Source organism: Prunus mume, linkage group LG7, assembly GCF_029339155.1.
Source record: "Prunus mume cultivar Tortuosa linkage group LG7, ASM2933915v1, whole genome shotgun sequence".
NCBI classification, from domain to species: Eukaryota; Viridiplantae; Streptophyta; class Magnoliopsida; order Rosales; family Rosaceae; genus Prunus; species Prunus mume.
Window position 1 is genome coordinate 17,696,157 of NC_142704.1, and position 127,562 is coordinate 17,823,718.

Below are 127,562 nucleotides of genomic sequence, written 5' to 3' on the forward strand. Positions count from 1 at the left end.
TGGCTTGGAACTTGCTCCCTGCATGTGATGGAACCTTCCAGTAGCTTTGCTCAATGAATTTGCCAACCTTCCTCATGTGGCTTCTATTTTTTCAAAAGGGCTGAGGCTTTTGTGGGTTATTTTTTGGAGTTTTATATGGGCCAAGGTGATTCCTTAAGCAAATGAGCTTTTTGTTAAACATTGGGTTTTTTGTTTGTATTAGTAGGCTACTTTGCGTGGACTATTGGGTTATTTTCTCTCTTATGCTTACCCACATGTTTGGGTCTAAGAAATGGGCTTGAGTCTCGAGGCTCCCAAGCAACACGAGACTTTTCCATTTCTCGGCCCATCAATGGGCATCATGTTGATTTATTATCATCCATGTCATAACCCACTCAAGCAAGGCCCCCAGAAATGAAAAGTCTATTTGAGCCTGGCATTTTTGGCAAACATGTGGGTAAGCACTTAGGCTTGTAGCGTGGTTGGGTGTGAGACAACGATTTCGTGCTTGCCATGGCGTTTCGCTTGGCATGTTTTAATTTATCGTTCCTGAGAAGGGCTGCGATGTTTAATTTTGGCATGGGCTTGTAGACCCGGTATATTTTATCTCAACCCCTAGCGAATTTATTTATTTAGCGTGGCATGTGCATGCGGTTTTGTGTACTCCGCTTTACGCTTGGACTGTCGTTATGGGCTAATAATTTATTTGGGCCCAACCATGAATTTTTTGGGTCTCAACACCAGGCAACTAAACAACTAAATTGTTATGCACTAATTTATCCCTAATTTTTGTTTACTACAGGATATTCTCACCAAGGAGATCATTGGGTGTAGTACTAAAAGAGGTGGGATGCACTATATGGATGACTTCAGTATGGGACGTGCCAAGTTGCAAACAGTGTGAAGCATCCGTCTGATGACAAGCACCGACAGATTTGGCTCTGGCACCGACGTTTGAGGCATCCATCTTTTGGTTATATGAAACACTTATTGCCCGAGTTGTTTTCTGTATTTAAGGACTTAGACTTTAAATGTGACACTTGCATTTTAGCCAAGAGTCACAGAACATCCTATCATTTACGTATGAATAAAAGTACTATTCATTTTGCTTTAATTCATTCTGACGTTTGGGGACCCTCACTTATTTCTATTCATTCCGGTATTCGTTGGTTTGTCACATTCGTAGATGATTGTACAGGATGACATGACTTTATTTGATGAAAAATAAGAATGAAGTGTTTTACCTATTCCAATCCTTTCACAAACAGATGGAAACACAGTTCAATGCTCGAATACAGATTCTTCGCTCTGACAACGGATGGAGAATTTGTTAATCATGATTTTCAAACTTACTTCCAGACACATGGCATTATTCATGAGACAACTTGCCCCCAGACACCACAACAAAATGGTGTTGCCGAACAAATCGTCATCTCCTTGAAACAGCCCATGCCTCTTCTCGTTGGTGGCCATGTTCCTCGTCATCACTGGGATGATGCTGTCATCACTGCTGTCCACCTTACCAACTGCATGCCTTCCGGGGTCTTGAACTTAAAAACTCCATTACAAGTGCTTGCGCAACATGGGCCTCTGCCCTCTGTTTTGGTGCTTACCCCTCACATTTTTGGCTGTGTGGCCTTCGTTCATCTCCACAAAAAATCAATGAAGCAAACTTGATCCATGTGCGCTTCGTTGTGTTTTTTTGGGTTATGCCACTCATCAGAAAGGCTACCAATGTTATCACCCTCCTACCCGGCTAACCTATGTCACTTTTCTAGAATCGGAGATGTTCTTCTATGACCCAGCATCCAATTCTCCTCTTCAATGGGAGATACGAAGTGAAGAGCTCAATTGGAGCAGCTTGGAAAACGAAGATATTCATCTATGCACGAAGATTGCTCTTGACCAAGAAACAATCACAATCGATCATCCCAAGTCTGGCACGTGCGAATGTTCTCTGCCAAACAACGATCGATCGTCTAACCCTTGCGAAGCTGTTTTTGATTCGAGTCATACTCCTACAGACAACTCAAAACAACAAGATGAAGACCCCCTCTCACTCAACAGTACCAACGGACCAATCTCTTGAGAATATCTTTAAGGTAACTACTCCTACTAGACTTGTGCATTTAGAGGATAAAACTATTGGATATCAATTACCTTTCAGGCAAAATCGTGGTAAGCCACTAAACTGTTATTCACCTGATATTAGCAAGACATCCAAGTATCAAATTGCAAATCATGTATCCACTAAGAAGCTGTCTGAACCACTCAAGGCTTTTATGCATCAAGTGTCTGCTATTCATATTCCAACCAAGGTCTCTGAAGCAATGAAAGATCCTAAGTGGGTCCAAGCTATAAAAGAGGAGATGAAAGCTCTTGAGAAAAATCAGACTTGGACATTGGAGACTATACCACGAGGAAAAAAGACTATCGGATGTAGATGAGTGTTTACTATAAAACACAATGCAGATGGAACTATCAAGCGATACAAGGCAAGACTTGTGGCAAAATGTACAGACCTATGGTATAGACTATGAAGAAACCTTTGCACAAGTTGCAAAGTTAAACACCGTCAGAGTCTTATTGTCCCTTGCAGCTAATTTGAATTGGCCACTATACCAGTTTGATGTAAAGAATGCTTTTCTACATGGCGAACTCACGGAGAAGGTGTACATGGACATTCCTCATGGATATAATATTACTCAGACTGTAACAGTTTGCAGGTTACGAAAAGTATTGTATGGATTGAAATAGTAACCACCTGCATGGTTTGGACGGTTCACCATGGCAATAAAGAATAATGGTTTCAAACAATGCAACTCAGATCATACTATGTTCTTGAAACATCAGAAAAGGAAGGTAACAACATTAATAATCTATGTTGATGATATGATTATTACTGGGAATAATAAACAGGAAATATCACAGCTACAAGACTATTTGGCTACTGAGTTTGAGATGAAGGATCTAGGTGGACTCAAGTATTTCTTGGGAATTGAGGTGGCTCGATCGCAGCAAGGCATATTGGCATATTTCTCTCTCAAAGGAAATATGTCTTGGACTTGTTGATAGACACAGGAATGCTAGATTGCAAACCTGCGGACACTCCTATTGTTCAAAATCATCATCTTGGAGAATATCCAGATCAAGTTCCAACTAACAAAGAGAGATACCAAAGGATAGTGGGAAGATTGATCTATTTGTCACATACTCGACCAGACATTGCTTATGCAGTGAGCGTTGTAAGTCAATTTATGCACTCTTCAAGTGAAAATCACATGAATGTAGTTCTTCGGATACTTAGATATTTGAAGTATGCACCTGGAAAATGACTTATGTTCTCAAAGCATGGTCATCTAAATATTGATGGTTATTCATATGCAGATTGGGCAGGTAATATAACAGATAGAAAATCCACATCGGATTGCTTCACATTCGTGAAAGGTAATTTGGTGACATGGAGGAGCAATAAACAGAATGTAGTAGCTTTATCCAGTGCAGAAGCCGAGTTCAGAGGCATGACTAAAGGGATTTGTGAACTTCTTTGGTTAAGAAAGTTGCTTATTGAACTTGGGTATAAACCTACATCCACAATGAATCTCTTTTGTGACAACAACGCTGCTATAGCCATTGCACAGAATTCGGTTCGGCATGATCGTACTAAACATGTTGAGGTGGATCGACACTTCATCAAACAGAAGCTTGAGACTAAAGTGTTTCAGTTTCCTTTTGTGATATCCGAAGATTAATTAGCGGATATTTTGACAAATGCGATTTCTAGTAAAGCATTCCACAATTCACTAGATCAGTTGGACATTGGCGACATTTATGTACCAACGTGAGATGGAGTGTTGACGTGACTTGTGGATATTGACTTACTTTCCTTACACACCAAGAATTCCTATTATAATTGTAATTAATTTACTTTAATTCTTGATTTCCTACTGTAAAAAGATTTAGGAATTTATTATTTACTTGCTCATTCAAGTTTCGTTGTATTATAAATATGACCTTCTACAAGGAGAAGAATACACAAAAAATTTCCAGAAACAAATATTCTCTCATAGTTTTCATATTTTAGCATTGAGATCATCTTAATTACCGTCATTCCTGCTATGAAATGTTTCTTTGGTTTAACGTAGAGTTTTCGAATATAGCAATCCATTATTTGGTTTGGTGACTGTGGATAGAGTGGAGTCCAAAAGGTCATTTTCAGAAGTTATACTTCTCTGGGAACGATCCTGTGGTATTAGAGTTAGACAAGGACCAGAACTACAATAGAATACATCAACACAGAAGTTACACGAAAGCTATACTCTATAGATACATATATGAACCAGTAAATGTTATAACATAGCAACATAATAAAAGTGAATCAATGTATATATATATTCAGCATTTGCACAATATATGATTATGAACTCTCTTCACAAATTCAATTTAATTGTTTAAAGTAGAGCTAAAAAATCTTTCAAATACAAGTGAACTTGTAATATTTGCTGAGTTATGAAATTACTAGCCTAGACCAAAATGCCACCAATGTCAGGAAAAATATGGTGATGTCTCTGAGGAATGGCACGTGGAATACGGTGCGAGCCGACGAAAAAGGGATGCTTAAGTGCCTCTGCAGCAATCGGCCTCTTGGCAGGATCGTAAGAAAGAAGGGCGTAATAAGTGAATTGCGACTCACCGCAGATGGGATGCAAAATGAGAGACCAAACCCAGCTGTAGGCGATACTCAACCCGCCCTGCAAGAAGTTGCCCTTCAGGCCATGACTTCATGGTTGGGCTGCCTAGCACACTACAAATCCAAAACAGCTGCTCCTCCGCATTGTTACCCGTAAGTAGAGGGCGGAGGTTGAACATCTCACCAAGATTACACCCACAGCCCACATATCAACCTTGGAATCGTAGAAGGGTGAGCCCAGCAACACCTCCGGCTCTGTACTAGCGAGTTGTGACATAATCTTTGAAAGGAATGCCCGGCTGAATCTTCTTAGCAGAACCCAAATCCCCAATCTGGACCACACCTTGCTTCACCAACAAGTTTTCCGGTTTGAGGTCACGGTGGCACCACCCATTCTTATGCATGTGATCTAGCCCAAGAAGAATTTGATGACACACATTCCTGATTTGTGCCTCATTGAATCTCTTCTTGTGCAGTTGCATAAATTGCAATAAGTTGCCCTCCATGAATTCAAAAACAAGGGAAGCAGTGCCATCAAATCCCATGAAAGCTTGTTTCAAATTGACAATATTCGGGTGGTTCTTCAACTGAGACAGAGACTCAACTTCCGCCATTTGGAGAAACTCCTCCCATGAAGTCAACCTTGATACCTCATTCTTCAGTCGTTTAATTGCAACAATCTCACCAGTCACCTTGTGCTAAGCCTTCCATACAACCCCAAAACTTCCTTCATCGAGCGGCTTAAGGAACCAATAACTCTCCATTCTAATTGATTTCCTACCGGCATGCTATCACTCAGGTAGAAAATACAACTAGTATTATAGATTTCCCAACAAAACTGAAGCTCTACTTGTACGGTAATTTAGAGAGCCTTTCAACTGCAGTGTGTGAGAGTTGTTGTTGGGCTGGCAAGGATTATTCGTTAAACCGACCCTCAACCATTTATTGGAAATTAACGTTTGCGCCCAGAAGCAAAACCTAATTGATTTCCTACCGGCATGCTACACTCACTCAAACCATACACAAGTTTAACACTATCTTAAAATTCGAGTCTCTTTGCACAAAAGTTTGAGTTTTTCTTCCAATAAATTAGATTAATGTGAGTAATTTAGACTTATGGATTTGGCTCCATCAAACTTGTATGTTAAAGACTGATTAAAAACTTCTAATCTTGGTCATTCATCGCCCATATTTAAAAGAAAAGTTGAACAATATATATTGTTAGCAAATAAAATAAATTTACAATTCATACTAAGAACTTAAAATATGGGACAACTTAAAATATTAACGTCCTTTTTCTTGTCGTTCCGTCAGAATGGTAGAAGATTGATTTGGGTATCTGATAACAGCCAAGCCAATCCAATAAAATCCAACAACCAACCATTTTATCTAAACCAATTTGAAGACCCAACAAAACCAACACAGTAGCTAGCAAGTGAGTGAAAAGAGTAGAAGAAAACACAAACCCAAGCTCCAAATTTCACCCATGGCTGCTTCAAATATAGTCAAATATGGGATTGTAGGGGTGGGCATGATGGGCAGAGAGCACCTCATCAACTTGCACCATCTTCGCACCGAAGGCGTGGCGGTGGTAGCCATAGCTGACCCCCATGTTCCTTCCCAAAAGCTTGCTCTTGATTTGGCACAGTCTTTTAATTGGCCTATAAAGGTATGGGCTCTGCTGTAGTCTCTAACTGTTTGATATGGTGCCAATATGGTTCACCTCCAAAACCTTGTTGTAAATTGAACACAGTGATGCATAGAAGATTATTGATAATCAAAGGGTTTATAGATTTCTTTTTTTTCGTGCTACTAATCAGACGGTTTTAAAAGGTTGAAATTCTAATGGGCAATGATCAGACTTCAATTCCCTAATTTGTTTTCCATGTTTGTGATTTATTTTATCAAGTGATATCTCAGAAATAAGGTTTATGACTTGAATGGTTTTAAAGGTTTTTCAGCACACAAGGACCTATTGGACAGCCTGCTCTGTGATGTAGTGGTTGTGTCATCTCCAAATATGACCCATTATCAAATTCTGATGGATATCATCAACCACCCCAAACCCCACCATGTACTAGTGGAGAAGCCATTGTGTACAACAGTAGCTCACTGCAAAGAGGTCCGTCGATCAGAAGTACTGTTAATTCTACTTACATTTCATCTTTTTTAGATGTAACCTTACATTACCTTTGATACATAAGGTCGAAATAGTGCCTTTGAACATAATCTTTCTCTAATGCACTACTTTAAGAAATTGAACTGATTCGAGTGATAGTTTTTGAGCCTTTATTTCTTGTTAACTGTGACTAAATTGGGACATGGACTTTTGACAGTGTAGGGAATGAATGTGTTAAAGTTATAGTGAAACGCAAACATCAGCTGAGAATATTTCTGAGGGATTCACATTGTTCTACATTGTTGTAGATTAGTGCTAGATTTATCCGTGTCTTTCTTAGTGTGACATCTATTTGTTATTTGATTGAGAGCATATTTTCCACATTGTAGTAGCTTTCTATGTTCAATCGTGCAGGATTTAGCCGCATCTTGACATCTACTCTGTTATCTGATCTAGAGCACATAATATTTGACAGTATGATGTCTGATGTCTGACCCAGTCTGGTTCCATCTTGCTATGTTCAATAAATAATGAGTGATCGTTTCTTATTGAGTTGCAAATCAAGTTTCTAGAGTTGTTATTTTATCACTCAATGATTAAATGAAGATGAACTGCTCCTAAGTAGCAGGAAGAATGCATTGACAAGAAAATTCAAGACAATGTGTACAGAAATGGATTAGTTCATTTTTCTGTGAGTTGGTGTCCAACCCAATGCAAGCATCCTTTGAAGCATGAACATCGTTTCTTTTGTGTTCAGCTTAGTATTCAGTGCTTACACAAACACACACACAGATGCACATGTACATATTGGTGAATATACACGGATGTCACAGAATATGTTAATGCTTTATCTCATACATTTTACAGCATATGTCACTATTTTCTTTTTCCTTTGGGGAGGGTTTTTTTTTTTGCCCATAAATAAGTGATTGATCTGCATCATATAGTGTGTGTGGAATTAGGTCGTAAATGCTGCCAGAAAGAGGCAGGATATTCTGGTTCAAGTTGGACTGGAGTATAGATACATGCCACCTGTTGCTAAACTGATAGAAATAGTGAAGGGCGGAAGCCTTGGACAGGTCAAAATGGTGGCAATCCGTGAACATCGTTTTCCTTTCTTGGTTAAGGTCTGTAATGCAAGTGAATTTTCAATATTCATCCTGTTGCAGTTCATCTTATGGAACCATGCTTGTAATAGGTCAACAATTGGAACCGGTTTAACATTAACTCTGGAGGGACTCTGGTAGAAAAGTGCTGCCACTTCTTTGATCTGATGAGGCTGTTTGCTGGTGCTAACCCTGTTCGTGTGATGGCTTCTGGGGCGATTGATGTTAACCACAAAGATGAAATATATGATGGAAAGGTAATTTAACTTTGACTGAGATTTGAAATATGTCATTCACTTTCAAGGTCAAAAGATGAAGTATGTATTGACCTGATGTGCCAAACACAATTTCAACTATTGGCTTTTGTTTTAGAAGGATTAGATTGCTTTCAGAATTAAAAAGTCATAGAGAGAAATTCAAACCAAACATGCTTTTAGTTAGTTATGCAGTAAGGTTCACTAGTTAGGGCAATGATTTTATTCAAATAGAGCAGTCCAGTCTTTGACTAAGAGACCATTGTCATGCCTGAAAAATGGACTTTTTAAGCTTACTCAATTTTAAAGAGGACTATGTTTGTGAAAGTTAAAAGCAAAAACATTTTGAATTGTTCTATTCTTTGGAGCACTAGACTATTCATTACATATGTCTTTTTCTCTTGTTTTGCTTAGGTACCAGACATAATTGACAATGCATATGTTATTGTCGAATTTGACAATGGTTCTCGCGGGATGCTTGACCTTTGTATGTTTGCTGAAGGGACTAAAAATGAACAAGAAATATCTGTTGTTGGTGACATAGGAAAGGTAGCTCTCTGTCTCTATCTCTCTCTCTCTCTCTCTCTCACAGAAAAAGATGCCCTTCTATTAGATTAAGGCCCTTACTGCTGACCATTATTGGTAATGAACCAATGTGACATCCCACCATTGTCTCTCTGCAGTACAATCATTAGATTGCAATTTCCCTGACCTCTACTGAACGCAGCTGTCGGTTAGGTTATGCTTGCAGGTGGCTTTTCCTGTCATTTTTATTCACCTAACAAACTTTTAACAGGGGGAGGCCTTTGTTCCTGAGAGTATTGTTCGTCATGGTACTCGAGTGGGAGGGAGAGATGGTGTCCAGACTTTAAAAGCTGAGAATGATCAAATAAAGTGGGTTTCTTTTTTCCTCTTAGTTTCAACTGTTCATATTTTGAACTGCCCCATGGGCATTGTTCAAGTCTGTGGGAAATTTCTCACAAATGCCTACCCCTTTAATGTGATTCTGAATCAACTTATGTTTCAGATATGATGGGCTGCATCATGGATCTAGCTATTTGGAACACCTGCACTTCTTATCTGCAATAAGGGCTAAAGCAAAAGCGCCTGCTGTAGATTTGCATGATGGATTAGTTTCGGTTGCCATCGGAGTTGCAGCACAGCTTTCCATCGAGAAGGGCCGATTTGTGACGATTGAAGAAGTCATGAGTTAGCGGAATTGTAAAGTTTCATTATAGGTCTTGAATCCTTGTCCAAACAAAAATGTATAGGTCTTGAATCCCTGATGTTGCCTTTGTGGGTTGTGGGGAAACTCTTGTTAACAGTTTCTCCTTTCCCTATTTGAAAAGCATATGCAAATTAATGTTTTGTTCATCTATTAATAAAATCCCATCAAATAGCTTTGACTGATTTCCTTGTCGTTAATTTTGTGAAATCATTACTTCCATTTTATATGCATTCATCAATCACCACTTCATTTAATAACACAAATTAAGATGTCGAAATTTGGAAGTAACTAAAATTAATTATAAGTGTACATTGAGTAATGCAAATTTGGAACTAACTAAAATTAACACGGTCCTAACATGAATTTCTTGCTCATGAATCCTAAATTTGTATGAAACTGTTTATGCCACATGGCAGTATAAAGTGGTAAAACGAATTCAATTACATTTACCTGCACTCGAGTTCCTAGGTTCAATTCCCTCTTCCAATATTGCTTGTATAAAAATAAAAAATAAGAAGTTTGTGTTGATTTTAATTTTGGCCAAAGTTAGAAAGGGAATGGGAAACTCACACACGGATATCATAAGGCTTGAATTCATGACCACTCAAAAGCACACTAAAAGCCTAGTTGAATCCCACTCCACTCCATTGGTTCGTGGTGAATTCAAAATAATAAAATTAGAGTGCTGCTAAATGAACTCTAAAATTAACTGAGTACATCATACTATAAAAGTATATATTGAATTACTGATTTACCCTAATATAAAATGACCAAAAAAGATATATGAAATTGTGAAACAAATATAATTTTAATAAATACACCCTACTAACCATATTCAACCCTAATCAAGAGATTGCTTGTCCTATTGTGTTTTTAACGAAAGAGGCGGTGATTGCAAGAACTTGGAATTGCAAAAAAAGTGTCAACAGTTTTAGTAGAAGCATAAATCCATATGAAAAGTCAAAGATTTATAAACACTATTAAAAAAGAGTGGTGATTTCCCCACTCCTTTTTCTCCTATTTTATCCACTTACACTCCTTTTATAGCATAAAAAAGGAGTGTAAGTGGATAAAATAGGAGTGGGAAAATCATTGCCCTTAAAAAAATCAAGCTGAAAATCAACTATAAAATAATGCTACAAGAGTTAGGGTGTATTAGGGGTATTTTTGGTAGTTTCATAGAGTGTACTTAGTTAATTTTACATTTTTATTAAAATATTAGAGTGTACTTAGATCATATAATGTACTCAGTTAATTTTAGGGTTCGTTTAGCAGCACTCTAAAATTATCATTAAATTTCATCACGTACACCCTCATTTGGCCGTTACCCTCGCAAACCCAGTGCAGACGTGGCAAGTGTTCAGAGTGAGAGTTACTCGTATATAAATAGCACTCTGGCGCTGGCGCGCAATACAAAATTCGTTGAAGCAAAGAGTGTAGAGAGCAAATGGAAGACGACGCAGGAGAGAGATCGAGCTTCGTTATCGGCCTCATCGAGAACAGAGCTAAGGAGGTACGGTCTTCCATCTCACACTTAACCGGTCCGTTTCTTTGATTGTTTCGTTTCCGAGAAAGTGCAGGAAAGAAAGAGAAAATGGAAGATAACATACAGTTTATAAGCTTAGGTTAAGTACCTCAGTATCTGGCACCGAGAAAGATGTTTCGGCTTTATCAATCGGGAAATTGAATTTAAAAAACGTAGGAGTCGAATTTAGCGCTTGGATTTTCAATTCTTGGTTATGTTTTAGCTGAACTCGTACTGGTCCTGCTTTTACTTCTCTCTCTCTCTCTCTCTCTCTCTCTCTCTCTGTAGGAACTTGTAGATTTGTAGTGGTGATAAATGTTGAACTACGTAAAAACTGTTTTACATCCTGGAAATTTTAGATTTGAATATATGCGTTAAGCAATTTTGTGAAGTTGTGATACAGTGAATATCATCAATGAAGATTAATCATGTCATCAGAAAAAGAAAAAGAAGATTAGTCATGTTTAATGAAGGCCTAGGTATGCGCCTACAAGGCTTGAGATTGCTGGTAAAATGAGGATATTGTGTATAGGAAAATTGTATATAATTATTTTACATAAAGAAAAGGAAAAAAATTCCTTTGGCTGAACCAAATATGGTAACCTACCTTGAACGTTTCCTTATAGACTATAGTTTTCAGACTCATTATAACTGGCTTCGTTTCCACATCTTTTTCTTGATTTTAAGTTTATAATTGGATTGAAGAAATTGGTTTGTGACATTGCACCCAAAATCGGAAAAAAATTTGTTTTTGATTATGGTTCCTTCCAGCTGATTAGCTGAAGGTTATCTTGTGGAGATGAACTAAATTTTTTTAATTTTTTGTTACATAGAGATCAACTAATTTAGAATACCTAGCTGACCCAAAGTATCCTGACAGGTGGGAGTTGCAGCCTTTGATTTAAGGTTGGCTTCTCTCCATCTTTCTCAATATATTGAAACTAGCAGCTCATATCAGAATACAAAAACTTTGCTGCAATTCTATGATCCTATGGTGATTATTGTTTCACCAAACAAGCTGGCACCTGATGGAATGGTTGGAGTTTCAGAATTGGCTGACAGATTTTATGCTACAGTCAAGAAGGTCAGGTTCCTTAATTTTTAATGATCAACTGCGCTCTCTCACTTCATTGTTTCTTGGTGTAACAGACTACTGGATGCTTATGGATTTTCTCATATACGATATTCACTTGTTTAATAAACTAAATTACTGTGCTCATTCTGCAGGTTGTAATGGCCCGTGGTTGCTTTGATGACACTAAGGTTAAGTTAGAGATTCCTTATCCTCTAATATTTGCATCGAAATGGGGGGTTGACTCTTGAAGCTCACAGCTTATAATGCCATTGTTGGGTTCCAGGGTGCTGTGCTGATTAAAAATCTAGCAGCAAAGGAACCTTCTGCACTAGGATTGGATACCTCTTACAAGCAGTATTACCTCTGCTTGGCTGCAGCAGCAGCTACAATTAAGTGGTACTTTCAGAACTTGAGCTTTCTAATGTTATGATGTTGCAAACCCTAGGCTATTTGTTTTTATTATGAAATAGGAAGTTCACCATATTTGGAATTTGGGGTTTAAGAGTTTTCTTTAAGTAATAAATTAAAGAACATGACTTTTTTTTTCCCCCAATGTCATTTGCTCTTATTGTAGCTAGAGCATTCCATATTAAATGTGCTCTTTTCACCTTTTCAGTTTCCTTTTGAATTTGTTACCAACATGCAAGTTTCACCATTCTAGCATCTGTTGCCCTTGCCTTTTTTTTAAGTAATGGATCTAATGCATGATGCACAGGATAGAAGCAGAGAAAGGGGTCATCATTACAAACCACTCACTTTTGGTATGAGTTAAATAATGCACGTTCCTTCATGATCTGTAAAATAATAACAGAAGAAAGTAGGCGTTTCTATATCAATAATATCCTGTCTCATTAAGAAAAATATAAATCAGCTGTCTCCATGGAGAGACAGAGCAACAACAATTTGTTTTAGTTCACCTTTCTATTCACGCTAAGAACTCCCATCAGTCTGTACTGCTATCCAACCCTGTTTTGTCTTTATGAGGAAATAAACATTTACTTCATTGAATTTATGCCTCTCCAGGTCACTTTTAATGGATCATTTGCCCATATGAATATTGACGCTACTAGGTACTCTTCCGTTTCTGTGATTTTATCTCGAGCTTAGCTCCCTTTTATGTATCAAATAGATCATGTTTTTGTGATATTAGGAGAAATTATGAAGTATTTTAAATAAAGATGTGATGGGTTAAATGCATTTTATTTTTAGAATCTTTGGTAATGACTTTTGTAGTTGAAATTTGTTGGCAGTGTTCAAAATTTGGAAATCATTGAGCCACTTCATTCGACACTTTGGGGAACAAGCAACAAGAAAAGAAGTTTATTGAACATGCTCAAGACAACAAAAACTGTTGGAGGGTATGTGTGGTTGTTCACCGGATTGATCAGTACTTTGTATATTTTTATAGTTGCAATTTCTCTTCTAAACTTTGTACTTTATGCTTCTTAGTGGTGGTCAATCTCTCCTTTATAATTTCTTGTCACTTAAATCTAATGTGGAGCAATTTATGATTTCAGGTCTAGACTTCTTCGTGCCAATCTATTGCAGCCTTTAAAAGATATTGAAACTATAAATGCCCGTCTTGATTGCCTGGTCAGTGTTATTTATTCTCAAATATCTCTTTTGGAGCTATGTAATCCATTTAAAATACTTTTGGATCTGTGAACCTTCATTTCTCTGTGTCAAATTTAAAGTAAAATGAAAAGGGATCATGTTATATGAATTGAAAAGTTGGGTTTGGCATAGACCATCTGTGGATATTTTTTGCACGGTTATAGATATAAAAAGCAAGAATACAATGATTAAATAAGAATGGTACTTTTGGAACTGACATGCAAATGCACATTGTGTCTACTTTGTTTCCTTTTGAAATACACATAAGGTGCTGAATTTTGAAGTTACTGAACTGGAAAGTGCATTTTGCAGCTATATTGTTTATGATCCTCAGTCTCCTTAATATTTGTTTTTAGGATGAGCTCATGAGCAATGAACAGCTGTTCTTTGGACTCGCTCAGGTTTTGAGTAAATTTCCCAAAGAGAGTGGTAAGAGGGAAGAATAAAGGAAAATTTAGTCCTGACAAAGTTCGTCCATCTGTTCATATCATGAACAAGTTGAAGTTACATATGCTCTCATGCAGATAGGGTACTTTGTCACTTCTGCTTCAAGCCAAGGAAAATAACAAACAAAGTCATGGGTGTTGATTATGCTAGAAAAAGCCAGGTCTTGGTTTCAAGCATTATTCTCCTCAAAACTGCTCTAGATGCCTTGCCCTTACTCTCGAAGGTAAAATTTACCGCAAAAGATGTTCATATCAAGCATTATTTTTCTTTCCGATACATTTACTGTGCTCAAAACATGTTCAAAAGTATCCATGCTTGGTTAAATTCTCAGGTTCTTAAAGATGCAAAGTGTTTTCTTCTTGCAAATGTTTACAAGTCTGTATGTGAAAATGAGAAGTATGCTGCCATTAGAAGGAGGTTTGCTTCCAAGCTTGATGATTCCAGTGGATCATCTGTAAATTTGTTTCTCCCGACATCCCTAACTGGTTTGAAGTTTAAATTGGAATCTGTTTTGTGTAATGAGCTCTATTATCCTGATGGGGTCGAATTCAGAGGCCAGAATAGTGCAGACATCCTCTGAGCAATGAACCTCAACAGAAATATATCCATTATAAATTCCAAAACACTCACCTTTGTCCCTTTTTTTTGCAATGTGAAATTACATCACTTCTTCCCTGGAAAAAGAATCCCTTTACTTTTGCCACTAATTAAAACATATTGCCTTTGTTGTCCAATCTTTGTCTTATTATCTGTTTTAGCATTTTGCCTCTTACATAAGCAGCATATTTTACTGGAAACAACACATTTTCATGCATTAATATGCTCATTTGAAGTGTATAATTGATCCAGATAATGGGAAAGAATAATTTCATGTCGACAACCAATTTAAAGTTTATTCTTAACCTCTTGATATGATTTTGGTGCCATGATTATGGTCTGCGTACAACCTGAAACACTTATGTACAATTTTACAGAGATATGAACTTAAACTCAGGTGTTGGGAACCAACTTACCTAACGAAGTTGATCATAAAGTCTATGAGATTAGATAGTAGTTATATTATTTCCGTTAGATTAGATAGGATCGTTCAACCCCAAGTGCCAGGTCCAACTTACCTGATGAAGTTGATCATAATTCTGAGATTCAACCATGAGCACTAAAGTAGTTATCTTATTGCCATACCATTACATATGATGCTAAGGCAGTCGTTGTTGGTGATTAGAGTTTCGGTATGATAGAAATTTTCACACCTGTAGGTTCTTACTTGTTGTGTGATGTGTTTAATATCCTATAGACTTTGTTTTCTAAATCAAGTATGAACGATATCACTCATGTACACAAGACACTGTATTTCTTCCAGGATTGGAGAGGTGATTGATGAAGATGTGCTGCATGCACGGGTTCCTTTTGTAGCCCGCACACAGCAGTGTTTTGCTGTCAAGGCTGGAATTGATGGACTTTTGGATATTGCGCGGAGATCATTTTGTGATACTAGTGAAGGTTTTTTCTCACTACATATGCAGTTCAAATTATGTTTCATTTCCCTTTTATTCATGTTCTATTTGTCTTTTGTTTTCTTATATTTGAGATAAAGGGCCAGTTTAATATTCTAAATTATGAATTAACAGCTATACATAATCTTGCTAACAAGTATCGTGAAGATTTCAAGTTGCCCAATTTGAAACTCCCATTTAACAATAGGAAAGGGTTCTACTTTAGCATTCCACATAAGGACATTCAAGGGAAGCTTCCTAGTCAGTTCATTCAGGTTTAGAATAAAACTTGCTCTAAAGTACTAAACATCTCTTTACTAGTTATTTCTGATTCTCATATGCTTCTCTGATATAGGTATTGAAACATGGTAACAATTTACACTGCTCAACCTTGGAGCTTGCTTCTGTGAGTACTAGGATCCAATTTTCTATCTATATCAAATTTACTTACTCTAGGTTATGATTGTTCTATTATTCACGTCATTTTTTCATTGCAAAATACTACTTTTAAGGTTCTATTTGTACTGCCTTTATTGTCTGTGAACTGTTGGCATTTCCTTGATTAGTTACAACATAAAATGTTGCCATTTCAACTACAATGAGTTGAGTTATGCTTGTCTTTTAGACTTGCATATCAATTTCAGGGCAGGTGAATGAAATTGGTAATGAGATATTTGATTGATTTTGCTAAGAACTTCAATTCTGAGGTGGACTCAGTTCCCATCTTTATTTTGGACTAACAAATTAGGTTAAGCAGTTTCACAGAGATCATCTTCAGTTACAACTGTGAATTTTAGGAGGCGTAGTTTCAGGGTATACATCTCTTGAAGGAACCTAGCTAATCAAAGTGATCATTCATAGGAGACCAACTCAATCAGCAATCTTAGATATAGGTGTTGTTGGTGCCTTTATTTCTTAATTTTTGCAACATTTATGTGTTGTAGTTTTCCATGTCAAAAGATGTTAGTCTCAAACATTGTTCTGCTGAGTCAATTACTTGTGGCGTTTTTTAAAACAAAAATCAAGGCCTTCAACATAAATAAGAGTAAAAAGCAACATGGAACCGTTTTATTAGTTGTTGTAACTTGTAATAACATTTTTGTGAATAAATCCGAGTTTCATTATAAAATTTTGTGTACATGTGTCTATTTTATTATCGAGTATCAATAACATTTTATATCTTTGTAACTTCAGTGAAGATTCTGGAAAAATTACATTTATCTTTCTCCATTGCATGAAATTTACAGCTAAACGTTAGAAATAAGTCTGCAGCTGCAGAATGCTACATACGGACAGAAGTTTGCCTGGAAGGTTGTGCTAAACTTGATAAGCTTACACATCTTCTGTTTCTGAGTTCTTGTTACTTGTTCTACATCATTACTTTTGTTTACTTTCTTCATGGCACTTATATAAGCATTGATCTTTAGAACAATAAGCTTAGTGCGGTTGGCTTCATTTTGATCTTTTTGATCTTATTGCGGAACTTTTTGAACATCATCGTTTACCAAATACTCAAGCTTACCAAACAATGATGTTTAGACATATATAATGACCTTTTATGTTCATGAAGCCTGTGATATCTTCTTATATATGTTTCAACTGCTGCAGTGCTGATACCATCATAGATTACTGATTTTGATATCTTATATGCAGAATTAGTAGATGCCATACGAGAGGATGTTTCTGCACTCACACTGCTTGCAGAGGTCTTATGCCTTTTGGATATGATCGTTAATTCATTTGCACATGCCATTTCCACAAAGCCAGTTGATCGTTACACCAGACCAGAATTTACAGGCAAGTTGCTATTGTCTGGAATTATCGCTCATGAATTTGGATGTTCAATAGGGGAAATGCTTGATTCTATCATGTTTACTTATAGATAATGGTCCCATGGCAATTGATGCTGGAAGACACCCTATCCTAGAGACCATACACAATGACTTCGTCGTACGTAAAATGCTTTATTTTCTATAATTGGATTACTCTCTCCTCCTCATGAATTTGCTTGAGATTCTGCAGAAAAACTATAGCTATTTTCTTTTTTCCTTTTTCCTTGCAGCCCAACAATATATTTTTATCACAGGCGTCAAACATGGTGCTTATCATAGGCCCAAACATGTAAGGAATTCTCTTTTCAATGTAATACATTGAAGTGTTGTTTTCTCATGCATTGTCTTGCCGGCTTCATCCAGTTATTAGTTGTTAGAAGACAGGTTAAATAGTGAAGATGAAAATCATATTTTTACCAAGAAACAGTAGGAAAATATATTTGACCATAAGCCGTATGGGCTTTGGACTGATATTTATATATTTGACCATAGAAAAAATATATTTGACCATAAGATAAATATTCATATATGTTTAAAGAATGTGACCAATTAGGTTATCATTTGCTTGAGTTTAACTACGGAATGTTTCTGCCAGGAGTGGAAAGAGTACTTACCTTCAACAAGTGTGTCTTATAGTTATTCTTGCTCAGATCGGTTGTTATGTTCCTGCTCGCTTCTCAACTCTAAGGGTTGTTGATCGTATATTTACAAGGATGGGTACAGTAGATAATCTTGAATCCAACTCTAGTACGGTAAATTTTTCAAACTTCAATATCAGAAATATGGATCCCCCATATGTTTTAGTGATGCACCTTATTTCTATTTAATACGGAATATTTAGAAACGAATTTTCTTATTATTTGTAACAGTTCATGACAGAAATGAAAGAAACAGCTTTTATCATGCAAAATGTCTCCCAGAGGTAGTACACCACAAGATTTATTTAACCCTTTGAATATACAGTAATATCCAATAATATTTGGTCCATGTTGGACATAGGAGTCTGATTGTTATGGATGAACTTGGGAGGGCTACATCTTCTTCTGATGGATTTGCAATTGCTTGGAGCTGCTGCGAACATTTGTTATCACTGAAAGCGTAATCTCTTTTCCAATTTACCATTTACCAAGGTTCCAGTGGGTTACCTCAGATGAAATTTTATGAGTTTTGAGTGTGGAAAAGTTTAAAATGTGTTCCTTTAAAAATTGATGCACACGGTTTTCACTATATTAAACAATTGAAGCTGCTTATATATCACTTGCATTGAAGCTAAATGCTTCCAATTGTTGTGAAAATCTGCGACAAACTTATTAAGCGTACATAAAGAATGGAAGAATGTATGGGAGAAAAGAAACCAATTAACTCATCCTTTTTTACGTACTGCCATATGATTCGTCTAGATAAGTAGGCATACCACAAGACTGTACACAAGTGAGACGCATTTAGAAATAATATTATTGTTTAGTTCTATCTGGTTTTGGTAGTTAAGAACTTATTGTCTTTGTGGTCCTTTCTGTCACTGCTTATCAACTACCATAGCTTTTGTTTACATTTTTCCAAGGCTTTTTCTTATGAACGATGTCATACAAAGCCTAGTTAGTGATGAAATTTTATTTGCAGAAGCTGACATACCATCCTACTCAATCTTTCTCAGGTATACTATATTTGCTACTCATATGGAAAACCTATCAGAACTAGTAACCGTCTATCCAAATGTGAAAATACTTCACTTTGATGTTGACATTAAAAATAACCGTCTAGATTTCAAGGTAGTTTTTCCAAGATCCTTTCACTCTAATCTTGATTTTATGTGACTTTTATCGGCTGAAAGTCTTGTCTGTTTGCGTAGTTTCAACTGAAGGACGGAGCGAGACATGTTCCGCACTATGGCCTTCTATTAGCAGAAGTGGCAGGACTGCCAAGCTCAGTAATTGAAACAGCCAGAAACATCACATCCAGGATCACAGAAAAGGTGAATTATTTCGAGTAACCAAGAATTGAAAGTTATCTTATATATTCGCATTGCCATAAACATAGAGTCTTCTTTTATATTGGTATTTTCCTCAAAATCTGATTTAAGATGAAATAGGGCCAGGAATTTCCAGAACACTGCTACCCCATGTCAAAAAACAAAGGAAGTGGTTCAGTCCCATTGCAATGCAATGTCATTGAAATCCATATAATTTATCTTGTACTTTTTTGCCTTCTTTTTATCAATGGATCTGAATTAATTTAAGAGTGATTCTGGTATTCTGAATGGAAGTCCCTTCGTCATTAACCGGTGACTAAGAAATTTAAAATTTCGATGTTTAGGAAGTGAAGAGGATGGAAGTAAACTGCCTTCAATACCAACCGATCCAGATGGCGTACCATGTCGCTCAGCGGCTGATATGTTTGAAGTACTCCAGCCAGGATGAGGATTCAATCAGAGAAGCACTGCATAATTTGAAAGACAGCTACATTCATGGAAGGCTGTAGTCTCAAGACCTTAAAAACCCACAATATTCTTTCCTCCTATTTCAGAAATGCCATACAAAACATTGTTGTATTCGTAACACAACACGATATCAAATTTATTCACCAAATGATATGGCGGTGTCTGATTTACTCAATTCTAAGCTCATTCAAAACCTCAATTATTTCCAACACATCAGTGACAGTAGAGAAAAGAAGTTATAAAACTCGCTAAAATTCCAAGTCAAGTTTGAGTTTTTGTATGCTCATAGCATGAAGTTCGTGAACCAAAAGAACTCAACTCATTTCATTGAATTGGCTTGAGGTTTTATCTTCTAATGAAAATCAAATTAATTTATTTCTGCATCCATTCCATTCAAGTTAGTTTTAATTTTTGCTTGGGTATATATATATATATATATATATAGTTATATATCATTATTTGACATTCAACTCACAAATTCAATGCTTTTCTCGTTTAACATCTTATTGAGATTTTGATGTCTACAGGCAACATGAATAGGTCTACTGTTCTTCGAGCCAATAAAAAAAAAAGTATAGGTCTACCGTCTACAAAGCAGTAGACCAAATAAATCTACTTGGCAGTGGAAACCGTACATCAAACAAGCCAGAAAACTGAATCTCCCAAAACACGCCACAACGTAAGAAAAATTCACCATAAAAGATAATTGGAACCTTGCAACATATATATAAATCTAATCACTTAACAATATCACAAGAGACTAAAATAGTCGGTAATCCATTCAAATAGAACATGGTTCAAGTTTTTAAGTGCCAAAATTTCAAACTCACAACAAAGATTGTCTTCCTGAAAGTACCCAGAAACAACACAAAACATAAGATAAAATGATCGAAATCAACGGTAACGACGAAGGGAGAGGGTGGTGTTTCTCTTCCAGGTAGCCCTGCGGGAAGGTCGTGCCTTGTGGTACAAGTGTCCCTTTCCACGCAGTCCCCTGTACTTCTTCCCAGCAGAAGTGAGCCCACGAAGCTCTCTGTGCTTGTGAACAGGATTGCAGAGCCAGTTGATTCTTGGGTCATTACGGATAGCATTATGTGCAACATCAACCAGGATTACCTCAAAGTACTTGTAAGTTGAGTCCTGCATTCAAAGATTGCAAGACAGGAAATGTAAGCAGGACATCACAAAATTAAACAAACACCAAGCCCAAGAAACAAATAAAGAAATAAAAACAAGTTCTGTAACCCAAGTATACTAGAATCAAAACTGAGTCACATACCTCATTGATCCAGTATGAGTTGAGAACCCTAAGGCCTCCCAACTTACGGCCAGCACGCTCCTCAGCAACAGACCTCTTGCTGCGCTGAAACTTTAGTTGTGTCACACCCTGGTTTGTGGGCTTCCCATATACAATACCCTTGGGAACAGGCCTCTTGCGACCACCACGCCTTACACGGACACGGTAAACAACATAACCCTGCACCAAATTTTACTAGAACTATCAGCCAACTAAAAATTCAATTAAACCTGGCCGGGGCACAAAGACCAAGAGGTGCATGAGAAGAGACAACAAAAACACATGTTCAAAGAAATATATAGGATACAGAAAATAGTGCAATGTATCGGATGGAGACAACAGCAAAAACCATAGATAGAACTCGCTTGGCAGAAGATCAAATGTTTGGTTTAGCATAGCTGGTCTCAGGAAGCAAACAATCACTTAAGGAAAGCAGCATTTTTAGGTAAAATGCTTAAGCATCAGAATGCTGCTTAACCAGCACACATACTGGATTAGGCCCATAGGCGCACAACAAAAGGAAACAATTCACAACAGGAAGCATGCATGCACAACTGAAAGAATGAAATGAACCTAATAGACCACAAGATAAGTACCAGATAAGACAGTAATCCTTCGCAACACGCAACCATAATTATCATTTCATAGAGTCAAAAGACAAACATGGGAATACATGTATATCAATTGGCCAGAAGCCTATTAAACTTGGTGATAAACGCTGAAACCCATAATTTAAACAATGAGTTGTGTATGGCATGTAATTTAAGAAATTATCACTACCTGCTTGGCCTTGTAACCCAAACGACGAGCCTTGTCAGGGCGTGTGGGCCTTGTGACACGGACGATGGAAGGATGCTGGCGATACTCCCAACAGCGCACCCTCTGGAGGAACCTCATCACATCGGATTGCTTCTTCCTCCATATCTCCGACACATACTTGTAGGCTCCTAATGACCCCAAAATAACACAAACAAAACCACATATTAGATAAACAGATCACTACTCAATTAATATCTATAAGCATCTAAAGCTACACATCCCAATCTCAAACAATACCCATGTCCATCAGTTTCTAAAGATTGTTTCCAATGTTGTAATCACCCAACTCAAGCATTTCAAGGAAATCAATTTCAGATTAAACCCATTTTAAGCAATCAAAAACCAAATCATAACAAATGTGTCAATAACAGTGTCATTAATTTCATTCAAATTATGAAAACTAACTTTAGTCATATAACTACTTTAAACTAAAGACTATCAGCCAAACTATTTAAAACTTGGAAATGCGGTGGACGGGCTAGTAAATATAAGGAACAAGAGAAATAACAAAAGATTTTTAAGTTCATAAAATTTTCATCTTCTGTAAGCTTGGAATCAACAACAAGAAGCTTGGTAAGCTAAGCATCAGACAAATCAAATGCATATCAAACAGATTCAGCTGAAGTTTCATTGTTTATATAAACAGAAACAGATGCATGAAATTCAAAATGAAAATGGAACAAAATCTGTGAGAGAGAGAGAGAGAGAGAGAGAGAGAGAGAGAGAGAGAGAGGTACCCATCGTATCAGAAATGAGCTGCACGGCACAGGTTTCGGCAGTTGAGCTAGGGTTTTCGCCACACGAAGAGTGAGGGTTTGTGATGAAACCGGGACTTTATAGCGTTGGAAGGTATCGTGAACTTCGGATCTGAGCCGTCCATTCTTTTTTACAAACCCTAATCTCTAAATTGTCTCGAAAAGACGATGTGTCGTTTACGGCAAACGACATCGTGTTTTCCTTCCTGGTTTCTAGACAGGCTCTTTTTTAATAGGCCCAAACTTGAAAATGCCCTTTTAGCCCAGCTCCTGGCCTAATCGGGCCAAATTTGAAAATTCCCATTTTCAAAGGCCGTAAAGGCAAACAAATATACTGCGGGAGTTCATCACCACAAACCTTCACTCTCACTTAAAATACTACGATAATATGACCACGTGACAGCTTTCTATCCGGACCGGTACCCCCCCTTTCTCTCTCTCTGAAGAATCAGTTCCATGTTCACTGCAAACCAAAACAAACCAGTTTCTTTTTTAAGAATTTTTTTTGTTAAAAAAAAATATATACGGTTTGGCTGATAATGGTTTATGGTATGCAGTGGTGGATGACTAAAGTTATCTAGGCTTCGTGGTTGAAATGAAATTGATTGATTATTGATGATGGTGTTATTTTTCAATGTTGGGGAGTTCTTCGATAAAAAATGTAGGAGAGTTCAATTCACACACGCCTGCCTGCCCACATCAAAACGACACCATCTTCACCGTCGTACACCAAGTCTCCACCACTTAAAACCTACCAAGTTAAAAATCAAACGAAAAACCCACCCCAATTCATTTCCTGTTTGTTACACTAAGCTTCAAGCTCCAAGCTCCAGCCATGGCCGCCATCTCACTCTCTCTCTCTCCAAACCCTAGCTTCACAACCACCACCACCACCCACAAGCCCTCCCACCCCTCTCTACCCCACCTTTCTCAAATTCCCAACCGTGTCCCCATCCACCATCAAATCCCTCACCCACGCGCCCCTACTCCAAACCCCAACCCTACGCGCCACCTTCTCCACACGCGCCGCCGCATCCACAATCCCATCCACCACATTCCACGGCCTCTGCTACGTCCTCGACGATAACATCGACACCGATCAGATCATCCCCGCCGAGTACCTGACCCTAGTCCCCTCCAACCCCTCCGAGTACGAGAAGCTCGGATCCTACGCGCTCTGCGGTCTCCCGGACGCCTACTCCACGCGCTTCGTGGACCCGGATGAGACCAAGTCCAAGTACTCGATCATAATCGCGGGCGCAAACTTCGGGTGCGGGTCATCGCGCGAGCACGCGCCAGTGGCCCTAGGGGCGGCGGGCGTTGCTGCGGTAGTGGCGGAGTCCTACGCGCGCATCTTCTTCAGGAACTCGGTGGCGACTGGCGAGGTGTACCCGCTGGAGTCGGAGGTTAGGGTTTGCGAGGAGTGCAAGACTGGAGATGTGGTGAGCATCGAGCTGAGCGAGAGCCGTCTGATCAATCACACGACTGGGAAAGAGTACACGTTGAAGCCCATTGGGGATGCGGGCCCAGTCATTAGAGCTGGTGGGATTTTTGCTTATGCTAGAGAAGCTGGAATGATTCCCACCTTGACTTCTTCTTAGATTTTTCCTTCTGAGTATTTGGGTCTTTGCCATTTGGTAGGTCTTGTGTTGGGTTTTTTACTATGAAAAGGCTGCCCTTGCATTATGATTTGTATTTTTGTATGTTGAAGCTTAAGCTTAATGGTTTACTGGTGTATTATGCTAATTTAGAAATAAAAACATGAGTTGTTTTGTCAAGCAGAGTTCGGAAGGTAGCGGAGATATACCCCGGAATCAGAACGGAATACCTTGATTTTAGTAGGTTTTTTCATTCTCCTGACAAAAAAAAACAAACTACATCATCTCTTTTGGGATAGGAAAAAACAAAACTATTATTTACGCCTTCTTTTTTTTTTTTTGATTAAGTAGGGGGGCAAAGCCCCAAGGAACAGACTACACAACCTGGTCTAATCAGAATGAACAATTCCAAGCAAGATCATCAACAAGATAATCACTTAACCAACTAAGAGCCTGCTCAAACACGCACAGCCCAAGATCCACTTGATAACTCCAATTAGCTAACCGGTCAGCAACAATATTCTTCTCACGAAAAACATGCTGAAGAGCACACCACCCTGGGAACCTGCCTAAAGGGTGCAAAGAAAGCATGGAAGAATTCTGACAGAGATTGACTGCAATAGTTGAGTCCATCTCAATAATGAGACTACTGATGCCTTTCTCAATTGCTAACTTCAAACCAAAGAAGAGACCCCATATCTCAGCCTCAAGAACTTGACATTTTCCCAGATTAATAGCAAAACCACTTACCCAGCCAGTAACGCTTCTCCTTGAACCATCCACATTCAGTTTGAACTGTCCAGGCCCAGGAATCTCCCAGGCAACATGAATTTGAACTTTATTTACCCTGACAGTGAGATTAGAAGTTGACTTAATCCACTCCTGAGCAGCCCCACAAATAACTTGCCTTGGACTAAAGAGGGCTGTATCCTCATTCTGAAAAACATGCTTATTTCTCCAACACCATAGATGCCAACAAGTAAACACAAAAACAGTACTCCAATGAACATCACCATTCCATTTCTCTCTAGAGAGCATATTGACCTTCATCCAAGGCTGAGCATCTAAATGGAAAAAATGATGAGCACAGGCAGGGAGAATAGCATTCCACGTAGATCGAGCGCTCACAATCACGAAGAATGTGAAGGACAGTTTCAGAGGCCAAGAACAAAAGCCACATGAAGGGTCGACGCCAACTGCCTTCGAACACGCTGATCATTTGATAAGATTTTGCCTTAAGAAGCCAGCCACATAAAATATTGAAGCTTAGGAGGAACATTTAAACTCCACAAGGACTTCCAGCAGGAGTCAGAGGTAGAACAACCTCCAAAGAATAAACTATAAGCAGATTTAACGGAAAAGTCCCCATTAGTACTACCCTTCCAAATCTGAGTATCAGGTAAAGAGCCTAAAAACCCCACAGGAACACTAATGACCTGTTGAACAAGATCTTCACAAAGAACACCTCTCAACTTGTCAATGTCCCACCAGCCATTCTTAGAGAAACTTGAAACAAGACAATTGCTATCGGGGATGGTGAGAACTCCAGCCAGCTGCATTAAAGGGGCATCAGTAACCCAATTATCCTCCCAAAATTTTACATTGTCTCCCCGACTTATTCTCCAACACATCCCTTGCATAAGCAAATGGATACCATGTATAATACTCCTCCAAGTAGTGGAACAAACCTGCCTTGCTCCAAGAGAATTATCAAAAATAGAAGCCCCTTTAAGATACTTAGCCTCATAAATTTTTGCCCATAAAGCACTGTCCTTAGAATGCAATCTCCACCCAATCTTAGCAAGTAGAGCCTGATTCATACTAGCAGTCTTTTTAAACCCCAAACCTCCTTTACCTTTAGGCCTACAAGCCAAATCCCATTGACATAGATGGATCTTGTATTTCTTCTCACTGCTACCCCAGAAAAATTACGGTTGAGCCGATCTAAATCATTGCAGACACTAACAGGAAGTTTAGTAGTTTGCATAGCATAAACAGGGATAGAAGCTGTAACCGCTTGAATTAAAGTAGCTCTTCCAGCTAAAGTAAGAAGCTTACTCTTCCAAGCTGCCAGTCGTTTATGCACCTTATCAACTAAAGAACTATAAGTGCGCTTTCCGATTCTAGAATGCAAAAGAGGCATTCCTAGATACTTACCAAGGTCATTAGTAAGAGGAGAGCCACAAATCAAACTTATCTCCTTAGCAACCTCTTTACAAGTGTTAGGAGAGCAGAAGACAGCAGACTTTTCAAAATTGACTACTTGTCCAGAAGCAGAGCAAAACAAATCCAGACAATTCTTCATAATTTTAGCTTGGCTAGCACAAGCCTCCGCAAACAACACCAGATCATCAGCAAAAAAGAGGTGGGAGATCGCAGGGCCAGACTGAGAAGATTTCACAGGCCGCCACTTCTTCTTACTAACAGCATCACAGATAATATGAGAGAGTTTTTCAATACATAGAACAAATTAATCACCCTTCCCTGATTCTATAAATAAATAAAAAATGTTTAAAAATTCTTTTCTAATTTGGTTAATGCTTTCTTTCATGGACACTCTATTTCCCAAATTAATCATACTTTTCACTTTAATTCCAAAAAATAATCCTCATGAATGAGTTAATCATTTCCGACCTATAAGTCTTTATAATGTAAGAGAATATAATTGATACTGTTTTTGAAGGTGGGCACAGTCTGGTTTACCCCTTGAATTGGAATTGAAACCAATAGTTACATACGGTATGGTTTTTATATAAAGTGTCTAGAGGAACCGAATCAAACCTATACGGTTTCAATTCAGTTCATTTAGTTTGCGTTTTAGAATAAGAGAAAAATAGGAAGAGGTGAAGAAGAGAGAAATATAAAGAAGAGAGAAAGAGTTGAATCAATAAAGAGGAAGAGAGAGCGGTGTAAAAAAGAGAAATACGTAAACGCAACAAGAAGAACGACTATGGTTCATCGAACAGGAAAAAAAGTAGGACTAGAGTTGTTATTTAGTTGGGTATAAATTAGGCTTAAGATATTTGGGTATTAATTGGATTAAAGTATCTAGATATTACTTGTGGTTACTAATGTGATTTCAATATTTGTTAGGCTTAATAATTTTGTTTTGTTTTGTTTTGTTTTTGCCATAATCAAGGAGGAGGTTGTTTTTCTCACAATCACACTACCAAGATGTCACAAGTTCAAGCTTGAGACTATCGGTCTATAAGTCAAGATTTTTTTCCAATTGGACTAGACCTCGTTGGCATATGTTCCTCAACGATTATCCAAGATATCAATTTCCTTCTACAAGATTTCGGAGTGGTCAAATTACCCATAAGTTTTGAGAAACAAATATGGTTGGAAAGCTCTGAAGCAATTTAGATATAATCTTCCTAATATTAGTATTTGGTTTGGTTATTTTCCTTAGTGTTCAGAAGTTTTTATTTTTTTATTTTTTTTATTTTTTATAATAGCATTTATACTAAAGAAGAAGAAGGGTTTGAAAAGTATAGCCGTGAGCCTATACTATTAGAGTATAGCCGAGCGGCTATACGCTTTGAATATATTCAAATATTTTAATAATATAGCCACGCGACTATACCTCTTAAATATATTATTATATTTAAAGAGTGTTATATTGCAGTTTTTTTAAAATCTTTTTTGCCTTATAAGATCTTTGTACTTTTTTTTTTTGGTGTGGGTAAAGTTGTAAGATTTGGATTTTTAGCTTATTATGGTCTGTATTAAGATCATTAGGGTGCCTTGTTGTATGATTTGTTTTGTCCTTTTTGTTGTTGCAAATTTGATCGTAATTTTTGTTTGTAAAGGTTTAGAGGGTTAAGATTTGAGGTCATTATTGTTGTTTGAATTCAGATCATTATGCTTGCTTGAAGTTTGGTTTCATTTCATATTTCATTTTGGTTCTTTAAGTTGTATTTTTTTTTGGGTCCGAGCTGAAATTTTTTTTTTTATTTTTTTTTTATTAACAAAGATGGAGAATTCGAACTTGTGACATCTAACAATAGCCAGACGATTGAACTTTCAGATAATTGAGAGAAGAAAATATATGTATAAAGCAAGCAGCCTTGAAATTGAAGAGAGAAGTCTCTTATTCATATTTTGTAATTTAGTATTTCATGACACAAGAGGTTAAACAAAAATATCAAATTTCAAGCAGGAACAAGCAAGCAATTGCTCCCGTGGCCTATGGGCATCTTACATATACAGTGATACAATCACCTCCAAGGCCCAATAAAGGAAGGAGAGAGAGAGAGAGAGAGAGAGCAAAACACAAAAACAGCAAATTGCCAATTAGGCCCACTGTTTGATTTCTTCTTCTGATCTACTCTTATCTGATCTCTCTCTCTCTATCTATGCCTGCGATCCCGATGATCCCTGGTGCTGCCTCTGGAGTGCCTGGACTCTTCCTGCTCCGCCTTCTGCGGCGGCGACGCCTCATACCTCGACGGCTTCCTCTTGAAGTGCCTGTCGTCGTCGCTCGACTCATACTCCATAGAAGCAGCAGCGCTAACCATAGCCTTTCTACTTCCACTTCCGCCACTCCCAGCCTTGGCAGTCGACGACGACGTCATTTTATACTCGTCGTACGCGGATCCATTTGCCAATGACGAAGACGACTCCTTGTGATGATGCGCCGACGACGGCTTGTTATCCTCCGTCGCCGCCGGAGAAGCCGCGGGAGCCCGCTTCTTGCTCACTTCCCCCTCCGGAAAGCTTATGCGAGAAAACACGCTTGCCTTGTGCTTGCGCTCCGCCGCCGCCGCCGCTGCGGCAGCTGCTGCAGCTGATGCCGTAGAGGAGGAGGAGGCAGGTTTGGCCGATGCTGTTGTTGTTTCAGTGGAAGGTGGTGGTTTTGCAGAGGACGAATCAGAACGATGTCGTTTCTGGCGCTGCTGCTGGTCATCCTCCTGGTAATCGTCATAGTCTCGACCTCGATCTCGGTCTTGGGCGCGTTCGCGATCTCTGTCGTGGTGGTCTGATTTTCTCTTGGGAGGACGCGGTGGCTGTGGCTCCAGGTCACGTGGATCACGTGAGGGCCTTCGTTCTGGAGATGACCTCTCGCGTCTGTGACGATGCTGGTGGCTGTTGCTGTAGTCGGGACTTGGTGATCGAGCAATTGACTTCTGCAATGCATAACAAGAAGAAAAACCAAAAAGACCCAATAAGTCAACTTTTCCCGCAGTAATAATTCTCACAAAAATAATTTACTTTTCACTGTTACCCATTATTTTCTCTCTTTTTTCTTTTTTGCCAAGTGCTTTTACGTTTTTTTTTTTTATAATGCATTTACTAAACTAACACCCACTTTTCTTAAACACCCTATCTTCCCTTTATTTATTTTTTTCGTTCGGTTTTCAAATTTTGGAAAACAAAAAACATCGTTAACACTTGATTTTTTTGCCGTTGGCTTTACACCCTGCAATCCCATTAATTACTCCAATCCAACTTTGCAGGCCAGAACTCAGAAAGGAGGTAGAAATGGTTAACCAAAAATAATAAAATAAAATATAAAACCATTGTTAAAAACACTCATCCTGTACAAAGTGCAGAAATTCAATTCTGAACCTGCAGCAAGCACTTGAGGATCATATATAAAAAATAATAATAATAAATTAAAAAATTAGCATCTCAGACCACCAGTGTAAACATGATCCAAGATGACTCCTATTGGTTTTCTTTTTATTTAAAAAATAAATTCAATTCAGAGACGTTAAAAAAAACAGAGAAGCAGGTTATTAAATTTTGAGTCCTGGCAAATATAAGTTGGAATTAATGGGATTCAAAAGGCTGTATACTAGGGTAATCTGAACATGTTGCTAAAACAACAGAACAGAACTCTAATTGACCTCAGTTTCGGCCACATTTAGCCGTTTTCCATGTACTCTCGATCGATTCAAGCCACCGTGAAAAAGGGCGGCCAAACTACAATGTGTTCTCTCCATTTAATATCCCCATGACCAAATGAAGCATTGCGAAGAAAAGAAATAATGTAATGACACAAAAATAAAATAAAGACTGATCGAACAATAATAACTGATAAGGAAAACAAACTAATATATCCTAGACTCTTTGGCATTCTCTGGCCAAATTGGTGTCCTATTGCCAACTTGGTCTCTCCTTGCAAGAGTGTTGATAAAAACCTTAAGAAAACCCTGCTGCTGCAGTATACAAATGATAAGAAGAGAGGGAAATTGGCACAATAAAGACGTACAGATTTGGATTTCATAGAAGCGCCATCGCCGCCACCACTGCTCACTTCCCTTCCATATTCCCGATCTTTGGAGAACTCCCTGCTGAAATATTTAAAAAAAAAAAAAAAAAAAAATGCATTACTCAACCATGTAAAAATAGATACTACAGCTTGGGAGGAAAAGCAACCAATTGCCATAAGATTATAGGCAAGTGGTCCATTTCTCAGAAGAATAGTACTATTAGATCCTATTATGAGATATTGCCCATATACTAAAAACTGTGAGACACAAAAGGGCAAACAGCCATACATAGCCCCACTACTGAAGGATTTCTCCTTTCAAATATCTCTATACTCTCCCCAAAGAGAAAAAAACAGCATCATAATTTTGTTTCACATACAGAATGATAAACAAACACAAAGACACATCAGATTCATGAAGCTTGCATCGCACTTTACTATCTCTTAGTACCAACTCAACTGACCAAAAATGAATTCCACATTTCAATCAAAATAACAGATCTCACATCTATTGTGTCCTTACAATGGAATTGCATCTAAAATGGAATCCAAACCCTTTGGTGGACCACACTAGAAAATGGCATCTAACAGAAACTGAATTTAAAAAATCTTCACATAACATGGCTATCAAATCACATATAAGAGATACTCATGTTTTCCAAGTTATACCATATGCATAAAAATTCCAAGAAAAAACAAATCCAGTTTTCAGTCTTACGTTTGGCCTCGTCTCTCATTTTCACGCTTCCGCCTCAAATCAGCTTTTCGAGCCTCAAATTCCTCTCTGCTCATGACAGGGGGTCCAACATTCATGCCATTCATGCCATTCATGCCATTCATGCCATTCATACCATTCATGCCATTCATGCCATTCATGCCATTCATGCCATTCATGCCATTCATGCCCATGCCAAAGTCAGCCAAATCCCTGAATAAAGTCCAAGATTACAAACACATTAGATTGTGGGGCTGAAAGGAGGGAAAAAGCATTAAATTGTAACTTGCAAGCATCAAGTGACATTATCTTAGGGCACTGGTTGCACCTGCAAACCTACTTTTTCCACAAAAATGACTCCAGGGGGAAAAACCATTGAATTGCACGCATAAGAGAAAGTACAAATATCTACAGAGGAGAGAGAGAGAGAGAGATTCAAATGAGACAAATGTATACCTCTGAGGCGGAACCATGGGCATCATATAACCTTGAGCACCGAATGAGTCCTGTGGACCAAAACCCCCAAATGGCATGTCCAATGGGCCTAGTCCATAACCCATATATGGCATAGGACCACCATATGGTGCCATATATCCTTCCATACCCATGCCAGGTTGCATGCCATTCCAGTATGGATTATATGCACCCGGGCCCATAGGCATCACATAGTTATCAGCTACAAGATCTTGCGAGGTTCTCCATTGCATGTCTGCATTGAATGTAATAACATTATGGCATCTATAAAAGCACAAGGATTGAAGTATCCAATTCAAATTTATATGATATATAGAAAGCTTTAAGTTCACAAAACAAAGTAGGAGGAAGAGCCATACCATTCACAGGCATGCGAACTTTCTTCTTTTTCCTTTTCTTTCCTGTAATGCACATACAATGACAAACAAATAAGTAATCACTACATTTCCAACTTTTTTTTTGGAGTCAAACTAAGCTTTATTTTTAAGAAAAATCTTTTACTCAACATCCATCCAACTCCTGTATGTCAAGAAAGCAAGAAAACACATAGAACTTTGATATGCACCATGAAAAATGTGAAAACAGAACTAGTAGGCCAACAGAACCAGAGAACTATAATTCCCAGACCACTACATTACCTGCCTCCCCAGAAGCCAGCCTTTGTTGCACTTCTTCCTCAACAAGTGGAGCACTCCCTTGCGATGCTGGTTCCTTCACACTCATTGACTCATGTGTAGCTTCAGATACATCAGCCACTTTTGTAGTCCTCACTTTCTCTAAAATCTGCTGTGGGGCAACAACAGGCTTTACCTCATCTGCGGTTTCCTGTATCTTCGGGGTTTCTTTATTCAAAGATATCTGTAGTTCTTCTCCCCTTGATGCAGCAGATTGAGTTGGAGAAGGAATCTTGGGTTGTGGACAGCGTGCAGACTCCATATCTGAATATTACAAATCACAAGTTTAATACGAACATAAAATGACTACACTGGTGGAAATAGAAAGAGAAGGAACATTATTGAAATACAAACCTTGAACTTGGAAAGTGCTCCCAGCATTGTCAGCACTACTGTTACCCCCAGATTCCAAGATTCGATTGATTGTATCCCTGAGTGTCTTATTTGGCAGTAGATCGTCTGCCAGTGTATTTGTAGCCCCACAGACACACACTGACTTGGACATAATGTAGTTCCGGATACCTGATTATAAGGGCACCCAGTGTGAATACAACGAAAATTTATAGTTACCAAAACGATTACAAGGGATTAAGTTGAAATTCTTAAAAGCTACAAAATTTAGGCAATAATATTTACATCATAACTTACACTTATCACAAAAGCTCTTAAAGCAACACTTGCTCGTTAACACAGCATCTTTCATTACTTCCTTGCACAACGGGCAGTGTAGCTCAGGGGGTAGATCACCAACAGACCGTGTAGATGGTAAACCTTCAATCTCTCTCTCGAAAGCAGCCCTGTTTTCATATTAAAGATTATAGTAAGTTTTCATACAAACAACTGGAAGGCAAGCATAACAACTATGAAATATAGAACACCAGATCAGCTTACTCATTTGGCCTCAAAACAGCTACTGCACCACTTGGCAATGCATATGAGCCATCTGGGGTTGCCATCAGCATGGACTTGGGAATGCCAGTGGGTGGCTTCACTCTTTTTATGTCATAAGTTGGATCACCATTTGTAGGGCAGTGCTGAATAAAATGACCTAAACAAATACAATATGTCAAATATAACTTATAAAAGTGCATTCCTGATATAATCATTTATCACAAAGAAAGAAATAAGAATAGGAACATACCAGGAACCTTACACCTGTGACAAATATAACCCTGTGGAGGTGTTTTCCTCTCCAACCCCCCTCCTCCTCGACCTCAATCAAGAAAAGAAAAATCAGTTTTGTCATGTAAAATGAGAGAGAGAGATTGAATGAGCACTGACATATTAAGTAAAACAAATTATGTAATTTTAAAAGACTCACCAAAACCACGTCCACCCATCATTCTTCCACCCATACCCCTGCCAAAACCTCTACCAGGACCAAAGCCATCAGGACCTTGTCTGCAAATACAACACAGAGATCATCCAGCATTAGTGACCATGAATCTATCATTTATCACAGAACAAAATAATAAAACTGAAAGCATCTCACTGTTGCCAGTCCAAGGCTGGAGTGTCGATTAAAGCCTTAATCTTGCTATCTTCATCGGCTTTATTTGTTGGCTGAACATCCGGAGCCTGATAACTTGTCTGCACTGGCAAGACTTCAGGAATTTCATACAAATCACCTCCAAGATCATCCCAATCTGTCTCATCAGGCTGTAACGCCAAAATAAACACACTATCACTAAAAGCTCTGACTGATTGCACAAAGCAAAGCACAACCATGCCAGGATCTAGTAGATACTAAAGCTTACATATTTCATGGCAGATGAATCAGCTGCCTGAAAGCTAGTCCTTTCTGGTTCAGTATATTCCACCTTATCTTCCACCTTTGGCCTGCAATAAAGGAAATAAAACCTAACTCAACCAACCCTCGAAATTGGTCCTAATGGTCATAAGGAACACAAAAATCCTATTGAAGCACATAGCACTGCTTGGGCACACTCCACAGAAGTTACAATAACAGGTGCTACCCCCATATCACAGGTTTGTTAAACACAATAACAATTGATACTGCCAACTCAAAATTCATAATGGACCTTACAAAAACATAACTAAAGAATTTAAAGGATCTGAGATAGTACTCTGAATCAGTAACAATTGGCATGCGAGGCCGTCCAGGTACTCGTCGAATTAAAACTGACGTATTTTTTGGAATCAACATTGCTTCATCAAGATACTCTGAAATTGCAAAACATAGAACATAAAGACTACAAAAACACAGCAAAGATATTGATCCATGAAAGCAAGGATAAAAGCTACCAAAATGCGATTCCCCAAACCATAACCCATGGTTCCTAGTTAGTTAAGTCAGATTAACCATTCCAAAAGATTCCAGATTTCAATCTCACACACCCTGTCCTGTCCCCTCTCAGATTGAGTCAATTTAACATATAGGTGGTCTAACTTTGTTCATTCGATAACAAAAACCACCACATAAGGTCAATCTAACTTAACTTTCAAGGCACATGGTGGCAATTAGTGACCTCAACGTTAATTGAAGTATGGCAATGTAACATCCTCTATATAAACAACATGTAGATAGATAGCTACAAGCATAAAAAAAATTGAACAAATACCCAAAAATCAAATTTTGAAATCTCCAAAATCATATATGATTTTACCACTCAACACACACACACACACACACACACACACTCATATCACCTGCTATGACCCAAATTTGTGTTTAATTACAAATTGTTCAGAAGGGAATAACTAAATCAGAACCAACCTTCATTGGTCTGGGCGTTGGTGACCACAAGGTCGAAATCAGTACCCCTCCCTAAGTGCTTGGATTCAAATATTTTTTCTTTCAAAATACCAACTGAGATGAAAGGACCGTCCATAGCAATTGAATCATAATCTCTTGCACTCTTAAATTTATAATACACCGCCATGGTCAATACTTTTTTTTTCTTCCAAAAAAATAGAAATATGTATAATAATACCACAACAAGAACAAACAAACGCCCCGAGGAGAACGATAATCAAAGGCCAATAAAAATATAAAGGCCTTGTATTAAGCTCCCAAAAACAAAAATCAAACAGTACAAAAAAATTGAAGATCTTTTCGTTTTCTTTTTTCTTCGATTAATCTATTGAGATCGAACAATCAAACCACCGCAGAAGAACAGGGAGAGAGAGCTCTTCAGAAGCTTCTTCGCCGACCATACGCCAATCTTCTCTCTTCGGTTCGATTCAATTCCTTCAAAAACCGATCATTGAACAGATGCTTCGAATCAAATTAGGTTCCGAGAGCCACCACAGATTCAATCCTCCGCCGATCGTCGCAATTCGAATCAAATTTCACAGATCTCAGCGAAATTAGAAAAAGCCCTCTGCGCTTGTCTTCGCACCGATCCTTACAAATAGCCTGAGAGAATCAGAAAATCCTAGGCTGAGGAACCGATTCTGATGAGCGAATGGATGGTACAATTGCTCCAAAATCGCCGATTGGTTGGCCGTACGTATATAGCACCGAGGAAAATTCACGAATTCCAAAAGCTTCTGAAACGCCAAAACCGAGAAAACCAAAATCTTTCAGAGAGAAACCCCTTGAAATTTGTGAAACTGGTGATGGTTTTCAAGCACTAGGACGTCTGTGTAGTAGGCTGATAATCATTACGAACAGCCAGGCTGCTAGGGTTTGGTTCAGAGAAATTTGAGAGAGAGAGAGAGAGAGAGAGAGAGAGAGCTCTGAGCGTTGGGTTTTGTTTTGCTTTTTTCTAATTTCCTTTTGTTTTTGTTTTTGTCCTTGAAAGGGTCGAGGGTCGGTTTAACGACTTCCGTTTCGTTTGTGGATAATCCTTGTGGGGCCAGCCCAACAACGACTCGTCGCACACTCAATATGCATTTTTTTTTTTTTTAACTTTAAAATTTAAACCATAAAATCTTTACCGTTGAAAGGCTTTGACTCTAAATAAAAATGTTGACTGTGGAAAAGCTTTGGGCCTAAGTAAAATAGAACAGCTTCAACTACGAAATCTCCTTTTCCTTATAGGATTGGGAAAGATTTAGGCTATCCTTATAGGATTGGGAAAGATTTAGGCTATAAATAATAGTCAGGCACCTTGCATTTTCTACCTTGAGTGAATGAGCAAGCCAGTAGGAAATCAATTAGGTTTTGCTCCTGGGCAGACGTCAATTTTCATATTTGACGAAAGCTCTTGAGTTCCATTAACAAAGAGAGAGTTTTGTTGGGTCTGTGTTGTTTTCTTGAGATAGTTCGAATGGAGAATTACTACTTCCTTAAGCCGCTCGGTGAAGGAAGTTTCGGGGTTGTATGGAAGGCTTTGCACAAGGTGACTGGTGAGATTGTTGCAATTAAGCAACTGAGGAATGAAGTATCGAGGTTGACTTCATGGGAGGAGTTTCTCCAAATGGCAGAAGTTGAGTCTCTGTCTCAGTTGAAGAACCACCCGAATATTGTCAATTTGAAACAAGCTTTCATGGGATTTGATGGCACTGCTTCCCTTGTCTTTGAATTCATGGAGGGCAACTTATTGCAATTTATGCAACTGCACAAGAAGAGATTCAATGAGGCACACATCAGGAATGTGTGTCATCAAATTCTTCTTGGGCTAGATCACATGCACAAGAATGGGTGGTGCCACCGTGACCTCAAACCGGAAAACTTGTTGGTGAAGCAAGGTGTGGTCAAGATTGGGGATTTGGGTTCTGCTAAGAAGATTCAGCCGGGCATTCCTTTCAAAGATTATGTCACAACTCGCTGGTACAGAGCCCCGGAGGTGTTGCTTGGCTCACGCTTCTACGATTCCAAGGTTGATATGTGGGCTGTGGGTGTAATCTTGGCTGAGATGTTCAACCTCCGCCCTCTACTTCCGGGTAACAATGCGGAGGAGCAGCTGTTTTGGATTTGTAGTGTGCTAGGCAGCCCAACCATGAAGTCATGGCCTGAAGGGCAACTTCTTGCAGGGCGGGTTGAGTATCAGTTTCCACAGTTTCCTGGGTTTGGTCTCTCATTTTGCATCCCATCTGCTAGTGAGTCTGCAATTCAGCTTATTACTTCCCTTCTTTCTTGGGATCCTGCCAAGAGGCCGACTGCTGCAGAGGCACTTAAGCATCCCTTTTTCGTCGGCTCCCACCGTATTCCACGTGCCATTCCTCGTGCCATTCCTGAGAGACATCACCATATTCTTCCTAACATTGGTGGCATTTTAGTCTAGACTAGTAATGTCATAACTCAGCAAATATTATAAGTTCATCTGTATTTGAAAGATTTTTTAGCTCTACTTTACACAATTAAATTGAATTTGTGAAGAGAGTTCATAATCATATATTGTGCAAATGCTGAATATATATATATATACATTGATTCACTTTTATTATGTTGCTATGTTGTATCATTTACTGGTTCATATCTGTATCTATAGAGTTTAGCTTTCATGTAACTTCTGTGTTGATGTATTCTATTGTAGTTCTGGTCTTTGTCTTACTCTAACACCACATGATCGTTCCCAGACAAGTATAACTTCTGAAAATGACCTTTTGGACTGCAAACTTTCGTACCCTTCTCTATCCACAGTCGCCAAACCAAAGAAACATTTAATAACTTTGATGCATCATTTAAAGATGAGGCAAAACAAAACTAACGGAAGTATTACTCAAAGTTGCAACGTACCTTAAATTTTGATTACATGATAAAATAAATTATAACCAAAATTGGAATATAACCTCAGATTTTGATTGAAGGATTAAATTAGATGTCAGGATACATCCCAGTCCAGTTCCATGGGCTTCTTCACTTAGTAAAAGTAAGCAGAGATGACCAAATATAATGACCAAAGCTCTGATCTGTGTCCCAGACATCTTTGAACCATAAGTGCTACAACAATCTTATCAATTACCAATGTTTAGATATTTTAGATGATGTGTTTTTCAAAAGAAGAAAGATGTGGTATCAGACTCTTCCAATTTGTAAAAATTAATCTACTTAATGATTGCACTTTATATTTTGGTCCATAAACTTAAAATTCTAGCTCCGCCCCTAATTAAAGACATGTCTACGGGAGGACTTGGCGAAACAACAAGTTGTCCATCTTGTACAACAACTTTTGTGCCAATCCCCATAATGCAATTTCTTCTATATCAACTTGGTTTTAAGAAAATAAATAAATCATCTGGGATGGAGTGTGAGATGGAGAAGAAGCAAGGGGAAGGAGAAAGAAGAAATGGTTACATTCAGAAAAATAACATACAAAAGATTAATATTACAACATTTCCTTCATAGAAACTCTTTATTGCAAAGACAAACTACTGTAACAAGCAGCATATATATAGCTAGATGAATCACTCTGCATGAACAGCAATTCTCATTCCATAACCACAGTAATCTATAACATTACAAATAAAGTAGTTTTGACCCTTCTTTAGCACCACATGATCGTCCCCAGAGTTGTATAACTTCTTAAGATGGCCTTTTGCATTACAACATTGGTACCCTTTTGCATCCACAGCCGCCACGCTAAATAATGGGTTGCTATATTTGAAAACTGTACATTAAACCAAAAACAAATGTTATGCAAATAGTTCCAAACATATGAATTGTTCTACACCGTGTACTTTTCAGGTTAAACTTTTTTCTTTTGGACAAACTTTTTTCATAACAGTTCTAAACCAAAGAAACATTACAAGAAATCAGTTACCATGAAGATGCATCATTTAAAGATATATAAGGCGAAAACGTGCTAATGTATGAGCAGCTAAGTTGGACTCTCTAAAAACAAAACTAACAGAAGTCTTACTCAAAGTTGGAATGCACCTTAAGATTTGGCTACATGATGAAATAACTTATAACCAAAACTGGAATATCACCTCAAAGTTAGTTGAACATGATGAGTTCAGTTAAAATTTTCTTTGAAGAATAGATTATAATAAGAGAATAAATCTTACCCAAGACATCTCCAGCCTTGAAGTGCTTGTCTTTCCCCCAATTGCATACCTCAGGATACAGGTCCCAGCCTTTGTCATCTCCCACTACATATTCAGTTCCATGGTGGGCTTCTTCACTTTGCAAAAGCAAGCAGAGAAGGCCAAATATGATGACCAAAGCTCTGCTCTGTGCTTTAACTCTTGTCCCAGACATCTTTGAACTAAAAGTGCTATAATTTTATCAATTACCATTTCAAAGGGTTGGATTTATAGAGCACAAAAATAAAAGAATTATATCCGGAAGAAAAAAAAAAGATTATTGGGTGAATAGGTAAAGGCAATGAAATAGTTGCTTTTGGTATACAAAACCCCTGTGGATCTTGATAAACAAGTTCGGTATTGGTCTCAACGTGCGTTGCACTCAAAGGCAGGTTTGAATAATTACCACACATATAATTTTGTTAGGCACCGTAAAGAAGGCAAAGTCAAACAAACATTTTTTTTTGGACAATGAATCCCTGGGAATGTGTTGCAAGCAAACAACTAGACAATTTGTCTCCTAAACTAAATTCATATAATATCTTTCTGTCAAATCTAAACTTGTGGAAGCAAAATATCTCAAATCATAGGTCAAATAATTAAGCCGATCAATTTGAGAATTATTTGACCTAATTGGTAGTTATTTGATTTAATTGGGAATTATTCGATTTTAGCCTTAATTAGGGATTCGATTTAATCAAATCCCTATTTAGATCAATCTCTCCAAATTAGGGAAGAATAGTTCCTTTCCATCTATGGAATTATTCTTCCTAAACCCTAGCCTCATAGGCTCCTATAAATACATGGCTACGCACAAGGGTTGAGGTACGTCTAAATTCTTATCTGAAACTCTGCATAAATTATCTCTCACAAACCTAGCCGCCATATTCTTTCTCTCTCTCACACAAGGCTCCGGCCACCACACACAACTCCAGCCACCCGGTTCTCACCCTAGAGAAATCTTCATCCTATTGTTAGCTATTGTATTCCTACAAATACTTGACCTAAATTAGGCATCGGAGGGCCTTTGGCCAACACCCCCAGTGTGGTCCTCTTATTCTGATTTGTTTTGCAGGAGAAAGAGAACCGAATAAGACAACGAAATCTTAGACGAATATTCTTGTGGGACGAAAATTGCTCCCACAAAACTCATGTAATGTGTATCTGTCAAATTAATCCCTTAACATGTAGGATACAGTTTCCTTTTTTTCCATTCTAAGCTTGCCACATCATTGAAAAGAATGCTTAAAGAATAGGGTACATTTCTATTTGGTAGACCAAAACCAAAACCAGACATTCTAATTGTTAAAACCAGAAATAAAGCCACACGAAAAAAAACAGCAGACTTATCATAAACAGTCAGATATGTAGAAAATGAAAGCAAAATTGAGCATATCCAAATAAAATATCTAGCTTTCAAAACAATCTTGCTTCATTTCATAGTCTTATCTTGTTATCTCTCTCTCTTCTGAAAATTTCAATGACCACACCAAAAAAAAGCCTTACTTATACAAACAAATCCTTCACCTTGACCAGCATTTCAAAAAATTATGCTACTGACTGTCTTCCCAAAAATCTACTGCCACATAATGAAGACTATGCATATGTTTTGTAAACAAAGTTTCTTGTAGCTCATGCCACATAATGAAGATTGACAAAACGACTGAAGTCGTACGTCTCACAGGCCTTGTGAAACAAACCTCGTTTTATGGAAATTATGAGCAGAGGAATTTCATAGTTTGGACAAGATAAGAAAGAAGAAAAATATGAATCAACTCGCAAAAGGTCAGTGAAAACTTAGATTGAGAAAGGCTTAAATATAGACATCTAATGAAACATTCCATCTAACACAAACAGGCTGCAACCATACAAACTGACGCCATTCCTCATACAAATAGAAATGCAATAATAAGAAAAGAAAACTGAAATCCCGTGCATCAAACAATGGCAGAAGGAGAAAAGAAGTACTATCTATATATACCTACTGCTTCCCCTCATGTCTTCATAATGCTGATGCCATTGCTCTTTGTGTCAAGTATGCAGTTGCTACATGTTGAAAGTTTGTAGGTAAAAAATTCACCATGATGGCATGACATGTTCTTCAAAGTATGAACGTTTCGCTAGAGTTTTTAGTAAAAATTCACTTATTTGGGATGGTGGTTGTTACTCGATGTTGAATATAGTTGTTACTCAGTTTTATTAATGTTTCTTTAAAAATAGTACAGCCGGCTATACTGTTTTGGACACGTAGGCAACTAGGCGCTTTGCGGCAAATCTGTTTCGTTTTTCATAAATAGTACAGACGCATTTTTTTTTCTTTTGTTAAAATAGTATAGCCGACCGGCTGTACCTTTTTTTGTTTTAATTTTTTAAATAAATAGTATAGCCAGCTGCTATACACTTTATATGTACGTGGTGCCTAATCGCTAGACGATTCCTCTTTTTTTTTTTGTTTTTTAATAAATAGTATAGCCGGCAGCTATACTATTTTTGACACGTGAGCAATTAGGCGCTACACAGCAAATTTGTTTTTGTTTTTCATAATTAGTATAGCCGGGCGGGAATACTCGATTTTATTCTTTTTTTTTTTTTTCAAAGGATAGCCTTGCCGCTTAACCTGGTTTTTTTTAAAAAAATTTCTTTAATAAATGGTATAGATGTGCGGTTATACTTAATTTTATTAATGTTTGTTTGAAAAATAGTATAGACAGGCGTTACCTGGTTTTTTTTTTAATAAATAGTATAACCGAGCGGCAATAGTTGCAATTTATTTTTTTGGTGAGCTTTCAATCTAGTTGCAATTTTTTTTGTTGTTGTTGATATTATTGATGGGTATTCAATTTAATGGGTTTGATCGATCTATCTCTACTTTGTTTTTGTTATCTGATTCTTTATCTAATGGGTTTGATCGGGCTATGTTCGTATTCTATCTCTTCTTGTTTCTTTTTGAAACCAGATTTTGACCCAAAAAACAGAAGTTAATCATCTTTTTTTATCTAATACATAGTGTTTGGTTTTCAGATTTTGTCATCTATCATCTTTCAATCTAAGACTATGTGTTGCTCCAATAAAGGTATAGTCTCAACCTATCCTTGCTTTTCAATCTGTGTTGTTTTAATAAAGGATTAGATTATATGTTGTGAAATTATTGTTTCTTGCATTCTGCATAATTTCTTGTAGTTTCTGTTATGGTCTCTTCTTCTCTCTGTTTGACTAAGTTTTGAGTTTAAGAATTTGTTTATGAGGTTTGTCAAAATTGATTCATGTCTGTTTAAGTACTTATCTCAATTTTAGTTTGAATCATGTTTCAAAGTCACCTTTATTATCCGCTAAAATTGAGCTAAGATTCATATCTATTTGAATCAATTTTAGTTGTTACGCTTGTTTTTGAGTAATATAGATGATTTTATCTTGATTACAATTTTGAGTAATAACAGTAGTCAATAATGAATGTTTTTTTTCAAGGGATTTGAATGTTACTTGCTTTACAATTGTATGCTTTAGGTTAATCCAAATTTGGCTGAAGAGTCAAATGCAGGCGTCTTTTTCTTCAACTCATAGAAGCTGCCAAGTTCAAAGAATGAAGGGGAATTTTTTATCTTGTTTTACTTGTTCTTATGTTGTATTGACTTTCGAAGGGGAGACACAGACGGTTTTATTCTCTGCGAATTTCAGTTTTTAAATTTCTTCTATGATTATCCAAATAGGGGAAATTGTAATTTCCCTCATTTTCTAAATTCTTTATACAAGATATCTAAACACTGAAATTTGGAATTGACGTAATTTCAAATGTTGTAATTACAAATTTTGTCATTTACAAATTCTATGACCCTCCATTTGGATGAGGGAAAATAACTCGGAATTTAGCTAAAAGTCAGGAATTTAAGAGGAAAATTGACAATTCCCTTGTTTGGCAATGTAAGTGCGGAATTTATTAAATGACATGCAGGAAAAATCATGGAAATAGAGGCATCAAATTCCCGAGTTTAATTTCCACCAAAAGAGGCATCATTTCACAATTTCCATAATGCGGGAATTCATATTTTCTAGTGTGCCAAAACTTACATTAAAACGCCAAACTTTTCTTTTTAAAAAAAAAGGCACCAAAATTCATTTCACAATTATTGTTTGTACAATGATCTTTTTTATGGTTAAGCTAGTACAGTGGTATTATGATAATTTTCGTGTTAAAGAGCCTTCACATGATTGGGATGAAGAAATGTGATCTTATTTGAACCATATGTACAATGGAAAAGAAGTTGATTGTATTGATCAATTCCAAATTAGCAAAAGTGCATTAAAAAAGTTATGTAGAATTTTAGAAGAAAATGGTGGGTTGGTTCGAACAAGAAATATTTCAATTGAAGAATTTGTAGCAATATTTTTTTAAATAATTGCTCACAACTTGAAATACTGAGTCATTGGTTTTGACTATTACCTTTCAATCGAAACAATTAGTCGGCAATTTAATAGAGTTTTATATGCAATGATGAGAATTAGTGAATAATATGTAAAATTCCAGCCAAGTACTATTAGGAGTTCCAAAAGAAGCAAATGGCAATGGATTGAGGTACTTAGTTATCTTAAGTTTCATACTTATACTGTTTTATATTTCATGTTTAGAATTGTCTTAGGGCATTTTGTTAGGACCAATTTTTGGTATATTAGCAATTTCCTATTACAAAAACGTAGAGTAGGTCTTTCAGTGTAACCTACAGTTTTCAAGTGACGTTCTCGCTATCCTGGATCAGTGTGGCTCAGAGATAATGCCAAGGTATGTTTTGCATCCATGCATTCATATTTGCATATTTGCAAGATCATCAAAAGTGGCTGTCAGATTATAAGACTGATATATGATTTCAGCCTTACATAATCCAGCACCAGACATTAGTGAGTTTTTAACGATGGTTTTATATTCTTTAGTTTGGTGCTTATTTAAGCAAAATGGTTCTTTTGTCTTTACGGCTGGGTTTTTAATTAAGTGGCTTTATTTATTTTAAAGAAATAATTTATCTGTTAAAAAGCCAATTTTTGCTAAAAGCCTTTTTTGGTCTCTGACCTAGTTTTAAGCATGTAATACAAGAAAGGAACTTAACCGTTTTGTTTTGGGGTCTGCAACGTTGAAAAGAGAAAGAACGACAAAATATTTGTAGAGAGGTTTTTAGAGTTCATATTGAAAACTCATGTGGCTATTCCTTGTTAGCCTCCATGAGTGATTAAATAATCTTCTTTTCATATATGTGTGAGTTCATGAGCATTATGCATGTTGGTGATCAACAATCGTGCCTTGAGGTGTGAGCAATCGAGACCAGAGTTGTGCCATCTCTTGTTGACGAAGGAAGACAAGATCTCTGGTTGGGTTGAGTAGCAAAGGCGAGTAGGCAAGTCTGCCTTGTGAGCGTTAGTCTTGTGAGTTGAGATTGTAAGACCTTTTTGTATTCTTTCTCATAGTGATTTGTTCTCCAGATAGTGCCCGCAATTGTTTAAGTATTTTAATCCTGCCGTGGTGTTTGAGTATTAAGAAACAGATCAGTTGGGCATTCTAGTGAATTTCACATTTGATGGAACTCACATTCCGATAACAATGTCTGTAGAAGAAAGACCAAGATATCGAAATATTTAATTTTTGTCATTTACAATTCACATGAGCTATCCAAACATTGAAATTTTGAATTCTGTCATTTACAAAATTCAATATATATAAATCTAAACACTGAAATCTTCAATTGTCATACATTGAAATAACGGAAATCTAAATTCCGTCATTTTAGAATTCTATGTAATATGCAATTCCTTCATCCAAACGGAGCATGAAAGTTAGAATTCCTTCATTCAACCGCACCATTAGGGTACATTAATTTTTCCATGAAGATCAAGTATTGATCAAAGCGAACCATCCCATTATCACCACCCATCTGTTGAAGAAATTCTTCCAGTTCGTCCTCAGATGGGGTTTGCCCTAGTGAGGTCAATACATTGCGCAGCTCATCGGTAGTGATAGTGCCTGTAAATAAATAAATAAGAAAATTTTATTCAAAAGCACATGAACCATTTTCTTGAACATCTTTTTTGCCAATGAAATTAAGTTCTATAACTAAGCGACGAAATTTTAAATATTAAGGTTGATTTAGTAACTTAATTCAACATTTCAACACACGTATTCTCTTTTGTATTTCTACGATTGGTATGGAACGGTCACCACGTGTATAACATGTTATGATCTTTCTTGTATCCATGAAATGAGAAAATTTTAGATGGAATATACTATATACAAGTCATGTGTTTAGTCATATATATATGTAATTAGTGATAAAGATGAGAAATTTAAGTTGAGATGGTAAAGCGTAATATACACATAAAGAGGGATCTAACCACTGCCATCCTTGTCAAAAATGTCGAAGGCTTGCTTGAGCTCCTCGACTTGCTCATCGGTCAAATCAGAATCCATATTTCCTTCTGTTTTTTTTTTTAATTTATATATATATAAAGAAATATATATAAACTTCTGTACTGTTTTTCTTTGATGTCTCTTTGAAAGCTCCGAAAGAAATGGAGCGAAATGGAGGTATTTAAAGTTTCATCAAATTCTCTCTCTGCGACTGTGAACGAATGTAGTCGTTTAAATGGATGGCAGTAAATCTCGCTGCAGCTTTTACCACATGTATTTGTTTTAACTTTCAACCTCTGGTGAAAATGCAACACTCAAGTTTGCTATGTAAAAATCCACCATGAATCATGGCATGACATGTTCTTCAAAAGTATGAACGTTTCGCGAGAGTTTTAAGTAAAAATCCACCGTGAATTTGGGATTGTGATAGTTGCTATTATGTTGCATGTAGCATGCTTTGTATAATAACGTTTCGAGAGAGTTTTGTCCAGGCTCATATTTTTTTCCATGGGCGGTTCCAGCTAATGGCAGGCTAGGCTCATGCCCGGCCCAAATTTATGTTAAATAAATATTACCCATACTTTTTTCTCTTCTCTCTTCTCTTTTGTCAGGCCCTAATTTTTGTTAAAAAAAAGTATTACATACACTCTCATCTCTATCCTCTCCTTTTTTTTAGGATAATGATTTCTTACTCTAATTTTATCCACTTACACTTCATTTTTTAGTTATAAAATGGAATATAAGTGGATAAAATTGGTGTGGGGAAATCATCACTTTTTTATATTATTTTCCTCACACTCTCCTCTCTCCTCTCTCCCTTTTTATTCTTTTCCTTACACTCTCCTCTCTCCTTTTTTTTATTCTTTTCCTTCTCTCCTCTCTATCTCTCTTTTTTTTCGTTGTTTTCCTTCTCTTTTCTCTCCCTTTCTTTTTTCTTTCTTCTCCTTCTCTCATCCCTCCTCTTTTTTTTTTCCGTTCTTTTTCTTCTATCTTCTCTCTCTCTCTCTCTCTCTCTCTCTCTCTTCTCTCCCTTTCTTATTTCTTCCTTTTCCTTCTCTCTTTTTGTTGGAAAAATATTACCTACATTACTTATGATTATTAAAAAAATTTGTCTTGCACAAAGATAACTATTTCAAAAATTGCAAAACATGATTGATAGGGGCTATGGAAGCTCGAGGTGGAAACCTAAAAACGGATGTCATAATAAACGTTTATAAAAGCAAACAAGGAGAGAAATGAGGTCACAAGTCGTTTTATAAAAAAAACCTAGCTCCGCCAATTTTCTTCCTTCCCATTTCTCTCGAAATAAATCTTGTTTTTTTTATAAAATTAATGTAGTCCTCTATATTATCTTTCTTTTTAATGTGAAATATATATATTTTTCTATTTTTTTCTTTTGGTTTTTATTTTAGTTTTTGCATATTCACTTGTTTCGTCAAGTTTGTTATATAAGTTTTGCATAGTCGGCTTTCGAATCCTGAAACCGCCACTGTTTTTTTCAAGTTTGAATTTGCCTAGGGAAATGGAAAATCAAATAACATAAACACCTAAGTACTTTTTGGTTGAAGTTAGGCATGGCAACGGGGTAGATTGGGGCCGAGTGTTAGGTAACGAGGACTCGTAGGGGATTCAGGACCTCGGTGTTTTTTTAAAATTAAAATTTGTTCTTAAATGAAATAACGAAAAATTATAATGCAGTGGATGAAAAAAAATAAAAAGACAATAACACAATACAATTTCGTGTAAAACAACATATAATCATACTCCAATATTGAGACAGAAGTACCATAAAACTAATAGCTAGTTGATGATGGTTGAATTTTCTTTACTGAGGAAAAGGAAAGCAAAATTAGTTACTTATATAGTTTTGGTAAATGGGTACTTACTTTCATAATTTTGTTAACTTTTCCACTATTCATTTCACTTTGTAGGAAAAAGAAAGTCGGCGATGACAACTGTCGGTGGGTTGGTTCGGAAAGTAAAATCCATGTCAGGGGTGTCCAAAGATATCATTGGGGTGTAAATAGAATCGCAAACCACTAAATCCTAAACCCTGCTTACCCTGCAGTGGTGAGAGGCTTAAGCCTGAAACTGAATCAAATATTTTAACGAGATGAAATTTAGGGCTTCACATGGAGTCCTTATATTCTCTCACTCTACACACCTCAATTCCCTCCATAACCAGCGACGCTGCTTCGCTTCATTTCTTAAAAAACTCCATAAACCAACTCAAGCTCGCTCCTTTTCCAATGGCGGAGGTGGTGGTTCTAAAGGTCAGTGTTTCGCTTCCGGCGCTTAGTTTCTGTTTGGTTGCCGAGAAAATAATGTAGACAAAAAGAAAGAAACTTTGTTTTAGTGGAATTGATTCCCCAATTTCTTTTTTCTTTTATGTATCAGATAAATAGAATTAAAGCATTGGCGAATCTTGAATTAGTTGCAAATCGTTGTGATGGAGCGTTGGCACTATAAATTTTGAATTTAGTTTATGTGATTATTATGAGCTATTTATTTGTTAAAAGTTATCATTAGTTTTTTTTTTTCAAGCGTGTGAAGCTAATTACAGGCTGTGTGCAGGTGATTCTTTTCTCTTGCCTGGTGCAACGGTGGCTACATTGCTTATGCTTGGTGCTCTACATGTTCGTCGGATGTATGATGACAGGAAGGTATATGTGGGTGAATTACATTCCATTTTTCCATAAAAAAATGTGGGAATAAATAAATGAATGAATGAAATCAGCAGCATATGCGAGTTAACCATGATTGAGACATGCCGGATAATCTGCCGTATAACAAAAAACATCACATGTCACATGTCAGATGTTTATCTAAGCTTGAGAAGGTCTTTTCAGTAGAAGGAACAAAATGTTCAACCTTTGCCTCAGAATTCGAATGTCTAGTTACGTAGTTACTGTTATCACTGCCTGTCCATAGTGGTGAATTCAATTTCAGTAGATTACATGCTATCTCTACCTTTTTGGTGCATAACACTTGAAATATGCAGTAGAATACTTTCTGTGTGCATTTATGTGTATTTGTTATATTGTGTTCTATATTCCAAATTGATCTCAGTTGTCATAACTAGGCACATTCTAGAAGTTGCGATGATTATTTCACATGTCTTAATATTTCCCCCCTACTTGATTGATAGGTTGAGGAGGCACGGGAGAAGGGAACGGAATTTGAGTTTCAACCTGATGTAAAAGTAATGTATCAATAGTAATCGTTGCCTGATGTTTTGTAGTTTCATGCTTTCACTTATAGCTTCTGTGTTTTAGTTGCAAAGTTCGTTGTCCATTTCTGACTTTGACTTGAATTTTGTTTACATTGGCAACTGTAGTCTACATTTTTAAGATTGCTGCCTTTGCGCTCCATTTCCAGATGTTGGGGTTTATTGACTAGTGTAGTAAGTGATCTTCCTGTTTCTTGATTCCTCATCTTTAACAAATCTATTTCCTTTTCAAGCTACATGTTCCATTTATTTTTTTATTTTTTTTGTGTGTGGAGAAAACGAATTTATTTTTTTAGCTCGACTCATAATATTGTCTTAGTTATTTATTCTTATTGATAAGTTTTGAAATTATTTACCCACTAGACAAAAATGTTTTCAGGAAATCCCAGTCTCTCTACGTCCGTATGTTTATGGAGCGTGGGCTCAAGCATTCCATTCAAGTATGATTTTATCTTTTTCATTATTGTTGTCATCAGACTTTTTTAATGTTTTGCTACAATAGCTAGTCATTTATTAGTTTTGAATAGAATGGTAGAAATTTGTGCATGAAAAAAAGTTAAAACTGAATGATATATAATATATTGAAAATATGATATGTTTTGCATTTTAGACTTGGAAGAAGCAGCTCTCCCTCTGGATGAATACACGTCTTTACGAGAGTTCTTTGTTCGCTCCTTGAAAGAAGGTTCCAGGCCTATTGACCCTGACCCACGATGTCTGGTAACTGGTAACCAGCAATTTGGACTGCTTATTTGTCCAATCTGTTCCACTTTGAAGTGTTTTTAGCATTATGTGACTTGCATGACTGCATTTCTGTTGTGAAGGTTAGTCCTGTGGATGGTACTGTATTACGATTTGGGGAGCTTAGAGGAGCAGGGGCTATGATTGAGCAAGTCAAAGGTTTTTCTTATTCAGTTTTTTCCCTGCTCGGTGCAAGCTCATTTCTTCCTTTGATAGCTAAAGGAGATGTGCATGAGGAGAGTAGTGAACCAGAAAATGCTTCCAGGGAGAAGAGTAAGAAGTCATGGCTGAGAGTTTCATTGGCTTCTCCTAAAGTTTGGGACCCTGTATCAGCATGGTAATGAGATATTTGGATACAAATAGTGCCATTAGTTGACCCATCATTTTTCCTGATATTTATGTATGTACCAAGTTGAATACAATGCAGTTTAATAAATACATAAATTTTCTTTGCAGTCCTATGAAAGGCCTCTTTTACTGTGTAATTTACTTGAAGCCTGGAGACTATCATCGCATACATGCACCAGCTGATTGGAATGTTCTTGTCCGCCGTCATTTTTCTGGTAAGCTTAGGGCTGCGACGACCTGCATGTTGAACACATTGCGGCTGGTTCCTTACTTAGGTTAACGGTTCTGTGGATTATGAAGGAATTTGCCGCCTTGGAAAGTTCTTTATCTTTATATTTCTTTAAATTTTATGGACCGTTCTGTGTATTTGCTTATTCTGTAGCAAACCAAAAGCAAATACATGATTGGTTGCTCAATTTTTCAGTTTTCATTTTATGCTCTCATTGATTACCAGTGTTGGCTCTAAAAGTCTTGAGTTAGCTATTTCATTTATGATCTTGGTATTTACTTTGCAGGTCGTCTACTTCCTGTAAATGAACGTGCTACAAGAACTATCAGAAACCTTTATGTTGAGAACGAACGGGTAAACTTTTGTATATTAGTTTATGTTAACAGGAATTATAACAATTATCAAGATATGCTGCTATTTATGTTTGTAGTATTCATCGCGTTCATTCGTGTTATGAGAGATGCTTACTTGTTAAACAAATTAAATACTGGTTTTTTTTTTTTGTTCATTTATTCTTTCATTTTTGGGATGGTGATGGACAAAAACTAATCAATGAGAAGATATGCAAAAACCAATTAACGAAAATGCAGGGGATGAATTTAGACATAATAAGGGTGTGTATGAGATTAAATATTCTGGATGCTATGCTGCAATGCATATAAATGGAATTTGACATGGTGACACATTACAAACAAAAACTCGCATTTCTTGGAAATATCTGGCCTTCTCCTGTACCGTCAAATCATCCTATTGTTCAAAAGTTCTCCCAGTGTCAGATAATTTAATATATCAATATGTCAACTTGCTTTGCTGTGTTTGGTCTTCCCATCTTTTCCAGGGTAAATATGGGTCAACATGCAATTCTTCCTTTGTTCTTTTATTGATTTATAGTTGTCTTTGCAATTCTTATGCGATCAGGTTGTGCTTGAAGGTTTATGGAAAGAAGGATTTATGGCACTTGCTGCTGTTGGAGCAATGAATATTGGTTCAATTGAGGTAAAGTGTTTCTTTGCATATGATGACTTGAATTCCCAGGGGACACACTTGCACGCACACACACTCACAAACCAAACATGGAAACACTTGCACATAGAAACAATTCTTTTACTCACTTCTGGGTTTGGCATTTACTAAATTAAAATAATGTAGGCAATTAACCTGAGAAGGCTGAATTTGAAGGAGGTTTAGGACACAATCAAATACTGTGCATGGAAGGGCTGGGTAGTGCATAGGGTGGTGTTTCAAGAAAGTATTTAAACGGACATCTGTTTTAATAAGTGCACAATTGATTCTATAACAATCCAATACCTCCCTCTTCACAAAAACGAAAGACAAAAAACTGAATGAAAATCAAATTTCATGAGTTGCACCTTGTCCCAACTGAAGCAAACCCAGATTGATGGGTTGTATTTTTTTAGTTTTATTTTTTCATCGGACTTGGGTGTCGTTGGAGTACTAGTTTCTACTGATTATCTTTCTATTGTCGTTGAATCTGTCTGATCTTGGACATGGCAGCTTTCCATTGAACCAGAACTTCGGACAAACCAGGCAAGAAAGAAGTTACTGCACTCAGAGCCTCCAGAAGAACGGATATATGAACCTGATGGTATTGGTAGGACGCTCAAGAAAGGAGATGAGGTTAGACATGTATTTTGAATGTCTTCCAGGATTTTTATGCTTTGGTTAGTTTTGTAATGTCCAAGATATAAAAAGAGAACAAAAGAAAGCTGCTTGGAATTTTAAAATGATATTTCATACTTTTACTTATTTACTTTTGCCAACATCTGGCCTAGAAATCCTTGGATAAAAGATTTATTTTAATGGTTCCACTTGCCTTGAATCCCTTTTTTGTTGACTTCCAAGCATAAAGATGGAAATCATTTGAGAGAGAGAGAGAGAGAGAGAGAGAGAGAGAGAGAGAGCAGTTATACATAACCAGTCTTTACGTGGTTTTTAAAATTGGTATCTTAGATTCTTATGCTCCTCATCACCAAACTTATGAGCTCTTCCATTGGTTTATTATCTTCATCTGTTAATGTTTTGTGCATCTATCCATTCAAGGTTTTTATTTTACCAGTTACTGTCTGTGTGCTTCCATTTATTCAGGTAGCCGCATTCAACATGGGATCAACTGTTGTGCTTGTCTTCCAGGCTCCCATATCACTATCACAAGAAAATGGGGATTCCTCATCAGAGTTCAGGTTTTCGGTCCAACGTGGGGATAGAGTCCGTGTTGGGGAAGCCTTAGGGAGATGGCAGGATCAGTAGTAAGCCCCGGGTAGCTAGCCTATATATGGTGTATTCAATCTTTTCATGATGAAACAAAAAAAGAGTATGTTAGCCATGTACCAAATTGCTGAAATTGAAGTAATGTATCATTAATCAGCGCAATGCTGCCTTTTACAGGTTTACAGGTTCTAGTTATGGGAATATATTGAAAGAAACTTGGATGTTCATAGAGCCCCTCCACAATCTACCAAGCTAGCACTTTCTTGGAGATTAGGAAGTGAATAGTAGATAAGAATTTCCTATGGCTAGGTGATTGTTGAATGAGAGTAATTTGATGTATCGTCGTTTGCGTCGAATGTTAGGAAATTCTTACAGATTCTGTCCATCTAATTATGTGAGGTGATTTGATACTAATATGGTCTGTTCATTAATCATCTCATAACTGGGTTACTACAACATCGTGAAATCCCTTATTTTTAAATCAAGTTTATAATTCGAACATATAATAAAACTTTTGGGTTTTTGTACTACTGTCCCATGAGCTTCGATTTGTGTCTCGTTTTGGTGCATGAACTCTTATTTGTCACAATTATTAGTTTGTGATTAGTACATACTTATGTAAGCACATTACACGACTATGACCATTTGGTCTATTGACACTTTAATGTCTATTTTATTTGAGGATATTTTGAGTACAAATTTTATGGACGACAATTGTTCATTGCACCCTTCCGCTCCTTCCCTTTTCTCATCTCCTTACTCTTTCTCATCCTTGAGATCATTGGGCTGTCCACAAACACCCACCCCAAAACTAAGCTAGGATTATTAGTTCGTTTTTCCTCTTTCTGAGTACTTGGACGAAATTAAGGGAGATAGCTTTTTTTTTTGTTACAAAAATAAGAGAGAGAGAGAGAGAGAGAGAGAGAGAGAGAGAGAGAGAGAACAAAATTGCATTAAACCTTTGTAGAATGATTACAAAATGTTAAAGAGTATCACTTACCCTTTTATTATGAACAAAAAGTATCTATCTTAGAAATAGTGAGAAATTTATAGATGTACTTGTCATTATTTTGGCAAATGTGAGTATTTGAATGAAAATAATCAGAGAGGGTTTGACTATTATGTTGGGCATAATAATAATCACTGAGCATTCATGAATTTTGCCATGAATTTCAAGAATTGATCAAAGCGAACCCTCCCATCTTCACCGCCCATCTGTTGAATAAATTCTTCCAATTCTTCCTCAGATGGGCTTTGCCCTATTGAGGTCATTACATTGCTCAGCTCATCGGTAGTGACAGTGCCTGCAAATAAATAAAAATAAATAAGAAAATTTTATTCAAAAAGCACATGAACCATTTTCTTGAACATCTTTTTTGTCAATCAAAAGTATGAAATGATGACTAAGGGAACTTGAGTTTTATAACTAACCAATGAAATTTAAATATTAAGGTTGATTTAGTAATTTAATTCAACATTTCAACACATATATTTTCTTTTGTATTTCTATGATTGGTACGTAATGTTCACTGCGTGTATAACATGTTATGATCTTTCTTGTATGTATGAAATGAGAAAATTTTAGATGAAATTGGCTAGCCCAGTGAGCCTTTTGAGGATTAAATATAGCCTAGTAGAATATATTTTCAATTTGATAATATGTGTTTTTGGGTTGCATTAATATGTATTTGTCTTATGTTAAAGCTTTTTGAAAACTAGCATTTAGCCATTCACTCGAGATTCTAAGGTCCTAAGTTCAATTTCCTCCCTTGTCAATATTGCTTGTATAAAAAAAGAAAACAAAAAAACTTATTTGAAATAAGTCTATAGAACTCTGAACTATCGTGGGTTATATGATTTAATGTATACATTTATTTCTAGAAAGACTATAAAAATTATCCTTATATTTTAAGCTAATAACTTTAGCTAGCTCATCCTTTAAAATATTCCTTGTTCCCCCTTGTATACAATCATGTGTTTAGTCATATACAATCAGTAATAAAAGATGAGAAATTTAAATTGAGATGGTAAAACCTAATATACACATAAATATATATATAAAGAGGGATCTAACCATTGCCATCCTTGTCAAAATTGTCGAAGGCTTGCTTGAGCTTCTCGACTTGCTCATCGCTCAATTCGTTAGACATATTTCCTTCTGTTTTTTTTTTAATAAAGAAATATATAGAAACTTCTGTACTGTGTTTCTTTGATGTCTTTTTGAAAGCTATGAAAGAAATGGAGCGAAATGGAGGTATTTAAAGAGTTCAAATTTCTCTCTCTGCGACTGTGAGTGAACGAATGTAGTTGTTTAAATGGATGGCAGTAAATCTCGCTGCAGCTTTTACCACAGTTATTTATTTTAACTTTCAACCTCTGGTGAAAATGCAACACTTGGAATTTTGACTCGGTTTGTAGGGGGTCTGTTGGCTTGGCACCTCCTCCATCCAAATTTTTTCTTCATTTTTATTGAAATGTTTTTTTTTAATACACAATTTACTTTTTAATTTTGTCTAACACGACCTCAAATAAATTAAAATCTCAACAAAAAAGGAATTTTCACTCTAAAAATAATTTCTTATATTTCATTAAATAAAATTTATGCATCTCCTCAAGTACAAAGTATATTGATTAATGAAAAATAAGAAAATTGTTATGGACTCAAAGTTGATTGAGTTACAATCTTCTTTATGGGTTTAGGGTTTAGGGTTTGGAAAAACACAAAAGAGAGAGAAATTTTGTAAAATAAGCAAAAATAGACAAAATTACCCTTATTTAATTTTGGGGAAATTCTATTTGTGAGCTAAATTTACTTTATTAGTATTATTAGTCACATTTATTTGATGAGTGAAAAATTGCATGCAAATGGAAGCACTTATTAATCTTCATCATAAAGAAATAACTCAAGTCCACTTAGTAAGCAATTAAACCCAATTTAAATTAGGGAGTTTCACTAAAACACCCAAAATGGAGGTTGAAATTATAAAATCCAACACCCAAAACACTTTATAAACCCATCATTACACACACTCAAAACCCATTTATAAACACACCCAAAAAGTTGACTTTGGGGTTGAGTGTGTTTCTATGTTTAAATAGTACTTATAAATACCATTTGTATTTAAATTAGAGGTATCTGAGCCTTTACATTTAGTCACTATGCATTTAACCGCATTTCACAAGAATCATTCTAATAATCTAACGACTCAAGATATAAGCAATGTTAATTTTTAACTTTTGACACCTATCTATTTAACTCCAACTTAACATCGTTAACCCTAAATCCTAAACCACAAGGTGTGGTGCGGTTAACAAATTGTCATCTCCTAGTGCCTAACTAGCAGGGGTTTAAAACTAGTTGGGAGCACTTTGTGCCCAGGAGCAAGCCAAACCCTGAGCAAGGATTAATCCTACTATTCAAGTGTGGGGACATCTCGTGGGATTTATCCAATAAAAAATAAAATAAAAACCCATAAACCTATCAGTAACCACCAATGACACACCTCACCCCCAATCACAGCAACCCCCTTCCCTCCTATAAAAAACCATATAATTAACTCAAACTTGAAATATTCCAGGAATTGATGGGTGGAGACGCTTCATAATTGTTTATGAGTGTTAGGTAATTGGTTCTGGGTTAATTGGGTAAAAGGCCACCATGATAAGACCTAGTTCTTGCTTTTTATTGCATTACTATGAAAAGCAGTTTAGCTGGTTGTTTGTTAACATGGTTGTTAATTCGTAAAGAACGAGAAAGGTTGGCTGTGAGTAGGGAAGGGGGGTTTGCCGTTAGTGGGGTAGGGTGTGTCATCGATGGCTGATAGGTTTATGTTTATTTATTTATTTAGACTTAAACGTTGTTAAGTTGGAGTTAATTAAATAGATAGGTGTCAAAAATTAAAAATTGAAATGTCATATCTTGAGTCGTTAGATTATTAGAATGGTTAAGATCTTGCGAAATGCAGGTAAATGCATAGTGACTAAATGTAGAGGCTTGAGATCCCTCATTCTTAGCACTAGAGATATAGATAAATCCTACATACCATTTAATTTCTATAAACAAACCCAAAAAATGATAGCTGGCCATGTTGAATTTAATTTTGATTATTAAATTACTTTGATATGCCATGTTGAGTGATTTGAGTTTTTTTTAATGAGGTTTTGGGGTTGAACTTGTTTTAATAAATCGGTGGCAGTTTTGTAATTTATAGGAAGTTCAAAACCTCTATGTTATGTTGTAAATGCAATTTGGGTGTGTTTCTGAAGTCCTATTTCATATAGATTTTTTATTATTTATTATTTATTTATTTATAAATATTTATTTATTTAATATTTATTAATAATTTGAACTCTTATATTGGGCATAATAGTAAAACTCCTTTAAATTATTGATTTATTTTTTTGTTGTGTTTGTATTGTAGGATTAGATACTTGAAAAGAGAAAAAGAATTCTTTATTTTATTTAAAATTATATAACAGTGGGTAAGACATTATAATCCCTGAGGGGTTTGATGAGCTTGATGTTTTTCTGTAAATATAATCTCACACACTTTTTTAAAAATTTATTTATGACCAATACAAAATATTAATGTCTGCCATCACTCGTTATTGCCTTAAAGTGTTGCTATAGCCATGGCCTTGAATACGCACAGGGTGCTTTGCCCGCTTGGTTCTGAAATTTCGACTTGTTAACACCGTTGTTAACATACCTTATATATTCCAGGCTAAATTACCCAAAAGAAAAGAGTACCTATAATCACATGAAAGCCAGTTGCTAAGAAACTGTTACAGTTAGGCATGTGTTCCACCATAGTCATTGTAGTTTCAATTTTGGCAATTTTATTTTAAATTTATCAATTTCACCGTTGGAACCCTCATTTCTGTTCAATTGAGTGCACGGCTAAGTAACGTGTTGCGCACATGTTCATGTAGTTTGGCCAAATTTACACTAAGGTCACTCTACGCAACTTCACATGTGCGCAACTCGAATTCATGCCGTCCACTCAATTGACAGAAATAAGAATTCACAATTGGATTCATCCACTCAATTGATGGAAACAAGGATTCACCACCGGATTGCAAACCGAAACCAACTAAGCATTAATCTTAAAGTAAATAACGGACCAACATATTTTCAAACCTTAAGAAACAATGCAAACATTGTTCTTACAATTCCTCCCAGTCCTGTTTAACAACCAATTCATACTTCTCCCAATTTGGGTTAACTACCAGCAAAAACTTAAAACCATCAATTCTTACAGGCATGTCTTGCAGCTAAACTGAACCAGAAGAAGATGATAAAATAGACAACCACAAGAACCGCAACATGCATTTTATTTTGGTCTCTCTCCCTCTTCTTCTCCAGCATAGAATATACAACTCACAAGAACCATTCAACTTATTCTAATAAACTCTTCCAGCATTTCAGACGAAAACCAAAAACATGAAAGCAATGACAAGACCTAGAATTGCTGAATGCCACTACTACTCAGAAAACTTCATTTTGACCAGTCGATAACTGGGTATTCACACAAGTAGGATACTCATCTCAGTCCACCAGCTGATCGAATCCAAACAAAACTACATTCAAGTTTATTGGTGAGATTAGTAGTGTCACACCCACCACCTTCATACTCAACTCAGCTAACACTTTTATCCCGACTTATTGGAGTCATCTACTGCTTACTGCCGCTCGGAATTACCAAACTGTATCTTCTCTCGTGGATCTTCCTATCATTACTCACTCATCCCACCACTTTACATCAACCAAAAATCACTTATACATCAAAAAGTTCAATGTATCCACTCTCTTAGTAATAAGCCAATTCAAATTGCATCTTGTAAAAGCATACCAGAACACACAAGGAACCACAAAAAGCATGTCCTGCATTATACAATGATAGACAGAAGACATTCTAATCATAAATACCGTTTCTCATACCCAAACAGATTCAGATCTAAATTATCATACGGCTCAAAACGAAAAGTATATCCAACAAATTATCTACACAACCTTATAGCAATATGACATGATTGTTCAGTGGAATTAAAAAAATGTGAAAAATTATTCCAGGCAAATGGGTATTTGATAAATGATACGCATCAATTCTAGCTGCATAACTAAATCAAGAGGTACAAAAACAGAAAACCAAATGCATATATCATTGTACAAAATCTAGTTAAAATTCCAAATAACCCATATAACAGATATGAAGTTTCAATGAATTTACATTTGCAAATGACGGATCCAGCCTTTGCTGCTTTTCAACTTCACCACTCAATTACACGAAAAATCGAATCCGAAATTCCTGGAATCTCAGTATCTCTATATCAAAACTTTGTTCCTGAAATACCAATCAAAACAAAAATCCCAAATTAGATTCAGAACAAATACCTAAACTTGAAGTTTGCAAATTTAGGAGACTCGGGCAATTTGAGAAATATGGGAAATTTATTGGAGTGGGGAAATGGTGAAAATGAAAAATCTGAAAAAGGCACACCTACGTCTGTTTGGAGTAGGAAGCGGAAGAAGGAACACGCTTGTTACGGAACATCATGTAACCGACGGGTAAGACTACTCCGATCATCATGATGGCCGCTCCGATCACGTATCTCAGTGGGCTCGGCGGTTCCACCTCTATCAATCTCCTGAACTGCAACGCACAGAATCACAGCCCCGCCATTATTTTTAATTTTATATAAATACATAAATAAATATAGATCTGGATCATAGGAGAAAAATAGAGAGAGAGAGAGAGAGAGAGAGAGAGTTACAGGCATTGTTGGGGCTCTGAAGATTGAGAGAGCGAGAGGCCGTCCGACGGTGACGGTGGGGGAGGATCGTTTACTTTGACGACGGGAAGGAAAGGATCGGCCTTGAGCCCTTTGTCAGGAATCAATCGCTCATCAATTCATAGTTGCTCAACTCAAGTCGTGACTTCTCGTCGTTTCGTACTGCGGTCTTAATTTTGGGAGGGTTGGATGGGCTTAGCCCAGCTATGTGGCTCAAAGGGAGAGCCCAATAGCAACCTTAGTCAGTTCTCTACCAAGCCCAACTTTGTATTCTTCTTGCCTTTTTATTTTTTTGTTATTTTATGTAATTTCTCTTTTACGAAAACGATATTGGGGGAGAGAAGAATCAAACACATGATATGGAGTAGGCACAGAACCAAATAGTTTCTTGGATGTACTAAACATAGATATGCTTTATCCTTTTTAAGTGTTTTCAAAATTCCATGGGCAGTCATTTTGTATCAAGTAATATGCATTCCGCTAATGATCATTTAATTCAACAACATTAGTTTATATTTTATTAGAGGAAATTCTAAGTTTAAATATCATGAACAATAAAAACTCCTCCCATCTATGATTTTGCTCTGTGTCATGTGGTAGTTGTATGTTATAATAAATAATGAACCATAGTTGCATCAACTAATGGCTGGCCAAAATCATGCTAATCATGTGATCCGTTATAATGCGGAATAATTTTAGAATGGAAAATGCTAAGGATTATTGTATACCACATGATGGGACTTATTGTATTGATGGGCTCCACTTTATTAGAGAAATGATACATAAATTGGTATCTATAGTTGATCTCCCTAGTATGACCCTTTTAGAATCGTTGAATTTCTTCATCAAACTACCAAAAGTGATTTTTCAATATCTTATTTGTGACAAACAATTGAAATTTATAGTGGATATAATTTTGAATAAGTGAAGCATTCTAATTATGTATAGTATTACTAAGTTCTTCGTGTTTTCTTGAACAAGTAATATTTAGAGAGAGGAAATTAATGGAAGACTTCGGGTGTATCGGTGTTAGCTCAAGTGGTGATCGAAGAGAGGTGCGGAAGAGGACTATTGTAGTCTCTATTTTTTTGGAAGGAACAAAAATATTAGTTAATTTGCATTTTTTTTGGCAAGTGGCAGTTGGTAAGTCACTGACTCATGACTCGGTTGCAAACCAAACGACACCTAACTGGACGACGTATTTGTGGAGGTGAAGGCATAGCGCGCCACCATTTGCATTTGCAGATAGAGCGAGCGATAGAAATGAGCCTTGTCCAAAGAGCCTATCCAAGCCTCCCCAAGCTTTTTGGATTTGCAAAGAGGTCCTTCAAGTCCTTGAGATTTCCGGGTGAGCCCCTCGACCCTTCGTCTTCTCCCATCCTTTCCTACGGAATCCATGTCTTCCATGCCCCCGTAAGTCCTCTCCTCTTTATCTCTTCTCACATCGCAGTAGCTTCATTTTCCTTTGTCTTCTTTTTTTCTCGGGAACCAAACGGGGATGAGAAAATCGAAAATGGGTGTGTTTTTTGTAAGTAGGATGCAGTTGGGATTGTGGCCAAGCTCTCGGATTGCATTGCTTCTAAAGGTGGAAACATACTCGGCGCCAGTGTCTTCGTGCCCGAAAACAAGCACGTCTTCTATTCCAGAAGGTACCTTTTGCTTTTGCTGTTTGATATTTTTTGCCAAATTTCTCAGATTTCATTTGCAAACCGAAATAAATAAATAAGGAATTTGTCTGGTTTTGTTTGGATGGATTGATTGATTGATTATGAGTGCCAAAGCTTGGAATGAGTTTCATTTGATTGCTTTTGGAACTGTGTAATATTATTAGGATGAAAAATCTAGTGATTCAACCAATGAAGTTTGCTAGTTTTTTATATTATATTTATTCAAAGAAGAAGAAGAAGATTAAAACTATGCAGAGTCAGCTTTTCAAAGTAATGACTTCGAAAGAAATGGAGCATGTCGATTTGACAGGTTGCTTCCAACTATCCAACATTAGTTTTTCCAGAGCCAGCTATTGTTTGATGCAATATGTTGAATTGTACGAACTCTCTGATTAGATCGAACCATGAGACAGCTGAAAATCTAACTGTCTGCAACTTGGCAGTGAATTTATTTTCGATCCCATTAAATGGCCAAGATCAGAAATGGATGAGGATTTCCATAAGCTGTTGACAACGTACTCTGCGATGAGATCTGTTGTCCGGGTTCCAGATCACGACCCCAAGTATAAGATTTGTATCCTTGCATCAAAGCAGGTGCACCACACACAAATATTCTTATATATGTACACACCTAGACACCCATGTTCTTATAAGTTCTAATGTTGTGTATATTAAAACTGTCTTTATGTTGCTGCAGGATCATTGTTTGGTTGATTTGTTACATGAGTGGCAGGAAGGCAGACTTCCAGTAGATATAACTTGTGTTATAAGGTGAGGTTTTTGGAAGTTTCACTATTGTAGTTCATATTTTGGTTTTCATTCAGAACTTTGACCATGGTTGCATTCCCTCGTTTTTCTTTTCATTCCAGTAATCATGATAGAGGTCCAAACACCCATGTGTCTCACTTTCTTGAAAGACATGGTATACCTTATCATTATCTGCAAACAACCAACGCTGACAAAAGAGAAGGGGAGATATTGGAGTTGGTTCAAAATACTGATTTTTTAGTTCTTGCCAGGTACATGCAGGTAAATCAGCTTACAGAATTCTGTGTTCTCACCATTTCATTTCAATTATCACTTTTAACTTTCTAAAACGGCCATGGGTAAAAGGTATTGAAATTGAAGTTTGCAGTGCTGACTGAAGGAACAAAGCTTCTTCTTCTTCTTTCATTCTAGAACTAGAAGTCAAAGGACAGTAAACTTTAGTACCAAAAAGGATAGTAAGCTTGAAATCTATCAAATCCATTAGTGTCCGCTACTTAAAGGAAGAAAACAAAAGAATAAGCAAAGTAGACATATTGCAGATTTGTTTTAAAAGATTAATATCGTAGTATTTATGAACTAAAGCATTGTTTTCATTTCCACAGATATTATCTGGCGATTTTTTGAAGAGCTACGGAAAGGATGTAATTAACATTCATCATGGCCTTTTGCCATCATTCAAGGGTGGAAAACCATCTAAACAGGTTCACACTTCTTGTCCTTCTATGTGTTAAAACATATTGTTGCCATTTGAACTATATCTATGCTTACATCCTAACTGTCTATGCATGTTTAATTTGGTAGATTATGTTCGCAGGCTTTTGATGCAGGGGTGAAACTTATTGGTGCAACAAGTCATTTTGTCACCCAAGAACTTGATGCTGGTCCTATTATTGAACAGATGGTAAATACAAATTTTTTACTGCTGCTTTTAATTTTGCCCGTGTTTAGTTTTGACATCCTTGTAAAAGCTCTATTATTGGTTCTGAATCTCTGACCATACAGGCTGATTTTCTGTGGTGATTATTCTCATTTTTGCTGCTATTTGAAAGTTACACCCTTTTTTACTTTTTCCATAGAAAGCTTTGGTTTTTCCTGGGCAAGTGTGAGATGGGAACATGATGACATCAAGTTAAACAACTGAACCAAGTTACATAGAACATGGATCACATTGAAAAGGATGACTTTGCTACCCACCAAGAGCATGGTGGGTGGGATAGTCTTAGTTCAGATTATATATCTTACTTTTAGAAGTTTACAGTGCTTTGAAATGCTCGATAGTCAGAATCTTACTAAAACACAAACTTATGTGAGCCTAAAACTTTAAGTAAAATGCTTTCAATGCCTTGATCCCTCATTAATATTCTGTTCTGGTAATATGAAGCATGATTTTAAAATTTTATCTCATACCCTGATAACGTCATTACTCAGCTTTGTTGGTTATTGCATCGCATTGTATAAATTTTTTGTAGAGTTTAATATTTAGTGGTTGAAAGAAAAGTATATGCTGCTGAAGAACTTATGCAAACCTGCTGATTTCTGGCTTCTGTAAATTGTTTAAGACAGACATGCTTGCATTTTAGATTATGTGTTCTGTGTGCAATGCCCATCTGTGGGACCTGGAAATTAGATTTATTACCAAGCATTGATATTCAATGATGAGTATATTGTAACTGTAGCAGCTTATAGAGTTTACAATACATTCAACTTCAATATGCAGGTTGCAAGAGTTTCACACAGAGATAACTTGCAGAGTTTTGTGCAGAAGTCAGAGAACCTCGAAAAACAATGCCTTACGGAGGCAATTAAATCGTACTGTGAGCTGCGAGTGTTACCTTATGAGGATAACAAGACTGTTGTATTTTGAGGGAAAAAAGAACATACTTCTGAGGAGAAGTGCCTGGCATCTGTTTGTACATTGTATCATTCTTATAAAAGTTGAAAATACATATTTTCTGCCTTTAAGGGCACACAAATGAAAATGATAGTTATTGAGGGCCGACAGGTTGATTATGAAATTGGCTTTATGCATGTCATAATCATATTTTGAGGAGTCATTTTATTGGGATGATTTTGTTTGAACTCCTTATTTGCGTAGGCAACTGCGCGAACTTAAAAGGCAAAAAAGCAAATAGTAGGGTCTAATTTAGAACCATCCCTTTTATTTTGTTTCTATAAAACGAGAGATTTTCTTCTGTGTCTTTCTTATTTTTCTTCTTTTGGCATGCAATCTATTCACTCTTTAGCACCAGCTGAAGGAATTTCAGCCATTCCCCTATCATAGGGACTAATGGCAGCATTCTTTCGGTAACCTTGATTTCAAAGCTGATTCTCCTCGCAAAGCTAAAGAAAGACTTTGTATTACTTAATGATCAATGGCTTAAAACAACAGGAAGACAAGACCATGCTGCGTAGCAATGTGTTTATTTTATTTTATGCATGTATGCACTGTCACTCATTGGCAAAAAGTAAAGAAGCAAGACAAGAAATTCATTACTTGGTAAATTTCTGTGCATATTAATGATTCTTCAAGAATTCTCTTAATCTTTTCATTTGGAAGCTGAAATTTTTGCTTTCTTTTTTTTACTTTTAAATATGAGCAAGTACCTGTAGCAGTGCTGCTGTAAGAGTCATAAGGTCACCAGGACTTTGAATGTCCGCTGCTGATCTAACAGCAGATGCCACACGGCCATTTCAATGCAATGCGATGCCAGCAACTCTGTAGCCAAAGCCAAAGCCATGATCGTTTTTGAGCCAGAACCACTAGAGTTTTCTGCTGCAGTCAGTTACAGCAACCAAGTTACATACCCGTTCCTTATCTTTCTTCTTCACTGTGCTACTAGTGAACTCCTTATGGTGGAACCATTTGCCCATAGACTTCATTCTCCGATTATTAACAGACTTTACAATCTTTCCTGTCTGCAAGAAAGAATCAGAACAATTAGAAAACAGAACTGAACTTGCAATTCAGACTTACAACTATTGATAGAATGTGCCATCCCACTCCTTAGTTTCATGAATACTTAGGCAATTCAATAGCAAGCCATGAATAAAGGGGACCAAATTAGGGACATACTGCACATGCATATAGTCGTTGGAGTTAAGGGAGACTAGCTTACTAGTTGTGGCACAACAGTTGCTTCTGGGAATTCGTCAGGACTTTTTTCAAGTAAAATTTGCTTCTGCTTTTGAGCAAGAGCCCTTGAGATTTCTGAAGCAGAAAGATTCCATGACCTTGACAAAAACTCCATAGGCTCCTGTGGTGTTTGTGGCTGAGGGATTGCAGGCAAGGTTGGCACTATTTTCATCTCCTCAGCTTCCTCTACTACATGTTGTAGCCCATGCAAAGAACCAGCACTCTTCCAAGCTGAAAAATAACCACTTTCCATTACTTAATTTCAAGTTGTGTCTTTCTACAGACAGTTTCAATAGTAGGTCATACATAGCTGAGCCTATCAGAAGACGCCACGTGGCCAAGTAAGGTTGGGGCACTCATATGTCGACCCGACCCGGTTGACTGCCCGAGGTACTGTTAATAGGTCTTATAACCGAGCTTATCAGAGGATGCCATGTGGCCAAGTAAGGTTGGGATTCTCATGTACCGACCCAACCAAGTTGACCGCCCCAAGTCCACTGTGACGTCATGTGACCAGAAAAGTAGAAGCGGCTAATATACCGACCCAACCAGATTCTTGTCAGACCAAGTCACTTCAGGCACTTAATACCAGCATGGTGGCTGAAAGAGAGCATTTAATGCGTTTCACATCTAAGCTAGGTGTCATCTTACTACTTGGTCCCTGATAATCAGCTTGGTGATCGGTATCCATAACCACTCTCTGATCCTAACATTGGGAATAGCTAAAGATCTTCCCTTTTTGCTAGATTGAAGGAGATTGGAATGGCTAAAGATCTCTCCTTTTGCTAGCTTTAAGGAGATATGATCTCCCCTTCTCCCTCTATAAATACTCTTCACCTACATTGAGACTAGGGCAATAACTCTGTTCTCCCAAAAAACTCCATCCATTCATTCTCAAAAGAAGATCATCAGTTCTATCTTTAACTTAGGCATCGGAGTGGATTTGGCTGGTACCATACTGGTCCTTCCCCTCTTTTGATAGTCTAACTGCTTAAAAGTTCTAAATAATCAGAAAAGCTTTTCTGTGGGCATAAAAACCAATAAACTGATTAAATCGACAGAACCAACCTGAAAATTTGATTTTTTGAAAAGAAAAATATATATAAAAAGGAGTCAACGTCAAGAACTGACCCGACCCAATTGGGATCGGTTCAGGCTTCGGGTCAAAAAAATTTCAACCGTTGGACCTGACCCGAACTACCTAATATTTAATTATATCTATGTGACACATGGCGTTGAATGATTGGTCCAGGGAAGAATTTATGGTGAGTTTGCTCGCACTAGATAGAAGCGCTCTCATAATTTTTTTCAGTATCCCTCGTCTTCTCTCACACACGCGGCCTCTGTTTCTCTCTCCCCACCTCACCAAATCGGCGGCGACATCGCCCTGCTCTCTCTCTCTCTCTCTCTCGCGCGCGCGCGCGCACGCGCTCGCTCTCAGTCACTCTGCTCTCCTCTCTTCTCTTCTCTCTCTCTCGCTCGCACCCACATCGTGACGGCGACAGTCACCTTCTCAGACCCACATCAGCGACGGCGAGAATCTCTCTGGCCGCCTCTATCCACCGCCAATCTCTCAGGTAATTTTGCATGTATTTTGTATGAATATATTAATCCTGCCAGTTTGGTGGGTTTCATTTGCTCATTTTACAAGTATGACGTACAAAATGCAAGATGTCATTCCCCTAGACCATTACAATGTTCACATTTTCAATCGCAAGCATGCTTATCCAATATTTACCTTAAGTGAGGAACTTGCATTTCCTCCAGCAGACCTGACAATGGAAGATAACATCCTAGCAGTGCGTTGAACATGAGCTGCTATGTATACATCATAGCCCCTAAGCAAGCCTTGGGGGACTTGCTTTCGCTCTGAGAACTGCACCTCTTAACTCAGTTCTATATTTGAGCGCATATTCTCTATCATCTAATATGTAAGATGATTCATCTGAAAAAAAAAGAAATCCAACAATGGGAAAAAGAAAATGCTTAAGGTGTTACTAATACAACAAAACCATAGTCAATTCAACTCACCCACATATCATCCTTGACGAAAGCTTTCTTTCAAGCAGCTGGGAGAAACTATCCAAGCTCTGCACAGCACAGAAAGCTCTATTGAATAAAATATATTTATAGGATAAACAATGCTAGACTTTTCCAAATAAATTACGGCTATAAACAGAAGGATATTAACTTGTTTGAGTGTTTTTGTTTGCTTTCTTTTCCTGTGTCTCTGCCACCAAAAATAGTCTTTCTAATTTAAGTGAATACATTTTCGGATTTTATGTTTGTTGTATCTTATCCCATAGAAAGTAATGATTTAATTTGTTAACACCTCAGAAAAGAAACAAGTCATAGAGCTTTGTGATGTAAGCGTCAATAAAGTTTCTTCTGTTGTTTTCTTTACCCCTCGACAGGATCATAAGATGAGCAGACCTTCAGCATTCAAACGGAAACAGCCAGACTCTAGTTCTCCGTCGGAGTCTTTGACAGAGCATGAGAAAATCGTATATAGTGTAATCCGAAGCAAGCAAGATATGGGAATTTGGACACGAGACATGAAGAAAGAAGCGAACCTCCCCGACAATCTGGTTGGCAAATCCATAAAATCACTCCAAGCCAAGAACCTGATAAAAGAGGTTGTAAATGTCCAAAGCAAGGGGAGAAAGCATTATATGGCTGCAGAGTTTGAGCCCTCCAAGGAGTTAACTGGCGGGGATTGGTATTCTAACGGGACCCTCGATAAATATTACATAACCTGTGTAAAAGATGGGTTTGCAAAGATCATATATCAGCTCAAGGTTGCTACCTTGGAGGGAATTTCACATGAAGTTAAAAAGAGTGGAATATTCAAAACTTCGTTCACAAAACAGCAAATTGAGGAGATTCTGAGGGTTTTGGTTTTGGACAAACGGGTCATGGAAGTGAAGAGCAATGGGATGGGGGAGTTTGGTTCGTTTCCAGTTGGGAAAATTTGCTATAAATCCACAAGCAAGGGAGGTACTAAACGGGAACCCAAAGTAGGGGCCATGGCTTCCATTCCATGTGGAGTTTGTCCACGGATAAGTCAATGTACACCAGATGGTATTATTTCCCCAAGGACTTGTGTCTACTTCACCAAATGGTTGGATTTCTGAACTTCTTGTATGCAGAGACAATTGTTTGGTATGCTTTTGGAGGTTTTCTTCTTTTGTCCATGTGATGTATGGAGTCCTGCAGAAGCTTGATGCCTCAAAATTTTGCTTCTAAATCCTATATATGATGTTTAACGTCTTTGAGTACATCTTTTTACCTGGTTTAACAAAATTGGTTTCTGAATTTTTTTGGCTTTCCCCTCTCATCCTCTCATTCCCACTCTCGTTAGTTTTCACTTTAGTTAATCAGAAATTCTAATGGTGACTGGTGTGGTGGATTTTCTGCTAATATTGGGCTTGGTTCTGTGTTAGAGGCGGAAGTGTGGGCCATTCTTTATGGTTTGAGGCTTGCTAGCAACTCCAACTATTTTCCATTCATTGTGGAATCCGACTCTCAATTGGTGGTTGTGTTGGTGAATGCTTCTAGTTGTGATCCGTTACACCTTCTCTTTTAGCCTTATCTCTAGTTGTAAAGCCCTCATGACAGGTGGGGTGTGTCGCATTGAACATGCCTTCAGGGAATGTAACTCTGCCGCTGATATGCTTGCTTCTATTGGGAGTGGTTTGGATGTGATAGCACTGCCGGTGGTGGCCGGAGTTGGTAGGAAAAACCCTCGAAAGTTTCGGTTTCAAAACAGCCCGTTTTGGGCTTCACTTTGGCTCGAATTTCTGGTTTAATTGCTTGGAATCAAGGCTAGATATGGGTATGTATGGAAAGAGACGAGAGAGATGAAGAGTTTGCAAGTTGTGGCACCATTTTTGGTGGCCGGATGGCGGAGATATCTCCGTCTGTATTTGGCTGCTCGTGAAGGAGGAGAGAGAGGCAGATTCGTAGGGGAGAGAGAGAGAGAGAAGAAAAATCTGGGTTTTTAAAAAGAGATATTTAGTAATATACCCATTTTTAGCACTAATAATATAGATAAAAGTGTTTTGGGTATTTTTATGAGGTTTTGGGGTTGTGTTTGTTTTAAGAAATTGATGACAATTTTGTAATTTATAAAAAGTTAAAAGTCTCTTTGTATATGTCGTACAGTGTGTGTTTCTAAAGTCATTTCATATAAGATTTTTTTTATTGATTTATTTATTTATAATTTGGGCTATTATATTAGATATAATAGTGAATCTCTTTTTTAAAAATTGAACTTTGAAATATTTATGATTATGTCACTAGGCTTCCGTAGCTCGTAACGTCTTTATTAACTCCGATTTGAGCTCACTACGTGTCTACGAACCCTAAATCCTAATCTACGCAATAGTATCATTCATTTCCCCAAAATCCTTCCGTTAAGAAGTGACCAAAATACCCCTATTCACAAGGGCAAAATTGTAATTTCATAATTCACTTAATTAATTAAATTAAACAAATACTTAAATTTGGGTCGGGATGTTACATCATCAGGCTCTGGGGTCGTTCCCATTTCAAAATTGCTTCGACCTTGCTGGGATCAACATGAATTCCATCACCGGAAATCACGTGAGCTAAGACTTGTACCTCCGTTAACTAGAAATCACACTTTGATCGCTTCACATAAAGTTGTTTCTCCAACAAGGTCTCCAAAACAGTCTTCAAATGTTGTTTCTGCTCCTCCGTTTTCGAATAAACAACAATGTCAACGATAAACACAATGACAAACTTATTGAGATACGGTCTGAATACGCTGTTCATGATGTCCATGAATGCGGCAGGTGCATTTGTCAGTTGAAACGACATCACCACAAACTCATAGTGACCATACCGAGTGCGGAAAGCTATCTTTGGTATGTCCTCTTCTCATATCCTGATCGCAGGTCGATCTTTGAGAAGTATAGGGCACCTAGTAGGTGTTCGAACAATTCATCAATTCTGGGGAAAGGATACTTGTTCTTGATTTTTGCTTGATTCAGCTTCCAGTAATCCAAGCACAGTCGAAGTGAACCATTATGCTTCTTGGCAAATAGAACCGAAGCTTCCCAAGGTGATGTACTTTCTCGAATGAACCCTTTTGCTAACAGGTCTTCCAACTGCACATTGAGTTCTGCCAATTTCGTTGGTGCCATTCGGTAAGGTCTAATTGAGATTTCCTGCGTTCCAGGTACTAAATCGATGCGAAACTCGACTTCCCTTGTTGGTGGTAATCCAGGTAACTCGTCAGGAAATACGTCTGGGTAGTCGTCGACTACTGGCGTTGCTAGCTTTTCTCCTTTCTTCAGTTTTGCAGATGCTATCATAGAATAGCAGTACAAAACTCTCTTGCTACGATACGCTCATCGAGACTAAGGTCCTTTTCTTCTTCGCGAATGGTAATGCTAACCTTCCTCTTCTCACAATCTATTATGGCTTTATGGTTTTTCAACCAATCCATGCCCAAAATTAAATCATAGTCCACCATCTTTAGTGGATATAAATCTGCTGTTAATAGGTTGTCCTTAACTAACAATTGACAATCTCAGTAAATGGAATCCACATTAGCATTTCCACCCAAAGGAACAGTTAATACTAATATTCTATCCAACATCTTACTGGTTAGTCCTAAAATTTTGGCTGACCACACAGAAATAAAGGAATAGGATGCACCAGTATCAACCAAAAGCTTAACTTGAGTGTTGGATAAAATTGTTGATGCTCTTTTTGGGAGGTCAACTTAGAAAGTAGGTGATAGTGAATGATGGGTGAAGGTGAGAACCTTCAGCATAGGTGTGTGAAGACTTGGGTAAGCGATAAATGTAAAGAAGACAAGATATACGTAGTTTACCCTGTGGGTTACTTCCACGGAGAAGTATGTTCTCATTATAATAGTGTATGATTACATTTGTACATGAGGTTAGACCCGAACATAAAGATGACAAGTGAGATGCCCAGGCCAGGGATCTAGAAGAGAGTCCCCTGCCCTAGAGTCTAGCTCTGAGACCCGGATCCTCTTTTAAGTAGAGAGAAGTCCCCCTTTTACATAGATACTATTCCGTATTTATAGGGAGGTGAAAGTGGGAGGTTTGTGTAGAATTTCGACGTGGGACTTTGTGCAAGTCGTTGTAGTGGTGACACGCTTGGAGATTAGGTTATACAGTTTAGGAGCTTCGGCAGTCGGGAGCTTCGGCAGGTGTCTGACACCTCGGAAGAGTGTCTTCCTTCGACAGGGGAGATGGCGTGGGCCTTGGTGCTAGTCGTGTTGAGACTGGATATGCTCGGTTGATTATGGTATAAACAAAAATAATAGTACTGTCAAGAGCAATTCCTTCTTCTTTGTCCCTGCCTTCCTGCCACGAGGAAAACTCGTCCTCCATTCCTTCCTGGTTGTGGATTTTCAGGTCTCCTACCTGGTCCTGTCTGGTTTCCTCTTGGTGGTGCTTATTGAGCAGGTCGAGCAGCCGGTTTCTGGCGTCGTTTCTCAGCGACTGTTGTCATGGTGCATTTGTTCCACCAGCTTGATTCCGATGTGGACAGTTAGGTCTAATGTGGCCTTCTTCGCCACACGCATTGCAGGTAGTGGTACGGTTCTTCTTTGGAGTTGGTCCCTTGCTACTAGAACCTTCATCTTTCTTTTCCCCAAAGCTCATTTTCTTGGAATTGTTTCTTCTTCGATCCTCAAATCTCCCGGGGTGTAGGTTTCTTCTTGGCTTAAGAGATAGTCTTACTCCAGCACTTGTGCATTATTCACCATCTCTTGGTATGTTTGATCTCCTTGAGCTGTCACATGTCGGCAAATATCGTTCCCAAGGCCTTGTCGAAACCTCGTCGACTTCATTTCTTCATCCGCCATTAAGGTAGGTGCAAAGCGTACTAGGTCAGTGAACTTTGCTACGTACTCTGCCACCGTCATCTTGCCTTGTTCAAGGGTGAACAATTCCTAGATCTTAGTTTGTTTAAAAGCGGTAGGAAAATACTGGTTGAGAAAGTATCTTTCAAACTCGTCCCAGCTGATGTGTTCAGCGTACTCGCCCTCTTGGTGGAGTATTGTGTCCTACCAACTGCTTGTCTCGTTCTCCAGCATTTGGGTTGCGAACCATACACAATACTCTAGTGGCGCATGCATAGAGTCTAACTTTCTCTTAATGTGCTTAAGCCACCCTTCGGCTTTCTTGGCTTCAATCGCCCCTTTGAACTTTCAGTTTTAAAAACCGCTCCAGGAAATAAACATGAAATTGATGTTACTTTATCATTGACATGAAATAAAGTTTCTGGCTAATACAAAATCTGAGTTTGGAATCTGACTTTCATAGAACACACACAAAACTTCTCATGGCACTATGCACAAGCATTCATATGTGACCACGAAATTCGCATATCTTGTAGCGTATAAGAACAGAAAATCGTACCATTCCCTAATGTCTTTGATCCCTGTATAAATCTTCTTACTTGTAACAGAAGTATATTGCGTTTGCATTATCAAAGGTCTTATCTGTCCTATGCTTGGACTACATATACACAAGTGCTGAAGTGACTATATACTATTACTGATATTTAAAAATCCCAGAGAGTGCTCAGTTTCTTCAATGTAGTTGACTCGACGAAGAAGATTTTTGATCCCATCAACCCATTTCTGCTTATGAACCTTGTTCTTGCACTTGAACTCTAGTAGACCCTGTCCAGTTTTGAGCCCGAAATAGACCTCTTCTGAAATTTCCCTCTCTTTCTTATATGGCCAAGCAGAAGTCTCATCACAGACTCCATAAACAACACCTAACACATGTACATTCAGAGATGAGAAATGCTTGCTAAAAAATATATACAAATTTATAAATAAACCCAATCCTAGACATGTATTTATAAAAAAACCCAAGCACTATTTAAACATAGAAACACACCCAAAATCAACCCCAAAGTCAACTTTTTGGGTGTGTTTATAAATGGGTTTTGAGTGTGTGTAATGATGGGTTTTGGGTGTGTTTATATGTTTAAATAGTGCTTGGGTTTTTTTATAATTTCAACCCCCATTTTGGGTGTTTTAGTGAAACTCCCAAAAATATATCGGTCAACAAAATTTCTACGAACAGTGCTGACTAGTTTCCAAAATCAGAGAGGAATGAAGACAGAATAGTAGTGTAAATAGAACACACAATTTGTTAAAAAGTCAACCAGCTTACTTTTGTTTTTCTTGGAGAATGCTCCTCCAACATGTTTACGCTTGAGTTTAACTATAACCTGAAAAGACAAAGATAAAAGTCAGAAACTCAATTTTTCTATCCAACGCTTTCTCCTGATCATTCCTTCGACTAAATTTATTTACCTGAGATTTATTGTTGACATAGACAGAGACACGTTTCCATTGTAAAACACCTGTATACACCAATTTCATCAAAACCTTATGAATTAGTTAAGTCCATTTGACACTTCCAGGTTTAACTGAATTCATGACTCAAGAGAAGCAACATCAAGTTTACAAGCACAGAGGAATTAATTAACGTAAACTTCTACGAACTGCAAGAATTAAAGCTTCTGGTACTTAATGTTTTCGATTTCTGTACAAAACTTTCCAATGTCTAACGGAATTTATGAAATTACAAAGTTTGTGTCCTTACTAGAAGCCAAGTGGTAGGCAATGCAATCTGTTTATATCATACGGGGTCTCTCACATAGTTAATATCGATGAATGAATCCTGTACTTGTTAAGTTACCTTTTCCTGTAAGTTGCAGTAGTTCTCCAACACAGGGAGGATCCTGCTCCTCTACTTGACTATAAAAAGCACCAGCTGAAGGAATTTCAGCCATTCCCCGATCATAGGGACTAATAGCAGCATTCCTTCTTGCTTCTTTCGGTAACCTTGATTTCAAAGCCGATTCTCCTCGCAAAGCTAAAGAAATACTTTGTATTACTTAATGATCAATGGCTTACAACAACAGGAAGACGAGCATGTCAATGTGTTTTTGATATATGCATGCACTGTCACTCATTGGCAAAAGTGAACAAGCAAGACAAGAAATTCATTACTTGGTAAATTTCTGTGCATATTGTAATGATTCTTCACAAATTCTCTGAATCTTTTCATTTGAAAGCTGAAATTTTTGCTTTCTTTTGTTTACTTTTAAATATGAGCAAGTACCTGTAGCAGCAGCTGCTGTAAGAGTCATAAGGTCACCAGGACTTTGAATGTCCACTGCTGATCTAACAGTAGATGCCACATGGTCATGATTAGCTCCGGCTAATTCAGCCATTTCAATGCAATGTGATGCCAGCAACTCTGTAGCCAAAGCCAAAGCCATGGTCGTTTTTGAGCCAGAACCACTGGAGTTTTCTGCTGCAGTTACAGCTGCCAAGGCTGCAGCAACTCCTGCAATGGAGACAGCAGAATGCACTCGTGCTCTTTCTACCCGTTCCTTATCTTTCTTTTTCACTGTGCTACTAGTGAACTCCTTATGATGGAACCATTTGCCCATTGACTTTGTTCTCCGATTATTAACAGACTTTACAGTCTTTCCTGTCTGCAAGAAAGAATCAGAACAATTAGAAAACAGAACTGAACCTGAAATCCAGACTTACAACCATTGATGGAATGTCATGGTGGAGGAAAAAGGTATCAAGAAATACTTATTTTCAAAGCAGCATAAGCACAAAATTCATTATCTAAAAGCTATCCCACTCCTTAGTTTCATTTCATGAATACTTAGGCAATTCAATAGCAAGCCTTGAAGAAAGGGGAACAAAATTCAATATATTGTAGGACCAAATTAGGAAAATACTGCACACATGCATATATTCATTGGAGTTAAGGGAGACTAGCTTACCAGTTGTGGCACAACAGTTGCTTCTGGGAACTTTTCAGGACTTTTTTCAAGAGAAAATTGCTTCTGCTTTTGAGCAAGAGCCTTAGAGATTTCTGAAGCAGAAAGACTCCATGACCTTGACAAAAACTCCATAGGCTCCTGTGGTGTTTGTGGCTGAGGGATTGCAGGCAAGGTTGGCACTATTTTCATCTCCTCAGCTTCCTCTAAATGTTGTAGCCCATGCAAAGAACCAGAACTCTTCCAAGCTGAAAAATAACCACTTTCCATTTCTTAATTTCAAGTTGTGTCTTTCTACAGACAGTTTTTTCAAATGTTCTAACTAATTAATCAGAAAAGCTTTTCTTCTTTCTTCTTTGTGATCATTGGTGGTGGTCAGTTATATATGCCTTTGGGTCCTATCAAAATTTCCACAATTGATGGCTTTGGCCTGCTCCTGTGGATATCAATTGAAGGTAAAAGTTAGCATATACTACTGTAGAAATACTTAAGATATCATTAAAAACAGAACAAAAAAGTTTCTACCAAATTGGTTTTGGTTGTTCAGCCAAAACAAAAGAAAGTAAGCGAACTGCTATGGAGACTGGTGTAACAAAAGCAACACTAAAATCTACTTCAGATTACCAAAAAATAAGGGTTAGTTTTGGATTGAATTTGGAAGCATACACCCTTTTCCTTCTTGAAGCAAAACTACTTTTCAAGTTCTGCTTTACAAAGCAAAATACTTCCAAATGCCAAAAACACGTACTTAAATATTATTAAGCACCGGCAGAGTTTGGAAACTTCCACACACCCAATGAATATTTGTGTAACCCCCCTCTGCTCAATCGCTTATGCTAAAAAAAATATATATATTATTATAAAGCACCGCTTTCTCTCATATGTAGTTGAAAAAGACTGTTGGGAAACAATCAACAACAAAAACCCAATTGGGAATTTTGTAAAATGGCTTGGATTTTGGAAATGGAGGCTTCATAAAAAATGAAAAACCCAAGTGAGAATTAGAAAGAGATTGATTGCTAACCTTCCAAATTTTCCAATCTTGAAAGCTCTATGCAAAGAACAAATCAACCCATTTCTTCTTGGCCAACGAAACTCCTTATATATATACACATTAAGGAGAGCCAGCCAGCCACACACAGAAACAGTGAGAGACAGAATATGTCACACGAACACATACAGGAACCTAGTGCTTTGAGCTCCCATGAATTCAGGTCGGGCTTGCATTAAAAAAAAAAGATTACGAACCAAAAACAAAGAAATGAAAATTATGAAATTAGGATTCACGAAACTCGAAAACTTGGAAACACAAACAGGGGACAAAACACAATCCTGGATAAGTGGGGGAATGGTTTCTTAACGCACGTACAGAAAAACACCAGAGCCTATAAATATGATTAAGAACCCATAAATATGATTAACAGCCCATAAGGGATGGATTAGACTATGAATGTTAATGTGTTAAGGTTAGAGGAAAGGACGAAAGTTGTGTTTTTTTCTTTTCTGTGGTGGATCAGCCGTGGCCAATAGCAATGCATGAAGGTTGACTGGACGGTGGGGACGGTTTGGGAGGCAGGGCTTCTCTTTTTTATCTCTCATATTCCCTCCCTTCTTCCTTCTTCCTAGGTTCTGGTCCCTACGACCCTTGGTATAGAATTTTCCCTACGCTGCCTTTTGCGGGCCACGCGTTGAGTGTTTGTTTGACTGGCTCAGATCAAATTCTTTTCTTTTTTTCCATTTTTCGTTTTTATGACTTTTAAAAAAGGAAAGGAGCAAAACTCGTTTAGTACACCGTATTAAACTCTGTATAAGAATAAATAAAACCGTGTTCGAGGACCAAAAATGAAGGATTTGAACATGAAATCTCTTCTAACATTTAGAAGAACTCATCATTTTGGCAAATAGAACAAGTTTAACAATGGCGGAAATAATAGTTGGTGAACCTTCGCCCAAGTTTAACAATAGAGCAGATGTCAAAAGTCTTGTGCTAGACATTTTGGCAAATATGTTTAAATGAAATCTCTTGATACTGGCGTATTAAATCTGCCAACAATGAATATGCGTGACACGGAGGGTTAAGTTTGTTGCTTTAATAAAGTTTAGAGTCTCATTTAACTTGAACTTTAGGTATCCAAACTGAAAAATCTATTGAAGCCCTTCACGCAAGGTATAACATTTCATGACTTTTGAAATAATCGTCCAATCTCAAAGATAAAGTAGATTATTGTAACTTTCGAGAATAACATGAGATATGTCCATACTTTAAAGGGGAACCACAATAATTAAGCGTCGAATTAATGAAAGAATCAACGTATCATTCTTTAAAGCATCATGAAAGTTCGTAGTATTGAGCTTAGTACTTCCTAATGGCGACATTGCGGATTTTGTTATGCAGGATGCCAAGGTAGGGTGATCACTTGCATTTCTTCTTGTTTGTGAGGAGAGAATAACGCGATGATTTGGTCATCATGGTCAAGGTAGGCTGCCGTGCAGAGACCAAATGTCTCAGCTGAGGACATTGATCACTTATTAGCTCTATCTTTGCCATCCAAGACACCTAAGAAATTGAAGTATGGGTTGGATTTGGATATCCAACAAAAACATGTGCCACAATTGACAACTATGTTACACATTTATTAGTGAATGTCCCACTTGACAGCTATGTTTTTGGTAGCAAAAGCATTGCTTTTTCATTAGTTTCATTGTATTAGCCTCAGCTTCTGAATGGATATGTGATCACTTCTTAGTTCTTACCTACCAAAGATTCCAAACTCATCAAATTTTGAAATTTTGTGGGATGGCACGTATCAATTATCATAAAGGTGTCCTATATATGTTCCCTCTTATATTCTTCTCCTTTCTTTTATGTATGATAGTGATAACATAGATTGGGGTTTTCTAAAAGATGTCGTGCCTTCGGATTTGCTAAGGCTCTTTTATGCTAATTGTCAAGGGTGAGCTCTCTCATGTGCCTCACCATTGCAATGGGGTTGCTTATTGTTTGGCTCGCTTTGTGTCGTCTACTGAAAGTTATATTTGTTGGAATGAAAGTTCCCTTGTTATTTTTTTGTCGAAGAGTTCTCTTATTCTTATTCAAGCCATTCTATTTGGGAATTGAAACAACGATTAATTTTCTTCAATAAGATATTGTTTCTCAAGAAAAGCTTTACTTAATTAGGTCTATCTTTCCACACCGTTTGTTATGCAAGAGTATTGTCCGAATTGTGCCAAACTAGAATGAAGGCACTCTAGAAAAGGAAAATAATATCAAGTAGCCATCATTTCAACCAATTCTAAAAATTTCGCCCCAAATTTGGTATAACACGTTACTCAAACTGATTGGGCCTTTACCTTAGGCATTAACACCATATGGGTGAAGTTGACTAGTTTTAAAAGTCTTTCTAGTGAGAGAAAAGTTGAAATGAAACTCATAAAGTGACCCAAAATTTTAATTTTAAATTTTAAAAAATTTATATACGCATAATCGGACCAATACATTGAGTTTTCACAATGATATCGAAAATTGATTATAGAATATAGAAATTGTATCAATAAATTAGTTAGGCAGATTTTAATCAATATACCTCACACTTGCTCATATACGCATGAATAGATGTGTGTGTTAGAGGAATGCTAGCATCAATTATTCAGTTGGTTATATCTAAAATAATAACAAATTATTAATATATTATGAAACTCACATGCATCAACGGTTCATATTGATCCCGCACGTGCAACATAATTCACTATGTTTAACAATCTTGTTCGAGGCAGTTCTCAAAAAATAAAGACAAATAACATTCTTGTTGGAGGCATCTCATTTCGAGAACGAATTGATTTGATTAACCAATGACATTTTTTGATATAAAAAGTAATACCAAAATGCATAAAATTCATATGGAAACAAACACTGATGAGAAAGCAAAAGGAATATGGGCTGTCCTGTCACCTTCCACTACAACCTCCTTGACTTTTCACCAGATTAGGTTTAACTTTACATACTACAGAAGAGATCAATGTCCACATCATAGAAAAAGAGTGGAAAAGGAAGCCGAGAAGACTTAAAAACCTATCGTTTTAAGTTGTAGTGCTATTTATCCTCTCATTACATAAAACGTACAGCACTTTGCATCAAATAAAGCAGGGATAGTATAGTGGCCTCGACTTTAATCTTTGCAAATTTTGGACCCACACCCACCAAAGATAGAGACATGCAAACAGTTGTGGTGAGAAATTCTTCTTCTTCTTTTTTTTTTCTTTTTTTTTCTTTTTGTTTATTTTTTTTTCTGGGTTAAGCATAAGTAGAAATTAAATATTGGCAGGGTTTATAACTTTACATGGTGGAGAAATTGGCTTTAGTTAAATTCGTTAAGAACATTTGTTCATGTACTAGGTCTTAAATTAGATTTTACACATTCTTAATATCGTTTGTATAAAAAAATTTAGAAATAAACGGTGGAGCTTTCTATTATCTTTATACTAAATAATTGAATTCTCGTTTTCTTCAATTTTCAAATCAACCAAAAAAAAAAACATTTTCTTTAAATATTTGGACTTACTCGAAAAGTGATTGGGACATTTAAATTATAGTGACCATATTAGAGATTTCTAGATTAGGAGTTTTAAGTTTTTCCCTGAAAAACTATGTGAAAGGCGATAAAACCGTAAAATGATGCACCACAATTCACAAAACTCATTTGATTTAGTATATGTACAATTCTTATTCACGGCTCAAAGTACTTTTTTCTTTTCTTCATGGAATTGATGAGTGCAATCGTAGGTACTCAACCCAAAAGCAAGAATAAAGCCAACAAAAACAATAACAACAAAGCAAACAACAAGAGAAACCCCAAAGCATGAGCATATCAAATTAAGCATAATCTTCAGATGCTGGGACTTGGCTGTAGGACCCAATGAAAATGTCACCATAGACGAGCCCAGCCAGCCCACCACCAATTAGTGGGCCGACCCAGTAGATCCAGTTGTCGGTGAAGTCTCCGCTGGCAACGGCCGGGCCAAACGACCGGGCTGGGTTCATCGAGCCACCGCTGAATGGGCCGGCGGCAAGAATGTTGGCCCCAACAATGAACCCAATTGCAATGGGTGCTATGATTCCCAGTGAACCCTTCTTGGGGTCGGCAGCTGTGGCATAGACAGTGTAGACCAGAGCAAACGTTATGATGATCTCAAATACCACTCCTTCAATTGCACCTACCCCTGAGGCAAGTGTATGGGTTGGCACATCCTGCCAAATCCAAAGCCATAAAATCCAAATAAGAAAACTGAATTTAAACCATATCGAAACTGGAATTTAACATATTATGTTATCGGATTGTCAATATGAATATGTTACCCCGCCGTCATAACATGCCAGATATAAGATAAGATAAACTTAATTGGGTCCAATTTGATTAAGTTTTAGGGTCATTGTCTTTGGGTAAATTGTGATGTGATTATCTAAGAAATATACCAATTGAGTGACAAACTTGAGGAGAAAGCTGGCAACGATGGAGCCCAAGAGTTGGGCAATCCAGTAGAATATGCCAGTGAGGATGGTGATGTTGCCTCCAATGGCCAATCCAAGTGTGACAGCTGGGTTCAAATGGCCACCTGAGATGTTTGCAGCAATGGAGACCCCCACAAACAGTGCAAATGCATGGGCTATGGCCACCGCTACCAGGCCCGCAGGGTCCAACGCTGCTGATGTCAGCTTACCTGCATACAAATAGTCATTGAATTATTTGCATAACAACTCCAACATGTCATGTATGAAACAATATTTTAATTAATTACACTATTAAGTAATAATCATATTAATTTTAGCATATTCATAAGTCTCTGCCATTTTATTCTTTTGTGCGTGACTGTCATGATTCAGATTCATAGTCTTGCAATATAAGCATTTGCTTGGCAAGCTGCTCTTTGTACCTGTAACTCATGACATTTTTTTATTCAACTGGTTTATGTAAGTAATTTCATATAGCAAATCTATAAAAGAAAGCGTTATTCGTGCACACTTGTAAGGAAGTGCAAGTGAGTGGTCCATTTCGACACTCTTCATCTTGCATAATTACTTATACTTAAAGCTTAATTACCGTAAGCAATGGCAGATCCAACACCAGCAAACACAAAAAGAAGGGTGGCAATGAACTCAGCTAGATAGGACTTGAGGGAGCCAACACTAAACGAGTCACCAAAGCTACCAAAAGCCAACTTCACCATTTTTGCTCACTTTAAAATCAAAAGAAAGAAACCAAAAGCTAGTTTGAGTTTAGTGGATGCTCTTCACATTCTCTGAGCTTCAAATTTATATACAGTGCTTAGAAATATACCAGGCTAATGCGAGAAGGGCCAACACTGCCGGCGCCAACCCTATGTGCATGGGACCCTATGAGCCGCTGGCACGGTCTGATTGCATGCCGACCAACCGCCAGATCATTTTTAAATTTTGGAAAGAGTTTGTATAACAGAGAGGCATTATGAGGATAAGACAACTAAATTAATTACTTGTATTAATTAATGAACCGACATTAAGTATTATAACTGTTTTAAGGAGATAAGCATGTTAATTCCGATGGAGTACTTGATTATCAGCCTTGGGCACCAACCACTACATTACAATAGAAATTGATTTTATAGAGGTATGATCATGTCGTTTTCCTTCGATGGTAACCTTTAAAATATTGTAGGTGATGTTGATATACAATACAAAGATTAACATGATTTGTTGTCACTTCATGTTTATTGTTTAAAGTAAGTCAAGTTTAATATTAATTATCGAGCTAAAATTATGAGGTGACAAACAAATTTATATAAGGATTCTCTCTCGAGCAAATCCGTTACTATTTTCTCTTAATATTAATTATCAATCTAAACTTGTTACATTAAGGCTTCGTTTGTTTCGCGGAAAAGATTTGATGGGAAATAATTTCTCATGGTAATACTAGGAAATACCACTTTATTTCATTTCCCATGTTTGGTTTAAGTATGAATATAAAATAAAGTTGATTTAATTTTTCAATTATACCCATATGAAAATCAAATAAAAGAAGAACGCATTTAATGTCACATTCCGGGATCGGCTCCGCTTCAGGCCCCATCCTTTGCCCTCACGATTTTGTTTCTGAGAACTCACAAGCAACTTACCTGTGGGTCATTCATCTTGGGATTACTCTAGCCCAACTCGCTTAACTTCGGAATTCCCATAACTTCGAAGCCAGTGAGCTCCCAAAAAGCCTCTTGCTAGATGAAGGCGGACATGTACATATAAAACACATCACCCTCTCTCCGTTGGTTGATGTGGGATGTTATATTTAATGCTAATCGTAATTCTAAATTGTTATGAGGACAAAATAGTCATGAAAAATTTGCATTTAATGTTGGCCCAATTTTCTATGGGAAGGGAAAATAAACCCAAGGGGGAAGGAGGGACATTTTCCCCCCATTTTTTCCATGTTCCAGAAGCAACCATTTCTCATGCTTGGACTTCCCAAACATGAAAAACAATTGATTTCCCATCCCCAAACCTCTCTTCTCAAACCAAACGCATCCAAAGGAAAAAAAAAAACCCAAGTATGTCATGGTACTTGTTGGGTTGAGGACTTGAGGTCAGCTAGAATATTACTCAAACAAATATATGGAAATTTGAGTTATACTAGTTTTAATTTGCACTGCAGCAGTACTAGTTTTAATTCTCAACTACTTTAGGAATCCAGTGTGATAATTGAAGAAGCAGCTTCTCGACTTTCGAGTTGAGGCATGATTTGGCATTTTATAATGAACAATTATGATGGTGCTTGTATTAGTTTATTGTTGTTTCATGGTTAATTAATTATTGCGCTTGAGCTTTTCCAGTTAAGAAATCATTTAAAACCAAGTTTGGTTCATATCACTATTTGTTAAAAGCTGTGTTTATTCTTGAGAATTATTATTCACACACACTCTACCCTTATTATTATCTTTTTATGGTAAAATAGTTAAGTATATTTTTGGGACTTCATTTAGCCAGTGTCCACACTCTCACATAAGTAGTCACGTTTTGTAGATAAGAGTTATAGATACTCTTTTTACATAAGTAGTCACGTGTTGTAGATATGAGTTACAGATATAAGTTATGTCAATTGGTCAGTGCAATAAATCTGCCCCCTTACATTCAAGTTCAAATCCACATCCTCGAAAAATCACATGCTAGCTGCATCAAGGGCATGTTGTTAGAGCGAAGTGGTACACACTTGTTACATGTAAATATTTTCTCCCAAAGGTTGATACTGACATTAGCTGTAGGATGACTAAGAATGCCTAGAAGGGGTGAATAGGCCAATGAAAGATTATAATCAATAAACAAAAATTAAACTTCGGTAGCAGGATTATTATGGCTTATCAATCTTGAAACGTGCTGAGCATAAAAATAAAGGAACACGCAGAGAATTATTTTACATTGTAAAACCCCATCTCTAGGGAAATTTCACAGGACTTCTCAATCTAGAACAAATCCACTATATAACGATGATTACAAGAAGTACTCACACACTTATCCTAGACACATTCTAGATAATGTTTTACCGACTTCTTTGTAACTCAACTTCTATCATGGGATGATATTCGACACTCCTTATGTTGAACACAATACTGATCGCGATTGCTTCAAGCTCGTTGGAGGAAAACCGCCACCATGGTCTTGGTGCCCTCAACGTATGAGTCACCGACATGTATATGAATGCAATATGAATAATGAAAGGATTTGATACATCACCAAGCAAACATGGAACACTTGATGACTTATCTCAAAAATATTCACATCAGTTTTCTCTTCAAAATTCCATATGCTCAAAATCAAATATGTCAAAAGTTGTGTTAGTAAAAGAGAGGCACATGGTCTTTTATACAAAACTTGTTCTCTCTAGTAAGAGAGAAGCACAACAGCCCACAAATGCTATCCTATCATGAATATGAGTTTTGATTCACTTTAGATGCTATGTGATGATGCCAACTGAAGCAAGATGTGAGGAAACCTAATGACTTCCACTGCAACCAATTTTTTAAAAACAATATCTACCTAAACAAATTAATTAGAACAATCAAGTATGAGCTGATTTCAACATGCAAGTCATAATAGGAAATGATAATATTTTAACTTAAATTGAAATAGAGTCCAACTAGAAAAGTAATCTCAAGAGATAAAATCTAATCCTATTAAAAATAGGACTAACATAACAGTGCTTGAGTGAAAATAACTCAAACTAATCCCATGATTTCTGTAATTTTATTACAAGGAAATATATTTTCTTTATGTGTGCTGCATCAGGGAAAGAAAATTCCACTCCAAGGGGTTTGACGGTTTGAGTTCTTTAGGCATCCTTTATTTGTTTTTCTTACAAGTTTTTATTTGTGTTTTGTGATTTTTAAGTAAGATTGTTGGCATATCATAGAACAATGTGATCATAGATGTGTGTAATAGGAAGAAAAAGATTTAGTGAGTAGTGACAATCGAAAGACTTGGGTAAGGCTGTTTTGCAGTGATTGAATCCAAGAGATTGATCATTTTCTCTTCTCATACATGTTGGAATCGTCATGTTTCGGTTTCACTTTTGAAATTTATGTGGTTCTCCCTTTTCCTTTCAGTGCTTCTGACAGGAACTTAAATGTTCCAAGAAGTCGAGTTTCTGCGAAGAAGGACCAAAATGAAACGCAGGTGAGATCACTTAACCAGTTGAAGTTAAAATAATAATTGTCTCCTGCTATATTGATAGGTCTTCTTCCATATTGGTATGTTCAAACTTGACAATGTATAAATTCATAACTGACTGCAGATTGAATCTTATTTTTAATTGGATTTAAACATAGATGCTTACTGTTTTCTTCATGAATTTAACAGATGTCATCACCTTCAACAAGTGCGTCTAGGGGACAAAGTCCTTGGCATGACAATCCTGTTTATATTAACAAGAATATGCCATCAAACCACAGAGCCTCTTTGGAAAAAGACGTAAGAAATGGAATTCAATTTCTCTGTCGTCTTTCAAAATTGTGTTTCGATAAATCTTTCAATAGCGTGAGGTGTGGCTGAGATTAATATGATCTCAAATACCACTCCCTCAATTGCATCTACCCCTGAGGCGAGTGTATGGGTTGGCACATCCTGCCAAATCCAAAGCCATAAAATCCAAATCAGAAAACTGAATTAAAGACATATCGAAACTGGAATTTAACATGTTATATTATCGGATTGTCAATATGAATATGTTACTTTATACAATAAGATAAACTTCATTTGGCCCAATTTGATTGAGTTTTATGGTCATTGTCTTTGGGTAAATTGTGATGTGATTATCTAAGAAATATACCAATTGAGTGACAAACTTGAGGAGAAGCTAGCAACGATGGAGCCCAAGAGTTGGGCAATCCAGTAGAATATGCCAGTGAGGATGGTGATATTGCCTCTAATGGCCAATCCAAGTACGACAGCTGGGTGTTAGATTTCCAAATAATACATGTTCTAGATCTTTCACACAATCTGAAATATGTAAAGACATAAACACATATATGGAGCCATCTTACTAGAGTACACGACCTCTGAACTCATCCAATCCGTAGCAGCAGCAATCCTAGCAAGAACAAGAACGGCTCAAGACTTCTGTTGTCTCTTAGAATCTGTTTCAGCTCTCTCTTTATGATTAGAATAGGGTTAGAGAACGTGTCTGATGAGAGCAGGGCCTTAAGCTTATATAGGGCTATGTAAAGTCGTCTCTACTCATCATCGAGGGCCGACTTGACTAATCTTCCAATCCCACTAGATCGGCGCACGCATGAACGGCTACAAATAGGACCCGCACGCATAAACGGCTACAAATAGGACCCGGGGTCCTATTTGTAGCCGTTCATGTGTGCACCGATCTAAATAGGAAAACATAACACTGTGTTCAAATGGCCACCTGAGATGTTTGCAGCAATAGAGACCCCCACAAACAGTGCAAACGCATGAGCTATGGCCACCGCTACCAGGCCCGCAGGGTCCGAGGCTGCTGATGTCAGCTTACCTGCATACAAATAGTCATTGAATTATTTGCATAAAAATTCCACCATATCATGTATGAAACAATTTTTTAATTAATTACACTATTAAGTAATAATCATATTAGTATCAGCATATCCATAAGTCTATGCCATTTTATTCTTTGTGCGTGACTATCATGATTCAGATTCGTAGTCTTGCAATATAAGCTTTTGCTTGGCAAGCTGCTCTTTGTACCTGTAACCCATGATATATTTTTATTCAACTGGTTTACGTAAGTAATTTCATATAGTAAATCTATAAAAGAAAGAGTTACTCGTGCACACTTGTAAGGAAGTGCAAGTGAGAGGTCCATTTCGACACTCTTCATCTTGCATAATTACTTATACTTAAAGCTTAATTACCATAAGCAATGGCAGCTCCAATACAAAAAGAAGGGTGGCAATGAACTCAGCTAGATAGGACTTGAGGGAGCCAACACTAAACGAGTCACCAAAGCTACCAAAAGCCAACTTCACCATTTTTGCTCACTTTAAAATCAAAAGAAAAGAGAAGCAAAAATTAGTTTGAGTTTAGTGGATGCTCTTCACATTCTTTGAGCATGAACTTTATATATAGTGCTTTAGAAATATACTAGGCTATGCAAGAAGGGCCAATACTGCCGGCGCCAACCCTGTGTGCATGGGACCCTATGAGCTGCTGGCACCGTCTGATTGCATGCCGACCAATCGCCAGATCATTTTTAAATTTTGGAAAGAGTTTGTATAATAAAGAGGCATTATGAGGACAAGACAACTAAATTAATGAACCGACATTAAGTATTATAACTCTTTTAAGGAGATTAGAATGTTAATTCCGATGGAACATTTGATTATCAACCATGGGCACCAACCACTACATTACAATATAAATTGATTTTATCGAGGTATGATGATCATGTCGTTTTCCTTCGATTGTAACATTTAAAATGTTGTAGGTGATGTTGATATACAATACAAACATTAACATGAAGAAAAGTATAAATTTTAACATGATTTGTTGTCGCTTCGCGTTTATTGTTTAAAGTGAGTAAAGTTTAAGAGGTGACAACAAATTTATATAAGGATTCTCTCTTGAGCAAATCCGTTACATTTTTTCTTAATAATTATCAATCTCGACTTGACACACTAAGGTTTTGTTTGGTTTGTGAAAAACCTATTGTAATGCTAGGAAAGTAACTAGGAAGTACCGTTTTATTTCCTTTTCTATGTTTGGTTTGAGTATGAATATAAAATAAAGTTGGTTTAATTTTCCAATTATACCAATATAAAATTAAATAAAAAGAATACATTTAATGCTATATTATAATTCTAAATTGTTAATGATGACAAAAAAGTCATGAAAAATTTGCATTTAATGTTGGCCAAATTTCCTATGGGAGGGAAAATGAAACCCATGGGGGGAGGAGGGTTACATTTTTTCCCCATTTTTCTCATGTGCTAGAGGCAACCATTTCTTATGCCTGGACTTCCCAAACATAGAAAAGCAAATGATTTCCCATCCCAAACCTCCCTTCTCAAACAAACGCATCCTAAGGGAAAAAAATAAATAATATAAAAAAACTCGAGTATATCGTGGTACTTGTTGGGTTGAGGACTTGAGGTCAGCTAGAATATTACTCAAACAAATATATGGAAATTTGAGTTATACTAGTCTTAATTTGCACTGCTGCAACACTAGTTTTAATTCTCAACTACTTCAGGAATCCAGTGTAATAATTGAAGAAGCAGCTTCTCCACTTTCGAGTAGAGGCATGATTTGGCATTTTATAATGAACAATTATGATGGTGCTTATGTCAGTTTATTGTTGTTTCATGGTTAATTAATTATTGTGCTTGAGCTTTTCCAATTAAGAAATCATTTAAAACCAAGTTTGGGCTTTTCCAATTATTGTGTTAAAGGGTTATCTACTGTAGATGTATATGAACTTGGCCCCCATTTGCAATTAGGTCCGTGAATTTTTTTTTGAGGCAATTACATTCGTTAACTCGATAAATAGTTACAATTGGATCTTATCGTCCAACTCTGTCAATTTATCTGTCAAAGTAAGAGGGTAAAAGTGTCCCTTCAGGTTCTTCATCCATCATTGACCCCAACTCCACCTTCTTCATCCATCATCAACCTTAACAACCCCACCTCCATCTTCTCAAGTTTACAATACAAATCCATATCAAACAGTTTGTGATTAGTAGAAACCACATAGGATTTACTTGGCTCTATTTATAGATGCACAACAAGGGATTAATAAGAATAGATCTTAGAGCCAGCACCTTATATAGGGTTCCAAACATAGCAAAATTCCCTTTTGGGGTATTCCAAAGTTGTAACCTAGGCAACGAAAAAGGGGCCCGATACTTCAACTAGAGGAGCGACCCTAACCCACCTGCAACCCTTGATTTTGCCAACATGGCAACAAGCCTGGACTGGCAGCAAGAAGTCAACTGAATGACCAAAGCATCGGTTGCTTCCACTTGCGGCCTTCTTCGATCGCCTTGCTTAGTGCAAGCACCAAGCAAGACCTATTTCATTCGACGTTAAGGCGGGAGATGGGTTGTAGATTAGGAGATGAGGGTGGGTTGCAGGTTGGGTTGGGATCTGGTTTTGAGGGTGGTGGGATAAGGATGGGGGAATGGGTTGAGAGAAAGAAGGAGAGAGAGCGAAACAGAGAGGGATTTGGATTTTTATTTTTTATTTTTAAGTTTATTTATTTGTATTATTTTAATTTTATTATTTTTTTCTTCACTTTTTTCAGTTTTTTTCTTTAATTTTTAAAATTTAAAATATTTTAATTGAAATAGACGGTTTTAGCCCTCAAATTAACAGCTAAATTAACAGAAAGGCGCAATTGGAACGGATGAGAGAGTTGGATGACCTAATTGCCTTAAAAAAAGTTCGGGGACCGAATTGCAATTGGGGGCCAAATTCATGGACGTCTACAGTAGATAACCTAAAGCTGTGTTTATTCTTGAGAATTATTATTCACACACACACTCTACCCTTATTATTATTTTTTAATGGCAAAATAGTTAAGTATATTTTTGGGACTTCAATTACATGAGACTTCATTTAGCCAGTGTCCACACTCTCACATAAGAGGAATGCTAACAACTTTCTCTCTAACCTTCTCTTTTGGACATTCTCCCTTCTCCTCATGGCAAGTGTCACTTTCCTTACACCTAAAACAATATCATTAATGCATCACACAAGTTAGTTTTTGTTTTCCAAGTTTACCCTTATTAAATGTATTATCTTTTATATTTCCTTCAACTTATCCAAATTTTATTACAATTTCCTTATCATATTGTTAAAAATTAAATAATAAAAAGATAACATAAAATGTCATTTTTAAAAAATTTAAATAAAGTTTGTTTCATGACATTGTTATCATGAAAGTGATATCATCATTATTTTGTGTTTAACAAAACATATGTCCTCTTTGGAAGGAAAAAAAAAAACAAACAAACTTCAGTTTTTATTTTCTTATTTAATTTTTTAACAAGGTAGTAAGAAAGTTGTAAAAAAAAACTACCTTGTTATTAAAAAGAGTTAATACATTCAATAAGGGTAAACTTGGAAAACAAAAACTAACTTGTGTGATGCATTAATGATATTATTTTAAGTGTAAGGAAAGTGACACTTGTCATAAGGAGAAGGGAGAAGGTCCAAAAGAGAAGGTTAAAGAGAAGGTTGCTAGCATTCCCCATTAAAATGAGTTTTTATGAGTCCCCCTAATTGCCATCACTCGCACAATGACACTCTCAATTTATGTGAGGAATGTGGAGAAAAAGTTGGAGAAAAGGTTATTTCCAAAGCATATTTTATTTCTAAAAGACTTATTTATTGTAATGTCTCTGAAACTATGGTCAAATCTCACTTTATCCCTTAAAACTTAAAGTGACACAGAGTGCCCCCTTGACAAAAGTTTGGTAGTTCACTTTGTCCCCACCGTTACCTTTGTTAAATATTCTGTTAAAAATGTTGACATGGCACGAATGAGACACTCCCTGTTGCTGAAATGTGTACCACAAAAGCTCCATCTCTGTAAAATAATAATAAACAATAATTTTTATAATTGAAAATAAAATGTTTTTAAAACATCTCTCTCTTTTCTTCTTCTTCTTCTTCTTCTTCTTCTTCTTCTTCTTAAATATTATGTTAAAAATGTTGACATGGCACGAATGAGACACTCCCTGTTGCTGAAATGTGTACCACAAAAGCTCCATGTATGTAAAATAATAATAAACAATAATTTTTATAATTGAAAATAAAATATTTTTAAAACATCTCTCTCTCTCTCTCTCTCTCTCTCTCTCTCTCTCTCCCCTTCTTCTTCTTCTTCTTCTATTTTTTTCTCACTAGAGAGGGGGCAAGGGCTGGGCCTTGTCGTGGGTGGGTGGTTGTTTGGGTGGGGTGGGGTCAGGAGTGGTGGATGTCTCTAGTGGGTTGGTGGGGGAAGAGTTCTGGTATAGAGAGAAATAAGGAGAGAGAAGAGAAAAGGGGAGAAAGAAGTATATATATATTTTTTCATACGTGGCACTTACATGACATAGATTTCAACAAGGGAGTAGGTCCCATTCATTCCACCTCATTATTTTTAACAGAATTTTTAAAAGAATTCACGGTGTGGGGTAAAGTGAAACACCAAATCTTGGTCAATGGGGCACTCTGGCCACTTTAACTTTCAGGGGGTAAAATGAGATTTGTTTATTGTTTCAGGGGCACTACAGTAAATAAGTCATTCTAAAGTGCCTATAATCTCAAAGGGAAGCATATATGTTGGAAAAGTTCATGAAACATCTTCCATGCGTACACATAATGATCATTATATGGTATATAGGGCTCGTTTGAGAGTGACTCTGTGCTTCTCTATATAATCACTTTAAGTGATTTTAAGTTATTCTGGGCAGAAGCACCTTCCATGTGCTTCTCTATAAAATCACTTAAAACCACTTAAAGTGATTATTTGGAGAAGTGATTCTCCATAAAAATATTTTTTTTTACCTATCCAGAATCACTCCCAAACGAGCCCTTATATAAGTAGATAGGTCTTGTGCTAATGTGTTAACAATACAATATTATAAGGAAAGGAGTAGACGAAGATCATAAATTAAGTAGGTAAAACTTTTGAATTATTACTGGGAAAATTATGGAAAATTATGTATTGGAAAAAGGGAAACTGAAAATATCAAACTACTCTTCCCACCTACTATTATTCTAATAATACCCCATTTTTCCCAGCTCGTCTAACCCTAATGCACTAATCTTATTAATAAGATGGCTGCCACCATGGGCACATCACTTGAAAGCTCTAAACCCTAGAATGAGCCAGACATGATTAGTTTCTTTTGTTTTTCGTACGTATATCTTCCTACTTGAATTGGCCTCAATGGAGTTTCATTGGAATGGTTATTGGCCTCATTATGTCTGCCAAACACCCAACCAGATTAGAACGTGACTTCAATATGGTATGCGTAAACAAAGATATTTATAATATATAAAAAATTGTAGCGGGTTGGAAAATAAAAATTACAGGTGAGAATAGGCACCACTCATAATATTGGAGTTGAGCTCAAATTCAATTACCGCGTTTTATTGACACTTGCAAAATAGTTATTCTATAAACCAGTAGGTAGTTGAAATCCAAAACAGCTCTCTCTTATACCCCCTAAGTCCTTTTTCAACTAGGAGAAGATATTGTACTCATATTCGGCATTATGGTTGCTTTGTACTTTGTTCTGTTTTATCCATAATTATTATCGTTTTTTCTGAATAAAAAAAATAAATATTCTACACTCATCTCTTATAAAAATACATTTAAAGTACACTTTGAATGAAGGCATAATATAACAATAACAATAATACACACATTCTAGCATAGGCAGCTAGATATGACTAGAGCATAAGCCAAGTACTAGTAAGATAAAACATTGGAAGGCAAATTTTCTCTCAGCATAAAGGAAACTTGGACCAAATCAAGAATTAGTCCTTTTGATCAGTTCTCAAATTTGTCTTTCTTTTGGTGACTTTGGTATTAAAATTGAAACGAGAAGAGTGTTCTCGTATGTTCGAAACATGGTTACAATAGCACCCTAAAAAATAAAAAATAAAAAATAAAAAATAAAAAAGATCTTAGCGATGAGTATTGTTGCATAAAGAATCAATTGAGGTTGATAAAAAAAAAAAACTAATAATAATAATCAATTGAGCGATTCAGACTCCCGCTCCAATTTGTAACGCCCATGCACAGTGCTTTTGTTTCTTCTTATAGCAATTGTTTTGGTCAACCAGTGCCGAACCGCTGCTTCTCTTTTATAGGAATATGGTAAAAGTGCAGTAAAATGCCATTAAAAACACCGTCTGTTGTAGTGCACCTTTTCCAAATCCACCACCAGCATCGCTGTGAACTCTACCCCAAGCTCCACCAAGGAATCCACCATGCTTGCCACCACGACCACCACCCCCACCCCCCTTGAGAATGCGTCGTCCTTTTCCAAAGCCACCACCAGCTCCACCACCGTGTACCCCGCCACTTTTACCAATGCCACCACCAAGACCACTCCCAACACCATTACCAATGCCGCACACTCACTATATTCCTTGCAACCACACTCGCTGCAAGGATTTGAATGCTAAACAAAGAAAACAAAAGCCTCCAAGCGCTTCCCATTATCAAAATAAAATATTCTTTTAGATGGCTGAGCTAAAACAAAATTTCAATTGGTTTGGTGTGTATATTTGGAGAATTTTCTGTATTGCATTCTTCTCTATAATGAGGTTTATATAGCGTTTACATGTGTTTAAAAAAAAAAAAAAAAAAAAGGAAAGTACGAAAGTCCTAATTGTAGAAGGAATTGTTAACTACACAACTAGGAAGTAAATCTTCTAAACCCTAAGCGAAAGGGGAAACTATGGACCAAATTCCATTTCCTATCTAATTATTTCAAAGAAAAATAAAACTAATAATGAAACTTAACAAAAAAAAAAAATAATAACCATATACCAGTTTAGACTTCTACTAAAGAGCACTTGCAATGGTTAGGATCAATTGAAATTGCATGAAATTGAACTAAAACAGTGAAATCTCACTCGCAATTGTGTAATTTAGTTCACTGCAATAGATGCAATTGCAACAAAGGATGCTATGTGATAAATCCTCTATAAACTAATTTTGGGACCCACATGCCAATAAAAAATAGAAAAATACAGCAATTAATGCATTATGTTGTTAAGAGCATCCGCAATAGTTGTTCAATAGTTCAATGCAATAGAAAAATTACAACAATTAATTTTTTCTTCATATATATTCAAAATTGGTCTCTTTTTAAAGATTTCTTTGAGAATATTTCAATGGTACAATTTTTTAGTGTTATTAAAATTTAAGGTTTTTTAGGTTTTAGACATAAAAAAAATTTCACTTTTGGAAAAAGCCAAAGCTTTTTCAAAAAAGACAAAAAAACCACTCAACTTTCAAATCAAAGACATGCAAATGTATTGGATTCCTTAGGAAATCTAAAAATAAATAAGGGCATTTTTGTCAATTTTTGCTTCTTTAAAATTTTTCTCTCTCTTTTTGCTTTTTCCAAAATGTCCCTTAAATTTATCCCTTTTATTTTATTTCAGTATGTAAAAAAAAAACATGTAAGTAAATAAAACTATTGATATGAAGCTATTGAACTATACCATTGTAAGTAAAATTGCAATTCAATTCAATATGAGAAGGTCCAAAGGAGAAGGTTAGAGAGAAAGTTGTTAGCATTTCCCCTCACGTAAATAATCAAGTGTTGTATATATGAGTTACAAATACTCTTTTCACATAAGTAGTCACGTGCTGTAAATATGAGTTACAGATCTTTTCACATAAGTAGTCAAGTGCTGTAAAAAATTTATTAATGTCCCAGCAGTGGCCCTGCAAGCTACATTTGTTGTACTTGTACATTATTTGCTTTTCAAATTATGAAAACCTCTTCAATTCTTCAGAATCATTCAAAGTTCAAGCTCATAAATTCAAGCAATACCCATTCAGAAATACTCTATTATAATTACTCTCTCACTTTCCTTCTTAACCCATTTCACATATTTTTCACATCATCTCTGTCTGCCAAGTTTCCTTTTTGTCTATCGGACTTGTTATTCATAGTTTGTGCACAGGAAAAGTGTGTGTGTGTATATATAGTATTTGATAGTTGAAGAAGGAAGGATTCACGTGAATGCTTCGGGTTTTCTTAGAAAAAGTATATATAATAGGAGAATGGTTGGTTTTATGTGTAACATAGCTGAAGAAAAAGAAGAATCTGAAGAACAAGCAGGTGGGAAGGGAGAGAATGGAGATTCTTGGGCACGCTCAGCTGTTGCGTTCTAAGAGGTGCAGTTTTAATACTCAAATCAATGTTGTTATTATTATTGTTAAGTGCATCTTCTGTTTTTCTATGAGGTGGATACTTGCATTTCTATCTCCTTCATTTCATGGTTATGGATTTTTGTGTGTTGTATTATGATATATGATGATATAATCTGTTAGGTTAGTATCTATTTGTTATGGCTTTTAAGTTTTTAGTTGAATTTTTTTTCTTTTCTAAATCCCATGATGTCTGTAATTTTATTACAAGGAAATATATTTTTTTATGTGTGCTGCATCAGGGAAAGAAAATTCCACTCCAAGGGGTTTGACTGTTTGAGTTCTCTAGGTATCCTTTATTTGTTTTTCTTACAAGTTTTTATTTGTGTTTTGTGATTTTTAATTAAGATTGTTGGCATATCATAGAACAATGTGATCATAGATGTGTGTAATAGGAAGAAAAAGATTTAGTGAGTAGTGGCCATCAAAAGACTTGGGTAAGGCTGTTTTGCAGTGATTGAATCAAAGAGATTGATCATTTTCTCTTCTCAAGTATTAAATGGGAAAATGCTAAATTCTTTATACGGGTAATAACTCTAGAAGTGTAAAAAATTATAAGGGGACTATAGAGACTCGGGTAATGGCCTAATAGTAATGGATAATGCTCTAAACGAAAATAAGGGAAAAAAATCTATTAAAAAAAAGGGACCCCAATATAGCTGAGCGGCAATACTCTTTAAATATATTACATTTAACCGTATTGTCGTGTGGGCATATTATTTATTAAAAAAAATGAAGAGAAAACCTCCCCCAAAACCCCAGTATAGCCGTGCGGCTGTAATATTTATTAAATTCAATTTAAAAAAAAGGACCCGCCTCATAGCACTAGGCAGCCGATTTTTTTAATTTGTTTTTAGCCGCCGTAGCCGCACTCTTTCTTTCAGTCATGTCTACCTTGAAGCGAACTTTACGGGGCATGTCGTTGCTAACTTGGGCCATGGGCTGAATCCTTCCAAGTTGTGGGAGACAAGGGTGCCTTTGAAATTTTATGTTCCTTTCTTTTTCGACCTATTTGGGCCTGCGTGCCTACGTGGTTTCTGCTTGTAATTTTCCTTTTTCCATATTTTTTTTATAAAAAAATTACTCCATGTGGCTGTACTATTTACTAAAAAACTTTAAAGAAAAATCCGCAGTAAGAACTAACAGTATGAAAAGTACCATTGCACAACATGATCATAGTAGTTTAGAGGATTATCCATTACTATTAGGCGTATGTGTTCTATTCGACAAAATTTTACCAAGTTAGAACTGAAAAGTTCAGCCACTATACAATATTTTAATATAATTTATTTAAATATATTCAAGAATATGTGAAAATTATGTGTACAATACGTGATTTTTGTGTGTGTTATTGAAAATTTTGTATAATACATGCGTATTGAATTTCAAGAATATGTAGATACGTGTATTGTATGTTTGCTTATTAAACAAAAACGTGTATTTTACCAAGTCTTTAAGATGTGTACGAAAAAAGGAAGTATTATTGAAAAATATGCATGTATGTGTATAATACGAGTATTAAATAAGAAAATGCTAAATTCTTTATACGACTAATAACTCTGGAAAAGTAAAAAATGAAAAGAGGACAATAGAGACTCGGTTAATGGCCTAATAGAATTGGATAATGTTCTAAACTAATCTTATCGATAAACAAAAATAAGGGAAAAAAATAATTATAAATAAAAAAGTGAGGATCCCAATATATATTTAAAGAGTGTAGCTGATCGGCTATACTGTTTATTTTTAAAAATAAAAAATAAAAAAAGGGACCCCAGTACAGCCGCTGGGCTAGCTCTACTATTTAAATATATTATATTTTAAGGTATAGCCGCGCGGCTATACTATTTTTTTTTTTACAAAATGGGAACCCCCCGAGCCCCTAGGAATTGATACTCGTTTCTTTTGCTTGATAATTTAAGGTTATGTGTAACATACACAAAGTTGAAGTTATATTTCTTCATGTAGTGTTGTTAATATGTGCTGCATGACATTGCTTTGTTGTTTTCTTGACTTTGAAGTTGCTATCAAGAGGCTTTTTACGCTTTCAAGGAATTTGTGACATAACAATTTCTAAGTCTTTGCATTCTATCAATAGTTTTTCTCATTGGATCAGCTTTTAACTTGTAACTTTCTTGGTTGCCTTGTCTCACATAAGATCGAAGTTCTTAGTTATGATGACAGTATAAAGCTGTGCTTCTTTCAGGCGGAAGCATGTTAGATGTGTAATTGCAAGTTGAACTTATCTAGCATAAACATGAGAAAATAACAATTTTAACAACCACAAAAAGGAGGTACGATTGAAAATGTTAGGCTAAAAGAAAACCATATTCAGAATAAACTGCCTTGCGAGGAATGTCATTGACAGCCTCCAAATGGTTCTGTAGATCTTTCAAATGGTCAAATGCAACTTGATGAAAACTTTTTCTTTCACCAGTCATAGTCCTTTCCATCACCCCAACCGCAAGAACAGCTAAATCTAGAGCATACCACATGTGCATAAGTTCAATATCCTGCATCCTACCATATAATAAAATAGAACAGAGAAACGCGAAACCATCGACATGTGAAGAAAAGCATGTCAAATCCCAAAATGACAAAAATATGAAATACATTGAGTGCAAAATTCGTTTGCATATCTAATTTAAGGGTTGGAGAAATCCATTTTTGGGGTTGGGCATAATTCTCCCTTGGATGCATAATGCATTGGCCTTCTTCCATTTCATTCCCCTCCACCTCCCCGACCCCTGCACACACACACACACACACACAACAAAAAAGACTCCCACAAACTTGCGAGTTACAACACAATATGACAGTATTATTATATTAACGTATCAAAACTAACAGAAATATTATAATAGCTTCTCTTGGGGCGTGTTTGTTAAAGCATTTCAAAGTGTAACTCATGCTGATTGGACAGAGTTTTGGGCTGAATGTAATCTGATTTCATATGTCATGTCATGTTTGTTGGTCTGATTTTGATGGTTTACTACAAGATATCTTTGAAAACGAAAAGAACAAAGAAATAGTTTTCCTTTCTCTGTTTTGAATAAGATACAGTTTTCCTTGTCAAAACAACAAAGAAATAGACCAGAACAAGATTATTTTGAGGATTTTGAGGACTTACCTGAAGTGGACTTTGATTTCCAGTACGAAATTCTCAACAAAAGGTTCTAACATGTGATCTTCGCATGCTATTTGTTCTTTAGCAGACCAACGATATTTTCAATTCCATGCTTGACCAAAATTGACGCAGGCAACAGAAGAGGCAAGATCAAGCCAATAACATAAAGAATCACAAGGAAATTTTTGACAAATCGGGCTAGGCGGCCTGGGCGGTTCTGTGAAATATAAAATTAGTCTTTAGGTTTATTTTATTTTATTTTTTGTAATTAAATAATATTTTTGCTTTGTTTTAATTACTTTTATTAGTAATTATGTTTTAATTATTATTTCTTTAGTAATATTTTAATTGAGTAATATCTTAGTCTTATTTAATTAATATAATTACAAATTAGCTTTTAGTTATTTTTTTTGTTTGTGAATAATTAGTAATTAGATATTTGATTTGTTTCATAAATTACTTATCAAATAGTAATTAATTTTTACAAATTATTTTGTGCACCTAAAAACCAAGAAAATGGTTGCAGCATAGTTACTAAGTACAAATCACAAAAGAACCATTACATACATATAGTATATTTGATTTGCTTATTAACTTAGTTTTTGATTGATTGTTTGTTGTGGTTAATTACATGTCTCCAAAATATGCAATTGATGGGTTCTACTTGATAAAATCCGATGTCAATAGTTTTGGTGTGTTGGTGCTAGAGATAGTGAGTAGGAAGACAAATACAGGATTTAATCATTGCTTGTTTTGTTTCTTCTTTTAAATAAGTGCAGTGGTTTTCAACTTTTGATAAAATTTAGAAAGTAAATTCCTATACAAACAATTTTATACTATGAAAAACAACATTCTTTGGTCCAAAATGCTGGCATATCCTTTTTTTTTTTTTTTTTTTTTGTATTTATGGGTTTAACCTGTATTATTTGTTATAAATAAAATTCATTTTCTATTCTTGCCCAATGGGCTAATAGCTGGAAATCATTAGAATGTGCGGCATCGGAAAATATTTAAATTCTCATTCCCCAAATGTCACTTGTATAAATAAAGTAATTGAAGAAATAACTTTAGCCCAACGGGCTAAAGTGGTATTTTAGCCCTAAACCTAAAATTATATGACAAAACATTTTAAACGTATAGCCGAGCGGCTATACACTTAAAAAAATTAAAAAAATTAAAAACAGTATAGCCGAGCGGCTATAGCCTTTAAATATATTCAAGGTTTAGGGACAAAGAAATGAACACGAAGCTTGCAGTTGGAGTCACAGCCATTTCGTTTCCAAGCTTCAAAGACTCGGTCTTGAGCCTCTCTCTCAACTCAAGCTTTGATTTTTTTTTTCTTCGGTTTCAGCTGCCGCATTGATTCAATTCAATTGGGCTCTCTCAATGTTTGCCAAGGCAGATACTTCGTACTCTGGGTTTGGCAACGAAAAAAACCCAACCCGCATAGCCGCCTAGTGCCCACCTAGGCCAATTTTTCAAACACTGTGATTGACTGAAAGTCTAAAACCTGAAATTGAAAAATAAAATACCGACATGTAAAAGCTGTCAAATTGTTGGAGTTCCACGACATCTAGGAAACCAAGAATTCAATGACCAAAAAAAGATCATGGAGTTGTACATAAAATTCAAAGTTCCAAAATAAGCTGGATTAAATCACTACTAATATAATGTCCACTTTAATCTAACAGATGAGTGAAAGAAACAATTGAAATTGACATTGTCAAACTCAGAAAGTATAGAACGAACTTAGAGAAATCCTTGAACTGATGTGAAACCGAGACCTTCATTGCATCTCAAAGAACTTGAACATGACAACTCTCTAAACCAAATTCAAATATTGAAATTTCCCTGTATATCTCCTATTTCGGGGGGAAATGAGCAACAACACCAGCAGAATCGCAGTAGAAACAGTCATTTTTATTCATAACCACAACAAATACTTAGTCGTATCCATCTCATCACGTTTTCCTTGGAACCCTTTCATGGAATTTGAAGACAAACAAGTAGGCACAAACGCCGGTTGATGGAAAGGGTTGTTTTTTGAGTTCAACATACGATCAAGGTCTAGGATAAGAGATTCTAGATTAGGTGATTGGTTCAGATATTCTATGAGCAATTTCCAATAATCATAATGAATGAGTTCTAGCTCCAAATGTTTCAAATGTTTAAAGATAGCAGGCAAAAATAAACCATCCAAACTAGAAGCTAGAAGAGAAAGATATGTTAACACTGGAAATTCCTATAATAAACGGAGGCACAAGGTAATCACAGGCTAGACTTTCACCTACTGGAAGCCTATAAGGATGAATTGTGGCTGCGGATTCTGGAAAACATAAGCTAGTATATGAGCCCAATTGACGACATCGACAATCAGGTTTTCAAGCTTAGGGGAATTGATGAAGAGTTGGAACGTATGATCATTTCTAGTATTTGTGATGCTTGTCTTCAATTCAGGAGCAAAGATTTTGAAATCAACTATAAAATTCCTGAGTATAGTCAAATCTTCAAGTACAGGGCATTTTGAAAAAAGTTTCTCCATTGAGGCACCATCTCCCCTATCAAATCTAACACAGAGGTACTTGAGACTCGGGGGATTATCCTACATGTAATGCCAGTGTACATTGGAATGGTTTCTTCCTCTATTCTTGTGTTAGGTATCCCTATGTGCCTTTTTGATGTATGATAGTATCTCTTCACAAATCGAAGACGACTTGAGAGACTTCTCGGATTGGAAGCGATGATGCCTTCACTACAAGATCCTGAGTGCTTCAGCTTCTGGGTAACTTTATATTTCTCTTTATTAAAATTAAGTATATTGTGGGCTGTGATTGCCAGTATTAATGTATGATTGGATGCAGCTTGCTTCTTTATCAAACCAATGTCCTCCCGAAAGGTTGGATCTCCTACGCTTGCAAGATACAAGGAAGGTATTGCACTTTTCCCCCCTCTTCACATTGGGAATTTCAAGTGCACGTGGGTATGGTGTGGTGTTCAATTATGTGTGTTGAGTGTGGTGTGGTATGGTGTTCATCGTGTGTTTTTGGACAATGTTACTCTAATGAGAACTTGTTATAAGTTCCTATCTTGATTTCGTTATAAGATGTGTGCTTAGTTTCGAAAATGGCAATTCTAAATTCCTTGGCTACATTTTCTGTAATATCACATGTGCTCGCGATTGTTCTTCAGCCTTGCCTCTGCCTCTATTTCTATCTTAACTTTCCTTTCCCACCAAAGGTTTTCCTAGCTAAATTTCTTTGAGGTTCAGGAAAAATTTCTTGGTGAAAGAATGTTGGTTGCACTTAACAACAGGCACAACCAATAGACAAATGAAATAATATGTTATATTTAAGAATGATGAGATGCTACTTCTCATCTAACACATGATGTTTGAATTCTCATTTAGAATAGTTCATATATCAATGTTATATAGCCTCTGATACCTTCAATTAATTTTAAAATAGAGCTGCAAACTTCTCTTCGTTGTCTCGACAGATTGTTTAATATCCAATTTTTCATCTATATAGAATATAGCGCGAACTAATATATCTCATAGCAGAAGAGCAAGGTTGTCAAGTCCAATGAGAGAAAAGGTTGTAATTGGGTTTTGTTCATAATTACAACGGATACATTTTAGAAAGTAAATTGCTATACAAGCAATTTTATACTACGAAATTCAACATTCTTTGATCCACAAACTGTTGGCCAATACCTTCTTTTCTTTTTATTTTTTATTTATTTATTTTATTTTTTTTGTATTTAAGGGTTTAACCTGTATTATTTGTTAGAAATAAAATTCATTTTTTATTCTTGCCCAATGAGCTAATAGCTGGAAATCATTTGAATGAGAGGTATTAGAAAGAATTTAAATTTTCATTCTCAAATATCGCTTGTACAAATAAAATAATTGAAGACATAACTCTAGCCCAATAGATTAAAGTGGTATTTTAGCCCCAAACCCTAAAATGATATGACAAAATTGTATATTTAAATAGTCGGGCGGCTATACTCGCCAAATATATTAGAATATTTTAAAGGTACAGCTGGTCGGCAATGCTTTCTAAATACATTCGAATAGTTTAAAGGTATAGCCGTTCGGCTATAAGCTTGAAATATTAATATATATTGAATATTTTAAATGTATAGCCGTGCGGCTATACTCTTTAAATATATCAGAGTACGGAGGTTGCAGTCGAAGTCACAGCCATTTCTCTATCAACTCAAGCTTCGATTTGTTTTCTTCGATTTGGCTGCTTCGTCCTTCGGTTTCAAAGACCCAAAAAGACCCAACCCGCCTTAAGAGGACCGACCACCTAGCACCCATCTGGCCGCCCAGTATCTGTCTTTAGTGGAAGGAAATGATGAAGCTATCCTATCATGGAGTTTCTATGGTCTTGCCAATAACAAGGTTCGGTTTTTAGGCCCCAATCTCAAATTCTGACTTTTTATTTCTGGTTTTTGAGGTTGAGGCAATGACCCTTCAATTTTGAAGGATACCAAAGATTATTCAGCAAACATCTCCAATTTTGAAGGATTCAAAAGGTGACAAATATTTTAATCTGATCTCTTAACAACTTGTGTCTAATAATGGCTAATATGCCATTAGAGAAACAAAGTGTTGGTTGTAACAGTTGGCTAATATGCAACTACAGGAACTATGAATATGTCTGTTTTCTAACTGTCCAGCATTCAGTCCCATATAGCATGGCTGGTCTAACAGATGTTCTATAAACTTAGCTTTCAATTCTAGCAAAATATGATGATCACACTACATATATGCTTAACAAAACCCTTCATTTACCTATCGTGCTTTGATTCTATGAGCCGCATCATCTCCATTCTCCCCTTGTATATATGGATAATTGAGTACATGCTAGATAGTGAAAGTTTTTGCTTTTTGATATACTCTTAGTGGTGCAATTGGTTGCTCTTATGTCTTCGTCAGAACCAAAGGCTCCTATTGGTTAGCAGAATTCAAAGGAATATGGTTCCAGTGACCATTTAGTAGATGCAACTTTGCCCACTACTAAAGTCAAATCATCATAACTGAGTATAAGGAATGGTGCAAATAATCTTCACTATTATTATCAACAGTGTCTTCTGCATCACGATTCTTTTTCTTTGTTTTAATGAAAGTTTGTAACTTAAATTTGTGTTTCTTGAATATGTTACTTTATACAATAAGATAAACTGAATTTGGCCCAATTTGATTGAATTTTATGGTCATCGTCTTTGGGTAAATTGCGATGTGATTATCTAAGAAATATACCAATTGAGTTAGGCAAACTTGAGGAGAAAGCTGGCAACGATGGAGCCCAAGAGTTAGGCAATCCAGTAGAATATGCAAGTGAGGATGGTGATGTTGCCTCTAATGGCCAATCCAAGTGTGACAGGTGGGTGTTAGATTTCCATATAATACATGTTCTAGATCTTTCACACAATCTGAAATACGTAAAGACATAAAGACATAACTGGAGCCATCTTCCTAGAGTACACGACCACTGAACTCATCCAATCCGTAGCAGCAGCAATCCTAGCAAGAACAAGAACGGCTCAAGACTTCCGCTCTATCTCAGAATTTGTTTTAGCTCTCTCTTTATGATTAGAATAGGGTTAGAGAACGTGTCAGATGAGAGCAGGGCCTTAAGCTTATATAGGGCTAGATCAAGTCGTCTCTACTCATCACCGAGGGCCAACTTGACTAATCTTCCAATCCCACCAGATCGGTGCACGCATAATCAGGTATAAATAGGATCCCTTCTAATCGAGTACAAATAGGACCCTTAAGGCCATCTCCAACCCAAAGACCTAAACCCAAAATATGGCTCCAAACCTCTCCCAACCCATGAAAATGAAAAGGCCAAAATTTGGGAAAACCCAAATTTTGACCCAAATACCAGACTATTTATTGCCTAGACCCAAATATTTTCATGGAGCCCATTTTCATATCAGTAGCCCCCTCATGTGCAAAGATTCTTCCGTATGCCCCACCTCGTTTTTTGATGCTTCTTTTCTTCCAAAACGCCACTTGTCAATCACCTAGGAAGTTGCCCTTGGAATCCAACGGCAACATTTGAAATTATTTGCTGTTTTTTTTTTTCATGTAACTTAAATCAACTATGGGGATTAAATCTAAGCTATTTTAACGGTAAAAAAAAAAATCCAACAGCTGAAATTTAAATCCAACGGTCAAAATAATATTTTTAATTAATCTAGATAAGATCCAACCCCAAAACTCACTCCAAACTCTATAAATACCCATCCATTTCTCAAATAATCTACCAAAAACATTTTATCTATTTCTCAATTTATTTTTCCTTTGTCAATCTCATCAATCTCCTTTCATTCGCATACTTTTGATATCATTTCAAGCACATCATCTCCTTCATTCTCATACTTTTCATACTATTTGAAGTTTTCAATGGATAACCGTGGCAAGTCTATCTTTTCCTTTATGTTTGATGATGATTCAGATGATGAAGAACATCATTAGAGAGTGATTGAAGACATTGTCCACCATACTTCACAGGAGAATGAAGCCACCAAACATGGTGGGTCGGTAGTCGGTAGTCGGTAGTCGGTCGTGTGTACAAGAACCGTGAGAGGGAAGATCGTCATTGCAATATCATGTCCGACTACTTCGTTGAAAGGCCACATTTTAATGCTACCGACTTTCGTAGCGGTTCTGAATGCGGAAAGAGTTGTTTTACCGCATCTCGAATGATGTTGTCAACCACGAGCCATACTTTCGCCAAAAAAAAAAAAAAGACGGGCTCGGCCGACAAGGGCTATTCCCTGAGCAAAAGTTAACCGATGTCTTTCATATGCTCGCATGGGGATGCTCAGTGACGCGACCGACGAGCATCAGATTGGGTGAAAGCACAGCTCTTGAGTCACTCCGAAAGTTTTGTTGCGCTATTGAGGTTGTGTATGGCCAATGGTACCTCAAGACTCCAAATCCAGCTGACCTTTACAAGCTATTGCATAAGGCAAGCAGTCGAGGCTTCCTAGGCATGTTAGGAAGTCTTGACTGCATGCACTGGGAATAGAAGAATTGCCCATCTTCTTGGGCAGGCCAGTTTACCGGTCACAAAAAAAAAAACCACTATTGTGCTAGAGGTTGTGGCCTCGTACGACACATGGATATGGCATGCCTTTTTGGAGCAGCTGGATCCAACAATGATATCAACATTTTAGCTTGTTCTCCATTATTCAATGATGTGGTACATGGAGTGGCTCCTCATGTTGAATATATTGTCAATGAAAATCAATACCATTTGGGCTACTATTTGGCAGATGGGATCTACCCCCGTTAGGCTACTTTGGTGAAGACCATATCTTCTCCTGATAACCCAAAGAAGAGGCTTTTTGCACAAATGCAAGAAGCGTACAGGAAGGATGTTGAAAGAGCATTTGGAATACTACAAGCTCGATGGGCTATTGTTCGGGGCCCTGCACGTATGTGGTGCAAGGATAACCTCCACTCAATCATGATGACGTGTATAATTTTGCACAACATGATTGTGGAGGATAATTGTGAATATGTTGAAGAGGAATCTGATGATGAGGATATGTGTCCACAACGATCCAGGAGGGCTAGAGCAAAAGAATATGAGTTGTAGCCAAGCATTACATATGAGTACCACCAAGATAGGCAGACTCTCTCTGATTCATGATTCGTCATAATAGAGTTCGATCTCCACATGTGCATCAGAGTCTCCGAAATGATTTAATCAATCACCTTTGGAGGAGCTTTGGAGATGGTGAATGAGGTCGACAATTGTTTCAATCCTCATTTTGTGTTTCAATTATGTTGTGTGTTTTTTTTTATGTTGTGTGTTTACTTTTGGAATAAAATTAAATTTATGGAATTTCAATTTTTTTTAGGTCAAATTGTTCAAAAAATTAAATTATGATGTTATTTAAAAAGATTAAATGAAGAAAACTTATCCATTAAAAAAAAATTAGACTTAAACCATTCTTAAACAATTTAATAAAGTTGCGGACCTAAAATTTGAGTCCGTAGGGTTGGGAGAAAAAATAATTTGAGTCCAGACAAAACCCAAATAGTCACTTTTTGGAGGGGGAAATTTGGGTCTAGCCCCTCACGGGTTGGAGAAGGCCTAAGAAGGGGTCCTATTTATACCCGTTCATGCGTGCACCGATCTAAATAGGAAAACATAACACTGGGTTCAAATGGCCACCTGAGATGTTTGCAGCAATAGAGACCCCACAAGCAGTGCAAACCAATGAGCTATGGCCACCTCTACCAGGCCCGCAGGGTCCAAGGTTGTTGATGTCAGCTTACCTGCATACAAATAGTCATTGAATTATTTGCATAAAAATTCCACCATATCATGTATGAAACAATGTTTTAATTAATTACACTAGTACGTAATAATCATATTAGTTTTAGCATATCCATAAGTCTATGCCATTTTATTCTTTGTGTGTGACTGTCATGATTCAGATTCGTAGTCTTGCAATATAAGCTTTTGCTTTGCAAGCTACTCTTTGTACATGTAACCTAGAGGTGTCAAACGCGTCGTGCCGGGCCAGCCCGTCCCATTTAAACTCGTGCTTTTAACGTTTTCGTGCCGTGCCAGGCCAGCCCATTTAATTTATCGAGTCGTGCCGTGCCGGCCCATTTAGTAAAATCATTTATCCCGGCCCGGCCCAAAGCCCATGTACACATTGAAACGGGCGGGGCCGTACCCGTGCTCGTGCTCGTGCCATACTTGGGCCCAAGAACCAACCCATTTAATTTGAAGTTTTTTCACTTGATTTATTTTTTTTCACTTGATAATTCAAATTATAAACATTAAAAATATAATTAGAGGCAAGAAATGATGAATTATTTGAAAACATTAATCAATCAAACATCCAAACAATATAAAAGGCGGAGGGCAAAAAGTGTACAACTCCACAAAGTCCACTTCAACTTTTCATCTTTAAACAACTTATTATTTTATATGTGAAGAAATGTCTTGCTTTGATTATAAGAGAAGCATATATGTCATATGTACTGATTAGATATCAAGTCCAATGTTGTTAAATTAATTTGTAGTTGATATGTTTAATTAATTAAGGATCCAAGAAATTTCCATAAAATGAAAGACATCAAATATATGTTTATGATTATAAAATAAAAATAAAAAAACTATATAAACAATGATATTAGATGTCAAATTTTTGCATTTTGACATTTGAGAAAGAAAAAAAAAAGTTAAATGGGCCGTGCTTAAAGCGGGCTTGGGCTCGTACCGTGCTTGAAACGGGCTCGGGTTATGCCCGGCCCATGTCGGGCCGTGGGTCGGCCCGGTCCATTGGACCTCATTTTTTATCCCGACCTGGCCCAAGTTTTCATACCATGCCGAGCACGACCCATTACTATTCGTGCTTGTACCATGCCATGCCTCATTTAAACGGGCTAGGCTCGTGCCGTGTTGGGCCGGCCCGTCCCATTTGACACCTCTAGGCATTATGAGGATAAGACAACTAAATTAATGAACCGACATTAAGTATTATAACTCTTTTAAGGAGATAAGAATGTTAATTCCAATGGAACATTTGATTATCAGCCATGGGCACCAACCACTACATTACAATAGAAATTGATTTTATCGAGGTATGATGATCATGTCGTTTTCCTTCGATTGTAACATTTAAAATGTTGTAGGTGATGCTGATATACAATACAAACATTAACATGAAGAAAAGTAGAAATGTTAACATGCTTTGTTATCGCTTCGTGTTTATTTAAAGTAAGTCAAGTTTAACATTAATTCTCAAGCTAAAATTATGAGGTGACAACAAATTCATATAAGGATTCTCTTTCTTTCGAAGCAAATCCTTTACCATTCTCTCTTAATAATTATCAATCTCGATTTGGCATACTAATGTTTTGTTCGGTTCGTGAGAAAGAAATGGTAATGCTAGGAAAGTAACTAGGAAATACTGTTTTGATGTCCTTTTTCTTGCTTGGTTTGAGTATGAATATAAAATAAAGTTGGTTTAATTCCAATTATACCGATATGAAATTAAATAAAAAGAATACATTTAATGCTATATTGTAATTCTAAATTGTTAATGATGATAAAATAGTCATCTACCCCACATCCACCAACCCACCCTCTTACCACCTTAGCCACACATACCCACCGCACCCCACACCCAACAAACCCACCAACAATCCCAGGCCTTATTCTCTGCTCCAACTTGTCCTGGCCCTCTTCCCTTCTCCAACATGTCTCATCCCAAACGCACTCATCCTCGACGCGGTGGAGGCGTGGCCCCATTTTGATTCTCTATTACTTCTGAAATCAATTCCAAGATTTATCGAAGGAATGTATTAGCAAATATTTTTACAATTGAAACTCAATTTTACTGTTCCAAATAATCTTTGGAATTTGGATGAAAAAATAGTCTTTTTGCCGCTCCACACTCACCCAGTAACAGTTGATTTACTTGGTGCAATTTGTTTTTATGACATGAAATTTAGGATTTGGATTTGTTCTTTTCTTCATTATATGGCAGCCTTGGCCGCATGTGATGGGTGTCTCTTTTTTTCTTTTCTTTTTTTTACTCATTTGTTACACAAGACTGTCTTGGCATGGACTATACTTAGGGACTGTCTTGGCTTGGTTTGGCTTGGTCTAAGTTGGATAACACTGATCTTGCGTTTGGTGTATGCTTGGACTAGGACCAGATTTTTTTTTATTTTTTCAAAAATATCTATGTATATGTATATATGTATTTTATAATAATATATATGTATATGTATATTATAATATACATGGGTATAATACATATACATATATTTATATATATATATTATATGTATGTATATTATAATATATAATATATATGGGTATGTTATAATAATAATAATAATATACATGTATATACGGGTATATATATATATGTATATATACATATATATTATATATATATATTATATATTATAATATACCTACATATATACATGTATATAATATATGTGTATATAGGTGTATCTATATATTATAATATATACATGGGTATAATACATATACATATATATATATATATTATAATAGATAATAGAGTTTCACTAATACACCCAAAATAGAGGCTGAAATTATAAAAAAAACTCCACATGAAAAACACTTTATAAACACACCAAAAACTCATTTATTAAACATACTCAAACCCATTTATAAACACACCCAAAAAATATACAATTGTTGATTTTTGGTTTTATTTTGGGTGTGTTTCTATGTTTTAAATAGTGTTGGGTATATTTATAATATATATGGGTATGTTATAATAATAATATACATGTATATACATGTATATATGTATATTATAATATATATATACATATAGTATAAATATATAATGTATATGTGTATATACGTGTGTATATGTATATTATAATACATACATGGGTATAATATATATACACATATATGTATATATTACATAAATACATGTATGCTATTATTATAATATTAATATGTATGTGCATATGGGTATATTATAATAATAATATACGTGTATATATATCTATATGTATTTATATATATTATATATGTATATATGTGTTTATATATATACATGTATACAGTGGCGAATCTCGGATTATATATGTATATATGTGTTCATTTTAAGATTAAACAACGCAAAAATAACAAATAAAAAACACACCAAACTTATTCCAATTAATAAAAACATCATTCAATAAACCAAACTCATGTATTATGTAAATCATAAATTTCATCCAAATAATAAATAAACCCACCTAAAAATAACCCAAATAACAAAATACCTTGAATATTACCAAAAAAAAGAAAGAAAAAAGAACACAATGGGTGTTGAACCATTGACCTTAAAGTCCTTTTCAATTTACAGACCACTATGGTAAATGATAACTTCATGTTATTGATGTATACTTTTAATATTTATAGGTGTACACAGAATTTAAAAAATATTTTTAAAAAACCCTAACAAATATCTTCCTTTTTATTAAAATTTGTGTCAGCTTTCTTTCTTCTCCCTCTCAGTATTCTTCTTCTTCTTCCTACCCCTCTCTCTCTTTTCTTCTCCCTTTGGTTTCCTTCTTCCTCCCTAGCAGCTTGCATCTTCTTCTCCTCTTCCTCCCCCCCTCTCTCTCTTTCTTCTTCCTCCCTATTTCTTCTCCCTAGCAGTTTGTACATTCTTCTCCATGGGGTCATCTCCCATGGCTGCCAAGAGAAACCAAGGACCTCCAAGCCATTTCCAGGGCCGCCATGGGGTCGTCTGACCCCATTGATCCCATGGTGGATCCGCCACTGCATGTATATGTGTATATACATGTGTACATTAATATATAATATAATATATTACATATATACATGTATGCTATTATTATAATATTAATATGTACATGTATATGGGTATATTATAATAATAATAATAATATACGTGTATATATCTATATGTATTTATATATATATATATTATATATGCATATATGTGTTTATATATATATACGTGTATATATGTACATTATAGTAAATGTGTACGTAATAATAATAGTAATATATGTTATTAGTGTTACAATATAATATATGCATTTTATACATTGGTGAACATAGGACTAGTTAATCCTCCCTTTCTACATGGGCTTAGTAGTCCCCTCCTAAGGAGGTGTTTTTGGTGGGCCCGGTATTAGCAATCTCATCTAAGACTAGAATTAAATGAAACAAACATGGTACTAAATTTAGTCTAAGCCATCCAAGCCAAGCCCGTATACCAAACGACCCCCAACAGTTTTGGGGTGGGGGTTTAACATGGAAGAGGAAGACGAAGGGAGAAATACTTACTTTTTAAAATAATCTTAATTAATTAATTAATTAATTTTTAATTATGGAAAAAGGCCATGGCATTACCCTTTTCTTATTTAATTATTTTAAAAGTCGATAAGAAGGCTGTTAAAAAAAATGATTAATTGAAAGAAACATGGAAGCCAATTAAGGAAAAAAAATTATATTTAATAAGAGTAAACTTGAAAAACAAAATCTATGCATTCATGACATTATTTTAAGTGTAAGGAATGTGACCTATGTCATGTGGAAAATGGAGAAAGTCCAAAAGAGAAGGTTGCTAGTATTCCCCCTGGAATATTACTCAAACAAATATATGGAAATTTGAGTTATAGTAGTTTTAATTTGCACTGCAGCAGTACTAGTTTTAACTCTCAACTACTTTAGGAATCCAGTGTGATAATTGAAGAAGCAGCTTCTGGACTTTCGAGTTGAGGCATGATTTGGCATTTTATAATGAACAATTGTGATGGTGCTTGTGTTCGTTTATTGTTGTTTCATGGTTAATTAATTATTGTGCTGGAGCTTTTCCAGTTAAGAAATCATTTAAAACCAAGTTTGGTTCATATCACTATTTGTTAAAAGCTGTGTTTATTCTTGAGAATTATTATTCACACACTCTCTACTCTTATTATTATCTTTCTATGGCAAAATAGTTAAGTATATTTGTGGGACTTCAATTATATGGGACTTCATTTAGCCAATGTCCATACTCTCATAAGTAGTCACGTGTTGTAGATAAGAGTTATAGACACTCTTTTTACATAAGTAGTCACGTGTTGTAGATATGAGTTATGGATATAAGTTATGTCAATTGGTCAGTGCAATAAACCCGCCCCATTACATTCAAATTCAAATCCACCTCCCCGAAAAATCACGTGCTAGCTGCATCAAGGGCATGTTGTTAGAGCGAAGTGGTACACACTTGTTGCATGTAAATATTTTCTCCCAAAGGTTGATAATGACATTACCTATAGGATGACTAAGAATGCTTAGAGGGGGTGAATAGGCCAATTAAAGATTAAAATCAAAAAATAAAAATTAAACTTCGGTAGCAAAATTGATATGGCTTATCAATCTTGAAACATGCTAAGCATAAAAGTAAAGGAATACATAGAGAATTATTTTACGTGGTAAAACCCCACCTCTGGGGAAAATTCACGGGACTCCTCGATCCAGAACAAATCCACTATAGAACAATGATTACAAGAAGTACTCACACACTTATCCTATACACATTCTAGATAATGTTTACCGACTTCTTCGTAACTCAACTTCTGTCACGTGATGATATTTGACATTCCTTATGTTGAATGCAATATTGGTCGCAATTGCTTCAAGCTCGCCAGAGGAAAACTGCCATCACAGTCTTGGTGCCCTCAACCGTATGAGTCACCGACATGCATATAAATGCAATATGAATGATGAAAGGATTTGATCCATCACCAAGTAAATATGGAACAGTTGATGACTTATCTAAAAAAATATGCACAGCAACTTTCTCTTCAAAATTCTATATGCTCAAAACCAAATATTTCGAAAGTTGTGTTAATAAAAGAGAGGCACATGGTCTTTGATTCACTTTAGATGCTATGTGATGACGCCAACTAATGCAAGATGTGAGGAAATCTAATGACTTCCACTATATCCAATCTTTTAAAACAATATCTACCTAAATAAATTAATTAGACCAATCAAGTATGAGCTGATTTCAACATGCAAGTCATAATAGGAAACGATAATATTTTAACTTAAATTAAAATAGAGTCCAACTATGAGAGTAATATCAAGAGATAAAATCTAATCCTATTAAAAATAGGACTAACATAAAAGTGTTTGAGTGAAAATAACTCAAACTATGAATCTTATAATTAATGCATGATTATGTTATGATTTACCTGAAATCAAGTTCCTCATATCGATCAATTCGTACTTCGAAAATCCGGGATTGAATGTGTTGCGGCAAAACTTCTAGTAAAAGATATTCACACACTAATTCTCAACCTATGCTAGAGTCTAGGAAAGAAATGTCAATATAATTTTCATACTAACATGTACACCATTGACTTCAACCTAGCAATGCGATAGACTTTGAAGTTGTTTACCTAGGTCTTTCAAATTCCTGTATGAGCTTGAGGTCCGCCTAACGTCTAAGCAACCAAGCAAAGCCATGGACTTTGAACCCAAGCTCAACTAAATTGGATTGGTTTTGCATGGTGCATTATCCAACTCAAGCCCAAAACAAGAAGAAAAGAAAACTCTTTAGCCGATCCTTGAATTCATCAGGGTCCTGTGGCAGGCCGAATCAAGTGTTTTTGGTTTTTGGTTCTTGGGCTTGAATTGGCGGGAAGTAGGCACGACCACCGTCACCTCCGGGCCCACCACGCAGATTCAAAATCAAGAGAGAGACTTGACACATCAGCTGAAATTAACTACTCAAAATGAATGCTCTCAACGACCCAAAAGTAAAAAAATTTATTAATGTCCCAGCAGTGGCCCTGCAAGCTACCTTTGTTGTACTTGTACATTATTTGCTTTTCAAATTATGAAAACCTCTTCAATTCTTCAGAATCATTCAAAGTTCAAGCTCATAAATTCAAGCAATACCCATTCAGAAATACTCTATTATAATTACTCTCTCACTTTCCTTCTTAACCCATTTCACATATTTTTCACATAATCTCTGTCTGCCAAGTTTCCTTTTTGTCTCTCGGACTTGTTATTCATAGTTTGTGCACAGGAAAAGTGTGTGTGTATATATATAGTATTTGATAGTTGAAGAAGGAAGGATTCACGTGAATGCTTTGTGGGTTTTCTTAGAAAAAGTATATATAATAGGAGAATGGTTGGTTTTATGTGTAAAATAGCTGAAGAAAAAGAAGAATCTGAAGAACAAGCAGGTGGGAAGCGAGAGAATGGAGATTCTTGGGCACGCTCAGCTGTTCATGCCCAGCACAGGCGTTCTAAGAGGTGCAGTTTTAATAGTCAAATCAATGTTGTTATTATTATTGTTAACTGCATCTTTTGTTTTTCTATGAGGTGGATATTTGCATTTCTATCTCCTTCATTTCATGGTTATGGATTTTTGTGTGTTTTATTATGATATATGATGACATAATCTGTTAGGTTAGTATCTATTTGTTATGGCTTTTAAGTTTTTAGTTGAATTTTTTTTCTTTTCTAAATCCCATGATTTCTGTAATTTTATTACAAGGAAATATATTTTCTTTATGTGTGCAGCATCAGGGAAAGAAAATTCCACTCCAAGGGGTTTGACTGTTTGAGTTCTTTAGGCATCCTTTATTTGTTTTCTTACAAGTTTTTATTTGTGTTTTGTGATTTTTAATTAAGATTGTTGGCATATCATAGAACAATGTGATCATAGATGTGTGTAATAGGAAGAAAAAGATTTAGTGAGTAGTGACAATCAAAAGACTTGGGTAAGGCTGTTTTGCAGTGATTGAATCAAAGAGATTGATCATTTTCTCTTCTCATACATGTTGGAATCGTCATGTTTCGGTTTCACTTTTGAAATTTATGTGGTTCTCCCTTTTCCTTTCAGTGCTTCTGACAGGAACTTAAATGTTCCAAGAAGTCGAGTTTCTGCGAAGAAGGACCAAAATGAAACGCAGGTGAGATCACTTAACCAGTTGAAGTTAAAATAATAATTGTCTCCTGCTATATTGATAGGTCTTCTCCCATCTTGGTATGTTCAAACTTGACAATGTATAAATTCATAACTGACTGCAGATTGAATCTTATTTTTAATTGGATTTAAACAAAGATGCTTACTGTTTTCTTCATGAATTTAACAGATGTCATCACCTTCAACAAGTGCGTCTAGGGGACAAAGTCCTTGGCATGACAATCCTGTTTATATTAACAAGAATATGCCATCAAACCACAGAGCCTCTTTGGAAAAAGACGTAAGAAATGGAATTCAATTTCTCTGTCTTTCAAAATTGTGTTTCAATATATCTTTCAATAGCGTGAGGTGTGGCTGAGATTAATATGATTGTAGTATGCTTCACAGTTAACTTATCTTTAATTGGTTGCAAGCATTGGGTAGTTATAGACTAGATATTCCAAACATTTCAAGTTATACAGCTTCCATCTTCTTCTTTTTCTGGTGGTAGGAGAGTCTGGGGAAGATTTCGACTTACTGAAAAATGTGCAAGGTTCCTCCAAAGTTCCTATCTATAGAACATGTGTATGAATCTGAATCCACAATTATTTTACTTTTGACATAGGAAATTTGGGTTTCCAAACTATAGGCACGCCATGTCTACAAAAGTGGATGGAATGCATGCCTTGGTCAGGGGTGACTGGACAAATCTCTAACCATTACAACTGTTGGTTTTCCATGTCATTTATGATGCGAGCATAATATGGTTTACCCAAAACTGTATACAATTTTGCAGATCGAACAGCTGCAGTTGCGTTTGCAGCAAGAGAAATCGATGCGCAATATGCTCGAGAGGGCAATGGGACGAGCATCAAGTACTCTATCACCTGGACATAGGCATTTCTCTGTCCAGGTAGTTACTAAACTTTTCTTATTTTACTTTAAAGAGCTGTTGCGGAATAATCCAGTAGTTTATGTATTAACTTAGGCCTCAATGTCGTACCTTCATGTTTCAGCTGATCTAGTGTGGAAATGATGATAACATGCATCATTTAACTAACACTTCGTCAACTATATATAAAGAACTGCTTTGAATACACTCTTAATTATTAGTTAGCACATAAGCCTTTGGTGCAGTGCCGTAAATCCTTAATTCTTTTTGTTTTGTTTTTTTCATACTTCAACTTAAATACATATCTCCATGGCCCAATCAAATTACTCTTAAAGTTTGGACTGTTGAGCTAAACAGAGCAGTCTTCTACCAATGCAAATGAACCTTTTCCTGTGGTTGCACCTGAACCTTTTTCATCAATTATTTAATTGCCTTCTGTTTTCTGCATGCCTAAAACTGTATTATAGCAAATTCCAATTTCATTGTGTAGAATATGAATTGTCAACTGTACTATGAAACATACAAATATGTGTGTGTGTGTGTGTGTCTGTATATATGCATATGATTCTTTTTTTCTTTTTTCAAATTTGCTATATCTACTTATTGATATCTCATTCCACTTATTAGCTGCGATTCTTTGAATATGGAATTAAGGACTGCAAATTGTTTTACTTCTTTTTTGTTTAGACAAAGGAATTGATTTCTGAAATTGAATTACTTGAAGAAGAAGTTGCAAACCGCGAGCAGCATGTTCTCTCTCTCTATAGGAGTATTTTTGAGCAATGCATTAGCAGGCCACCTTCAGAGCAGAACTCAGTTGTGGCTTCCCCTGCCCATATGAAGAATGGATCCAGGAAACATCCGAGTATCATTTCAAGTGCATTTTGTTCCTCAAAAAAGTTTCCTTTCAGACATTTGCGAGCCCTAGTTGCTATTGATGACTCAGGAAAAAGAACTTTAAAGACTAGGCATACTACACAATCCAGTGACAAAAGTGACATCGATTTTGCGAAGACTTGTTCAAACCTAGCAAAGGTAGAACATAAGTTTATTCTTGTTCTTTCACTGATGGACATTTGTTAAATGTATTTGTGTCATTTTATTGAAGATCATTGCTTGTGTAACACATAATATATATATATATATATATACGTATAGGATTTGTGTTCAAAGTGTTGAGTTTGGCTGAGATATACACATTCATTATTAATTTAGTTCTAGATCCTTTTTGAACAATTTTATTTAGTTAATATATATCAAACTAGTGAAAAAGAATTTTAGTAGGCAGTGTAGAGTGATTTTCTCATTCAGGCCACTCAGAGAAATCAAAATGAAAAGAGGGGATATTCTGATACCCTTACTTACTATTGCAGAAGATTTTGAAGTTAGTATGTCCTCCATGTTACTGGCCAATCATATAATGATCTATTTTGTCGAAGTGATTTCAAGTCATTTATTTTCCAGGTTCGTGAAAGGGTTCCAGCCCTGGAGAAAAATTCTATGCTGCGAACTCTGAAAGATCATCTCCACCAGTGCCCTAGTAAGTTATCTGAGGAAATGGTCAGGTGCATGGCTGTTGTTTATTGTTGGCTGTGCAATGCAGCGTCTGTGAACATCGAAAAAAATAAATCACCTTTGTTGTCGAGGTCATCAACGAATGTTATACAACCTCGACATGGTGCTGGAGATGCCCCAGATTGGTCTGGAAAATCAATGGTAGAAATAACTTGGATATCTACTGATAAGAGCAAGCTTCCTCATGCTTCTTTTGCCATCAATAACTACAGGTTGGCTTTTTACATTTAATCTAATCATCCAAAAAATAACTCTACAATAGTAGAAGTAAAACAAGGGTATGTCCTTTGCTTGAGTCACTGTGAATTTAACTGGAACAAGTTTGATTTCAATTATTTAGACCCTGTGTGTGTCAACTGCACTAAATTCAGGTTGTTGGTAAGAAAAGGTTAAGGGCACACCACTGACTAGCATGCCCACTACAAACCTCTAATTTTTGTCTTTAGAAATCTCCCCCGCAGATGCTTATCTAAATTTAACCTTTTTGTTTCTATTTAATCTGCTTAATAACATTCTAATATTGGAGCACAATAATTCGCAACCCATAAATCTTAGAGCTATATGATTAAACAACAAATCCATAATTTTTGGATCCTAATATGGTTGACGGGGTGATGACTTGTACACTTACTAATTTTCTGTATGTGGGGCACATAGTTTAAGATACACAAATGCAGCTAACACATTTGCATCGGATCTCCTCTTATGTTTTACCTCATCAGGAGTGCTGACTCGAGATATACTTCATGTTTCAATTTCAGAATCTTGGTTGAACAACTGGAGAGGGTGAATGTCACTCTGATGGAATTGAATGCCCAAGTTGCATTTTGGATCAACACGTACAATGCTCTTGTTATGCATGTAAAAGTCTCTTAACCAACCATTGGTTTTCTCTTATTGATCTGTAAGTCTGTCTAATTTTCTCCTTACCCTTGTGCAGGCACATTTAGCATATGGAATTCCCCACAGCTCCCTAAGAAAGCTGGCTCTGTTCCACAAGGTAATTCACTTATTTGCTAGTACAATGGGTTTTGCTGGCAGCTTAAGAAGACTTGTGCATCTCATTACAAATGAATGCTTTCTCTTGAAGTCCTGTCCACCAAGCATCATTTCGTTTTTTTTTCCTTTCTGAAAGATGGATTAATACATTATACATTCATTGGTTCATCCCATTTTAAAATTAAATTTTAGTTGGTTTTTTCTTTCTTTTATATTCAAGTCTATTGCTCTTGCCTTTCAAGACATGGACTAGAAGATCCCCATTAAAGACAATCAGAATATCATCTTTCCCTTTTTGGCCATTACATAAAATGCTTAAGTACCTTTTCATTTTCTATTGTCAATGTTTGAGAAGTTATCAAAATATTTGGTTTTCATGCCCAAAAAAAAATGGTTGAGTCTAAAATAACTGAAGCAAGAAAAAAGAACCAATGCATTGGTCTATCTGTGTATTCTAAATTTGGAAAGAAAAGAAAAAGGATGATGAGCCTTTTGGTATAGTGCAGGCTGCTTACAATATTGGGGGCCAAGTTATCAGTGCAAATGCCATAGAGCAATCCATATTTGGCTTCCAAACACCCCGAATTGGACGGGTACTCACTACTCACCACTCTTTCTCTGATAATGCAAGAGGAATGCTAACATTCATTGACTTATTTCGTTTATTTCATAATTTAAATGGTTTGGCAAATCATTTGAGCTCTTCTTATGAATGACAACTTGAGCAGTGCATTTTCCTTCTTTCTTTCTTTAATATGAATAAGAAATACCATGTTTGAGAATACTCATTTGGTCTACTTTTGTGTTTCCAGTGGCTTGAAACCCTCCTTTCAACTGCCTGGAGGAAAAAATTTGGTGAAGACAGACAACTTCGCAATTCCAAATTGGGTCTTCCAGTTTCTGAACCCCTTGTTTGCTTTGCTCTTTGTACTGGAGCCTTTTCTGATCCTGCGGTAACCATTTTGCTTTTATTGGTCCTGTTTTCACTTATATTGAAAATTTAATATATAATTGTCTAATGAATGTTAGGTTCTTATTTTCAGTATTTTCCCCTAATTTTACACACGTTTATTGGTCAATTACAGTGCTTTGGCACATGTTCTGTTCATAACTTATCTTTTTCACCTAAAATCTGGTACTGCTGCAGAAAACTACTTTAAAAACAAATAATTTTATTTTTTTTTATGATAAAAAACATATTGTAGCAACTTTTACTACTGAATTGTTTTTATTGTAAATCATTCTTCTAAAAACACACTCTGATCAGTGATATACTGCTTCCACTATATTGCTAACGGCATTAACGTTTGCTTGTCAATTATTTGTAGCTAAAAGTATACACAGCCTCAAATGTTAGAGATGAACTTGAAGAGGCAAAGAAGGAGTTTATTAAAGCAAATGTAGTGGTAAAGAAGTCAAGGAAAGTTTTTCTGCCAAAGATACTTGAAAGGTTTGCAAGAGAAGCATCTTTTGGCTCCGATGATCTTCTCAAATGTGTCACTGAGAATGCTGATAAGAAGCTTAATGATTCAATACATAAATGCATTGACCGTAAATCCGGCAAGAAGGCATCTCAGATCATAGAGTGGTTGCCATACAATTCAAGGTTCCGGTATGTATTCTCAAAGGAACTATCTGAGAAGCCATGGTGGTTGTGATTCATTCCAAATGCTGGAAGAAACAAACCTGACTGACCACTTGAGGAAGCTAGTAGCTCATCAGACTGGTCAATCAAAACCTTCTAATTGTTTTCTTATTGTGCATCTGATCTTTTCTTGCTTTGAACTCTAGTTTCTTGCCCTACAAGCTTCCGTCTCACGAGTGCTTTGTATTAACCGGGTAGTTTCGATCTAACAAGTTTACCATTACTTGCAGCTGTTGTATAATTCAAGTTTCGCACCTTATTTGTACATTAATATGGTTGCTTGGTTTATGCCTTAAGGCAGTAAAGTGTAATTGTTTGTCATTTCAACTTTATCCATGCCTCTAAATTCTAATTGCAGCACTGTATACAGTCACTTGGACAATTCTCACAACAACAAAACGTAGAATTAAAGAACTGAATTGGAACAATAAATCCGATTACATGTAATGAAATTAAGAATTTAATTGAAAGAACAACGAAATGAATCACATAAAATACATTAAAATTTCAATGTGGAAACCTAAACTCCACGTCATCGTCATCATCATCATCGACTAGGACTAGGCAGGCAAGGAGAAGCGACACAGAGGGCAGAAGTGGCTTTTCTCCAACCACTCCACGATGCAAGCCTCGTGGTAAATATGCGAACATGGCAGACCACGACCTTCCGAACCCACGGCAATCTCAGCTATACAAACCGAACAACAAACCCCAGCCGTTTCCACTCTCACCCTCTCCAGCTTCTCAATTGCAGATTTACTCGCCGGTACAAACGCGGGCTGCACTTCATTATCCGCCGCCACGTCCTCAACGATCGCATCAATCTTTATGCACGCCTCCATATGCACACGTAACCCCCGGCTGCCGCTGCTACACACTCTCCCAAGAAGACTCCGTGAGGCGTCATGGACTATAGTAGCAGCGACGCACCGAAGGTCCTGGGACGAGACGTGGATAGACTTGGATAGCTCGTTGGATATGGTAGCCAAAATGGATGACTTGGACCTGTCCTCCATTAGTAGGTCAATCTCAAGTTTGTCGTGGTAATCGAAGCTCTCGGCGGGTTGGCCCACGTGATCATCTTCTAACATCATTACTTTGTAGTGGTCTTCCAAATCCTCATCGTCCTCTAAATTCGAAGGCAACACAATTTGTGTGACAGTGGCGTAGATGTCTAGCCACAATTGAGATTTCACGTCGGTTTCAGGTAATTCGGAGACTTCGAGAATCCGTGTGGCGTAATAAGGATCACCCAAAACCTCCCAATACTCATCGGCCATAACAACAAGAAGAGCAGCAAACTAGGGTTTAGAGGGTTGAAAATGGAAAAATGAAGACGAGAGTGAAATGGCGGGTTGAAAGGAGACGCTGAGAGTTAAAATGATAGGCGTAATGAGAAATGCCTAGGATATATATACAAGGATTTTGGGGTTCTTGCTTGGCAATCAAGTCACGCGAATTTAGTGTTTTCGTTTGGGCTTGGCCGTCTTTTCATCCCCAAAAAAAAGAGGCAAATTGATATGCAATAAATAATCCTGCAACCAATAATCCCTAAATTCTAGCATTAAAATTCTCCAAAATAAGCAAATAATCAGGTTTATACAAAACGGGAATTGGAAGAAAAAAAATTTAGAAATTCGGTTAAAATAATAGTTGACTAATCCATAAGTACGTTTGCTTAGTGGAACAATTGTCAATGGGCTACATCAATTCCCAATCTAATTGTTATTAGGGAAATTTGTATAACTGCCACCTGAAAACAAGTAAAGTGTTGTAATTTACCACCTAAGTCTAACTCTGTTAAAAATTTACGTTAGATCAAGTTTTTAAATATTATTTTCCATCAATTTAGTATAATTTTAAAAAATTAAATTTTAAAACTAACATATTTATAAAACAAACAAACAAAACAAAACCTAATTATCCACGGCTTCCCCTACCCCCACCTTCCAACACACCCCACTGCCCAGTATCCCATCTCCCATCCACCCTCTGCAAATACCCTACTCTCTCTCTCTCTCTCTCTCTCTCTCTCTCTCTCTCTCTCTCTCTCTCTCTCTCTCTCTCTCTCTCTCTCTCTCATGCTCAGTTCACACCAAGCAAAGCCAAACCAAGCATCATCAAAAATCACAAATAGAGTTCGATGATGGATTAGTCCCTTTCACGAGACACTCTCCCATTTACTTCTCCTTTTCTTCACAAGCTCTCCACTTTCTTGCATTTCTCCCTCCCTAAATTTTTCGTCTTTTTCTTTTTCACAGTTCATCATCTGACTTTTTTCAAGAACATAAGCAGTGCTACTACATAGAAATCAATTGCAACTTGGCTACTCCAGGAGATGAACTTTTTAGAAAATTGGAGAGCTAGGAGATGGATTTGGATGTATGCAGAGGTGGCAGAGAATTGGTGTTCAAGGGGAGTGGGAGAAGTCTTTGGATACTTAGGTTTTATAAAAATAAAAAATTGTGTTAGTTTACAAATTTTTAATTTGCATATTATAGTGAATTGACAAAAATGCCTTTAAAATATTGATATAACGGAAATTTTAACAGAGTTAGAGATAGGTGATAAATTACAACACTTGACAAAGTTCAAATGGTTAAAAGCAAAAATTAAAAGTTTAGGTGATATTTATACAAATTTCTCTTGTTATTATTTACCTTAGCTTTTATTCCCATAAACAACATTAAATAATGAGTTAAAACAAAAGCGTTCAAGGGGTAAAAATAGGAGCACGCAAAAATTAACTAATGGGAATGATAAATATTGACCGACTCATCATCTCGTTATGGTATGTTTGTTGACGTAGAAGGCTAGTCATTAGCTTTACATGAAAAATCAAAGAGTACGTGCGGGTTTTTCCTAATAAACCCTAGAACGTTTGGATTTCTAACTAATTTTCTGATAAAGAAAAGCCTAGTAGTTAGGAAATGCCAATCACATGGTACAGGGGCGGCCCTGGGGTGGTGCAAGTGGTGCCACACAGGGCTCCCGATTCTTAAGGGCCCCCGAAAAAAAAAATTTATTTATATTATATATATTAATATTGTAGGAATTGTATATATACTATAGTGTGCTAGACATTTGCAAAAAGGCGTCTCTGGTGGAGTTGGCTCCAGCGCTTCTCCATTTAATGAATACAAATTTATAAATAAACCCAATCCTAGACATGTATTTATAAAAAAACTCAAGCACTATTTAAACATAGAAACACACCCAAAATCAACAATTGTATATTTTTTGGGTGTGTTTATAAATGGGTTTTGAGTGTGTGTAATGATGGGTTTTGGGTGTGTTTATAGAGTGTTTTGGGTGTTGGTTTTTATAATTTCAGCCCCCATTTTGGGTGTTTTAGTGAAACTCCCTTTAATGAAGTGCTAAAGTTCGAATCTTGTTGAAGGCAATCTATTTGCTGTTTTTATATTATTTTTGCATTATAACTAAAAACTTTACATAATCATTAAATAAATAAATAAACAATTAAGGAAAAAAAAATATAAAGCCAATTTTTGTGCAATTATAAAATTCATATCTCAATCAGATAAAATTTTGTATTTATAGAAAAAAAAAATCATTAATTTTTTGGTATTTTAAAAAAAAAATCTATTTTTAAAATTTTTTAATTGCACAAAAATTGGCTGCCGTTGGATTGGAGAAAAAATCTTATCGAGAGCCTAGAGCGCGACATGTGGACTTTAGCGAGTAGCATCAGAGCACGTGAGCAGTGACTATAGTGGTATGTAACGCGCGTCAACACCAAACGAGGGTGGAGCTCGGGCCAACCTTGCCCTCGGGCCACCTAGGTTGTTGGGACCCACTCCCAGCTCGGGCTTAGGCTCCTGAAACAAATTTTGGCAAAATTTTCCCCCACTCGAGGCTCAGTGGAACCACTGGAGTTGCTCTAAAAGGAAACATCGAAGCTAACCACAGGAGGCCTGAAAAAAGATTAATAGAAAAAAGCTAACTACAAGATGAGTGTATATATCCCCCAAACACTTTCTACTCCTTACGTATCAATCGTTCTTAAAAACAAAAAAAAAACAAAAAACAAAAAAAGTTTTCTCCTCTAAGAAAAGTACTTTCTTCATTCAAAACAAAACAAAAAAACTTCATGGCTTCTTCTTTCTCTTAAACTCTGATTTTTTTGGTAAGTAATCATCATCATTCATCAATCTCTCTTTGGTTATTTTTTCAATCCTTTGACAATTTTTGTTATTCTTTCAATTTTAGGAATTTCAACACCAAAAAGACAAAACCCTAATTCCTAAATTCATAAAGACCACTCAAAATCAAATAATCATATTCAAATTTCAGGAATTTGTGTGCAACTACTCTTTAATTTGTGATTACCAATTGTTTTTCCTATTAAACACAGATTACTTATTGGAGGCAGCAAGGGACCTTGTATGGGCACAATGAGCTTATTTTTGTAGCAAACATTTAATTTTATCAAATAGAAACATTTAAAGTTTTATGAATTTGATTTCTAATTGTCATTACATATTTATTTATGGTGACTTTTAGTTATAAAAAAATTATTTATGACATTAAGTTATGGCAAATTTTTATTTATTTTATTTTCGTATTAGATGTGTGGCTCTAATTTAAGTTTCGCACAGGGCCTTCAAAATCTCAGGGACGACCCTAACATGGTGAAGAGACTATTCACTATGATGGCATGACATGTTCTTCGAAGTGTGTTTTGCGAGATTTTAAGAACATATTCACTTATTTGGGGTTGTGATAATTACTGTGTGTTGAATAGCATGAACTACAACTGATAGGTTTATACTGGAGGATTACAAATGTAAAGTTCTTACGGTAGCTTTCAATTATTCTGTCTTGAGTGTATTGCTTTTGTTTTTGTATGTTTTGGTTCTTAACAACTTCTCATTATTCTTTTTAGTTCTCTATTTTCCTGTCGCTTATCCCAAAAAAAAAAAAAAGGATTTTCTGTTTGTTTTCAAGATAAAGCCTCTTACATGCGTTATTGGTTATTCTCTATGTCTTTATATGTTGGGAATGCAATTTGATTTTTTTTATTTTTTCTTTTTCTTTCCCTCTTATATATGCTCCCTTATGTTCATTCTTTGCCCTTTGGATTTCCTGACAAAAAGGGGGAGAGATTGTGTTATGGAATTAAGGGGGAGTTGTGTTGTAATTCTGCTTTGAATTACATTTCTTCTCCCACATGCTTCACTGGTTTTGTTGTTTCATAATGTGCAGGGATTTAGGGCTTCAAGCTTAGAATAAGAATTCATTTGTTAAATCCCATGTAATTTCTTTTGAGTTATAATAGGTGTTTTGTCTAGGAAATGCCAAAGGGGGAGATTGTTAGTACGAAATTCGTATTGGCATTTCCTAGACTTTAGTATACGGTGAAAATTAGTTTGTGAGGAATTGTTATTGAACGCTTTGTCACTACTCTTTCAACCCCACACTTCCGAGGCATGCCCTGACCATATGAGAATCTTGACCTCAGGTAAATCATGACATAATCACGCATTCATTATAGGATTCCTAGTTGGAGTTATTTTCACTCAAGTATTTTTATGTTAATCTTATTTCTAATAAGATTAGATTTTATCTCTTGAGATTACTTTCCTAGTTCAACTCTATTTTAATTGAAGTTAAAATATTATCTTTTCCTATTGTGACTTTGCACGTTGCTTACCTCTTAGTTAATTTGGTTTAAAGAGAGGCGTCATTACTTTGAGTCCAAGGTGAATCAAATCTCTTATTGATGATAGGTTGTGGTGCAATAGGAAGTTTAATATTCGTGGCCTATTGGGTTTCTCTCCCATGAGAGAGAACAAGTCTTGTATAAAAGATCATGTGCCATTCTTTTATTTGTACAGCTTTTGAGATATTTGTTTTGAGCATATAGAATTCTAAGAAAAGCTGTTGTGCGTATATTTGAGATAAATCATCAAGTGTTCAATGTTTACTTGGTGATTTATCAAACACTTTAATCATTCATATTGCATTCATATGCATGTCGGTGACTCATATGGTTGAGGGCACCAAGACCGTGGTGGCGGTTTTCCTCCGGTGAGCTTGAAGCAATCGTGGCCAGTATTGCGTTCAACATAAGGAGTGTCGAAGATCATCCCGTGACAGAAGTTGAGTTACGAAGAAGTCGGTAAACATTATCTAGAATGTGTCTAGGATAAGTGTGTGAGTACTTCTTGTAATCATCGTTCTATAGTGGATTTGTGTTGGACTGAGGAGTCCCGTGGATTTTCCCTCAGAGGTGGGGTTTTACCACGTAAAATAATTCTCTGCGTGTTCTTTTATTTTATGCCCAGCACGTTACAGGATTGATAAGCCATATCAATCCTGCTACCGAAGTTTATTTTTATTTATTTGATTAGAATCTTAAATTGGCCTATTCACCCTCCTCTAGGCATTTTGAGTCATCCTGCAGGTATTTTCAATTGGCATCAGAGCAGGTTGCTGGACATACTCAGCAAGATCTAACATACCTTAGGATGGATCGTGCCTCGGGCTCAATTGCACATCCACCATATTTCGATGGCAACAACTATGGCGCTTGGAAGGCCAAAATGAAGTCGTTTCTTTGGTCCTTAGATGAACGTGTATGGAGCACAGTGGTTCATGGATTTCCTAAACCCACAAAGACGATCGGAAAAGGAGATGAAGAAACCACAGTCCTCAAAACTAGAGAGGAGTGGACCACTGCAGAAGTCACACACAACACTAATAATCAAAAGGGGTTAAATACTTTATTTACTGCTGTCTCTTCCGATCAGTTTGAATATATATCTGCTTGTGATACTTCTAAGGAAGCTTGGGATATTTTGCATATTACTCATGAAGGAACAGATACTGTCAAGGGAGCCAAGCTTCAAATGCACACTTTACAGTTTGAGACACTTATGATGGATGAGAATGAAACTTTTTCTGAATTTTATGCTAAACTTTGTGTAATTGTGAATGCTTGTTCAGGTTTAGGTGAAAAAATTCCAGAAGATAGAGTTGTGAAAAAGATTTTGAGATCCTTGCCTCAACGGTTTCAACCAAAGATCACGGCTATTGAAGAGATCCGTGACTTGAACACCTTGAAAGTTCAAGAACTCATAGGGTCCATACAAACCTATGAGATGAAACATCTACCTCCTAAAAAGAGCAAAAATGTTGCGTTCAAGGTTGTGAATGAAGAAGATGATGGGCATTCAAATGAAGATTGCAGTGATGAGGAATTAACGATTCTCACAAGACGATTCATGAACTTTCTCAAGAATCAGGATCCAAGGAGTCGAGATTCAAAAGGTATAAATTCTAAAAATAGGTTTGTTAACTATATTTATGGTGGATCTAAATTTCGCAGGTTAAATGAACGAAAGAATCCAAGAGAAAAGGTCAAATGTTTCGAATGTGAAGGCTATGTACACATATCTTCGGAATGTGCCAACACCTTAAAGAAACAAAAGGATGGCAAGAATAAGGCAATGCATACTACTTGGAGTGATAGTGAATCGGAATGCGAGAATGATGAAAATACGGTTGCACTTATAACCACAGTTAGCTTGGATGAATCACGTGAGGATGATGATTGTAAATGTATAAATATTGAGTTTATCATGAACAAATATGATGATTTGTTGGCTGCATCTCAGAAGCTCAGTAAACAAAATAGTGAGCTCGTCAAAGAAGTTGCTGTGCTGAAGCTGGAAAATTGCAGGATTGCAAACGAGTTTCAATCCCCTGATGCAGATTCCGAGAAGGTAAGTGCAGGTATGAACGAAAAATTGATGTTTTGCAGAAAAAATTGACTGATCAGAATAAATTAATTGCTTCTCTAACTTCTGACAACAAAGCCCTTGAACTTGAACTTAAAAATTCAAAAGAAAGGATTGTTTCTTTAACCATTGGTGCAGAAAAAATTGACAAGATGATTAGCATGGACAAAGAGATGGTGACAAACGAGGCTTGGGATTTGAACCAAGTAATAAGTCTTCCGCTGTGTCTAAAACAAAGTTTGTCAAATCCACTTCACCTATTGAACCTTCTGCCTCTCATGAAGTCAAGAAATTTATTCCAATTTGTCACTTTTGTGGAACTCGTGGGCATATAAGACCGAGATGCAATAAGCTTCGAAACGAATTTGTTCGTTCAAATTCTCATGGCATGGGTGGAAAAGTAAGTATCCAACATAAGATTTCAAATCTTATGAAAGAGGTAAACCGCTTATCCAAACTATCTTCTTTTCATTGTTTGCCGTCAACTAAGACAAAGTTAGTTTGGAGGAAAAGGAAAATCATAATTGTATGTCTTCCTCCACTAATGTTGTGCATGAACCCGTTGCTTTAGAAAGTTTGGATCTTAAATGTATTGCTGCAAAACCCTTGGATAATCTTCGATTTGACACTCTTAGAAAGACTTTAGGTATATGTGCTCTGGATTAATTTGGAGTCTATTGCATGCCAAAGCCTCTTTCATGTTTTATGATATTTCAATTAATTTCTGTGTTTATAAATCTGTCCAGCTCGTGCAAGGATTGTTAAGGTGTATCAATCATGTAACTGTCTGAACGTATTTGTTGATCTTAGATTGGGCTCTGACATTGCACTATATTAAGAACTTACACTCTCAGCTTCACACAAAGGTTTCCATTGTCTTGGTGCATTATAAACTTCATTAAATGATATATCCATCTATTTATTTTTATTTTGCACACCACACTCTTTTCCTTGAAGTCCTTTGAATATCTCTTATCATGCACTTGTCTCTCTTTGGATTGCCATAACACTAC

The 127,562-nt window shown here is 36.4% G+C and overlaps 14 protein-coding genes, 1 long non-coding RNA gene and 4 pseudogenes across 28 annotated transcripts; 8 read left to right on the forward strand and 11 right to left on the reverse strand.

Moving 5' to 3' along the window:
• Positions 1-4,502: 4,502 nt before the first annotated feature.
• On the reverse strand, positions 4,503-5,433 carry LOC103337121 (cyclin-dependent kinase F-4 pseudogene; annotated as a pseudogene).
• A 555-nt stretch (positions 5,434-5,988) lies between these two features.
• On the forward strand, positions 5,989-9,558 carry LOC103337070 (Oxidoreductase family protein). Of its 2 annotated transcripts, XM_089041655.1 has the most exons (7): positions 5,993-6,340; positions 6,623-6,791; positions 7,751-7,915; positions 7,987-8,151; positions 8,563-8,697; positions 8,945-9,042; positions 9,176-9,558. In XM_089041655.1, exons 1-7 carry the CDS (start codon positions 6,156-6,158, stop codon positions 9,360-9,362), a joined length of 1,104 nt encoding a protein of 367 aa, XP_088897781.1. In that variant the 5' UTR covers positions 5,993-6,155; the 3' UTR covers positions 9,363-9,558. The 2 variants fall into 2 exon arrangements, with proteins under 2 accessions (XP_088897782.1, XP_088897781.1); XM_089041656.1 differs by lacking the exon at positions 7,751-7,915 and having other exon boundaries at positions 5,989-6,340.
• A 1,182-nt stretch (positions 9,559-10,740) lies between these two features.
• On the forward strand, positions 10,741-20,064 carry MSH4 (MUTS-like protein 4). Of its 3 annotated transcripts, none has more exons than XM_008240224.2 (24): positions 10,741-10,889; positions 11,782-11,985; positions 12,129-12,164; positions 12,260-12,372; positions 12,692-12,737; positions 13,000-13,046; positions 13,227-13,334; positions 13,494-13,569; positions 13,947-14,019; positions 14,115-14,260; positions 14,369-14,454; positions 15,398-15,537; positions 15,666-15,805; positions 15,886-15,936; positions 16,778-16,841; positions 17,184-17,327; positions 17,413-17,480; positions 17,593-17,651; positions 17,958-18,114; positions 18,232-18,284; positions 18,362-18,460; positions 19,017-19,131; positions 19,212-19,334; positions 19,676-20,064. In XM_008240224.2, the coding sequence occupies exons 1-24, from the start codon at positions 10,824-10,826 to the stop codon at positions 19,838-19,840; spliced, it is 2,379 nt and encodes a 792-aa protein (XP_008238446.2). In that variant the 5' UTR covers positions 10,741-10,823; the 3' UTR covers positions 19,841-20,064. The 3 variants fall into 3 exon arrangements, with proteins under 3 accessions (XP_008238446.2, XP_088898124.1, XP_088898125.1); XM_089041998.1 differs by having other exon boundaries at positions 10,774-10,889; positions 11,735-11,985; XM_089041999.1 differs by lacking the exon at positions 10,741-10,889 and adding an exon at positions 10,906-11,380.
• Positions 20,065-20,554: 490 nt separating this feature from the next.
• Positions 20,555-22,793, reverse strand: LOC103337073 (large ribosomal subunit protein eL15). Its single transcript, XM_008240225.2, has 4 exons — positions 22,653-22,793; positions 21,877-22,043; positions 21,079-21,276; positions 20,555-20,939 (listed from the first exon to the last, which is right to left on the reverse strand). The coding sequence occupies exons 1-4, from the start codon at positions 22,654-22,656 to the stop codon at positions 20,694-20,696; spliced, it is 615 nt and encodes a 204-aa protein (XP_008238447.1). The 5' UTR covers positions 22,657-22,793; the 3' UTR covers positions 20,555-20,693.
• Positions 22,794-23,395: 602 nt separating this feature from the next.
• LOC103337074 (3-isopropylmalate dehydratase small subunit 1-like) lies at positions 23,396-24,448 on the forward strand. The gene is given in 2 exon segments (XM_008240226.3): positions 23,396-23,577; positions 23,579-24,448. Coding segments are annotated over 2 exon segments (765 nt in total). The 5' UTR covers positions 23,396-23,505; the 3' UTR covers positions 24,272-24,448.
• A 3,890-nt stretch (positions 24,449-28,338) lies between these two features.
• Positions 28,339-36,104, reverse strand: LOC103337075 (DWNN domain, a CCHC-type zinc finger). Of its 2 annotated transcripts, none has more exons than XM_008240229.3 (15): positions 35,086-36,104; positions 34,436-34,532; positions 34,106-34,187; positions 33,841-34,007; positions 33,670-33,749; positions 33,490-33,561; positions 33,240-33,396; positions 32,997-33,145; positions 32,703-32,870; positions 32,313-32,612; positions 32,034-32,075; positions 31,657-31,909; positions 31,204-31,413; positions 30,486-30,564; positions 28,339-29,397 (listed from the first exon to the last, which is right to left on the reverse strand). In XM_008240229.3, exons 1-15 carry the CDS (start codon positions 35,249-35,251, stop codon positions 28,621-28,623), a joined length of 2,799 nt encoding a protein of 932 aa, XP_008238451.2. In that variant the 5' UTR covers positions 35,252-36,104; the 3' UTR covers positions 28,339-28,620. The 2 variants fall into 2 exon arrangements, with proteins under 2 accessions (XP_008238451.2, XP_008238449.2); XM_008240227.3 differs by having other exon boundaries at positions 30,486-30,567.
• Positions 36,105-36,445: 341 nt separating this feature from the next.
• On the forward strand, positions 36,446-37,650 carry LOC148915634 (cyclin-dependent kinase F-4 pseudogene; annotated as a pseudogene).
• An 880-nt stretch (positions 37,651-38,530) lies between these two features.
• On the reverse strand, positions 38,531-39,495 carry LOC103337076 (basic blue protein-like). The gene is made up of 2 exons (XM_008240230.3): positions 39,267-39,495; positions 38,531-38,866 (listed from the first exon to the last, which is right to left on the reverse strand). The coding sequence occupies exons 1-2, from the start codon at positions 39,457-39,459 to the stop codon at positions 38,664-38,666; spliced, it is 396 nt and encodes a 131-aa protein (XP_008238452.1). The 5' UTR covers positions 39,460-39,495; the 3' UTR covers positions 38,531-38,663.
• Positions 39,496-44,875: 5,380 nt separating this feature from the next.
• Positions 44,876-45,808, reverse strand: LOC103337077 (uncharacterized). Its single transcript, XR_016122171.1, has 2 exons — positions 45,657-45,808; positions 44,876-45,288 (listed from the first exon to the last, which is right to left on the reverse strand). It is a non-coding gene; the product is annotated as an uncharacterized LOC103337077 (long non-coding RNA).
• Positions 45,809-47,682: 1,874 nt separating this feature from the next.
• PSD1 (phosphatidylserine decarboxylase 1) lies at positions 47,683-52,975 on the forward strand. 3 transcript variants are annotated; one of them, XM_008240232.3, is made up of 13 exons: positions 47,683-47,945; positions 48,247-48,335; positions 48,821-48,874; positions 49,010-49,075; positions 49,281-49,341; positions 49,512-49,621; positions 49,726-49,979; positions 50,099-50,205; positions 50,506-50,573; positions 51,138-51,215; positions 51,735-51,857; positions 52,326-52,497; positions 52,626-52,975. In XM_008240232.3, the coding sequence occupies exons 1-12, from the start codon at positions 47,786-47,788 to the stop codon at positions 52,485-52,487; spliced, it is 1,332 nt and encodes a 443-aa protein (XP_008238454.2). In that variant the 5' UTR covers positions 47,683-47,785; the 3' UTR covers positions 52,488-52,497; positions 52,626-52,975. The 3 variants fall into 3 exon arrangements, with proteins under 3 accessions (XP_008238454.2, XP_016651244.2, XP_016651243.2); XM_016795758.2 differs by having other exon boundaries at positions 52,326-52,486; XM_016795757.2 differs by having other exon boundaries at positions 52,326-52,630.
• Positions 52,976-53,382: 407 nt separating this feature from the next.
• Positions 53,383-54,682, reverse strand: LOC103337079 (calmodulin-like). Its single transcript, XM_008240233.3, has 2 exons — positions 54,523-54,682; positions 53,383-53,752 (listed from the first exon to the last, which is right to left on the reverse strand). The coding sequence occupies exons 1-2, from the start codon at positions 54,596-54,598 to the stop codon at positions 53,589-53,591; spliced, it is 240 nt and encodes a 79-aa protein (XP_008238455.2). The 5' UTR covers positions 54,599-54,682; the 3' UTR covers positions 53,383-53,588.
• A 3,899-nt stretch (positions 54,683-58,581) lies between these two features.
• Positions 58,582-59,392, reverse strand: LOC103337080 (uncharacterized). Of its 2 annotated transcripts, none has more exons than XM_008240235.3 (3): positions 59,223-59,392; positions 58,949-59,101; positions 58,582-58,792 (listed from the first exon to the last, which is right to left on the reverse strand). In XM_008240235.3, the coding sequence occupies exons 1-2, from the start codon at positions 59,226-59,228 to the stop codon at positions 58,949-58,951; spliced, it is 159 nt and encodes a 52-aa protein (XP_008238457.1). In that variant the 5' UTR covers positions 59,229-59,392; the 3' UTR covers positions 58,582-58,792. The 2 variants fall into 2 exon arrangements, with proteins under 2 accessions (XP_008238457.1, XP_008238456.1); XM_008240234.3 differs by having other exon boundaries at positions 58,953-59,101; positions 59,223-59,391.
• A 1,019-nt stretch (positions 59,393-60,411) lies between these two features.
• Positions 60,412-63,690, forward strand: LOC103337081 (formyltetrahydrofolate deformylase 1, mitochondrial-like). The gene is made up of 8 exons (XM_008240236.3): positions 60,412-60,653; positions 60,777-60,889; positions 61,351-61,501; positions 61,605-61,678; positions 61,777-61,936; positions 62,278-62,376; positions 62,490-62,576; positions 63,393-63,690. The coding sequence occupies exons 1-8, from the start codon at positions 60,504-60,506 to the stop codon at positions 63,537-63,539; spliced, it is 981 nt and encodes a 326-aa protein (XP_008238458.2). The 5' UTR covers positions 60,412-60,503; the 3' UTR covers positions 63,540-63,690.
• Positions 63,691-63,799: 109 nt separating this feature from the next.
• Positions 63,800-65,092, reverse strand: LOC148915635 (uncharacterized; annotated as a pseudogene). The gene is made up of 3 exons (XR_016128419.1): positions 64,792-65,092; positions 64,287-64,591; positions 63,800-64,026 (listed from the first exon to the last, which is right to left on the reverse strand). The product of XR_016128419.1 is annotated as an uncharacterized LOC148915635 (transcript).
• A 1,023-nt stretch (positions 65,093-66,115) lies between these two features.
• Positions 66,116-68,969, forward strand: LOC103337083 (uncharacterized). Of its 2 annotated transcripts, XM_089041723.1 has the most exons (3): positions 66,116-66,385; positions 67,223-67,970; positions 68,252-68,969. In XM_089041723.1, the coding sequence occupies exon 2, from the start codon at positions 67,232-67,234 to the stop codon at positions 67,940-67,942; it is 711 nt and encodes a 236-aa protein (XP_088897849.1). In that variant the 5' UTR covers positions 66,116-66,385; positions 67,223-67,231; the 3' UTR covers positions 67,943-67,970; positions 68,252-68,969. The 2 variants fall into 2 exon arrangements, with proteins under 2 accessions (XP_088897849.1, XP_008238459.2); XM_008240237.3 differs by having other exon boundaries at positions 67,223-68,969.
• A 3,078-nt stretch (positions 68,970-72,047) lies between these two features.
• LOC103337084 (VAN3-binding protein) lies at positions 72,048-76,242 on the reverse strand. 3 transcript variants are annotated; one of them, XM_008240238.3, is made up of 7 exons: positions 75,661-76,242; positions 74,640-75,072; positions 73,958-74,336; positions 73,532-73,708; positions 73,144-73,193; positions 73,001-73,058; positions 72,048-72,596 (listed from the first exon to the last, which is right to left on the reverse strand). In XM_008240238.3, exons 2-7 carry the CDS (start codon positions 74,904-74,906, stop codon positions 72,358-72,360), a joined length of 1,170 nt encoding a protein of 389 aa, XP_008238460.2. In that variant the 5' UTR covers positions 74,907-75,072; positions 75,661-76,242; the 3' UTR covers positions 72,048-72,357. The 3 variants fall into 3 exon arrangements, with proteins under 3 accessions (XP_008238460.2, XP_008238461.2, XP_008238463.2); XM_008240239.3 differs by lacking the exon at positions 75,661-76,242 and adding an exon at positions 75,261-75,424; XM_008240241.3 differs by lacking the exon at positions 75,661-76,242 and adding an exon at positions 75,162-75,424.
• Positions 76,243-79,326: 3,084 nt separating this feature from the next.
• Positions 79,327-80,915, reverse strand: TIP2;2 (tonoplast intrinsic protein 2;2). Its single transcript, XM_008240243.2, has 3 exons — positions 80,732-80,915; positions 80,107-80,351; positions 79,327-79,881 (listed from the first exon to the last, which is right to left on the reverse strand). The coding sequence occupies exons 1-3, from the start codon at positions 80,856-80,858 to the stop codon at positions 79,507-79,509; spliced, it is 747 nt and encodes a 248-aa protein (XP_008238465.2). The 5' UTR covers positions 80,859-80,915; the 3' UTR covers positions 79,327-79,506.
• A 3,739-nt stretch (positions 80,916-84,654) lies between these two features.
• LOC103337086 (putative aquaporin TIP-type) lies at positions 84,655-86,189 on the reverse strand (annotated as a pseudogene).
• Positions 86,190-112,562: 26,373 nt separating this feature from the next.
• On the forward strand, positions 112,563-119,118 carry LOC103337162 (electron transporter, putative (Protein of unknown function, DUF547)). Of its 3 annotated transcripts, none has more exons than XM_008240315.2 (11): positions 112,563-113,020; positions 113,613-113,682; positions 113,866-113,976; positions 114,472-114,588; positions 115,255-115,602; positions 116,032-116,354; positions 116,904-117,003; positions 117,083-117,142; positions 117,648-117,734; positions 117,954-118,094; positions 118,470-119,118. In XM_008240315.2, exons 1-11 carry the CDS (start codon positions 112,893-112,895, stop codon positions 118,797-118,799), a joined length of 1,815 nt encoding a protein of 604 aa, XP_008238537.2. In that variant the 5' UTR covers positions 112,563-112,892; the 3' UTR covers positions 118,800-119,118. The 3 variants fall into 3 exon arrangements, with proteins under 3 accessions (XP_008238537.2, XP_088897967.1, XP_088897968.1); XM_089041841.1 differs by having other exon boundaries at positions 112,570-113,020; positions 116,865-117,003; XM_089041842.1 differs by lacking the exons at positions 112,563-113,020; positions 113,613-113,682 and adding an exon at positions 114,301-114,371 and having other exon boundaries at positions 113,876-113,976; positions 116,865-117,003.
• Positions 119,119-127,562: the final 8,444 nt, after the last annotated feature.

Excerpts from the sequence above, each read along its gene's own strand:
- LOC103337070 (XM_089041655.1), top strand. The coding sequence starts at position 6,156 with ATGGCTGCTTCAAATATAGTCAAATATGGGATTGTAGGGGTGGGCATG. Across the intron at positions 6,792-7,750 it reads CAGTAGCTCACTGCAAAGAG|GTCGTAAATGCTGCCAGAAA; the intron begins GTCCGTCGATCA and ends GTGTGGAATTAG. Across the intron at positions 9,043-9,175 it reads GCTGAGAATGATCAAATAAA|ATATGATGGGCTGCATCATG; the intron begins GTGGGTTTCTTT and ends CTTATGTTTCAG.
- MSH4 (XM_008240224.2), top strand. The coding sequence starts at position 10,824 with ATGGAAGACGACGCAGGAGAGAGATCGAGCTTCGTTATCGGCCTCATC. Across the intron at positions 15,937-16,777 it reads CAACCTTGGAGCTTGCTTCT|CTAAACGTTAGAAATAAGTC; the intron begins GTGAGTACTAGG and ends TGAAATTTACAG. Across the intron at positions 18,285-18,361 it reads ATGCAAAATGTCTCCCAGAG|GAGTCTGATTGTTATGGATG; the intron begins GTAGTACACCAC and ends TGTTGGACATAG.
- LOC103337073 (XM_008240225.2), bottom strand. Across the intron at positions 21,277-21,876 it reads TGGGTTACAAGGCCAAGCAG|GGTTATGTTGTTTACCGTGT; the intron begins GTAGTGATAATT and ends AATTTGGTGCAG. Across the intron at positions 20,940-21,078 it reads ACTCATACTGGATCAATGAG|GACTCAACTTACAAGTACTT; the intron begins GTATGTGACTCA and ends CTTTGAATGCAG.
- LOC103337075 (XM_008240227.3), bottom strand. The coding sequence starts at position 35,251 with ATGGCGGTGTATTATAAATTTAAGAGTGCAAGAGATTATGATTCAATT. Across the intron at positions 34,533-35,085 it reads CAACGCCCAGACCAATGAAG|AGTATCTTGATGAAGCAATG; the intron begins GTTGGTTCTGAT and ends TTGCAATTTCAG. Across the intron at positions 33,750-33,840 it reads CCAGCCTTGGACTGGCAACA|ACAAGGTCCTGATGGCTTTG; the intron begins GTGAGATGCTTT and ends TTGTATTTGCAG.
- LOC103337076 (XM_008240230.3), bottom strand. The coding sequence starts at position 39,459 with ATGTCTGGGACAAGAGTTAAAGCACAGAGCAGAGCTTTGGTCATCATA. Across the intron at positions 38,867-39,266 it reads CAAGGCTGGAGATGTCTTGG|TTTTCAAATATAGCAACCCA; the intron begins GTAAGATTTATT and ends TTTAATGTACAG.
- PSD1 (XM_008240232.3), top strand. The coding sequence starts at position 47,786 with ATGAAATTTAGGGCTTCACATGGAGTCCTTATATTCTCTCACTCTACA. Across the intron at positions 47,946-48,246 it reads CGGAGGTGGTGGTTCTAAAG|GTGATTCTTTTCTCTTGCCT; the intron begins GTCAGTGTTTCG and ends GGCTGTGTGCAG. Across the intron at positions 49,980-50,098 it reads TGGGACCCTGTATCAGCATG|TCCTATGAAAGGCCTCTTTT; the intron begins GTAATGAGATAT and ends TTTTCTTTGCAG.
- LOC103337079 (XM_008240233.3), bottom strand. The coding sequence starts at position 54,598 with ATGTCTAACGAATTGAGCGATGAGCAAGTCGAGAAGCTCAAGCAAGCC. Across the intron at positions 53,753-54,522 it reads TTTTGACAAGGATGGCAATG|GCACTGTCACTACCGATGAG; the intron begins GTTAGATCCCTC and ends ATTTATTTGCAG.
- LOC103337081 (XM_008240236.3), top strand. The coding sequence starts at position 60,504 with ATGAGCCTTGTCCAAAGAGCCTATCCAAGCCTCCCCAAGCTTTTTGGA. Across the intron at positions 60,890-61,350 it reads CACGTCTTCTATTCCAGAAG|TGAATTTATTTTCGATCCCA; the intron begins GTACCTTTTGCT and ends GCAACTTGGCAG. Across the intron at positions 62,577-63,392 it reads GTCCTATTATTGAACAGATG|GTTGCAAGAGTTTCACACAG; the intron begins GTAAATACAAAT and ends TTCAATATGCAG.
- LOC103337083 (XM_008240237.3), top strand. The coding sequence starts at position 67,232 with ATGAGCAGACCTTCAGCATTCAAACGGAAACAGCCAGACTCTAGTTCT.
- LOC103337084 (XM_008240238.3), bottom strand. The coding sequence starts at position 74,906 with ATGGAAAGTGGTTATTTTTCAGCTTGGAAGAGTTCTGGTTCTTTGCAT. Across the intron at positions 74,337-74,639 it reads CAACTGTTGTGCCACAACTG|ACAGGAAAGACTGTAAAGTC; the intron begins GTAAGCTAGTCT and ends TCTTTCTTGCAG. Across the intron at positions 73,059-73,143 it reads ATGTCAACAATAAATCTCAG|GTTATAGTTAAACTCAAGCG; the intron begins GTAAATAAATTT and ends TTGTCTTTTCAG.
- LOC103337162 (XM_089041841.1), top strand. The coding sequence starts at position 112,893 with ATGGTTGGTTTTATGTGTAAAATAGCTGAAGAAAAAGAAGAATCTGAA. Across the intron at positions 114,589-115,254 it reads ATAGGCATTTCTCTGTCCAG|ACAAAGGAATTGATTTCTGA; the intron begins GTAGTTACTAAA and ends TTTTTTGTTTAG. Across the intron at positions 117,143-117,647 it reads AGCTGGCTCTGTTCCACAAG|GCTGCTTACAATATTGGGGG; the intron begins GTAATTCACTTA and ends GGTATAGTGCAG.